Source organism: Desmodus rotundus, chromosome 7, assembly GCF_022682495.2.
Source record: "Desmodus rotundus isolate HL8 chromosome 7, HLdesRot8A.1, whole genome shotgun sequence".
Taxonomy (NCBI): Eukaryota; Metazoa; Chordata; class Mammalia; order Chiroptera; family Phyllostomidae; genus Desmodus; species Desmodus rotundus.
The window spans coordinates 95,757,747-95,899,564 of NC_071393.1; the positions used below are offsets into that span (position 1 = coordinate 95,757,747).

At 51.4% G+C, this 141,818-nt stretch overlaps 1 protein-coding gene and 2 pseudogenes across 1 annotated transcript; all 3 read left to right on the forward strand.

Annotated features, from left to right (window-relative positions):
* Positions 1–205: 205 nt before the first annotated feature.
* Positions 206–77,369, forward strand: SMAD6 (SMAD family member 6). The gene is made up of 4 exons (XM_024567278.4): positions 206–2,918; positions 10,632–10,688; positions 14,389–14,466; positions 76,370–77,369. The coding sequence occupies exons 1-4, from the start codon at positions 2,111–2,113 to the stop codon at positions 76,909–76,911; spliced, it is 1,485 nt and encodes a 494-aa protein (XP_024423046.3). The 5' UTR covers positions 206–2,110; the 3' UTR covers positions 76,912–77,369.
* Positions 77,370–101,842: 24,473 nt separating this feature from the next.
* LOC112311252 (nuclear transport factor 2 pseudogene) lies at positions 101,843–102,211 on the forward strand (annotated as a pseudogene).
* Positions 102,212–103,217: 1,006 nt separating this feature from the next.
* LOC112311966 (S-phase kinase-associated protein 1 pseudogene) lies at positions 103,218–103,703 on the forward strand (annotated as a pseudogene).
* The last annotated feature ends 38,115 nt before the right edge of the window (positions 103,704–141,818 follow it).

The window sequence follows — 141,818 nt, forward strand, 5'->3', positions numbered from 1 at the left end:
GCCCGCGGCCGGGCCAATCGGCACCGCGCCCGGGGGGGGAGGGGGGACCAGGCCTTTTTTCCCTCCGCGCGGGACCAATCCGTACTTTACAAGCTTGAACTTTTGCCACCCACGGACGAGCGAGCGCGCCCGAGGAGGTACCCCGCCGCGCCGGCTCCAGGGCCTGGAGCGGCCTTAACCCTTCCCGCGCCGGGCGTCCCGCTTCTGCTGCCGCGCCCCCCAGTTCGTCCCTTGATCCTGCGGGATCCCGTCCCCATTTCACTGGCGAAACGTCTCAAGAGAAAGCACGAGCTCTACCCACATCCCTCTCCGTGGAGCAGAGTGAATTGGAGAAGGGGGAGGAGGAAGCATCATCCTTGAGGGGGCCCAGGACCGCCGGCGGCCCTCCTGGCTCCGAGGCTGGGCTGAGGCGACCGAGAGCTCCAGAGCCGGAGACAGTCCCGCCTCTACCCCACCCTCAGCTACTCCCCACCTGGGGCAAACGTGGAGTCCCTGTGGGCGAAGTGTCCCACGGTCCCCCGTTGGGCCCAGTAGAGCGACCCCTGACTTTGCACAGAGGATGTGGAGACCTCGGGCCATCACGGAGATCCCGCTGCCCCAACAAACCAGCCCCTCCTTGTTCCCAAGAGACGCAAGCCAGGAAAGCTCACACGCACACCCATTTTTATTAGCCTTCCCTGGGATGGGGGTTTGCATCAAGTTTAAAGTGCAATGTGTGTTTGTAAATTTGTACTCAAGCCAGGGAGAGAGGCAAAGCGCCCCGTTTGCGTCCTAGTCTCGGTAGGTTCGTGGAGCCCTCGCGCCACCGCCCGTGGTTTTGCTAACCGTGTGTTGTGTGTGTGCGCGCGCGTGTGCTCTCTCGCATCCGTGCTCGCGGCGCATCGCGAGCCCGAGAGCGGGGTGTGGGCGCAGTCAGGCTTGGGGCGGGGGTGCCTGGGCGAGCGTGGGGCGGGGGCCAAGGCTCGGCCCGCCCCAGGAGCCGGCCCCTCATAGCCGCGGGTCCTGCAATGGGACGTGTTCTCCTTTAAGAGTTAAGAAACTTGAAACCTTGTTTGCGCAACAATCAGCGCCGCGGAGCCGCCAAAGTGTCTAGACTGGCATATGATGGGAGGCAGCCAATGACTCCGCGGCGCTCCTCCGGGGGCCCTCAGTGTGCGTTTGAGGAGAACAAAAAAGAGAGAGAGCGCCGAGCGGGGGAGCGAGCGAGGGAGCCGAGCCGAGAGAAAGAGCTGCCCGGCGCTGCCTCGCCAGACTTCGCCGGGACCGCGGGGCCACCGGGAGGCACTTTTTTGTGGAGGGGGGAGGGGGGCGACCTCTGCAGCGCGGCGCCCGGGGCGTCCGAGCGCAGTGTGGGGAGGGCTGCGACCTCTGCCTCGGTGGATTGCATTTTTAATTAAGGATTCCCAAGCAGCTCTTTGGGATTTTTACAGTTTCCACTCATGTGTTGACACCAGCGTTCGGGAGAAACTCGCTCCAAGTGCATCTAGCGCCTAGGACCTGAGACGGAGTTGGCGTTTCGTGCATGCAATTCCAGGGATTTGGGTTTTGTTTGGGGTTTCTTTTTCTTCATTTTCCCCCCTCTTTTTGCAGGGAATAAGAAGGAAGCTGAGGGTATCAACAAGCCTGCCTTTTGGATCCTGCAGGAAAAGCCCATGTAGTTAAGAGCTTGGGTTTTACAGGCAGGGCTTTCCAGACACATTTGGGGGGGAGTTCGACGCGAGCGCTTTGTGCTCATGGACCAGCCGCGCAACTTTTGAAGGCTCGCTAGCCCATGCGGGGACTTTCTGGTGGCGCGCTGCCCGCGGTTCCCCTCAAGCGCCGGGGCTGGAGTTGCTGAGCAGCCCGGCCGCCGGGTCCATGTAGCCGCTGGCCGGGCTCAGACTGCGGCTCGGCGTGCGCGTGTTCCCCGCCGGCCCACCTCCGCGAGCTCCCTCATGTTGCAGCCCTGCGGCGCCCCTTCGACGACAGGCTGTGCGCGGTCTGCACGGCGCCCGGCGGCGGAGCTTCATGTGGGGCTGCGGCCCGCGCAGCCGGCGCCTCGCTGAGGGAACGGACCCCCGGTAACCGGAGACCGCCTCCCCCCCCCACCCCTGGCGCCAAAGGATATCGTATGTTCAGGTCCAAACGCTCGGGTCTGGTGCGGCGACTTTGGCGAAGTCGTGTGGTCCCCGACCGGGAGGAAGGCGGCGGCAGCGGTGGCGGCGACGAGGATGGGAGCTTGGGCAACCCTGCTGAGCCAGCCCCGCGGGCACGAGAAGGCGGAGGCTGCGGCCGCTCGGAAGTCCGCCCGGTAGCCCCGCGGCGGCCCCGGGACGCGACCGGACAGAGAGGCGCCCAGGGCGCAGTGAGGCGCCGACGCGCAGGGGGTCCCCCGAGGCCCATGTCGGAGCCGGTGGCCAGCGCTGGAGGTTCCCCGCTGGACGTGGCGGAGCCGGGAGGCCCGGGCTGGCTGCCCGAAAGTGACTGCGAGACGGTGACTTGCTGTCTCTTCTCGGAGCGGGACGTTGCGGGCGCGCCCCGGGACGCCGGGGACCCCCTGGCCGGGGCGGCCTTGGAGCCGGCGGGCGGAGGGCGGAGTCGCGAAGCCCGTTCCCGGCTGCTGCTGCTGGAGCAGGAACTCAAGACGGTCACGTACTCGCTCCTGAAGCGGCTCAAGGAGCGCTCGCTGGACACGCTGCTGGAAGCGGTGGAGTCCCGCGGCGGCGTGCCGGGAGGGTGCGTGTTGGTGCCGCGCGCCGACCTCCGCCTGGGCGGCCAGCCCGCGCCGCCGCAGCTGCTGCTCGGCCGCCTCTTCCGCTGGCCTGACCTGCAGCATGCCGTGGAGCTGAAGCCCCTGTGCGGCTGCCACAGCTTCGCTGCCGCCGACGGCCCCACTGTGTGCTGCAACCCGTACCACTTCAGCCGGCTCTGCGGGCCAGGTGAGCGCGCCGCGCCGGGCTGGTGGGGACGGGCTAGGGGCCTCCTTCCAGTCTCCTTGCGTGGCCTTTTTTTATCTCGGGCGGGCAGAGGTGTGGTGCTCCCGCGGGTACCTCTGAAGCAAGGGAGCTCCAGTGGAGGCGCCTCACCCTGGTCTTGCCGGGGAGTGGGGATCTGGGCGCACATATCAAATGGCAACTTCACCAAGGCACCGGCAAACTTAAAAGGGTACACCGTGGAGTTTCTCTCTGCAGCTTCAGGGACGGGATGTAGGCTCCAACTTCATAGAGAGGGGGAGGGTAGGCCTAGGAGAAGCCAAACATTGAGACCCCCTATCCCCTATTTCCCCCCAAGCTGTGCTCAGGCCTGTAGCATTTGCCAGCATGTGCCTATACTTACGCTGTAGTTTCCTATATCCAAGTGCAGATACAAGTTGTGAAACCGGGTGTAGACAATTCGTGGTTAGAGACAAAGTGTTTGTAAATTGCCCCACTTGTTCCTTTGTATACTTTGGAGCAAAGCTTTTGCAGGGCAACCCCTCTCAAAGTGGGTACCGCCCTTTTGACCTGATTGCTCCCAGCATCCCTTGGGTGTCAAATGCCAGGGTTTTCCACCATCATTTTCAATTCTGTGTTCAGCTTTTGTGTCCAGTTGAGGGTCCCGGGGGCAAGTATGAGTAGGTGAGGAAGCCAGGTATTTTATTACATCTGAGAACTATGCCCTGTCTTTGTTCTGTACCTGGGACTTCATGCTCACACCCCACCCCCAGCCCAGTCTACCAGAGGATGCCCTGGGTGCTGGAGCAGAGGTGAGGACAGATGGGGCCAGGAACTTGCGGGAACACACATTTTAACCTGTAGTGTCTTTGGGATGTGTGCATCTTAGGTGGCATTGGAGGTTCCTCTGTAGGGGTGTGTGAGTCAAGAGAGTCATAAGCTGTTGGGTGTTGGAGGGCTCTGAGTTTCTCCTTTCTGGTCCCTCCAGAGACAGTAGTCAGCACCCAAACTAAGGGTTCATCGAGGGTCAGATCACATCTCCTGATTCCCAGTGTGAAGGGGGTGAGGGGGAAGTAGGCCTGTGAGTGTGCATGGGGGTAGTGGCTGGAGAGGGAGGGAAAAAGTAGGTGCCCCTGTGGTGGTTTGCTGATGGGGGTTGATGGGGAAAGGCAGCACTCATCTGGCTGCCCTCATGGTTGGTCACTCCAAGCCTGATTCAGGAGCTTTTGGCAGTCCCTGATCTGTGGCCTAGGCTTTCTGTGCCTAGCATCCCCTGGAAGTGGCTTCCTCCCTTCCGCTACCTGGTCTCCTCTCTGTCTCTGGAGAGCAGGACCTCTCTGTGGTTGCCCTGTCACTGGTCATTAGTGTTTAGTGGGAGATCATTGGTTGGGCCCACTCTGCTATTTTAGAAAGCCCTGACAGGTATTTTTTCTTCCATCACGTCTGCCTGCCAGCATATATTTGTTGAGCACTTACTCTGTGCCAGGTACCATGCTGGATGCAGTAGCAGGGAGAGTGGAAATATGAGTAGGATCTCTGTCCTCAAGAAATATAATCTTCCAGGGGACATGGGGGAGAGATGGCAGAAGAAGGGCCAGGCCAGGTCAGGGGGTGTGAACTATCAGAGTGCTGTGGGGTTAGGTATGTAACAGAGTCAACTCCAGGAGCTCCATAGCTCTAACCTGGAGCAGGCCTTAGAGGGTGGGTAAGGGGTATGAGTGTTGAGGACGGGGAAAGACCCAGCTGAGAGTCAAAGAGCCAGGCAAGCTCAGGTATGTGGGTGGGAAGTAGGGGAGTGAAAACGTTGGAGACAACAGACAGGACACACTCTTGCCAAGCATGGGTGGGTCGTCCCTCCTCCTTGGATGAGAAGTCAACTTGGATGTTGGTTTGAGTTTGGTGGGCCTGGGCAGGTACAAGTTGAGGACAAACTGCAGTGGGATGGTGCTTACCCACAGACTTGGTCCTAGGCTCTGTTTGGCCAGTAATACAACTTGACCTTGGATGAGTAACCTACCCTCTTGGTCTCTCTACTGGTCAGTGGGGGTGGCTTTAGGAACATTCTCCACATCTAATTCTAGACTAAGCATTGGCATTTGACTCTCTTCCTGCTCTCAGAAGGAGGCACTATTGCAGGGGCTGTATCTATTCTCCTTCCTCTTCTCCAGCCTAAGGGGCCCCTCTTTCTAGCCATCCTGGGGGCTGTGGGGAGGACTGACGCCTGGGAAGAGTTTCTGGTATGAGTCAGGTAGACCCTCTTGCTTCATTCTGCTGCCTAATGGCATGGGCCGAGGAGACTGGGACTGAGAACGGGGGAGCCCTTTTCTGCTCACCCCACCCCCACCAGCTGGCCGCCAGTCTGGCTCCCAGAGCTGGGCGGGTGCATAGCTGGAGCTCAGTCGTGCGCGTCCTGATAAGGAGACTGCTCCTTCCAGGGCTCTAGGGGAGAGGGCTGGGGCAGACCAGCAGGCAGGCAGGCAGCTAGAGAGTATATTGGAACACCCAGCAGGCCAACTGAGGGACGGCCACCTGGCACCAGTCACCTCAGTGCCCCTGAGCCGCATAGGGATCCCCAGTGACTGGAGGCCCCTTTCTGGGCATTGCAGACCCTCGCCACTCAGAGCAAACCCTGCTCTATCATGCTTCAGGGCAGTGGGGCCAGCTCCCTCTTTGAGCCTCTTTTCCCATCTGTAAAGTGGTAAGGGCGGACAGAGTCCTTGCGGTCTGACGGGCAGATTTCAGGTGACACAGGCCTACCTCCCTAGCCCTGCCCTCTCCCCCACTCTTACCTCAGAACGTGCGTTTCTCCCTCTGCCCAGCTCTGTCTCCACTGCCACCCCCCCACCCCCACCCCGTGGGAGTCAGGTCCCTAGCATTCCCTCCCTTTTGTGTGTCTCTCTCAGTCCCGGGAAAAGCCAGTTCCCTGAGCTTGGTGCCTATGTGGACGGAAATGTGGAGAAATACTTTAATCACAGTTCTAACCTGTGTTTATAGAGCTCCTTTCTCCTGAAAGTATCCATTAACTTTGGAATAAGTCTGCTCTTTGCTTCACCGCTTTTTTTTTCCTTCTGTAATTATATTCAGTAAATTACTGTTATCCAAATTGTGCCAGGGAAAGAGAGACAGAGTGAGAGAGAGAACTTCTAAACGACTGTAGGAGGCCGCCTAGGAAAACACAGGGTTCCCAGGCCAGGACTATAGGAATTAGAACGGGCTAAAAAGTTTTCCTTTTATTTGGCCTGGCATTATCCCTTTGAAATCAGATCAATTTCAAGTTGGGCTTCCAAGCCCCCGCCCCGCCCCTCTGGCCTGCCTGCCCTGCTCCTCCAGGCTCCTCTGAGCTCCTCCTTGGAGGTGAGGAAGGGGTGATAATGTGCAGTTTGCCTCTTGCTGGCGCCAGCCGGCCGCGCTGTTTATCTGGCTGCCTGGGGAATCTGGGCAATTAGGCTCAGCCGGCCTTAAAGTGCCAGGAGCTCCTTTTTTGTGTTTCCCACCCTGGGGGTTGGGGTTCAGCCTAAAGCTTCTGGGGTCAGAGGGGCCAGGCACTGGGAGGCTACCTCCCCACCCACAGCCGCTCCTTGGTAGGGTGGAAACTGGTTGGCCCCGGGAAGCCAATGGAGCCTTTCCTAAGCAAGATGCTGGGCTGCAAGGATGGGGTGGAAGGTGGTGTCCCAAACTGATACTTTACCAGCCACTGAGACAGGCTGTGAAGTCTTCTGGCTTTAGAATTAGATACCAAAAGGCCAGGTACCCTCTGGGGGCTAACTAGGGGCAGTCTGGGCGGAGCTGAGCTGAGCATTAGCTTTCTGGTTGACGGGGCCCCTGGCTGACTGCTCTCTCACTTCTGGAGGAAGCTGGAGGAGATTCCTAAAGTGGATGCCTGAGGCTGGATGTCTGAGAGGACTGGAGTTTCTTCTGATCCCTCTCCCTCTCGCCCTCTCTCCCTCTCTACTTTTCCCTCTTTCCCATTTTCTCCCCCATGCACATTTCTTTCATAGGGGCCTGCAGGACTCTAAAAGTCATTGTTTTTAAATCAACACAACTTTTGCAAGCACCCAGAGCATCTAAGAAGGGAGTGAACAGAGGACCCGGAGGCAGCTCACACCTTCTTATCTGACCTTTTGTCTGTCACACCAGTGTCCCACCTGAGTGCCGACCTTGCTTACCTGATTTAATGTCCTGGAGCTCCATCCTCCTGGATCCACTCCCTGGACGTGTGGGAGTGGAGTGGAGGTACCAGTTTAAGGTCACCCAGTACTGTTCAGAGCAGCATTGTTCCTACTAGCCCCAAAGTGGAAACAACCCAAATGTCCATTAGCTGATGAGTGGATAAACCCAATGTGATAGATCCATACAATGGAATATCATTCAGCCATGACAAAGTATGCCATTCTGATTCATGTTACCACATAGGTGAGCCTTGAGAACATTACGCTAAGCGAAAGAAGCCAGGCACAATATATAAGCCAGAAGGCCATGTAGTGTATGGATCCATTTGTGTGAAGCGTCCGGAGTAGGCAGATCCATAGAGAGAAAGTAGATTTGTGATTGCCTAGGGTTTGGGGTTTGGGGGATTAGGGGCTGACTGCTAATGGGGACAGGGTTTATTTTGAGGTGATGAAAATGTTCTGTAATTAGATGTTGGTCTCACAACTCTGAATATACTGAAAACCACTGACTTATATATCTCAGAAGAATAAATCTAGAAGAGTATGTGAACAATAACTCAATACAGTAACTTGATATTGGTCCCCAACTAGCCTCCTCCTTTGTTTATTTGAAATAAAGTAACTTCTCCTTCCTACCTTTCTGTGTGGCCTTGGGATGGTCCTTTACCTCGCTGGATCTCAGTTGCCCGATCAGTTAAAAGAAGAAATTGAGTTGGGTGAACTCCAAGAAGTTGGGTTAGGCAAACCTCTGACATTCTAAATCCCCCCAATGGGGATGAAGTCTACAGGCCTTTTTACTGTTTTACTTGCCTCGTATGGAAGTTAGTGATTAGCTCCCAGTGCCCACAGTTGTTAAACTTGTTCTGTGCACACTGTTTTGCTGGAGCAAATGGGGGGTCTCTCCGGAGAGCTTTGCAGTCCCTTGCTCGCTGGTGTGTCTGACATTTCAAGTTTGTACATTTGTGCTCTGTCTTGTTCATGTCATTAGAGCCCTGCTAGCTCAGGGCTGGCCATGGGTGATGGGCGTTACAATTCAAGGCCCAGGTGGTCCCTGGAAGACATGCCGGTGTTGATGACAGTGGCTTGACTCCAACTGCTGCCAATTGCTGTTAAGTTTCATTTTTGGGGACAGATCTGGGGGGAGGGGCAGATGTTCAGAGCCTCCCTCCTTGTGTGGCCTGGGCCTCAGCCAATCAGATTTTTGCCAGAGGAACCCTAACGCAGTAATTGCGGTCCTTCTGATAAGTTAGTGGGGCAGTGGAAGGGCATGAAGCTGGGGGTCAGTAGACTTGGCTTCTGGTTCTGGCTCTACAACCAGCTCCTTGTCTGGCCCTGGAGGAGTCCCTCTCACTGCCCACACCTCAGTCTTCTCTGTACGGTGGGAGCACCGGCCTCAATTCTCCTTCCCTGTGGAACTTTAGCTCTACCTGTGTTTTGATTCTCTAGCCCCTCCAAGTACTGAGTACCCGTAGATGAGGTGACTCTTACTGAAGGCCAATAGCTCCCCTACTTGAGTCCCGTTTAAGGTCTCCCTTGGATCACCCCTTTGGCCCCTTAGGTCCTCTTTATCTACCCCTTTGTCCATTGCTGCCCCCAACTTTACCATTATCCTCATCACTGTTGTCTTTGTCCACAGAGGCTTACTGAGCACTCTCTGTGCAGATGAGGTGACTCAGCTGGGATGAAGAGGTGGAAAGGGGGTGCCTTTGATTACCTGTCTCATTGGGGGGTAGAGCAGAGTCAGGCCTGGGCTCACATCCTAGTTCTCTCCTGATTGACTGGGTGAGTCAGCTGGGCAAGTCAGTTTTCTCATCCGCAAGGTTGGAACTATGTTGATCATCTTGTCTTTGAGGAAGGATGAAATAAGAACAAGTGCCCAGTGAGCATAATTAACCACACTCTACCTGAGGTCCAATAGGGTAAAATACAATAAATAAAATTGAAAATGCCTGGCATGGAGAGAGACACAGCATAGGCTTTCTGCAAATGTTTGCTTCTCTCCCAGTAGCTACTCCATTATTAACTTTTCCTCCTCCCTAAATTCTGTCCACAAAAGATTCCCTGTTTCTAGACCACAGCGCCTTCACTTTGTTAAAATAATTTCTGGCTGGAAGAGCTGAAGCTACATAGGGTGTGCGGAGCAAAACAAATGCTCCTACAGCTAATTGCGCCTTATTATAATTGCGAAAAACACTTATTACCCCTTGTGTCATTACTGATACCTGCCTAATAACAGTTATTACCACTTCACTACCACTGAGGGTTTGTTTTATTTTGCGATTTGATGGTGTTTAGTTTCATTTAAGGAAAATGAAGGGTCATTTCATTCATGCAAATTGTTACTTAGTTTAGCAAATTGTTACTTCCCCTAAAGCAAGAGGCTAAGGAATTCTTCTGAAGACAAAGTATATGTTTTTAAGGAGGAGTATTTTAGGCAAATGAAAGGAAACCAAAAGAAAAATACTGTAGACAATAAGGAGTCACAGAGGGTCTGAGCTGGAAGGCAGTAGGGAGCTCATGTCCCACCCTTTCGCTCTGCAGAGTGGGGGCACGGAGGCTCTCCCCAGAGAATGCTAGTTCTAATGCAGCTTGTTTGGAAACGAGCTTCTGTGTCGGAGCCTCTGCACTCACACTTGGTTCTGATGAGACTTGCCAGCTTTAGCAAAGACAAATACAGAATGCCCAGTAAGTTGGAATTTCAGGTGAACAGCACATACCTTTCTAGTATAATTATGTCCCAAACATTGCGAGGGACATACTTCTACCAAAAGCTTATGCCATGCATGAGTATTTCCAAAAATCAGATTTACCTGAGCATCTGTTATTCTGTTTGTTTGTTTGTTTGTTTTTAAGATTTTACTTATTTATTTTTAGAGAGAGGGGACAGGCAGGAGAAAGAGAGGGAGAGAAACATCAATTTGAGGGAGATATATCATCGGTTACCTCTTGCACACCCACAGCAGGGACCCCGCAGCCCAGGCATGTGCTCTGATTGGGAATCAAATCCGCAACCCTTGGGTTCGCAGGTGGGCGCTCAATCCACTGAGCCACTCAGCCAGGGCCCGAGCATCCGTTATTCCATCAAGCAACCCTGACTTTGACTTTGCCCTGCACCTACGTTTCTCTTGTTACAATAATAAAAGTTACTGTTTGTGGAGGTATTTTTCCACAGTACAAAGAAGTCTACTAGGCATTTTGTATACATTTATCTTCTTTCACCCTCCTGGAAAATCCGAGGGGTCTATATGATTATTGTCACCATTTTAGAGCTGAGGAAACAGCTCCGAGAATTGAAGTAACTTGCCCGAGGTCGCACAGCCAAAGGTGGCAGAGCAGGGACTGACCCTAGGTCTGGACCCCACGCCTGTGGCGTTGCTGTTGGGCAGTGATGTTCCAGTGGATTTGGGCATCAGAGGTGATGGGAGAACAGGAGGGTTTCCTGCGAGCTGCGTTTATTATTGGAGGAAATCAATATTCGAAAGCATGTAGAAGAACCCCCAGGTGTGAACTCTCCCACCCTGGCAGTGACGTGCTGTCTCCTGTCTTCCAGAATCACCGCCACCCCCCTACTCTCGGCTGTCTCCTCGTGAAGAGTACAAGCCACTGGGTAAGTGTGTCCTCCTTCCGACCCTTGGGGAGGTGTGTCCATCCTGTCTGGGCTCCCTTTCAGCCTCACTGCTGAAGGGCTGGAGGGGGGAGAGAAAGCTGGTCTGGTTGCCTTTGAAATGGGGTAAAGTTTTACAAACATACCCTCAGTTGGGCCAGAGCAGACTCAGCCTCTCCAGAGGGCTATTTACATCTTGGAATTCCTCAGCTCATCATTAACCTCTCTGTGACCTTTAAACATGGGCCTGTGGGAGATGAATGGGTTTCAACTTAAGCATCTCATTGGAGAGGTGGGTTGGTATTCGTCTCTTCTCCTTTCTCTCTCTCCCCCAGTCTTAGATTGTTCTCCTTTCATGTGTACTAATTGTTATTATGACAGATACATTGAGCAAGAAATCACTATTGAGAGGAGCTGTAGGTTTTTTCCCTTTTTAAGATAAGAAATTTACCTGGGCAGGAATAGCAGTAATTGGAACATTAAGAAAGCTTGAGTATTGCTACGTAAAGCCCCTGGCATGGTGCTGAGTCGAGGTGGTTATGCCGTGTCAGACGGGTCCCATTCAGAGGCGGAATGTGTTTTCTGTAAACCCTGGGGCTAGGTGAGCGGCTCCTACTCTGCAGTCAATGTGTATGGTGGTGGACGCAGAGAAGGCTTGTTTTCCCGGCTGTCTCATTTCCCCCAGTGGAGAAGCCTGGCGGTGGGGCGAGGTAGTTTGGCTTTGACAGCACCAGGAGAGAGAGTGGCTCTGTGACCCATGCAGTTCCCGTGGGACTTAAGCTTTAAAAGTTAGATGGCGTGGCAGTGATGCTAACACGTTCCATCAAGTAACCACAAAAAGTGGGTTTGGTTTTGTTTTGGGAAAGTTCTCTTCCCAGTACCGTGTGTCAGCATCATCTGGGAGGTCCCTCCTAAGTGTTGTCAACTCTCAGGCATCCAGGCCAGTTTCCCTTCCAGGCCCTCCTGTGGAGTCAGAAGTGCCCACCAGGTCCCTCCGGGAGTTTGACCTCCTCCGTCTAGGAGGACAGGGGCTGTCCCAGGACGGCATGTGAGTCAGTGGCTTAACGATGGCAACTTCCTCATTACTTTTCCGGACATATGGTCATCCCATGGATGGAGGGTCTTTATTTAGTTCTCTGGGGAACTGGAGAGATCATCTGGTTGGACCCCGTCATTTCATAGAGGGGGAGTCAGACTTGAAGGATAGGGCAGGCTGCCCAGCTGATGAACAGCAGGGCCGAGGTAGAACCCAGAGCAGCCCCCTATTCAGCCCTCTGGGTCCCCAACCTTCCCTCACAGGCTTGTCTCAGCATTTCCTAAGTCAACATAATTGCACTAGTCACTTAGACAATCCCTAGTTCCATTAGAGGGGGGAAAATAACCCTCAAATGTTCTTAGCAAAGTAGCACCTCAGTTTGAAAGTCAAGGATCATTGCCCTAAGGAATTGTGGGTCAGCCTGTGATAAAGCAGCAAAAATCCGGACACCACTTAGCCCTGCAGACTGACCATTTGGAAGTCAACAGGTGTCCTGGTTATTTTACGAATGGGACAACTGAGGCCTAGAGAGAGGAAGTGACACTTGCTGGTGGCCACATAGCTCAAGGGTCTGCAAACAACAGCCTACCATCTGTTTTTGTATCATTTGGGAGCTAGGAATGGTTTTTACTTGCTTAGATGGTTTTTAAAAAACAGTCGAAAGAAGAATACTACTTCATGACATGTGAAAATTATATGAAACTCAAATTCCAGTGTTCGTAATAAAGTCTGCTGGAACGTAGCCACACTCACAGTTTCTGTATTGTCTGTGGCCGCTTCCACACTGTAGCAGCAAAGCTGAGTAGTTGCAGCAGAGATTGTATGGCCTGCAAGGCTGAAAATGCTTCCTATCAGGCCCTTTGCAGAAAAAGGCGATGACCTCTGGTTTTGCTGGCTAGGGACTCGAATCTGGGGCTCCAGCTTCCAGCTGGGGTCCCTCATTGGGGCTGGAGCTGCATGATCAAGGTGCGGAGTGTTCTTTTTCTACAACGGCCAGAAGATACTTCAGACTTCGAGGGCCTCCCTAGGAGCACCAGACGTGAGGGTTTGGAGAATTCGTTGTAGGGACTTACTACAATAGCTGCGAAAGCTGGGGGCTGCCTGCCGTTCCCACTCCTGGAAACCTCACAAAGCTATCTGTGTTGGCTCCACAGTGGTTCACCAAGAAGTAGGTTCAGCCTGTGATGGTGCTACTTCAAACAAGAAGTGGCAGCAAAACTTGGGGCGCTGAACACTTTGGGAACATTCCGGCATTAAAAGCAACAATCTTAAGAAGGTCCCCCTGAGGCATTGAGATTTTTTTAAAAGAGAGTTTCCATCTGTCCTTATTTTCCTCCCAACACATTTTACCAGCAGATAACTTTTTCGTGCCCTGATAAATAGTCCGAGTTATTTTTTTTTTGGTATTATTTTCTTTTCCTTGCATTGTTGCTTTTTCATAAACAAAAAGTCAGTTCACTTCTAAGCCTCTGTGATCACATGAGAGCAAAAAACAAAATAAAACCCAGAACACCCAGTCAGCATCTGGCAAGTGGGAAACGAAAAGAGAAAAGAGGCCAAACTGGTTAATGTCTCATCTTCCCGCTCTCCAAGCCATGTGGTAAAAGGAAAAAAATAATCCTGCAGGGTCGAGTGGAATCCTGGCCAGTGAGGGCCTAGGCTAACGGCTAACGGTTTTTGCCCTAGGAATCCCCAGCTTGGGGTGCCTCTCCTGAGCCAGGTGGTACCAGCTGAGCCAGACCTGGGTTGCGCTGGGTGAGATGATGATGATGAAGGTGCTGCAGGCCTCACAGAACATGCCTCCCGACTCCTGGACAGGCCTGTCCCTTAACAGGGACAACACCCCGTTGCTGGTAGCAGGAGGCACAGGCCCAGGAAAAATTTTCCAAGTCTGCCTGCCCCAGAAGGCATTGGCTTGTCAAACTAGCAACTCAGTGTTCAAGAAAAAAACGTGCAAAAGATTTTCCTTTCCCCGTCTAACAGCACTGCAGACAGGGGAAAACAAATAATGCACGCCATATGAAGTACTTAAAACTACTTAAAAAGACTGTCTTAAAAAAACAGTCCAGGCATTGAAAATTGCTCTGTGAGCAGGTTTGGATGTTAAGGAGTGGAGGAGGGGAGAGAGAAAAAAAAAGTTAATCTTCCAGCAAATGCTTGAGCCCTTAATTAGAGGGGTGTAGCGGGACAGAGTGAGGATGGCTGGTAACTTGTTAAAACAGAGTTTCCTCAGCTCCAGTGAGAGGAAGGAAGGAAGGAAGGAAGGAAGCAAGAAGGAACAACTTCAAGAATTTTAATGGTTGTAATTAAGTACAGCAGCCAGCTATGAATTGTTTAGGGGCTTAATTTAACCTTAACCAAGGAGGCTCCAAGTTGCTACTTGCTCAGTCCCCTGAACTTGGGTTATTTCTGTGGTCAAAACGATTGAAACTTTTTCAGGTGCCAGGGTTGCAGCAGTCAGCATTTTCCAGAAGAGTTCCAGGGCCGGCTGGCCTGGTCTCGTATGATCATGGGACAGGGTTACAGAGTGGCATCAGAAAGTTGGGAGGGACCCACTGCCCTTTGCAAGCTCTTGCATGCACACACGTGCACGCAGATGCATGAGAAAGCAGAAGAGGGAGGCGTGCCCCGCAGCTGGCTAAGTTCTCTTTCCCTTTCCTCCCACAGATCTGTCTGATTCCACATTGTCTTACACTGAAACGGAGGCCACCAACTCCCTCATCACTGCTCCGGGTGAATTCTCAGGTTGGCATTTTTTGTCTCTGCATGTTGCTGTTGTGTTGAACTTTACAGATGGGGACAGGTGGGAGTGGTGCTTGATGGAGGCTTTTTTGATATTCCCACTTTTCTTTCCCTTTTCCTCCCACCTTTTGGATGTGAAGACTGCTTATGTCTTCATCTCTGGTGTTCCAGGGTTTGAGAACAGAACAGTCTGTATGAGTGAGACCTGAAGATAACAACTTAAAGTGCCTGTCAATCCGTGTTTTAACGAGTTGTCTCTACCTTGTCTCGTGGAAATGAGGAAGCCCAGCACAACTCTTCATCTCTCATTTTAGCAAGGGATCTTCTTCCCCCAGCTGCCGAGAGGCAGCAAATGGATGTGTTAGTATACATTTCTCTTCATGGGTTTCTCCTTTTGTCCCCACTCTGAGGAAGGATGTACACGGAGGGTCAGAAGAGGGGGAAATGGAGTGGGTGCAACAAGTTTTCAGGAGGGTCTGGTGATCAGGGAGTTTGCTAGAAGCCAGTGGTTTGTTTCCCTGACTTTCCTTGCGTAGTGGATGCCGGGCTAGCTTGCAGAGAGAATGCTGGTTTGGAGCTCCCACCCCTGGCAATTGAGTTGACCCTGGGGGCGTTCCAGAAATACCTAAATCAAGCTTTCCTTAAGAAATAAGTTGGTGGTCACCCGGGGGGCGTAGAGGGCCAGGAGGGACATGGATGCCAAGGTCTGTGGGGCCCTTTGGGAACATGGTGGTGATGCCCTGTGAGGATAGCTGGGCCCTGTGGCCTGGCTCTATGCTGCATGGTGTGACAGACAGCCCCTCGGGCTGGAGCTGCTTCCCAAGCAGGCGTGGCTGGGTCTCGGCCTGAATCTCTGTCTGTATCTGAGCTGTCTTTCCTGTGCCCCATGCCCACACCATGATAGCAGCAACAGTGACCAGAGCTGTTGAGTGTTACGTTGGGCCATGGCGTGTGCTTGGGCCCCTTTACTTCAGTACGGCAGTAAAGGAACTTGGCTGGCGGCACGTAGTAGCAGAGCCATCTGTCACTGTACTCCACTGTTCTGCCTCCCATTTTCCTGCAAGAGCCGAGTGTACCTCTGGTAAACTTGTCCTGCACAAAGTCCTGGCTGTCATTGCTGCCGTATTCTCCCTATGACTGCACAAAGCTGGCTGCTCAGGGCTGCCTGGTCACTCCCCATCTGCAGGGTCCTTCCCTCCACTCTGTTCCATCACAGCCATGGGAGGTCACGTGACCACTGTGTTTTGCCATGTATAATGTGCACTTTTTTGCCCAAATTTTTGAGGGAAAAATAAGGATGTATATTATACACGGGTAGTATTAATTCTGTATCTATATAAATGTTTTTAATTCTTTTATTTATGCTCATACATTAAAAGTATAACTCTAGAAAGCAATAATAATATCATCTGTATACAAAATAATACCCTGGAATATAATTGGTTTTGTTTCTAAATATAAATAAATAAAAATTGAATTAAAAAATTAAAATGAAAGATTTTTTTCCTGAAAGTTTGAGCAAAAAAACATGGGAGTGCATTATACATGGGAGTGCATTATACATGGGAATGCCTTATACATGGGAGTACCTTATACATGGGAGTGCATTATACATGGCAAAAGATGGTACATCTGTTTCAAAGCTAGAGAAACTAGCCCTGACTGGCGTGGCTCAGTTGGTTGAGCATCCTGCAAAGCGAAGGGTTGCTGGTTCGATTCCTGGTCAGGACAACCCAGTTGCTGTTTCTCTCCCTCTCTTCCCCTCTAAAAATAAATAAATAATATCTTTAAAGAAAAAGAGTAGGAAAATGCTCTAAAAGAAAAAGAAATTTGAAAGATAGAGAAACTGGAAGCTGGAGCAGGAAGTGACTTGGCAGGGTTGTGTTAGTGGGGCTTATGGCACAGCTGGTCCTGGGACCTAGGTCTTCTGGACCCTACTTGCCTTCTGGTTTCTGGCGGCCCCTCTCATTGGGCCATTTTGTTTTCTTTGCCTATTGGCCCTACCTGGTTATAGTGCCTTCTCCTGAAAGACTTAACTAATAAAACACAAGGAGTTAACATTTTAATCCTTTCTTTTTCCTCTGTGACTGTAGGGATGGACGCCACATATGATTTTGAAGAGGATTAAAAGTATGTCTGAATGCATGATTCTGTGTCCCTGACAACCCTCAGAGTGTGTTTAATTTAGATGGGTCGCATTGGCAGTGGTTGGATAGATGGGTAATTTTTTGACATTCCCCTTTTCCCCATTGTTAATGATGGAAACTCCAATGTGCGGAGGTGCCTTACAGTTTCACAGTGTGTTTACAAGCATAGTCTTTTGATCTGTCATCCCAGAATGGGCCAGGTGTGTGGCTCAGGCAGGAAGAAGCAGGCTCCAGACCATCTGCTGGAGGCCCCTCCCTTATCTGGTTCCCAGGAGACAGCGCCCCCTGGAGGCTGGAAAGTCTCTAGAGACACTGGGGCCATTGGGTTTGGCTGCTTCTGGGGTGCCCGCTGTTTGGGATTCCCACTGTTTGGGATTCCCGCCGTTATCCCAGAGCAGTCTTTGGTTCTGGCCACTGAGAAGGCCCCTGCTGCTCTCTGCTGTGGACCAATACTGTGTGGTTCTCATGAGAAAATTTGGCATCCAGTGGCTTTGGAATTCTAAGGGGGTAAAGAACTGGGGAAGAAGTTTGGGATTTCCTGTGGAGGGGAGATTGAATGGGGTGTGGTGGGCTTTTGTCTGAGTTCTGGTGGTCCCAGTAGGCCAGTGGCATTCCCCACTGTGGTCGTTCAGTCGCTTTCCAGGGACAACATGTGTCTCCTGCTCCAGGCTCTTCCAGTTTACTTGTGCCGTGAGAGCCTGCAGACTGACAGGTCGGCACTGCTCCTGCCTCCCAGGAGCTCACAGGCTTTCAGCTGCAGTGGCCAGCACACTGGAGAACAGGCTCAGGGAGGGAGGTCCTGCAGGGTGGGGGAAAAGCCAAGAGGGGTGGCTGTCTGTGTGGATAATGCAAGCAGGAGTCATCCTGCAAATACAGAATGCAGGATGGTGCCCAAGGGCAGGGCGGGAGGCGAGGTCAGGAAAGTGAGGGGCAGGATGTGTTGAGCCAGGGTGGGGCATCTTATGTTCAAGGACAGATAATAATGCTGCTGGGGGTGACAACAGTTGGCAGTTATTGACACTTACTACTTAACACTTTGCTAAGCACTGGTCATTCTGTCTCACTGACTCTGTCACAACCCAGGGACACAGATGTGATTCTCCCTATTTTATAGGCGAGGAAACTGAGGCTCATCTCTGCGCCAGCTGCCCAACTTCACAAACTGTAAATGGCAGGCAGGCGATGGGAGCCCGAGCAGTGTGACTGCCCAGCTCTCCACCCTGAGGGCCCTGCCTGGCATTCCACAGCAAGGGTTCCCACCCCTACTGGGAGGCACACCCTGGGGGGCAGTGTAGAATGATCAAAAGGAGTCTGGGGCCCTGGCTGGTGTGGCTGAGTTGGTTGGTGAATAGGGTAATTCAGTAGACCAAAAGGTCGAGGGTTCAATTCCTGGTCAGGGCACATACCCAGGTTGCAGGTTTGATCCCCAATCAGGGTGCAGACGAGAAGGCAACCAATCGATATCTCTCTCTCTCTCTCTCAAAGCATTGAAAAAAAAAGTCCTTGGATGAAGATTGAAAAAAAAAAAGGAGCCTGGAGGCAACCAGTCCCAATTTAAGTACCAAGGATGGGGGTGAGGGGCTGGCTAGCAGCACCGGCTCTGTGCTCATCCCTGTCTCCACCCGGCAAACCCTGCAGACCACCCAGAAACCATTCCAGCCAGCTGTCGGCACTGCCTCAGCCCCTTGTCTCCCTCTGTCCGAGAGCCTGCGCCTTCCTGCTGTCTTGTGCAGCCCCAGGACGGAGACCGCCCTTGTTCGTCTTGCACAATGACAATCCCAGCACCCGGTCTGGGGCTATTTTTATCCAGTCCAAGGTCTCTGCTTCATTTTGCTGTTCACTTTAGAAGGAATGGTGGGAATTTTGAAGCTCAGTCACAGCCAGGCAGTCAAGAACGCATCAGTTGGGGGTGGGCAGGGCAGGGCAGGGCACGGGGAAGGCAAGTGGGACAGTTTTGCTTCAGCTTTCTGCTGAGTGGTTGACAGCACTTTCATCCAGTCTCTACATCACCACCAGATCTAGATCCTAGGGCCATGACCCTCTGGGTCCCTTGCCTCACACAGAGCCTGGGGTGCTCCCCCCCTCCACTGTCTAAAGCCCCCTTAGGCTATTCTCTTCCTCTGCAACATTTCTGCCTCTTTCCTATTGCCTTGATTTCAGTTGAGTTCCAGGAGAAAAGGAAGATTAGCTAGTTAAATTCACACTAAAGTGTAAGTGGTCGGTAGACAACCCTTCTTGGCAATTTAAAGGCAGAATGTGCCATAATTCAAAGAATTAAAGGGTGAAGGGCCACATGGGAATGGCCATCCTAGGGAGGGCTGAGGGAGGAAGGCAGGGTTCTCGCAGCTCTAAAATACTCTAGGCTAGAAGAACCAGAATGAGCAGGACACAGGAGCTCTGGGCTCTGGGACAAGGAGCAGCCAGTGAGTTCTGGGTCCTTTAATGAGAACTTGAAGGGGTGGAGCTGCCTTAGAAGCCAGGCCTGCCTGACTCCGTGCGGGGGGCTGGGGTGCAGCACTGAGCAGGCTTCTTCAGGAACCAGTGACTTCTCTTAGGCATCCTATGCTAGTGCCTATTGGACAACAGTTCATGTGCTTTATTGTTTTTATTTTTTTAAATTTTTATTTATTGATTTTAGAGAGAAAGGAAGGAAGAGAGAGAGAAACAAAGAAACATCAATTTTGTTGTTCCCCTTATTTAGGCATTCATTGGTTGCTTCTTGTATGTGCCCTGACCAGAGATTGAACCCACAACCTTGCTGTGTTGGGTTGATGCCATAACCAACTGAGCTACCTGGCCAGGGCTCAAGTGCTTTATTAAGCACCCAGTGTATGTAAGCCGTGTTGCAAGCTGCCTGTCATGGGAACTTGGCTGTCCCCTTTGCTGACCTTGGGTGTGTGTACCAGTTTCTCAGTCCTTGAAACATGCTGGTTTCTTGAGAGCTTTGTCAGCAAGGGTGAGCCCCTCATTTTAAAGAGGAAGGGAGGGAGCTACACAGGGTTATGTGGAGAGTTGGGGTCTCAGCTGGATTTCTTCCACCAATCAGACTAAGTTCCTTGAGGGCACAGACCCTTCTCTAGGATGCTTGCATTTTGTAGATTGACTGGTTTGGGAACAGAGGCTCAGAGAGCTTAGAACAGTAGCTGAGGGCCACACAGCAAGCATAAGCAAGTAGAGCCAGTTCATGACCTAGGTGACTCCATGCTGCCCATTCACCTGCCACTTTTCGGTGGTCCCTGAACAGGCATCTTTTGGGATCGGTGCTGTGTAATGTTCATCTTCGGTGCCTGCAGAAGCTGGGATAGAAGCATGTTGAGGCAGTATTGTCTCCTGCTGCTCCCTGATTCTATAGGGCCCAAGCACGCTCTCTTCAGATATGCACATCTAGCAATGTGGGCTGAAGAGCATGGACTCTGTACCAGTGGGCCTTGGGTTCAAGTCCCAGCCGTGATATTTCCTAGTTGTAGGCCTGGAGACACAGATAAAAATTATATCATTTCTGCCCTCGGGGTGTTCACAGACAGGTAAAGACACAAACAGTAGTAGTGAGAAGTAGTGTAAGAGGCAGTCCAGAGGAAGAAGGGGTTAGTGATAGACTTTCAGCATGGTAGGGAGATGTTCCAGGAAGACTCCTTGGAAGAGGTGATATCCAAATTGGATTTTGCAGGATAAATAGGAATCTACCAAAGAGACACATTCTAGGTCCAAAAAATAGCAGGTGCAGGGCCCAGAGGTACGAAAATAGCCTGATGTTGAGAAGCCAAAGGAAGTCAGAGGGGTTGGGAAGCAAAGCACCAGGTCTTGGTGGGAGATAAGGCAGGGGGAGGCCAGGGCCTGGTAATACTTGTTAAAAATGTTTTACTATAATACATAGAGTGCATAAGTAAGTGTCCAGCTCGGTGAAGCGTCACAAACTGGTCCCCCCTTGGCAACATTGCTGTGCATGGCCGTGCTCGACCCTGACACTCGACAGAGCTCATTGCCCACGGATCCAGCACTGCTGCATTTCTAGTGAGTGGGCAGGGGGCTATGGTTTTAGCTAAAAAGAGGGTTTTGGTTGGTTTTGGAGGGCAAGAAGGACATTTTACCTGGAGTTTGGGACATATGGTGTCCCGACATAATCAGATGTGAACCTCGACCCTCATGGGTTCAGAGCTGGCTCTTTGAGTGTGGCACACACCTGCTCCGCCTGTCTCCCAAGTCAGGCTCCAGCCTAGGAGTGGTGGACAGGTGTCCGGACTGACTGAGCTCTCGGACCAGGACCGGCTTGCCACTCCCAGTCCAGAAATGGCCTCAGACTCTTGCCTCCTCTTGTGATACGGGTGGAGGAGAAGAAGCACTCGCCTCTGGTTCTAAAATCAGCAGCTTTTTGGACTAATATTAAGCCTCTGCCTTGCATTTCTTAGCTTTGACCAACCAAAGGAAAAAAGAGCCTTCTTCCCTCCATAAAACCTCCCAGGTATTTCACAAAGGGACCCATTCTTCCTGGGCTGGTTGTTTGAAGTTGGAATAGAGGAGTGGCAAAGGTGACTTCAGTAGTCTTGGGAGGAACAGGCAGTGGTGGAGGGGTTCTGGGCAACCTGGTTGGTCACGAAGCAGTGTGGGGTTTACCACAAAGCTAGAGTGGGATCCAGGCTTGGCTTTGCCCTTTACCCTGCTGTGACCTCAGGTAACTCCTCACTCTCTAGTCTCAGTTTGCTCAGCTGTACATTGGGGCCATTGGGTCACTGATTTTGGGGGTCTCTTGATGCTGATGTGTTCCTAGGCAGAGGGTGCCAGTTCTTGAGCCTCTAGGGGTTGTGTGGAGAGCTGGCGCTTCCAGCCTGTAGCATCTTAGCTTCTCATTGTCCCAAAGCAAAACTAAGGCCTGGGATAAGACCATGTGGAGGGAGGGGAATGTTGTCCTGGATTCTCCCCACCCCCTATTTCAGAGCACTAAAGCTTGAGGAAGAGAGTGAGGGTACCTTTGACTGATGACAAGTCCAAGGCCCAGAGCAGGGGCAGACTCAACTTTTACATTCTCTGAGGTCTCTGACATAGGACCCCAGGGCCGGTATGTTCCCTGACTGTAGGTTTTGGGGTGACAAGTCAGTGTATTGAACATTTGTCAAGAACCGACTCTGTGCCAGTGTCAGGTGATACAAAGCGAAAGCCTGGACCTTTCCCTTGAGGTGCTGATGGTCTAGAGCAGCAGGCAAAGCATGGTGGGTCACTGTGTTGCGTGCCCTGGAGCTGTGGGCACAGTTTAGCCCCAGCACAGAAACAGGAGCAGGGAACTCTGTTGGGCGTGGAATGGCATGTTCAGGGAAAGCTTCAAGAAGAAAGTGATTCTGAGTTGGGTTTTATAGGGTGACTAAGAGTTCACCGAGAAGACAACAGGGTGTAGACAGCCGGTAGGACAGAAGGAACAGCTCATGGAGAAGCAGAGAGGTGTGCAGCCGCACCGCACACTCTCCATTTGTGGCTAGAGGTTAATATGTGAGAGATGGGGCAATAGGGGAAGATGAAGCCAGAGGGGGTATCTTGAATTTGGAGGAATGGGCTGGAACAGAGGGACTGTGGTTACTGGGGCCAAGGGAGTTTTGGGATGTACTTGGTTCTGAAGGGGCTCTGGACCATGTCTGGCATCTAATACAGGGCCTATCCCATGGCCAGAGGTCATTGTGGAATAAATGAATGACTCCTTGCCTGGGACAAAGAGATCCACAGAGAGAGCACATATAACCGTAAAGACAGATCATAACACATATTAAAGACTCATAGCTAATACAGCTCTGTGCTTGGCACTCTCTAAGTGCCATGCGCCTATTCATTCATGGGGTCCACCACACGACTCTTATGAAGTAGCCACTCTTATTAGCCATGTTAAAGGAGAGGTAACTGAAATTCAGAGAAGTTAGTAACTTGCCCAAGCTCACCCACCTAGAATGAGGAGAACTGGGATCAGAAGCCAATCAGTCCGGCCCCTCTTGTGTTCCCCAGTGTCTATCATGGTGCCCACTCTGTCCCCTGGAAGATACAGGACTCACATAGTTCTGGCTCCTTGGGGTCTTCTGTGTTCCTGGGTACCCCAGATGTGGTATGAACAGTTGTCACCAGGCCTCAGCACCTCTGCTCATCGAATGGTTGCTGGATGAATAAATGAATGACCAGTGAGGTGACAGGTGGGTGAGCTTTCTGAGAGAAGGCTGTTGGGCTGAGAGGGAGTCCTGTGCCTGTCCTGGGGTGTCTGACTCTGAGATGGGGGTGGACAGCCCCTACGCTTCGGGCAGCCTGCATCACGGGGTGGCAGAGTGGTTGGGGGGAGGGGGACGCGGACTGGCAGGTTTTCTCAGGAGACCTGAAATTCCAGAAAGTGCGCTTGGTTGCATCCAGCCTAATCACAACCATCTGTCTGCCAGGCACCATGGCTCGCCCCCTGTCCCTGCTGGCTCACTTTCCCTGGGCGTCTGTAACAATTGGGAGCTGCATTCGAAAGTTTCCTTGTCAGGGTAAAGCGGCTGTTGCCAAGAGCTCCCTCTTTGATGCAAAAAATATATCCTGAAGGTACTTTGTCAGATGTTTTTATATTAAACATTCTCCCTCCGTGGCCCTTGCCGCCAAGGGAAGCGGAGATGCATGGCTTTTCCAGTTGCCCTTGTGGAAAGAATTCCTGGTGTTCACAGGCCTTTCACCACATCTCCCCCCACGCCCCCACCCCCGCCACCCTTCCTCTAGTCAGGCCCGGCACCCCCAGCCAGAGCAACTCAGGCCTTGGGGGCTGGCACTTCTGCAAAGAAGGGGCCATCCTGGCTTGAGGGAGGGACACTACCCTTACCCTGGGATAGAAGTTTCTAGGTTTCGAAAAGCAGAGGTCTCAGGTCTGGCACAGACATCCAAGCCACTATCCCAAACTGCATGGTGAATCGTTGCTGAGATTTTAGTTGATATTTAAAAGGGGACGTGGTAGCTCAGAGATAGGAGCCTGGGAGCTGTTCTGATCTCTCCAAGTGTCTAGGGTAGTGCCAGCACTGGCCAGAGCTGGGAGAAGGCGGAGAGGTGGGCTCAGCACACAGCCATGGCCTGAAATCACGAGGGGTTGGGCAGGGCTGGGTTGGCGCCTGTGAGGCTTCGCAGCCTTGGGAGGCAGCTAAGGGGAGGGGCTTTGCTGGGCAGATGTGGTCATTGGGGCGTGTTGGGAGAGGGATGGGGGCAGAGTACAGCTGTTCTGGCTCATGCTCCGGTTCTGGCCTCGTGGTCTGATTGGGGTGAAATGGGGCATCCAGCAGGCACCTCTCTGTACACAGACTGTCTGCATCAGCCCGTTAGAGTGTGTGTGCCCTAGGAAGTCCCAGACTGCCTCCCCACTAGTCTGCCGATCTCTGCCCACCTCCTCAGCCCTCCCGTCCACTGCTTTACGTCTGCCTCTGGGAGCCTACGCTCCAGGGCCCCCATGTCGGGGCCCAGCCTTCCACTCAGTGTCTGTGTGATCTTCCGCTAACCACATGTCTGCTCTGGGCCTTAGATTTTATGTTCGGATTCCCTCTCCCGCCTGCCCCCAGGGTGGCAGGGGAAGAGGTGACATTATTTCCAAAACAAGGACTCTAGCCTGCTCTCAGAGGGCAGATGTTGGGAATGGGGCTTGGGATGCTTGACTCTGAGAGTAGCTCCTGGATCTTCCCCTCCTAGCACCCCGCACAGGGCCTGGTGTGCAGTGGATGTTGCGTGTGCGTCTGTGATTCATAGAGAGGCCAAGGTCTCTCCACACTTCTTGACCCTCAGCTCTCATTGTCTGTCTCAGGCTCAAGGAGACCCTTATTTGGGGTGGAGGAGCCCTGCCTCTGGAGCCTCTGCTGCTGTTTGACCTGAGAGCGGAGCTGAGGAGGGCAGAGAGGGCCTAGACATTTGGGGACACAGGCTTGGTCTCCACCTGCCTACTGCTCCACTGTGTCTCAGCTGCCAGCCTCTTCCTCACCGGGCAAAGGCTGGAGAGAGCCCCAGGGGCTTCCTCTGGGACTAAGGGAATGCCACACCTGGGGCCAGGAGGCCCAGGTCCCAGTCCCAGTCCTGTCTTTCTGGTAATGTCGAATCGTTTCCACTTAGCTTCTCCTTCTGTAAAATGGGCCAGCTGGTCTAACTTAATTTGTTCACAACCCTCTTTGCACAGAGTCCCATGAAGACTTATTTTTATTTATTTATTTTTGAGAGGGAAGGGAGGGAGAAACAGAGGGAGAGAGAAACATCGATGTCAGAAATACTGATTCATTGCCCTTTGTATCCGCCCAGACCGGGGACCAAACCTGCAACCTAGTCGTGTGCTCTGGGAATCGAGCCCGTGATCTTTCACTTTGTGGAACAACCAACCAACTAAGCCACACTGGCCACGGCTCGTGAAGACTTTTTAAATAGCTAGACCCCATTCCAGAAGTGGCTGGGAGAGGACTGGGCATCAGGATTTTGAAAAATTACCTAGGTGGCCCTGGCCGGAGTGGTCCAGTGGTTTGAGCACCAGCCTGAGAACCAAAAGGTTGCTGGTTCGATTCCCAGTTGGAGCACATGCCTGGGTTGTGGGCCAGGTCCCTGGTTGGGGGCATGTGAGAGGTAACCAATTCATGTTTCTCTCACACATCTTTGTTTCTCTCCCTCTCTTTCTCCCTCCCTTCCCCTCTCTCTAGAAATGAACGAATAAAATCTTCTTTAAAAAAATTCCCCAGGTGATTCTAATATGCAGCCAGGGCTAAAAACCCAGGTCTGGATGGACCTGAAAGAGACCTAGAGAATCCAACCACCCTTCCCTCGAGGTAGGAGCCTTTCTTATATCTGGGTCCCCAGCCTGTATTCGGTCACTTCTGGGGACAGGCACATATGGCATCTCAAAGCAGCTGGCTTCATTTGTGAGCTGCCCCAGCTCCAGACTCTTCAGCTGTGGTCTGTGTTCTGGGTATTAGCAGGACGAGAGCACCAGCGAGGTCACGTCAGACTGCCCCTCCTAGGGTCACAAGGTGTCTACACGTTTGATTCTTGGCACAACTGGTGAGGTAGGTGTTGTAATTTCCAGGTTCCGGGTGAGGAAGCTGAGTCTGGGAAGTGGTTAAAGTGACTTGCTGAAAGACATTCAGTGGCCCTGGCTGGCATGCCTCAGTGGATTGAGTGCCAGCCTGCGAACCAAAAGGTCTCTGGTTCAGTCCTTGGTCAGGCCACATGCCTGGGTTGCAGGCCAGGTTCCCAGTGGGGGTGAGCGAGAGGCACCTGATGGATGTCTCTCCCTCTCTTTCTCCCCCTCTTCCCCTCTCTCGCCTTCTGCTGATGGCCATGTCTGACTAGCCCAGCTTATAGTTTTCATCTTCACAAGAAGGCAGGCTCTCTGAGCCCTCTTTCCCTCTCCTTGTTGCCCTGGGTCTGAACAGCTTTACTAAAAATTGAGCCACTCAGCTCTGCTTCTAGACCTTGGAGTAGTAGGGTGTGTAGTAGGGGTATAGATGGCGGGATGCTGGGGACTCCAGAGGTCAGGGGTGGCCCTGGCCAGGGAGCAGCTGGTTAGAGCATTATCCTGATATGCCAAGGTCGCAGGTTCCCCAGCCGGGGCACGTACGAGAAGCAACCAATGAATGTTTAAATAAGCGGAACAACAAATGGATGTTTCTATCTCTCTTCCTCTTTCTTTCTCTCGAAAATAAATAAATAAAAATTAAAAAAAAAAAAGGTCAGGGGTGAAGGCCAGGCTTGGGGGGCCCAGACAGATCTGTGGTCTAAATCACGGAGCCTCCCTTTTGCAGTCTCACTTCACTCTACTTTGACAAGCGGTCTGGGCAACACCTCGTGGGTGCCTTGGGAGTCCCATACGCACAGTGCCTGGCACACATTTAATTTTCAGTACATGGTAATTAAGTGAATTGGTAATCAAGTTTTTAGCATAGGGGATAGAAAAGGCATGAAGGAGAAGACATCGAATATCTTCTCAAAGAACTTGGAATCTAATATAACCCGAGAGAGAGGCAGGGTGCATGCATGTCCTGAGTGAACAGTGTGGTCTGGGAGCGGAGCTGGGCTGGAAGGAGGCAGAAGGTTTCAATGGGCTGAAGGGCAGACGGTGGCCCAGGCCCAGGGAACGGCTGGGCAAAAGCCGGGTGATGGGAAGAGGGTTGTTCTAGGAAGGGGAGAGATCCTGGCAGGGCAGTGAGCAGTGAGGCCCATTGGCGGGGCCTCGAAGGCCGCCTCGGGGAGAGTTGGACTCCTGTCTGTGGTGGGCCACGGCTGCATGTCCAGGTGTACTTTTGATTGAGATCGACTGCAGCCTTAGAGAACAGGTTTGTATGGCCCAAGAGTGTAGAGTTTTGTTTGTTAAATGTAAAGTTTTTATTGATGCACAATATGTGTATAGAAAGCAAAAACATCCCTAAGTAAACAATGTTTCCAAACCAAATATATGTGTGTAACTACTGCCCTGATCAAGAAACAGATCACTGTGTCCAAAGCCCCTCCCAGGTTCCATTCCCATCACTCCCCAGTGCCCACGGGCAGCTCAGCTCTATCCTGACCTGGAACACCGGAGACTAGTTTTCCTGTTTTTGAACCTGGTACCAATGGAAGTATACACTATGGCATTTCTTTTTTTTCTTTTACTTGAGATATAATTGACGCAAACAACGCCATATTAGTTTCAGGTATGCAACATCACGACTTGATACTTGTATATTTTGCAAAATGATTACCATAATAAGTCTAGGTGACTGTCATCACCACACAGAGGTGTAATTTTTTTTTCTTGTGACGAGAACTCTTAGGTTCTACTCCTAACGGCTTTCCCACATACGTCAGTGTTAGCTGCAGACCCGGTGCTCTGCGTGGCACCCCCAGCACTTAAAACTGCAAGTGTGTATCTTTTGACCGACTCACACACACACCATCCCCCACCCCACCTCTGGGCTCTCCTGTAACACGGTGCCTGCAAAGCCCATCCATGTTGTGCCTGTGACTGCTCACTCGTCGCTGGGTGATATTCTCTGGGCACAGCCCGCGGTTCTCTTCCTCGAACATGTGCAGTCCACTACTAATGAGCCCTTGGGTAGTTCCCATGTTCTGGCTCCTGCCTGTAATGCTCCAACAAATATTCCTGGGCAAGCCTTTTTGTTGACAGAAGGACACCCCTCTCTTGGGTGGATACCCGGCAGTGGAATCGCTGGGCTCCACGTTAATCGTGTGGTCAGCTTTAGTCCACACTCTGCGGGACTGTTGTCCAAGACCATGGTGTTCAGTCAGAAAAAATTCTATGGGGGTTTCGGTTCATTCCACCCGTTTTACTGAGACCTTGAGAGGGGCTGTGCCTGTCTGTGGCCCCACAGCTCCCAAGTGGCAGAGCTCAGTCTAGACCTGGGGTCTGTGCGCTCAGTCGCCAGGGCCTCCACTCACGTGGAGGGGGCGCCCATCCCGCCACTCAGAGGAATCCAGGCCCTGTATCTGCCTCCGCCCTTTACCCCCGAGGCAGGGTTTTAGCTCCAAGTCCTTTTTGAAGGCCCTGGGCAGTGCACTCTGGGAAAAAGAAAAAGGAGAGAAGAGTGAAAGGAAACCAAACATTAGAAAAGAAGTGTGTTTCCAATAAACTGGGCCTTTCACCGGTAGCCAGAACACTGCATTCCTGGACCCGGGAGCAGCTGGTCGGGTTTGCCTCTCTGGGCTGTAAATCTTTCTGGGTGTTGGGTCGGGACTCTCCGCTCACATGGTCCCTGGGACACACAGGCAGCCAGTGTCCTTTGGGGCTTGGGAATCCTGGACTTTGGGGTGGCGTGTCATTTTTTCAGCGGACTGGCTCAGTCCCAGCAGGGCCTCTGACAACAAGCCACCTCGGCTCTTATGAGGGAGCAGTGTGTGAGTTACCGTAAAAGATTTTCTTCGCTTGCCCACCCCCTCCCTTTCTTGGGTGCTTTGATGGGTTTGAGGTGTTTATAGGCTTGATTCACAACGGAGTTACCAGGGTTTTCCACGGAAATAACTTATTAAAGGGGCCGTGCACACCGCGACATTGAAGTCTGGGGAGGGGCGTGCATCAAAGGCAGCCCGCCGCCCAACCGGGCAGCGGTCCCGTGGCCTGGCACTCCAGACGGGGCCAGGAGGGGCAGGGAGGGGGCTGCCTGGGCTGCAGGAAAAACACTTGGGCTTAAGAAAATAGTCCCCAGACAAACCCAAATTCAGGTCCATGGGAGAAAAGAGGGGAAAGTGAAAGGCCAGCCTCCCGTCGGAGCCTCCTGCCACATGTGGGGATACACATGTGGGTGCCTGGCTGGCTCACGGTGCCTGACTTTCTGCTGTCATGGCCAGCCCTCCCCTTGGCCCAGGGCTGTTCCTTGGAAGGAAATGCTAAGTCTATGGGCCGCCTACTACCTTTTGCCAGGGATGGGTGGGGAAGAAGTTCGGGGTAGAGGGATTTTCTGGTGCCCTGCCTTCCTGATAGCTCCTTTCCTTTGATTTAATCACATCTGGTTTGTCTTTTGGAGCTCCCTAAAAGCCTTCCTTGTCCAGGAAGCCAGCAAGGATTGCACAGCCCATAGCTTCTCTCTCTTCTGACCTTCCAGTACTTTTCATTTCTATACTACTCGCTTGCAGTGAGTTGACCGCATTGAGTTTTTCTGCTGTCCCCAGCCAGAATGAGTACACATGCCTTCTGGTCAGGGCCTGGGTCTGCCTCTGCCCTGCAGGGAAACTGGTGGCCCTGGTACCTGGCATTGCCCACCTCATGCTACTCAGTTCAGGCTCCTTCACAGTGATCACGACAGTAGCGGTAGAAGAAATAACAATAATGGCTAAAAGTTGAGAACAAAACATGTAGCAGACACTGTGTTTCTTATTCCTTAAGCTCATTCAGTCCCAATAAGGTAGCTTCTGTTAATTCCTTACCCCATTTTTCAGGTGATAAAACTGAGGCTCACAGGGGAGAAGTAGTATGCCCGGGATATCAAGCTAATAAGTGGCAAAGATGGGGTTTGAACCCAGATCCACTTGACTCCAGAACTTGTATCCTTGGATAGGCACTTGACCTCTCTGGGTGGGCAACATCCTCACTTTCTACCAGTGAGTTCACAGACTGTTTGGGAAGCCCAGACGAGTCCTCATGAGACTGTGTAAGGTTTGTTGTTTGTTTTGATTTAAGATACACTCTACGTATAGCAACGCTGTTTAAAAGCGTAGTCTATGAATTTTGACAGCTGTTTAACCACGATCAAGATACAGAACATTTCCACTGCCCCCCAAAGTTCCTGGCGCCCGTTTGTGGTCAGCCTGCACCCGGCCTTCAGCTGCCCGTAAACCACTCATCTGATTTCCATCTTTTATGGGTTTGCCTTTTCTAGAATATCCTCCAAACGTCGTCACACAGCAAGTAACCTTTTTCTTTAACTCAGAATAACGATCTGAGACTTATCTCTGTTGCGTGGATGGATGTTCAGGTTATTTCCAGTGTTTTTGGTTATAAACATTTTGTGTTCAGGTTTTTGTGTGAGCGTAAGTTTTGAATCATTTGGGTAAACACCTAGGACTAGGATTGCTGGGTGTAGGCTTAAAGGAAAGCTTACTTTTACAAAAAACCCCGGCAGATGGTCCCCCAGAATGGCCGGGCCGTTTTGCTGTCTCCCCAGCAGCGTGTGAGAGCTGCTCCACGTCCTCACCTCGTTTGGTGTGGCCGGTGTGTTTCTGTTTGGGTTGCTCTAATAGATCCGTAGTGGGGTTTTACTGTGGTTTTGATTCACATGTTCCTGATGACTCATGAGGTCAAGCATCTTTTCATACGCTCTTTGCCAGCTGTACTGTGTATCTTCGGTGAAGTGTCTGTTCGGATCTTTGCATGTTGTTTATGTTGCTTTCTTCTTGAATTTTGTAAGTTCTTTATATCTGTTGGCTCTCAATCCTTTGAAAGTATGTGTTTTGTAACTGTTTTCTCCCAGTCCATGGTTTGTCTTTTTCACTTTCATAATGGAGACCTTTGAAAGACAAAAGTTTTTCATTTTTCTGAAGTCCAGTTTATCAGTGGTTTCTTTTCATGCTTTTTGTGTTGTATGAAGTATGTTGCCAAACCCAGGGTCACAAAGATTTTCTAGAAGTTTTATAGTTTTAGCTTTGATATTAAGGTTTATTATCATGTTGTGTTAATTTTTGGATATGAGATAAGGGTCTGGGGTGTTTTTTTTTCTTTTTGTATATGGAGTTTCACTTGTTCTATTGCCATGTGTTGAAAAGGCCACCCTTTTGGGTTATGTTGGCCCCTTTGTCAAAAATTAATTGGTCATATATGTGTGTTTCTCTTTCTGGGTTATATTCTTGTTTCATAGTCTATGTGTCCATTCTCTTACCAATACTGCACTATCTTGATTTTCAAAAAAGGTTTCATTTATTTATTTTTAGAGAGAGGGGAAGTGAGGGAGGAAGAGAGAAACATCAATGTATGATTGCCTCTCACACACCCCCAACTGGGGGCCTAGCCTGTAAGCCGGGCAGGTGCCCCAGCTGGAAATCGAGTTGGTGACCTTTCAGTTCACAGGCCGGCGCTCAATCCACTGAGCTGCACCAGCCAGGGCTGCATTATCTTGATTACTGCAGTCTCACTCTGTTAGCCTGAGTTCTCTTTTCCAAAGTTGTTTTGGTTATTCTAGGCATTTTCATTTCCATATTAATTTTAGAATCAGCTGTTGATTTCTAAAAAGAGGTCTGCTGGGATTTTGATTGGGTTTGCATTAAACTTATAGATCAGTTTGGGCAGAATTGACATCTTGACAGTATTTTTTCCAATCATTGAATATGTTATAGCTCTATACATTCAGGCTGTTGATTTCTCTCAGCGAATACAGATCTTGCGCATTATTGTTAAATTTATTCCAGTGTGGTGCATGCTTCTTGGTACTGGTGTAAATTGTAAAACATACTGTGACTATTTATTACTAGTATATAGGAATGCAATCAGTTTTTATATATTGACCTTGGATAAATAGGATTTTAATAGCTCTTGTGCTTGGCATTGGGAGCCATGTTTCAAAGAAAGAGTTGCAGAGTAGAGAATCATTTTCTCCTGGACTCTCAGAAACATCACCTTTGCCTCATTGCCATTCCCTAAGATAGTCAAGTGTGAATTTACCCTACCGAGACAGATGTGACATCTTGGGCGAGGTGAGTAAGGCTTAGGGTATCAGTTTCCTGCCTATACAATGGAAAGCAATGCAGAGAAGTGGATCCGATGATCTGGTGAGATCCCTTCTGGCCCTGGGCCTGGTGTTCACGTGAACCGCAGGATGGGAGGTTTAGAAGAGAGGGAGTCTTTATCCTAGGGAACCCTCTCCTTATTTCACAGAACTGAGAGGACACCTGCCTGGGCTTGCCCAGCCCCTGATGAGAGGACAGGACCCCTGATGTGGGCAGGGAAAGACAGCACAGCATGGTGACTGGGAGGTGACACCACTGTCACAGCCAGGGGGGAGGGAGAGAGAGGCTGGAGAGGCGGCCGTCGCCCACTGGCGCTGGGAGCCGTGACCCTCAGGAGTGGCCAGTTCATATTTGGCTGTTTTCAAAGTATGAAAGCACTGTGCTCGGGCTTTGGCTGACCTTGCCCCTAGTGTGGAGTTTAAAGGCCTTTGTAGCTCTTTGGTTTGGAACAGGGTCTGGGCAGGGCTAGGGGAAAACACTGGAACCCATTAGCGCCCATTCCCGCTGCTCTGCTTTTGGGAGGGGAGAGCAGCCTTCTCTCCCTCTAGCCACTGCAGACGGCCCAGGAACCTCTGAAGGGCGTGAGCAAGGAGGAGAGGAGAAGGAAAGGGAAGAGCCTCCTTGGCCAGCATGGCCCCTGTGGCCTTTACTGAATAGAGCTAAGAGCAGGTCTTAGCACTTAGTGCCCCTTAGCTTTGATTTTTCATGGCACCTCTGCACCTCTGTGACTTATCACCCCATTATACAGATGAAGAAACTGAGACTCAGAGAGGTTTCACGTAACTACCGGAGTCACACAGGTAGCAAGTGAAGGAGCTGTGATTCAGACTTACTTCCTCTGAACTCAAAAGCTGGTGCGATAGGTTGCTGATGAGCATGGGGTTTCCGCTGGGGTGATGGAAAAGTTCTGGAACCAGGTAGTGGTGATGGCTGCACAACGTTGTGAGTGTACTTAATGCCACTGAGCTGCACACCTAAAAGTGGTTATTTTTATATTATGTGTATTTCACTATCATTAAAAAGTCAGGGTGCCCTTTCCCCCATCTGTGGTACTTCCTGCTGTAGTGGCTCCTTGGCATGGAGAGTGTGGGCGCTTGCAGCTATGCCTCCTGGGTGGTGGGACTGCCCAGAATCCCGGCAGAAGGGCAGGCAGAGCCTTTGGCCAGTGGATAGCCAGGGCTAGGTTGGCCTTTTGACGTCATCCTCCTCTTTAAGGATAGAGAGAAACTTAAACCCTGGCAGCGTCCCCAAGAGGATGCTGGGACATTGTCCCAGAGCTCTTGATCTGCACAAAAGAGGTGGGACCTGGGGTAACCAGGGCCTGCTGGCCACCAAAGCCATGCCATAGTCCAGGGCTGGGCTAGAGCCAGGGTAGATGGCCTGGTGCCCGCCTGGTTGGCCTCTGGTCTCTGTCCCTTGGCGCTGCTGGGAGTTATGACTCTTTCCCCCACAAGAGCCTTCCCCTTTGGGAGGGAAATCAGGGAAGGAAGTCAAAACCTAACTGCCCATATTTTTTTCAGAGATGCATAATGAAGGATGTAGGGGGAAATGAAATGAGGTATTGCAGCCAAAACAAACAAGCAAATAACTAAATACAGGGGGCAATGAAGCAATCTTGATCATTGTTGAATGAGTGATAGCTGAGTTCTTAAAAGCAGAGCCTGAGATACGGATATGGATTTGGAGTTGGATGCACGTGGTTTATTGGGGGGCGTGTTCTCAGGAGAAGCCCAATGGGGCAGCAAGGGTGTGGTCTCAGCTGGAGCCCAGCCCCAGCCGGAGCCCCAGGGAGCTCTGGGGCAGAACTGCACCAGAGCTGGTCACACCTTGAGGCAAGGGTCAGCCTTTTGTTCCCGGGTCAGTTAGTCATTGGCTGTTGGCGCGCGCGCGCGCGCGCGCGCACACACACACACACACACACACACACACACACCATGTGGGAGGGGCTATAATCACCTGACCCAGGACAAGTCTCCCAATAAAGGGCGTCTGTGAACCAGTGGCAGCCAAACCCCTTAGTGGCTGGGGGTAAAGGGGACCTGGGTGGTGCTTGTAACAGAATCTACTACATGGGTCTGTAGTACTTCATTGTTAAAACTATGCTTTTTACTTTTAGTGTATGCTTGAAATTTTTCACAATGGGAAAAAAATCTACTGAAACAAGGTTCTGCGAAGGAAGGAAGGAAAAGGTCACTTCCACCCACTGGGTTGTTGGCTTTATGCCGAGCAGCACACTGCCGCCATTCACGCAGGTTATTTCCCTGCCACAAATGGGGAGGTTGAGACTCAGCAAAGCTAGGTGACTAGCCGAGGTCTAGGCTTGCCAGATTCAGCAAATAAAACCACAGGATGTCCAGTTACATTTGAATTTCAGATAAACAACAACAAATTTAAGTATCTCCCATGCAGCATTTGGGAAATAACGTATATTCCAAAGTTCTTCACTGTGTATCTGAAATTCAGATTTTAACTGGGAATCTGGTATTTTACCTGACCATCCTACGTAGGGTACTTAATTGTAAGAGGTGGAGAGCTCACATTTATACTCGGGGCTGACACCAAAGCTATGGTTTTCAGCTCCGGAGGGCACAGCACTAACAAAGGGATTTTGGAGGCAGTACTTCGCCAGGGCCTCCTTAGGGTGCTGCCTGAAAGCACAGTTCACTCGAATCGTCTGGGCAGCTTTGAAAACTACTGCTGCCTGACCCCACCCCAGACTAGTGAAATTAGAATCTCTATTGGACAACCTCCCCCCTCCCCCAGGGGTTTTTTAAGCTCTGCAGGTGAGTCTAACATGCAACCTGGGCCCAGGGTCACTGGCCGGGACCTTCAGCTCTCACTGTTCATGGATGTGGGAAGGAGGCCACCAGGGACCAGGAGGGAACCCTCTAGTACCTGGAAAGTACCCAGAGCCCCTGCCCTGGTTTGGGCCCAGAAATGTGCTAGGGAGAAGCAGAGAGCCTTTTTTGTCATTCTCCCCAATTCAGCATCCTCCCATGGCGGGAGAAAGTTCAGCCTGGCAGCAGGCCCTGTCCCAAACTGCCAGCACGCCAGGCTCTTTCATAGCTCCTAAGCCTTTGCTGTCCCCGCTACTTGGAATGCCTCCCAGGCTGTTTTGTCCACCTGGCCAACTGCTACACCTCCTGAAGGTCCAGCTCATGTCACTTCCTCTCAGCAGCCTGCTGGGACTCTCACAGGGGACCTGGCCGTCCTGTCCTCCACAACGCATGGCTTTGAGTCAGCGGTGCAGTTCACTTCTTAGCAGGGACGAGTGAGGGGTCTGCTGGCCGCCTGCATTGCTACCTTGGTGCTTCTCGGTGTCTGAAGGTGGTGCCTGGCATGGTGACACACCTGGAAAGTGGGAATTGAATTGGGGGGAAAAGGAAGGATGTGTGTGTGTGTGTGTGTGTGTGTGTGTGTGTGTGTGTGTGAGAGAGAGAGGGGGGGGGGTCCCATCTTTCCTCCTCACACTCTTGGCTCCGGGAGGGCCCCCATGCCCACTGTGCCTCTTCTGGGCTGGCATCTAAGTTTGCGTGGAGCCTAGGCCCTGTTCAGCCCAAAGGTAAACAGGTTTATAATGACTTGAGGGAAGAAAAAAGCAAGTGAGCCAGGAAGTCTTGCAGTGCCAGCTCTGGGCCTGGGTAGGTGGAAAAAGGCCCCTGTGGCAAACCCGGAGTCTTGGAGCCAGGCCCCGGTCAGCCTGGGCTGATTCGCCTCTTCCCAGAACTCTGCTGGATAAACACGGAAGTGAGGAGCAAACCCTCCTGCCTTTTGGACGGGGCCATGACCCAGAAGGAGGCCGAGGGGCTGGGGAGGAAGAGGAGGGGTACAGGGTACTTGCTCTTTGGGTATTAAAAGGATAGCATTTTTAAAAATTGTGGTAAAATACATGTAACATAAAATTTACTACTTTAAGCCTCAAAACAAAGATTTTATTTATTTATATTTAGAGAGAGGGGAATGGAAAGAGAAAGAAAGGGAGAGAAACATTAATATGTGGTTGCCTCTCGTGTGCCCCCAACTGGAGACCTGGCCCGTAACCCAGGCCTGCAATCCAGGCATGTGTGCTGACTGGGAACCGAACCAGCGACCCTTTGATTCACAGGCTGGCACTGAATCCACTGAGCCACGCCATCCAGGACTGCCTTAACCCTTTTTAAGTGTATGGCTCAGTGGCATCAAGTACATTCACATTGTTGTGCCACCACCACCATCCATCCGTAGAACTGTCTTCATCCTGCAAAAGGAGACTGGCTTTTCAAGTCCCGCATTATGCTATTTCACACCGGCTGAGGGGACACAGAAATAAAACAGCCCTCTACCCTTAGGGAGCGCTCATTCTTGTGGGGTAGATAGGACCGAGGAGCCAAAGAACGTTGGACACACGTGAATGGGCAGGGCACAGCTGCTTGTGTGCAGCGGGGAGGACGCTGCTGGGCGAGGCTCCAAGGGGGGTATGGGTGATGGTGCATGGAACAAGTGTCACAGGGATGCAGGAAGTTCAGAAAATGGAATGAAATTGCTCCTTCCACACGGACTGCCGTGCTCCGTTTTCTCCCTGTCCTTCAGTGTCTTGTCTCGTTCGTGTTTTCACATTGTCACAATGCAGTGACACAGCAGATAACATTTTCCTTTCTGCCTCCCTCACCCAATGTCATACTGGAACCGCTTTTCCGTGTCCCACCCCCAGGCTTCCCAGTGTTCTGGCTTTGTCTGGGGGCGTTCCTACCATTAATCCCCCCCAAGCGGTGGGGTGGGGGTGCTGGCTACACTAGGGGCGAGAGGACAGGTTCAGATGGATGGGCCGAAGTGTAGAAGGAGTAGGCTAGACACTGCAGCAGCTTGTGGGGCACCTCCTTTTTTGAGCAAGGTCATGGATGGTGGATGCTGGGAATATTTTTGTGGTATATTTTTGTCCATGGGTTCTGCTCACAGTCATCCCCTCTTGGTCCTGTGTCGCTTGTAGGGGGCTACGGCTCTCACCTGGCAGCAAGTAGAACTCAGGTGTGATTGCTCCACCCGGCAGCCTTTCAGACAGTAGAGGTGGCCAGTGAATGTCTGGCATGTGTGTCCATCTTCCTGGGCCTCTGACTGCCATGCCCAGGGCCTCCTGGAGAGAGAGCCTTACCCAGGCTGGCTGTCTCTCAGCGTGGCTCCCTCGCCCTCTGCACACGAGGCGGTGGGGCAGGCCCTCAGGGAGCTGTTCAGGGATGCAGGTGTGCAGCGCTGAGGGCCCTTGGAGAGAGAGAGGGCACCAGCGGTAGCATCCTTTTGGTTAGTGCAAAACACACCTATTTGCTTTTGTTTCTCGAAGAAGCATATGGCTCATTATGGAAAATTTGGAAATCATAGAATAGTACAAAGAGATGCAAGGAGGAAACTCCCATAATCCTACCCTCCAGAGAGAACCACTGTTAACATTTTGGTTTATTCTTTAAAAAAATTTTTTTCTGTTAAAAAATAAAATTTTGTATCCCGCCTTTTCCCCCTCAGCATTACATAAATATTTTCCCATGTCACTAATGTTCTTCATAAACATTGTTTTTGATGGCTGTGTTCTATTCCGGCCTATGGATCGACCTGGGCTGACTTAATTAGCTTGTAAGTTGGACACCTGGCCTCCCAGGTGGGGAGATGAACCCCAGCCGTGAGGAGGGCTCTGCCGAGGAGCAGGCAGTGACTCTGACTCCTTCCGTCCTCCCTGGCCACTTTTCTGGGTTGTGTTGCTTCCTGCCTGGGCCTGGCCCAGGGAGGTAGACACCCACTGTGAGTGGTTAGCTGTGGCACTAACCACTCCCTCTTTTGAGCTTAGGCAGCCCTGGGCATGAATGGAATGGCTCTTCCAGGAAGCCTTCTCTGGACACCCCAGCTTGGGGTGGCAAGTGGGTACTTTCCCTCCTCCCTGAACTCCCACTAAGGTGGAGCCTTCACACGTGCCTAGATTGTGTGTGCCTACGAGGTGGGCATTGTCCCTGCTCCATTTGGCCTGTTTCTCGCTTGCTTCATGGAGTACTGACTTGAGAGGGATGCCTTTCTCTTCACTAACTGTGTGACTTTGGGCAAGTTCCTTGACTTCTCTGTGTCTTGGTTTCTGTAAATTGAAAATGATAAAAAAGACCCGTTTGCTGGTTTGTTGTGTACACGAAAAGAGATAATATAGGCCAAGTGCCTAGTGCTGCCCAGGGACAGGGTGGGTGCTTGCTAAGTGATGGGGGTTACTCTGAGTGAAATTGTACTGTCCTGTCACCTCCCCTTTCACCCATAGGAAGGAGCAGCCCAGTGGGGAATGGTTGACCCAAACTAAGTACAGTTGAATGAACTGTCTTTGCTCCCTTTTCTTCTGCCCACACTTTGGTTAGGGAAACTGAGGCCACCCTGAAGTTCCGCCTACTCTCCATGACTCTTGGCAGATCCCTTGAGGGTGGTGTAGGAAACGTCTTTGGAGATTCAGGAACACACTGGATACATCAGTTGGGGAGCCAAGGAAATTAGCAGTAACGAGCTCATTTCGATAGCAATGAGCTGAGTCTCCCTCCAGCTGCCAGACATTTACGAGGCTGGCTGCGTGCTGGCGGCCGGAGGCCTCCAATGGCCCTCATCCCTCTGCCTTCCGGCTGGAAATAATTCGTGTTTAAAAAATAACAATAATAAAAAAAATCTCCATCTCCTCCGGCCTTCTGGTGCCTTCGGGTCCAGGTGGGGAGGTGGTGGATGTCTTTGCTCTGAACCCTGTGAAGGGCAGTTAGAGAGGAAGGGCCCCTGCCGCCCCATCGGCCAGAAGGTCGGCGCACACCACCCTGTCCATAGGATGGCCGAGGGGCTTCGCCTCCCAGGGCCGTCCACAGCAGATGCTGCTGTTAGGGAAGGGTTGTTGGAATTTCAGTAGGGTCCTGCAAGAGCTTTGGGTCCTTTCCCTGCTCTGGGCCTCAGTTTTCCCATCTGCAAAATGGGGGAGGGATTGATGGGAGGTTTTGTAACTTTCAGACCCCGACCTGCGTGGAGACTGGGGTCCGGGCCTACGGGACAGTGGGGGCAGGGGCTTCTAGCCCTGGCCAGAACCATGTGTGAAGTGCGGAGGCCCAGGACTGTTGAATCAGAATCTCCAGGGCAGCGCCAAGCAGTGTACGTTTTGGGGGCAGTGTTTGAAATTGAGGTGAAATTCACATAACACAGAATTCACCATTTTAAAGTGTACAGTTCGGTGATTTTTGGTGTATTCTCAGTGGTAGGCACCCATCACCACTATGGAATTCCAGAAGGAATGTACATTTTAACAAGTGCCCCCAAGAGATTCCAGTGCCGCCCATCCCTCTGGGGACCTCTGTAACAGAGTGTCCTCAGGTGTTGATTGGGATGGACCCGTGGGTACCAGGAGGTGAGGCTGCTCCCTGCTTGAGTTTTTTGCTGAAAGGATGAGGTGTTCCGGACCTCCGTGAAGGGAATTGAGGTGGGGGGTCTTTGGGAGAGGAGCAGGCCAGATTCAGGAGAGGTGCTCCTGTTTCCCCACAACTTTCCAGGGGAGCAGAACCTCTCTCCCATCCTTGTGCAGTGCATGCCACACCCTGCCAGCTGGTTGGTGGTCACTTACTCAGATCTGGTGACCCTTTAGCCCCCAGCCTGGGACTATGGGGGCAGCTTGGGCAGCGTTGGGCTCACAGCTAGGACACACCCACAGGGATGCCCTTCCCCACTTTCTCAGCCTACCCCTGGAGGGTATCAGTGTCCCCTTGCTGCCCTGATCAAGCACCCCTGCCGTGGACCCTGGGGGTAGGGTCCTTATAATCCCACCGAGGTCATACCCTTTGAGAATTTCCTTCCAGGCCGGTTGGGGCACGTGCAAACTTTACCCCTTTCCAGAAAGGCCTTTGTGAGAGCCAAAGAGCTGGGGTGGGAGCAAATTACTGTAGTTCCCACCTTGTCAATAAAAGGACAAGATCTTTCCAGGAGTTTCCTCAGCTCATCAAAGATGGCACCTGGAGGAGGGTGTGTCTGGCCGCGGTCTTGGGCAAGCCACTCCCCCTGGGCGCCTCCCACCCTCCCACCCCCCTGCAGTAAGACCCTTCACAAGTTTCTGCAGCTCTGACCTTTGTGGTGTTGGGGCCCCATGGGCAGTGCAGCCGGCCCCCTGGACAGTAGTTGGTAGTCACAGGAATGGGACCCAGCTATAGTGCTCTTGCTGGTTGACCCTTCCCCCAGGGAAGGGGACGCTGCTTGGCTCTGTGCCCCCTCCTGATGTGGCTCTTGCCTCTCAGGGTCACCACTGGTATTTTTGAGCTTTGGGTCCTTTCCAGGGTCCTTACTCTGGTCAGAGTCAGTATCCCTTACTTATGAAGCCCAGTGGGTCAGTGGACATGGCCTTTCTTTGGACTGCCCCCTGGGATCTCGGGCCCGAGACTTGGCTTTGCTTCTGGGCTTGGGTGCTTTTACTGAGTTCTTGCCTGGATCCTTGGTTCTGGACTTCTTTTCCTTGGATTCCCCCACCTGGAGGTCTGACATTTCAGAGTGCCCTCCACAGTCAGTGTGCAGCGGGCCACACCCTGACTGTGTGACCTTTCCCTCTGTGGGCCTCGGTTTCCACATCAGGTCATAACTGGTTCTTTCTAGCCCTGTACTTCCATGAGCCACCCTTGCTCTGGACGTGGCAGCTGCCCAGGGAAGACTGAGTGAATGGTGGGTGCGCCTACTAGCCAGAGACCCTGCAGTGCTTCCTGTGAGATTTTGAGTCCCCTGCAGTTTGCAGTGAGAATGTAGCAGCTGAGAGTTTGCTTTTTAGAAGGGTTGGTGGCTCTGTGGTGGGGCAGTTTTCTCCCAGGGTCCCACTCAGCCACCCCCTTCCAACCAATCCCACAAGGTGGGCTTGGGCTCCATTCCCTTGGAGTGGCTGGTGGTGGGACTTGGGTGCTGAGCAGAGACCTCTGGGCTGGCATGGAGTCAGTTTCTGCATCTGTAAAGTGGGTATCAACCCGAAGGGGCTTTTGAAGTGAGATGACGTACAGTAATGTCTGTGCAGGTACTGTCGTCGTAACTGTCAGTATCACTGATGTGCTTGTCATACAGGTGAGTGAAGGGGGCTCCTGAAGACACTGAATGGCTCGTTGATAGTAGTGATGGTGACGCAGTGAAGCTCCGCCCCAATAGCATTCCCCCTTTCTTTCTTTTTAAAGTAATACATGGCTAATGCAGAACATTGAGAAAACAAGAACAGCACAAAAGAAAAACAAATTACCCTGAACGGAAATCATTATAATTTTTTAGTTTGCTTAGAATATTAATTTTCTTGTCATCCTTTCTTCTTAATAAAAAATGGGAGTAGGAATCTGCTATAAACACATGAATTGCCAAATGGAAAGAAGGGCACTTACTAAAAAGTACATACAGCTGTTTGTAGCTCCCTTCCTTTTTTTCAGCAACATCGGGAACATTTCCTCAATTCGGCAGACACTCGGTGTGAGTTTTAATGGCTGCTTAGTTAGGCCCTCTCGTGGATGCGCCATGTTTACCTCACAGACTCTTGTGCTCCCTGGGTGAGCACCCTCATGCGTATATCGTCGTGCACATCCCCAGGGTACTTCCTTCCTTAGGAAAAATTTCTAGAAGTGGTACTGCCAGGTCAAAGGCCATGCACACTCCAGATCGGGGGACCTCTGGCCAGGCTCTGTCCGTTTTCTCTCCTAGCAGCCATGCAGGAGAGGGCCCGGATCTTGTAACTCACAACCTTTGGCTATTTCCAAACCACGAGCCCAGAAAGAGTTGGAAAAAAAATAAAATAAAATAAAAACCACCGCGCTGGGAGCGACTTCCTGCCAGAGGAAGGGAGGCATTTGGTAAATAGTCCACTCCCAGTTTCTGAGTGGATGCTCTTGGGCCTGCCTCGGGCCAGGCCATGTGGGAACATGCAAGAGAGCCGAGACACGGTCTGTGCCACTGGCTTCCCACTGCCCTGGACAGAGAAGATGCAGGACACCTGAAAGGCAACAGGAGTGTGAGCCCAGGAGCTGCGATGAGTTCAGGCTGAGGGCAGGGCCACCTCAGCCACCTCCATCCCTGGCATCTGGTTCAGTGCTCCAGGGACTAGAAGTGTGGTGAATATTTGTCGAATAACAAAGAGCAGCTTGTTACCAAAGGAAGCCTACGTGAGCTCTTTGAAGTAGGGGCTGAGTCTTGTTCACAGCTGGCTGCACCCTGGGCCTAGAACAGTGTCCCTTCTTCATAAACACTGGCTGGGAGTATGAATGCTCTATGGGACAGATGAATCCAAGGAAGTGAAGAAGGAGTGGTCCAGGTCATTCAAGAAAATGGGGTGAGCCTTCTTGCTGCTTGTACGGGACCCACCCCTCGTGTAGGTGGGTGCCAGAGCACACTGGACAGGGAATCCGGGTGCCAGTTTCGTGCCCCTGCTCCTGTGTGACCGGGGGTAGTTGCCTCACTGTCTTAGCCTGTTTTCTTAAGGCACTAGATCTTGTTCTCAGGGCCCTCTTCTGGCTCTCAGGCCAAGAATCTGGGTGCCTGTCGTCAGGATGGGGTCATGGAGGGTATCAGTTGGCAAGGCTCTAGCCCCACATATCCCTCAAGATGCCCCTCCACCCCTTGCAGGTGACATCTGGACCATGGGCAGCTGCTGCCCAGCCCTGGTTCCTACTGTTGCCTCTCTTTCCACTCTCAGCAGGGCCCTCAGAGGTGACTGGCGGCACTTCCCTGGGGAGGGGATATGGAAATGAGGTGATCTAGCTTTTCCCCAGCAGTGACCCTCTGTTTTGAATAAGGTTGTGGATTGTTTATTTGAGAGAAGAGGCGCCAGGCAAACATCCTACTTTTAAAGTCAGAGCTCCAGCCTCTGCTTCCCACCCCCACCACTCCCCAACCCCAACCTGGGAGGCCCCTCTTTTGCAGCCCCTGGGCTGGCATGCCCCTGCCCCTCAGCTTTATTCCCCACCCACTTCCTGGGCCTGACAGTGAAACAGCTCCTGACTGCTCCCTTCTCCCTCCTGTCCTATCCCCTCCCCTCATTTCCCGAGAATTCTCCTCTGCTTAGGCTAAGAGGAGAAGGGCTTCCTATCCAGGAAGGCACTTTTACTTTGTCAAGACGCTTTCCTATCCTAGGCTTGTATCCTCAAGATCTGAGTGCTGAATCCATTTGATTGGTGAGGATACTTTCTCAGGGTGCATGGCACAGCAGCGGCCTAGGCCTACTGTGTGAAAGCTGGGGCTCCAGCACAGCCTCTGCCTCCAGCTTGCTGTGTGACCTTGGACAGGTCCCATTCCTCCTCTGGGCCTCAGCTTGCTCATCCAGTGAGTGGATGGGTGATGGATGATCTCTCAAGTTTCTTTCCACCTCTGTGTCTCTCTCTAGGTGAGGATCATGTGGCATCAGGTGGGGAGGCCCCTTGCAGTGCCTCCCAGGCCCTGTGGCACCCCCACCCCTCCCTTGTGCCCCACTTCCCGTAGCCAGTTTGGAGCCAGAGACAAAGGCCTGCCCTGGGAGGAAGGTGCGGCCAGTGGGGATGTGTGCTGGTGCCTGGCTGGCGGGCCCTGATAAGAGGCTGAGGCTCCCGTGAATCAGCTGGAGGTGTTGGGGGCAGGGGGAGATAGGGCAGGCTGGCACCAGTCTTACCAGCCTCGGCCCGCCCCCTCTGGGCCCTCCCCAAGCTCTCATACAGGTGGGAGAAGGTTTCTCAACAGATGCTGGACTTGCATAGAGAAAGGGAGGCAGCAGCTGTGTAGCTTTGGTGACTCCTGCACTATTAAGTGTTTGCAAGCCCGAGGTTTCCAGGCCCCAGCAAACCTGGGACCTTCCAAAAGGCCATGTCACTCCAGGGCTCTCTCCTGGCATTGGTGACAGCATGTGGTATGGGAAGTGTGTAGTTTCTGGACGTTAAAGGTCTCCCTTCCCGGCGCACGAGCTCTTTGTTGCATACCCTCAAGGACCCTGACTTCAGCTTATTGTTCCCACTGCTGACACAGAGGCTTCCAGTTCCTCTCTGGATTTGCACGGGAGTGGAGAGCTTCTGGTGCTGGCAGTGGGGGACGGGGTGGGGTCTCTGCGTACCTGCTTGTGAAAAGTCATTCGCTTGTGCAGGGAAAACATCATTTTGGGACACCTTCAGGGCTATGTGGGAGGTTGCGACAGTGACTACCACTTCTGGCTGTCGCTGATTTCACACCCTTTTAAACCACTCAAGGATGATGTTCTTTTCGGCAGTAGCTGATAGGGGTAATGTAGAAAGTGCTTGATTCTGTCTGGCTTCTGATGTGAATGGTTACGATGACCCCCCAGTGAATCCAGGAAGTCCCCCCCCCTTCGTGGATTCACAGGACATTCCAATCAGAGTCAGATGTGAAGAACTGAGTTCCCCAAAGTTAGGGGGATGATCCTAGAATGGGAAGACACTGGCTATGGGGGTTAATCTTGTTCTAAAGCATAACTACGGGAAGGGTATTTATGCCACTTTCCGAGAGATGTCATGCATTTGGACATAAGTTTGTCAGTTATTGGTATAACAATACTGACACACAAAATTCCTTCTGGCCTGATTTTCACTATACAAAGAATAGCCCAGCTGCCCTGACCTGTGTGGCTCAGTTGGTTGGGTGTCCTCCCGCAAAGCAAAAGGTCACCGGTTTGATTCTTGGTCAGGATACACGCCTGGACTGTGGGTTTGGTTCCCAGTTGGGGGCACATACTAGAGGCAACCAATTGATGTTTCTTTCCCCCTCCTTATTTCCCCTTCCTCTAAAAATAAATAAAATCTTTTTTTTTTTTTTTTTTAAAGAACAATCCAATTGATCCAGTTAATGTTCTGTAACAGGGTCCAGTCAGGAAGACAACTTCTTAGCTCCACTTGGCAGGTGGGGAGACGGAGGCTTGGCCGAGGCTGGATAGCTTGCCGAGGTCACGGGGCACTGGGGTGTGGGTGGGCCTTGGAGCCCTTACTGCCACACCTGCCATTCATTGAGGGCCTCATCTGCCCCTGCTCACAAGCCTGTCCTCGACCTGGGCCCCTTGGTCAGCTCCTCAGCACCCCCAGGGGGAACCCAGCTAGTGAATCCCAGTTGGTCTTTGAGGGTCTATGGCCTGATCCTCTTGGATATCCTCTGGGGGATTGAGGGACTTTGTGGAGATGCTGTTTACAGAGCCCACTGGGCCATTGGTATCTCCCTACCTGCCCACCAGCATTGCTGCTTCACTGGAAGAACATTCGCAGGTAGTTCTTAATCCTAGGTTAGCCACCGCGGTCTCTGCCACCACGGTTTCTCCCTTAGTCACATATACTTATGAAAAGTTGAAAAGTGAGCAGTGTAAATTTGATAGAGACTGAACAAAACACCCCACCTTACAATGTAAGGCAAAGCCAGGTGACTTGGGATCGTTGGACATTGGGGGTCATCTGGAGTGGTAACTTCTGCTCCAGCCACCATTGCCTCAGAAGGCTGACTGAAGTTTTCCCTGAGAGTCATTTGGGTCCCCTCCCCCTTGGCTTAGCATGAGGCAGCATTTGGGGGGCACACACGGCCACCCCCATACCCTAACTGGCTCCACTGCAGCCAGACCCCTCCCTGACGATGAATCCTGCCTAGACTCCATAAATCACCCTAACAGCACATTCCTTGGGGGATTTGTAAAATAATCAAAATATTTGGGGAAAAGACCTTAAGATTACTTATGGCTATTAGTGGGATCCATATATTTTGGCACCAAACATGGCTTAATTGAAAAAATATGTGTGCTTGGTGATTTCTTTCTTTCCATTTTTTTTTTTTTTTAAATAAGGAGTAGGCCTAGAGAGAAGCGTGGTTAGGGAAAAAAACAGGGAGGAATTAAATATCAAAAGGGTTTGTGTGGAGGAGCTGTTTACAGAATTGTGGAAAATATAATGCTAAATGGAAAGTAAGTCCTGCCTATATAGTCCGGGATTATTAATAGAACAGAGTTAACCACATACATAATGAAGCTTTTAAGAGACCTGGGACAGCTTTCCCCGTTGCAAAACAAGTTTCCTTCGAATAGCACCATTCACGCTGCTAAGGGCATTAGGTTACAACAATAAATAAAAATGAACAGTGCCCTGAGAAATTCAAGGAATGCACAAATGTTTCAGTGATTTAGTATGAGAAAACACTACTTAAACATTTAATTGAATCGCATACTTTCATCTTCAAAATGTGAGCGTTTGAACTGCCACCTGAAGCGTTCTCTTCGCTTCATTAGATGGCAGGGCTCCTTGGGGGAGGTGTCCGCTCTTGCCCCTCCCCAGGTTTTTCCCCTTCCCTGCTGTGCCCTAACTCACTGTTGCCGGAGATGTCAGGAAAAGGCAGCTGGACTCCAGTTTCCTTGTAAAGCTTTTGGGAGAGGCCTGCCTGTGATGTGCTTTTCCAAATGCTATATCTGTACTGGATTGGCTGGGATATGGTGTTAGCTCTGGAACCCTGGGTCAGCCACTGCCCCTCCCTGAGCCTCAGTTTCTCCTCTGGTAAACAAGGGGCTTAGATGAGAGCCTCAGGAGGACTTTGTCACAATCCACGTGCCTGGTGTGCAGCCTGACTCAGCAGGTTCCCTGGGTGCCAGTATTGTGCCTTCCTGGTTAAAGATTACCAGAGTAGGTGCTCCTGAGGGCTCTTCCAGGTTTAGGGATTCAGAGAGTAGGGACACGGTGACCATTGGGCCCTCCTGGGGCTGTGCCATGCGCTCAGGGCTTGCTGCGGGCTGCCTCATGGAATCCCCTAGGATCCGGGGATTGGCGGCTGTAATCCCAGGAGGTGGACGGGGCTGGTACCTGCTGAAGGGGGCCCGGCCCCACGCTGTGTCCTGGAGTTGAGTCTGTATGTGGGGGACTGTTGTTCCAAGTTGCTGGGTTGGGTTTGGCATCTGAGGGAGAGGGAAGATCATGGGTCGCAGCATAGTCCCCAGACTTGGCCAGGTGCTGTTCTTTGGGGTTAATGTGTATGCACGGGAAGCACACACAGGCACTGCCTCGGAGGTTCAGCATGGTCAGGGCTCCAGGTCTTTCCTCAAAGATTGATCAGTGGCCCTTTATTGATTTCCTGCTGGGAGCTGCTGGGGGGGATCCAGAGGGACTCCTCTCAACCCTGCCTCTGAGGGGCTTGTGATCTGTTTTCACACGTAAGACGGGAGAGCTGTGTGACCCTGGGTACATTGTCTCTCGGTTAGACTCGTGGCCTTTTTGTCTATGTGCCCAGGAAAACCCCCTGGTACCACACATCTCTTTTTTCGTGAGTATATTCATGAACTGTTTTGTTTTATCTCCCAGCTAGACTGGGGACTTCTCAGGACAGGGCGAGTATTCCATGTGGCCAGGGAGCACTCAGTAAATGAGGCATCTTAAGTTTATTTTGCTCCATTTATGGGCACCTCCTGGGAGCCTGCCTGTGCCTGGTGCGGGGGTGCAGGCAGCGAAGACCCAGCCCCTGCTCCTGTCACTCTAGCGGCCTGGGCTTGGGATTTGTTTGGTGCCAAGGCAAGGTGTTCATTGCCTTGAACACCTGGAAGCAGACCCGGAGACAAAATTCGGGTGCATGGTTCATTGGGACAGGGGTTGACCCGGGAAACAGCAGGGGGAGAATAGGGCGGGGAAGGGGTGAGAGGCCAGTGTTGGAAGCATGAAGAAGCCAGTTACCTCTGGGGGCACTGGAGCTGGAGTCTGCTGGGAGCTTTGGGAAACAACGTAAAACTTACCTTGGATTGTTTCATCTGAAGAGTGAGGGAGCCGAGGGATTGATCCGCCAGTCTGCAAGCATTCATTCCCGGCCCTTCTGGACTCTCAGGGCATGCCCTTGGACAACAGCAGGCGTTAGTTGGTACATGGAAGCTGGGCCGAGCCTGAGTTGCTGCGAGCTGAGGGGTGTGAGCAGAGCACCACAGAGGTGTTCGTTCAGTTCACTGAACTGGTGTTAGAGGGGCGCCCTGCATTGTGTCAGCCCCGGGTGGCCCAGAGACCCTGCCACTGGCCTGCCTCCCAGAGCAGCAGTTCCTTCTAGGCAAAGGAGAGCTGACAAGCCCCTGCCCTCTGCAGAACCAGCGTGAGACAGGCCCTGTGCTTGAAGTTCTGTGGGTGAAAGTGCTCTGCCAATTGTTGAGGTCTGTTCCGTGGGTGGTCGGAGGATAATGGTGGTGACCACAGCTCTGCACAGAGGGCTCAGACCTGGAGGCTTTTACCATCTTGCTCTAGAATCAGAAGTCAGGGCCAGTGGGTAGTCTGTGGTCTCGGGGAAGCCACTGAGCCTGCCTTGCTGGCTTAGTGTGACCCTCAAATTAAATGATAGTTCAAGTATAGGCCTTAGCCTGGTACCTGGCACATCGGTGCTCAAGAAATGGACACTCCCACTCCCATCCCTTACAAACTGATCACACATGCCCGTACCCTTTCCATAGAGCTCCCAACATGCTATATGGTGGCAGGTAGGGCGTGGTCTGTCACTGCCTCTTACATAATAGGAAACTGAGTTCCAGAGGAAGGGAAGACCAAAACCAGAGTCTCCTGAGCCCCTGGGCAATATTGCTTTTCTGACAGGTGTGTGTCAAAAGTCAAAGCAAACTGCAAAGCCCGCCTGGGGTGTGGGAGGAGGGGAAGTCCTACCAAGGTGGGGTGGACCAGCCCTGTTCTTTGGCTGTGGCTTTTACCCGCCTTTAAGCAGGTTGGTGCTTGAAGATGTTTAGGCTCGGAACTCGAGCTCCAGGTTTGCGCCCTCTGTACCCTCAGAGCCTGGACAGCGCGGGCACGGAGCAGGATATCAGTGCTAGTGCGGCTTTGGCGCTCAGCCAGCCCAACCTTTGTTATGTGGCGGAGAGGAACCACTCCGGAGACACCAGCAGGTCACACGGTGACTTACCGGCAACCAGAAATTCAGCCAGGCCCTGGATGGCCGGCCTGCTTTTCTTCCTACTCCTTCCGGAGGAGGCTGCTAAATAGAGTGTGTTTTATTATAGTTGCTTATAAACATAATAAACATCCCTTATATTTAATAGTTCCTTTTAACAAAAAGCAGCTTACAACCCAGCTTTTTGCTTGCTCCTTAGAAAAACTGCGAGAGGAATAGGGTGTTGCCCACTTTCAAACTGGAGTAACTGAGGCCCAGGAAGCTTGCCTGGGTCTTGGGACTCACAGAACAGTGATCTTTCTACCATTCCTGGTACTCTAGTGTGTCGTTTAAGGCCACCTCTGGCTTGCTGGTCACTACAGGAAGTCACACTACCTCTGTGCTTTGAGTTCTTTCACTAGGTTAAGTGGACCCACGCCACCCCACCAGCTTGAGCCTCTTCTCTCAGCATGCTTGCACTTAATGGAAGCAGACACTTAATGAAAAATTACATGTACAAATCTATAAGAAAGACCTGAGCAGCTTGCTGTGGGATTGCAGCAGGGGCTGCCTAGCTGCGTGTGGGAAGGCTTCATGGAGGAGGCGATGTTTAGCCCTAAATGGGGACAGTGAAGGGCCAGAGAAAAGATACAGGGGGGTGTTAGTAGCATTCACCAAACACTGTGCTGCAGGTGTGTTATCTTACTGAGTTCTTATAACAGACGGCCCTAGGAAGGTAGTTTCATTATTGCCATTTTGCAGGTGAGGTCACTGGGCCCCAGAGAAGGAAGATGGCTTGTTTGGGTTTTAAAGGCGCTTTTCTTCCTTCCCTGCCCTGTGCTCTGCAGCCTCCCGAGCGACTGCCATAAAGGCCCTGAGGCCTGAGCAGATCTTCCCAGCACTTTTAGGATCTGAGATCTCCAGAGGGTGATGAGGCTGAGCAGTCCTGTAAGAGGGTGTGCCCCGGGTGGGAGTGGGTGGTCCCGGGGCCTACCTAGGTGCTGTCAGCCTGGTCTCCGCAGCTGCGGGATCTGGGTAGAGTTGGGCTTTCTGGGAGCTGGATGTCTTGCAGGATTCCCAGATGCTCCCTTTTCCCAGAACCTCAGCACTGCCCCTTGGGTACCATCTCTCTCCTTCTCCCCTCCTCCTGCCATGGCTCCCTTGGGAGGCTTCTGACATTCACCAAAGGCAAGTGGATGTGGCCAGGGTGGCCTCTGCATGCCTGCTCCTCTCCCCAGTCTCTGGGTGGCCTTTCCTAAGGGTTCTGCTTCATAGACCTGAGACATCAGTGGTCACTCAGCTCAAGATTTCATCCTACAGATGGGATAAGTGAGGCTCTGAGAAGGGAAGTGACTTGCTCAAAGTCACACTAAGGTAGGGACTGGGCCAGAACTGCTTGTGATCCCAGGCCGCAGGGGACTGTGTGGACCCTCTGGACCCTGTAGAGCCCTCTGCCACGATAGGACCCAGTACTTACTACCCGCCCTGCGCACAACTCCAGCCCTCTACCCCAAAGATCCTCGTAAACTTGAGGAATTTATAAAAGCATTTTTTCTCTTCAACACTCTTCATCACTCTTGTGGAGATTTGTGAAGCAGGGTCTTGCTAAGGGAAGGAGCCCCAGCTGGCTGATGCAGAGGCTCCATTTCCTGGCCCAGCTCCCTGACACTGCCTGCCTTCACCAGCAGGGGTCCTAAAAGGAGGCATGGGGGGAGGAGGCGGTGGTTGGGGGTTAAATGGCAGCTCCGCCACACTCACCACAGGTGGCAGGTCTCCTTTGTCCTCCCCTGTAAATGTGGGATAGTGGTAGGCCTATCTCAGGGGAATGAGTTCATAGTGCAGAGACAGGGGGGCTCTGCTTGCCCCTCCTTTCTCTCCATCCGTGTGTCCGGACACCCTCAGCCACCACTGTTCTTACTAAGTGGACTGGCCGCTGGTTTGTGCTCTCCTTAAATTAAAGGTAGGGGGTCGAGCTCAAACTCTACTCACAGAAAGATCAGAGTTTGCCAGGCTGCAGGTGAGGTGACACCGCCTGGGCACGGGCAGGCTCTCGCTGGGCTGCGGAAAGACTTGTCTAGTCTGTAGTTTGCAGGGGTCACACCCCCGTCCTCCCGACCACCGTGCGCTTATTCACGAGTACACACAGTTCACTCACATCCCTCTTGTGCAGTGCAGTGGGTGGTGCTTGGGAGGAGCTCAGCAGTGCCCGGGTCCCGCTGCAGTGATGTGACCTGGTGGTGCTTTCTGTGCTGGGCACTGGAGGGTGGTTCAGAGTAAGTGCCTACTAGTTGTTCTGCACAGAGTTGGGCGTTTTACAGAGTGTCTTTCATAATCCTTACAATCACAGGGAGTGTCAGCGGACTACAGTTAATTATAATCCCCATTTTACAGGTGGGTTCACTGAGGCTCAGAAGAAAGGCACATCAACTTAAGGTAACAGTGAAGGGCTTAAAAGTCCACTTAAGACAATGGTGCCAGGGACGAGGTGAGGCCTTATGGCTCCCTACAGAGGCAGCATGGGAACTGGGGGGCAGGGGGAGGCTCTGTGGTTTGGGGGTGGTGTGTCTTAACTCATCAAGGAGGTATGACTTCATTTGGGGCTAGGGATAGGCTGCTTTATTCTTGTCCATAGTCCCCTCTCTGCTGCTTGCTTGCTGTACGACCTTAGGCAAGCCCCTTTCCCTCTCTGAGCCTGTACGGACTGCACATTAAGGTCTTTGGATTTTCTGGAGACTCCAGCAGCAGATCCCTTGTATGAAGAAAGGAGCTCTCTTTATTAGTTCCAGCTCTGCCCTTAGTATTCAAAAGCTTCTTAGGGGCTGGGGGGTCCTGGCCCAACTCTAAGGGGTCACCTTCCTATTGAGCAGTCACCACCAGTCTGGAGGCTGATGGAAATTTCGGCTTGCTCACTTGAAGGTACCAGATAGACCCCATCAGCATGAGTGCAGGGCCACACTTCCCAGACCCCACCTTCCCTGAAACCAGCAAACCATGATCACTCCCTGTTCCTGGGCCTCAGTTTCCCCTTTTGTAGTGTGAGAGGAGAGGAGACAACTTGGATCTGTGGTTTTCAAACTCTCTCAGGTGTTGCTGCAAAGCATGAGGGATGGGGTTGCTGTACTTTCCCCACTTTGGATCGTGGGACTCAGTAACATTCTGTGTGGGGGAGAATGTGGGGGGAGTGGGCGTTCCACCTGCTCACTAAGAGAACAGGTTTCAAAAACCAAGTAGATGATCTTATCCGCTCAACTCTCTTACAGTAAGGACATTATGATGCTAAGGTCATCTTTGGATGACCCCCAGGGAGCCCCAGAGGCGGAGGGTGGGGTGCTGGGTAGAGGATGTGGGCAGGATCCCAAGTATTGAAGCTGTGTCCACAATTGCTACCAGTCCGTGAAGTTGCCACTGCAACCGTCTGCTACTTGCAGCCGTGGCCCCACCTGGGCTCCAGGTGGCAGTGCCCATAGGGCATCCCTCTGCTTGGTGGGTGCTCAGCGTGTTACCAGGTGTTCACAACTGATCTCCCAGCACTTCCTGGGCAGGGAAGCCGCTGTTCCCACTCCATTTTAGGGATGAGGAACTGAGGTGTTTAGGGAAGGAGGAGCCCTGCCTAGGTGAAGGACTGGGGGAGTGGCCATGCAGTGGGGCGTGGAGAAGCTGGGGGGTTGGGAGTAGCACCCTCCTCCCTGGGCAGGGCTGGGCTTGGCTCCCATCTCCAAATGGGCCTTCAGGCAAGGGGAACCCATAGTGGGGTTAAACCGAAAGGCCTCCTGGAGGAAGGAAAAGATTCCCAGAGTTCTGTGCTTCAAGCCATTTTGGTAAAAAAACCTAATTAGAGGTGACAATGGTAACTTTGTCTGTGGTCTCACTTTTTCCTCCCTCTCCCCGCACCTCCCCCTTCTTTTTGTCCCTCATTTGTTATATCCATGGGAAAACTAGGTAACGTTATAATTACTGAAAATATTGTGGGTCTGTGGAAGCTAGGGGGAGGGGCATGCCTGAGAGTGCAGGAGGCCCTTTTTAAAAAAAATTTTTTTAGGTTTTATTTTTTTCCTTTCGTTTGGAAACGGAGCTCTTTGCAGTCATGCTGTCACAGTTAAAATAAGGTTTAAATTACAGGCCAGCCCGTGGCTTTTCCCCTTTCTTTCAGAATTTTTGCCAACTTGCAATTTACTTAATGAAATCCTGCTATTCCGTTTAACAGGGATATTTTTTGCAGATGTTGATTTAACTTAGCTTTGCAAAATATGTGAACTGTACCGTTTCTTTTCCTATTTTTAACGGTTTCAGGATTCTGGTTCAGCAACTCCACTGGCTCTGCCATGCCAACAGCGGTGTTTACTCCCATCCCTTGAAAATATTTGTTTTCCATTGCTCTGTCTGCCCTCCCCTCCATCCCACATGCCCGCAAGGGGGAGGGGTCCCATACACTGCAGAATCTTCCAGTGGAGACTTAATTAGGGTTAGTAATGGGTAGAATTGGGCTGATGGAACTGGAAGGCACACCACAGTTTCTATAGTCTAATGCCCTGGTTTTGGAAATGGGGGATCAGAGTGGGGAAGTGACTTGCCTGAAGTCACACAGCAAATTAGGAACGGAGCGAATGACTTAAGTATGTGAGCTGGGTCCTCTGGGTCAGTGTGAGAGTGGGAGGTTTTGGCCTTGTGGCTCTTTTGGCTGTTTTTTCTCCTTAGGAAGAGAGACCTTTCTCCTCCTCCCAGGGAGCTTTGGGTTCGACCCGCAGGTTGGGGGGGAAGGCCTGCTTCACACCTGCTTCGTGTCTGCTTCACGTCTACCTGAGGCTGCCATGGCATAGTGGAAAAACTGCCACGGAGAGTTCTGAGACCTGGGGCTGTAGGGAAGAGCTTCTGCTGCTGACGAGCTTCTGTGACCTGGGCCAATTGTGTGAGCTCCCTGAGCCTCGGTTTCCCCACCTGTGCAGTGTAGGTGTGAGCACCACCCTCGTCTGTTGTGAAGATCTAATGCGGGAGGATGGTGTGCGAAGGGCGGGCAGGACAGCGGGCGGGCAGGGAGCGCTTTTACAAAATCCCCGCGAACCGCGAGCTCTGACACTGGGGTGGGGCGTGAGAGGAGAGCGAATCCGTGTGTGTGTGTCAGACCGGGTCACAGTCTATGCCTAGACTCATGTCAGACAGAACGAAACGCCCCTTCCCTTCTGGCCAGGGACCTGCTTCCTCTAGCCACCCTTTCCTTAACAAGCAGTCACCCAGAGTGACAGGGACTGGAGTCAGGAGAGAGTGGACAAATTGTGTAGCTTACTGGGGCGGAGATCCACAGATGGCAGGGGACTTGCCAGGGGCAGAGCCTGAACCTGGGGTGTCACTCCTCATGGCCCCTGAGGTGAGTCCAGCCCCCTCAGACGAGTCTCTCCCGAGCTCCCCAGGCTGGGGACTGGTCCATCTGAATTCTGACCCCCTTCAGGGCATTGCCCCCAGTCTCTTGGAGGTCTTGCCTGGCTCCGACACACTGGAAGAGGCTAAAGGAAATTCTGGCGGCGGGGCCAGCAGGGAGAGTTGGGGCAGCAGCTCGGTGCTGGAGGGGGTGCTGGAGGGGGCTCGGGGCTGGGCCTGCTCTGAGTGCCGCATTCCGCACACACGCCCTGGGTGCCAGAGTGTTCCCAAGCTGCGAGCTGCGAAGGAAGTGCTGGCAGGACCACAGAGCCGCAGCAGAAGGCAGTGGGCCTGGGCACCGGGGACGAGGCCCTCTGTACACGTGGAGCTGGCCTGGCTGGGGCCAGGGGCTGGGGAGGCGTCTGGGCACACTGGGTGACCTCAGGGAGCAGTTTCCCGTGGCCAGAGGGCTGATTTCTCATTAGTCTGACGGAGAGGGCTGGGAACACTCCTTGAAGCAAACTCCACATTATATAAACTCTATTTATATAAAGTTGTTGTCTTGGTGCATGTCTGCGGGTGGAGGTGGTGGGAGGGAAAGTGTGACTGGAACTTTTGTTGACTGAAGAACTCATCACACAGATCCTTGTGTATTCATGGCTCTTGGTTCTTGTAAACTCTCCGTTTTACCATTAAATATAAGGTAATATGCCTTTACACAAACAATATAGTCACATTCTCTTTCTGTAAAATTCAAAATGTACTGATGAAGCGGAAGTCTCTTTTTCTTAGCCATTCCACTTTTCTCCCGACAGTTCACTACTCTAAAAGTCAACGGTATGAAAAAGCAACACAGCACGGTACATTTAAAATAAATGTGTGGCAAGTGCAAACACTAGTGACAGTAAGTGGGACTAAAGCTCTCAGACTGTGTTTCTGTACATCCTGTTGTATGTGGATTTCCAGAAGAGAGACACGAAACGAAATCTCGTAGGAGGGTTGGAACTGAAGAGAATGGGGGGGAAGATATACTCGTCAATGCTAAGCGAAAGAAAGCAAGTGCAGTAGTTTGATGGGAGGTAAAATAATTCCAGGCGGAAGAGCATTGCAGAAACGAAGGGGGGAGTTTTACGTAGGTCAGGGTCATCAGACTCTTCTGTGAAGGGTCGGATGGTACCCATTTTCGGCCGTGCAACGCCTGTCCCAGCTGCTCAGTGCTGCCGTTGTGGCCCCCACAGACCGCACGTGAAACAATAAGCATGACCATGTTCCAATAAAACTTTATTTACAAGAACAAGTGTGGGCTATATTTGACTTTTGCTGACCCCTGACATAGATCAAAGGTACAATGATCAGCAAGATATAGTAATTATTTTTATATACCTAACAACACTTAGCTATTTGAAATATCTACATCAAAGATGAGTACATATAAAAAGAGAACTTGAGAAGCCCCCAGAAGAATGGGACTTTATAAGACAGTTCTTTGAAAAGTTGACAGATCCAGAAGACAGAGACAGAATTACGAACAACTCTGTACACTTGTTGATAGGTATGTGTTTACAGGTGCTCGTTCACTGTACTATGTGAGGTCTTTGGTCACTTGAGGTTTTTGGTTTTTGTTTTGTGTGTGTGTGTGTGTGTGTGTGTTTAACTAGAGTTGCCTGTCTTTCTCTAAATAGGCTTGGCAAATAAAGATCAGAGCAAAACAAAATTCTGTATCTTTATCGTTGGGTGCTTTACGCTGTCCTCAATTGCCCACTTTTAAGACCCACCTGTCTTTTAGTTTTAATCACACCCAGTTGTGAGCAGGGTCACCACCCTTAGTGAGCTAACGGCCAGTTGGCATGCACACCTGGGAAACAGTGGAGAGCCGGCTGGGCGCCGACCCTCCCCGCCCACCACCATCCCTTGGCTCCCTGTGCCTATGACTCGGCACAAGTGCTCAGCCCCAGTGGGATAGTCAAGGTCTTGCATGGTCTGGCCCTCGCCAAGCTGTGTGGACTCTTCTTTCTCCATGGCACTCCCATGTTCTGTAGTCTGGCCACGCACTCTGTTTCCTCCTCATCTTCTCTGACCCCCGAGCCTGTGCCCCGCTGTTCTTGGAGCACTGCTTTCCCTCCCCATCCCTCCCACCCGCTCCGTGATAGCATTCGGCTGTCCGCCTCCCCAGACGGACTTGACAGCCCGCCTTTCCCTGTCTCGCTGCCCTTAATTGATAAGGCTCTTTTGGGCCGTGGGCTCTTTCTTCCCCTGGACTTGGAGCTCTGAGCGCAGGGGTGTGGCTGGTCTCCTGGGAACAGTGTTGTGTGTAGCAGAGGCTCTGGGCAGCGCCTGTGGAAGGAAGGCAGCGTCTTTGGAGGGCCCCCCTACCTGCTGCAGAGAGGCTGGACTGAATGTTTGAGAACTCCAGCACCACCCCAGACACCAGCGAGTGACCCTGGATTGGTTGGGAGGCCTCAGTTTTTCTCGTCATCTGTAAAGTGTGACAGTCAGTGACGTCTGTCTCCTAGGGCTGTTGTGGGAACTAGATGTGCCTGATAAGTGGTGAGCTTGCAGGGCATGTCAGCTATCAGCACATCAGTCCCTGTCCAACGATTCTTGGTCATGGGTGCTTTTGGTCCCATTCCACAGATGGAGAACCTGAGGCCCAGAGTAGCTACGGCCTTTGTCCCAGACACACAGCTAGAAAGTGGCAGAGGTGGGATTTGAACTGAGGTCCTTGATTCCAAATCGCACGCAAAGGTGCACACTGTCTCAAGGGCCTGTCCTCAAACACACCCTGACATTCTGAGTCAGGGCCATCCGTGGTGGCTCCAGAGTGTCGCCTTCCCTGCCGGTCCCCCAGCCTGGTGCTGGGGCCGCCACATCCGTCTCGTTCTAGGAAGTCGATTTGGTTTGGTCTCCTTCCTGCCCCTGTCATTTCTCCCTCGAGGAAGCCAGCTCTCTCCCTAACGTGCCAGGCTGTTGAACCCTCCACTCGTGGGATGGTAACATATCAGAGCCAGAAAACGAGCCTCTTAAATCTTGTTAAAAACAGAGATTCCTGGGCTCCACCCAGGACCCATGAATCAGAATCTCCAGGGGCGGGGCCTGGGAATCTGGACTCAAGGGCCTATAAAGTAGGGCAATCACTAGCTCTTTTAACCCTTTCATCTTTCTGTTGAAGAGGCCCAGCCTCAGGAAGCCTGGGGGACTGACAGGCCCTCTCTGGACTCTCACCTGAGCTGTGGCTGCTGCCCCTTCTCAGCCTTGTCCCTACTCTCCCTCCCCATCCCCCAGCCTCAAATCTCTAGAAACCCTGTACAATGGAAGTGGTTGCGAATGGGTGTGCAGAGACCTTCTGGAAATGCAGGCTCTGCTTGCAGACTTCCTGTGTCTCACAATGTTATCTTCAGAATAGGAAACTTTGCCCCATTTTTGCAACGCACATCCTTTGCCTGAGAGTCTGCGGTGGTGCCGGCCAGCCGGGGCGGGTCGCTTCTCAGGCAGAGGCGGGGAGCTGTTCCGACAGCGATGGAGGAAGGACTCTCTCCCTGCTACCCACAAGAACAAACAAACAGACCCTTTTGCAAAAATATTTCATGTTGTTGCACTCATCAGGATTATTTGCTCCTTGAGCCCAGTGGTGGTAAAGATCAAGTCGTTTCTCAGAGATAGGAGCCCCAGCTGTGAGGCCTCACCCTGCTGCCTGTGCTCTGGCAGGTGATTTCTGCTCTCTGAGCCTCAGTTTCCTTTTCTATAAAGGGAGTGGGTTGGGCTGAATGGTCTCTGGCCCTAATATTTAGCAACTCCCCAAGAATCCTTTCAGTTGCCCTCAGTTTCTCTTGGAAATAAATATGATGTTGCTGTTAGTATGTTCCACAACACCCTATAATTTTCAGAGTTTCCACCTCTCCAAGAGTGGCATGCCCCTCTCACCCTCAGCTCCAAGACATTCACATAGCCCACTGGGTGGTGAGTGGGTGGGTGGATTTCCCAGGTGACAGAGTCCATTCTGAATTGGGAGTAGGGAAATGACCCTCAGAACTCGTAAGGAGTGGGGCTTCCCACAAGCTTGAAGTCCGCTACAGGCCCGAGCTAGTGCTCACCTCCTATAGGCCAGCTGGAAAGAATATTTATGCTGTTTCCTTTATTCCCCTCAGACTGGAAATCTCAGGGAGGATGATTTTGGTTTGAGGGAGAAAATATGTGTGTATAGCCCACTAAATAATTTGGAACTGACCAGAAGGAATGATGTTTATAAAAACAAGAGTCTCTCTGATTTCCTTTGACATCTCCGTTAGTTTCTTCTGACTTCAGCCTCCAGCATTTCCCTCGCCACAGGATTAAATTCCTCCAGGAAGCCTGTGGGCACGAGGGGGCTGGAGCTGTGCCAGGGAGACCCAGAGCCGCCAGTCTCCCCGGGGTGCCTCTGTCCTGGCGCTACCCCGAAGCCCGCCAGCCTAAGGGCCCCTGAGGAAGGCAGAGCCCCTCCGACTGGCACTGACCACAAGGTCACTTCACAGGGAGTCAGGCCCAGCCTCCAGGCCACCTTCTCCCTCCACCTTACATTTCCTCGTTTCCGAGGTGCTTGGCACACAGTAGGCATTTAGCGAGCATGAGAGAGGTGCCTCCTAAGCAAACGTTCTTCTCACATGTCTGTGGCTCTTCTGTTGGCCGGACCCCAAACCCACAATGAGTGGTTCTTGAAAACATCCTACCCACTCTTTCCCTTCAGGGAATTTGCTTCCAGGGTTTGAGGGTGGAGCTCCAGCGTGTTCGAGGCCTGGGCAGGGCAGCTGCTGTGGCTGGGTCGGAGTGGTCAAGAGCGGGTGCTCCAGGAAGGTAGAGATGGTCAGACTCTGACGTGAGTGACCTGCTAGGATGTGGTTCTTGGTGGGTCTTTATAAATAAGTGAGTTGGTGTGCCTGTTTTACGGTAAAGGCCATGAGGAGGGGGAGAGGCTTGAACCAAGCGGATGCTCAGATTCCATGTGTGTGGCGAAGGTCCCTTGGATCAAATTGTGGGTCAGCTGCGAAACCCACGGTGTCTGTGGCAGGACGTCTGTCTGGTGGCGGCATGCATGTCGGTGGCCAGCCCCAGCGCTTTTGTTGGTCTTACCTGATAGCACTCTTTGAGGCCCGAGTGAGTTGGCAGGAGAGGGAGAAAACACATCCGCCGGGACACCTGGCTTCCCTGCCTCACAGGAAGAGTCTTCCCCCAGAGACACAGCCAAGAGGTCCCTGCTAGCTTGCGGCAGGCTCCCCTCCTGCGGCTGTTCTGTCACCCAGTGGGGCCTGGTGATCCAGAAGATGCCTGAAATTCCCACGGAGTGGGCACCGGTCTTGGGGGCCTCTGCCGGCCACCTCCAAAACTAGGAGACGGAAGGTGGAGGGAGAATAATCTTCTGGTCTGGAAGCTGGGCCTGACTTCCTGCCCGAGGTCAGTGCCACCTGGAGGGGCTCTGCCTTCCTCAGGGGCCCTTAGGCTGGCGGGCTTCGGGGTAGCGCCAGGACAGGGGCACCCCAGGAAGACTGGCGGCTCTGGGTCTCCTTGGCATGACTCCAGCCCCCACGTGCCCATAGACACAGGCGGTTGCTCCTGACTCGGTGGCCTTGGGGACCTGCCCGGCCGGAACCTGCCATTCCCCCATCAGTGCCGCCTCTCCGACTTGGCAGGCCTTCTCCTCGAGCTGGAGCAGCCCTCAGTGTTTCCAGCTTGGCCCACTGCCCGCCTCTCTGGGGCCTCGCAGTCTGTCCCTCGCAGGCCAGGACCAACACGCCCTCTTCGCTCGATGGTTGGATTCCCAACTCGCCCTTCCTGCCATCTCACACTCCACAAGCTTATCTGTGGGCCTCTCACCTTGCCTATTCCTCCCTGGAGTTGTAAGAGTGACTTTCTTTCTGGGAGAAAACAGGGGGCCTGGCTAATTTGTAAATCACCAGGGAGGCCATAAATGTCCTTGCTTCATCTACTGCAGTTGACACCTGAGGGGACAGTCATGTGGATACGCCCCAGTTGGCTGGGTACCTGGGCCAAATGCCCTAGGAAATGCTGCTGCTTTAAGGTGGGTATGGAGATAAGTGGGTGGCATGTTGGTTGCTGGAGCCAAGGGCTACCACTCTTTCTTGAGTGGCCACGGAAGGGCCTGGAGGCCCTGGGGACAGTGGAGGTTCAGGCCATCCAGGTGGCTTCCTTTCCAGATACCCTGAAAGGGAGCATTGACGACTCAGTGACTCCTCACCAATTGGGGCAAATTGGGTGGGTGATTGGGAAGAATACTGTCTAAGAAACCAAGCTTTGTGATTTGCAAATACCACAGACTGTGATGCTAACTGGCTAATGTTTCCTGTTGGAGGTCATTTGGAGATCTGCTTTAGCGAACAGATAAGAGCGACTTGTAATTGGTATGCCATTTGTTTATACAGTGCTAGTGGGATAAACAGTTCTCCTGAACCTTATTTATATTTTGCATTTGTTTATCAAAACTTTTTTTTAACTTCAACGCAGCTGCTTTTGGAATAATTACAAACTCTGGATCTATGAGTCCTAATTAATAGTACTTTATCGAATGTGTACAATAATTTATCATGGCAGGGCATGTGCTTCACCCAGAAGCCTCAGTGCTTCGGGTGAGGGAAGCCAGAAGTGCCCCTTCCCCCACAGAGCGTCAGCGTTGTGTGAAGGCTTGGGGAGCAAGTCGTTTGTCTTATCAGATCAGAAGCAGGCATTGTGTGGTCTAGATGAACGCATGCAGATTTTCCCCAGGGGTCTGAGTCCCCCAGGCTGGGCCAGCTGGCTCAGGGGACACTCCAGCAGAGGTCTGCACACGATGGGCTGTGTGTGGAGGCAGCGGAAGAAAGAGGGGAGGTGGAGGACCCTTGGCGGCAATTTTCAGCACCAGCAAATGTTCGTCGTTTTTTGTGATCTGATACATTCCTTCTATCTGTTTGGTCCTACACGGGGGCTATGTCTTACCTTCGATGTTCATCCAGCTAACGCTGGCATCAGCCCTTCAGCATTACTTCTGATTAGGAATTAAGATCCTACTTTGCCCAGGGGCGCAGCGCGGATGTCAGGAAAATTGTGCTCTGATTTCACAATTGGATCTCACTGTCATGGGGCGTACGTGCCACTCAGGGTGGGTCTCCTTGGGGCTGTTTGTCCGTGTAAAGGCCTCCCAAAGACCTGACTCACACTATCATCCTTTTCCTTACCGCCCTGCAAGACCCTGAGCGACTTTCATAAACCCGAATTCGGCCGTAGCCTCTGCCGCCCTCCGCTCACCCAGCTGCCTGTCATTTTCTCCATCCAGTGAGGATTAAGTGAGCCATGAAGTGAGAGGCGGCAGCCTCCCCAGGCCAGCCTCAGGATTGCCTCTTGGCTTTGTTGTAAGTGTCTCCCTTTCTGGCTAGTGAGAATTAGCAGAGGGGAGGGTGTACCAGGTACCCCCTTCCTCCACACACCACACACACACAGCAGCCTGCAGGTCAAAGGAGCATATCCCCATCCCACCAACTGCCAGAAATGGAAGTGTGTCGTGGTTTAGGATGATAGTGGCCTGCCAGTTGGATCGATGCTATAGGATGGAGCTGGGAAAGGAGGCTTCTGGGTGTTTGGGTTTTTCTGCTATTATTTTAAACTGGTTGTCAGTGTCCTTTCTTGCAGCTAGGGCCACAAGATAGGGCTGGGATGTTGTGAGATGCTTGATGTAACTGAAAGGGTCTGGGTCCCCCCTAGCCACCCCCCCATGAGGAGGAAGTGGTTAGGTGGCCAGGAATGCAACCTGTGCCTCCCAGATTAATTAATAATTGAGAGCTGGCCCCCAGCCAGGAGAGCTCTGAGAGACACAGTGAACAAAGTGGTTAACTACAGCGGGGGAAGGAAAAGTTTGACTTTGCCTGTGGCTAAAAGGGAAATTCACAATGGCTGTAATTTATGGGCTGAATTACTTGGGATCCTCCTTAGTGGGCCCAACATGGGCATGTGCTCCAGGAATGCAGACAGGCGGCCTGCAGTGCCCATGGGGAGGGAGGAGGAAGGAGTGGGGGGCACATGGCAGGCGCCAGCCTCCGTGGAGGAGGTGCGAGTCACACCCATGGGAGAGCCGCTGCACTGACTGCCTGTTGGAACTAGGGACAGGCTACCCGGGCACACTCTGCAAGGAGGAATGGAAGGGACAGTGGCTGTGGAGTCTGGCTGCCCTGGGTTTAAATTCTGCCCAGTTGGCTGTGTGACCTTGGGGAAGGAGCTTAATCTCCCTGAACCTTCATTTCCTCCTCTGTAAAATGATACCTGCCTCCCAGGATTGTCCTCAGGGTTAAAGGAGATGGGGTGTGTGGGTAGTTGGTGTTCAGCGGCAGCTGGATTTCCATGGGATGACTGGCAAGGGCGGCTGCAGCCGCTCTAACAGGGTCATTACTTAGTGACCTCTGCTAATGTTTGCTAGGCCCACACATTCCAGGTGTATGTTGCTTTCTAGGTAGACTTGTTCAACCCGAGATTCTTCAGCCCGCCCCCCCCCCCCCCCCCCCCCCGCCCCAAGAGCCCTTTAGACTTTCCCTTGAGTCAGGAAAGACGCCCCTTTCCCCCTGTCACACAGGGCCCTGTGGCTGCAGCGGCCCTACAGAAGGGGGCGCAACTCTAGAAGGCGCTTGGGCTTTGCCGTCAGTTGGGTTCTCCCTGGGCCCTTGTCTTTTCTAGAAGAAATCAAGGATTATGAACCAGATCATGGAGAACAAGCCATATGCCCCTCGTGGCCAGAAAGTTGGCCTGGGGGATAGAAGACCAACGAGAAGCACAACTGGCCATGGTGACTGCCGCTCTCATGTTATTGCTGCAGGACTCGAGTCATGCAGTGTGTGCCCCAGACGCAGGCTAAAGAGTTACTTTGAGGGATGTGAGACTCTTCCTGAGGTGATGGCTCATCTTCCCAAGATGCTCGGGGGGAGGCGGTGCCGGTACAGGGGCGGGCACCTTCTACCTCAGGAGACGTGGGTGAGCCCTGCTCTTGCTTTCTCGTTACCCCTGCGGGCCTCAGCGCGGTCAGCCAACCTCTCTGGGCTTTTATGTGCGGTAACCTAGAGCAGGGTTATTTACTAATGGACGTGGGGGATTAGAAATCCTCTACTGTTAAAAATGGCCTCCCGCCATCACCATTGATGGGGGTCGGGCCATCTTCTTGGCTTGGGCTGGAGGGGCTGTGGGAACCAGGCTTGGCCTCCTACTGCTTTGGAAACCATTCTTGGACTAGGGATTGAAGCATGGGGCCCAGGTCTGTGGGGCTGTGTCCACCTGTTAGCCTGATGGAACTGACAACTGGCTCCCTCCTCTGCACCTCCCTCCCCAAATCAAACAAGCCATCCCTTGTCAGGCATCCTGGAACTTGGGCGAGGATGGCACTGAGCAGCGTCAGCCGCTTCCACTGTGCACAGTAGCACAGCCACAACCAGGAGACCGGGTCACAGGGGTGAGCCTCTGCCAAGTCTGTGGGTCATTTTGCAACAGTTTTGCAGGGAACATTTAAATCTCATGTTACTACATTCTTTACAGCAAATATTAGTATTTAATTGTGGCTTAATGATCTCTCCAGTCAATATTAGCTTTTTGGTCATTATAAAGTACTCCTGGGTGTTCAAGAAATATATGAGAATGATCTAGGCAACCCCTACTTTAAAAGAACCCAGTGTGGAGGACTCCACATTCACTAGCGAGGCATGGATTACATACTTTTGTGTTATAAAAGGATATTTTAAAGGAAATGATTTAATGCAAGGATTATTTTCAAATTAAATGCCCTGACCTCTGGGACTTTAATTTGGGAGTGTTTATCCCAAAGTGCCTCTTTAACGTAAATAAGGCAGGGGTATGTGACTTGCAAAGGTCACATGATGCTGTCTCTTTGGTAAATAACAACAGGTTGGTGTGAGATGAGGCTTTTTTCTGAGAGCCTTGTGAACAAGAACGAGAAAGCTACCACCACGGCAGTCTTTGGCCTTTCCACTCAGCGCCATGCTCCCTGTTCCTTTCACCCACGTAGACTTAGCGATCCAGAGAAGTTCAATCCACCCCCATTGCCAGCTGAGATGACTGTAGGCTTTAGGTGACTTGACCGATTGATTGATTGATTGATTGATTTTTGAGCCACTGAAGCAAGCCTTGCACTCAGTGAGCTCATGTAGTGTTCCATTGGCCAGGTTGCACCGTGAGGCTCAGCAAGTAGGGGCTTCGCTTCTCCGTCCCTGCCTCAGTGTCCTGGCCTCTGAGTGGCAGTGGTGTCATCTGCTGGGTGGCAGCAGTGCTGCTGCTGTGCCTTTTTCAGACACAGGGATTTCTCAGCTGCCCTGCCAGCTCTTGACTGTAACATTCCCTCAGCACCCCATTGTTGAGAGCACCCTTGTCAGGCGGCACAGCACCAGGTCCCGGGGAGGAGGGGCAGAGAGGAGTGCAGCCTAATCTCTCAGGCTAGCCTGGTCACAGGTGGGCGGGGCGGAGCACACCCCCTCCAACATGGCAGCATTACTGAGGGTATCATGGGAGGGGATTCAGACCCTGGGACTGGGTGGGGAAGGCTTTTCAAAGGAGGTGACATCGGGGTCTTGCCAGTTGAGCAAGACTCTGGAAACATTGGAGCACAGGGGAGGAGCCTCATATTCCTTGAGTGCCAGTTCCTGTTTCAGGTCCTTTACTAATCCCTCCCTCCGCTCTGAGTGAGGTATGAAGCCAGAGGAAACCAGCGCTGAGCAGGGCCGGCTTCACAGGCGTGCCGCATGTGCCTCTCAGACCCATGCTCAGAGGGGCCTCTGCTTAGTTCAGGGCTCTGCTCTCACCATTGGAGTTCTGCATAGTTCTGGAACAAGGAGCCCTGTTGCCGTGGCCCCCCACATTAGTAGCTGGTCCTGGCACTCAGAAGTGTCGTGGCTTGCCCGTAGTAACAGAGCTGGTAGGGTTTGTACCAGTTCACCTTTCTGCTGCTTGTGGTCTCGGGGAGCTTTACAGATCACCAGAGAGTGGGATGGACAAAGTACACACAGAGTGGGGGATTAAAGGCACAGGGAGCCCAGGGACTCCAAGAGGGTGAGGCCAGGGATTTGAGAGGCCCAGGCTGTGGGGGCCCTCCGGTCATCCCCTGGGACGTTTGTGCACTAGGGTGGTGGGTTCTTGCCCTTTAGAGCTGACGCAGGCTGATGGAGGGCCCTGTGAAGCACTCTGCTTTTATGGCTTTATCATGGGCCCAAAGGGAAGTCTGAGGCAGGACGTTTGCTAATAAAACTCAAGTTGTGTTTGGAAAATAAAAGAAAAGTGCAGGTTCCTAATTCTGGGAACCTGCAGGGCAGGAATGTTCCCTGAAGCACAACACTGCCACCTGCCACAGACCTGCATCCGTGTCCCTCTGATGTGTGCCCGGACTGTCCCCACCCGAACCCCCAAAGGGCCGAGTTTGTTCTCTGTGGACTTGGAGTCAATGGTGAAGTCAGAGTTGGGTTGAATCGGTGAATTTTGGCACTGAAAGCCTAAGATGAAAACCAGACCCAGCTAAGAACCCAGAACAAGCGAGGAATTCGGCGGTGAGCCCTGTACACCCTGTGGGCAGGGAGGATCTGGGGCCCCTCCCTCCTCACAATTGCTGCTCCCTCTTTGCTGGGGACCAAGGTACCGGCTTTATTGTCTCACACCGATAGTGTTATTCCAAATCTTTCCAGGGCTTACTCAACCAGCCAGGCTTCCCCACTTCTGGGGCGGGGCTCGGGGGTGGTTCTCCACGTAAGAAAACAAACAAACATACTGAGTCTGACTTTGTGATAAAACAAAAGAGGACTTGGAATGGGAGCAAAGTTCAGAGCTTTCTGTCTGAAACTGGTTCCTTCTCAAAAATGTGGGCTGATTTTATAAGCTGCTCATCGCTGTCTCTTCCCTCAGAGATACTCGTCACCTTGCTTCCCTCCCAGGGCACTGGAACCAGAATTCTCCCCCAACTCTGCTCCCTACCAGGGGTTTCCCTGCCCCCAGCAGAGCTCCTGGTGTGGGGTCTGACCAGTCAGCTCTGCTGGGGGACAGCAGCCTGACGCGGCCTCAGGGTGGCTCTCAGCAGCCAACGCTGCCTGCAGAGTTAAGCTGGAAGCACCGAGGCCTGGGAAGCAAAGGCACTACTCCCCGGGCCCAAGGAACCTGGGACAGTCCTGCCAGGGCACCAGGGCAAGGTGGATGCTGACAGAAGCAGGACCCCAGACCTCTTCCTCTGGCGGGTCTCCCTGCCCCCCAAGAGTAGCAGGTCCTGAGGAAACTGCAAGAGATGCTGGAAGGTCTTTGTGTTGGGGCCTGGGCTAAAGCTTGTTTTATGTCAGGTGGCAGGAGTTCATCTTTTCAGAATTTGTTTGAATACTGCACATGATAAAAGAAGGGAAACCTTACCCACCTCAACCCAGGCTGCCACTTTGTTCCCCTGGAGGCACGGGGCTGAGAGGTCAGGGTCAGGGCACCAAGGCTCAAAGAAAGGCCTTCCTGCAGGGCTCGGGAAGGCCCCTCTGGGTGCCCACTGACTATCCCTTATATGTGTATCCCACCTAAACCCCTCTGGGCTGGGGGCTCTGCAGACTCCCCAAAATAGCAGAGGGAGCACAATGAGCCTGGTGGGGAGAGGGTGGGCTCAGAGTCAGGCCAGCCTGTGGGGGTTCCCACACTGCACTGCTGCTGGCCTCCGACTTGGGGTCTGTCCTCAGAATGGGGGTGATCCCACCTCTGGGATCAGAGAGTTCAGAAGGGAGAACCAATGAAGAACACAGAGCACCCAGCACCTCCCACCCTCCAGCAACTCAGCCAGGATTAGCAGCCCTGTCCCAAGATCACAGCATTGCCAGTCAAGGACCACTTTCAATGCCAATTCTTTAGAGAGCCTCCGTGTGCCGGCATGGAGTGGACATAGCTGGGTTATCGTCCTTGTGCCCTTACCCTGCAGCCCTCCAGAGCTTTGAACCCACAGGTAGCATCCACGGGAGTAATGCAGAGTTCCCAGTCTCTAAGCCTAGAGAGACATGAGTTCAAATTCCAGCTTTGCAACCTCCTCGGTGAGGACTGTGGATATGCTACGTGACTTTCAGGCCTCAGCTCCTTCACCTTAAAATGGGAATGACAGAGGATTAATAAATAGTATGTTGATATGTTGCATTTAAAGTGCTTCATACTCTGCCTGGTATTTGGTAAAGTTCATTGTGTGGGCTGGTTTATTATCATTATTATTACTATCATTATTACTATTATTACTGTTAGCTGGTTTGTTTTATTATCACTACTACCACTACTACTTTAAGATTCCCCTTGGTTCTCAACTCCTATGGCACATCTTATGTTTGCAGGTACTACTACCTAATAGGAAAACCCTCGTGAAACTATAGAGGCTGAATCAATCTAGTAAATAATTTATACAAATAGTATATAGAGGTAAGACTGTACGAAGGTTTCAATATTACTAAAAATAATAGTAGCTGTTACCCTTGGAGTGCTTATTTTGAGCCAGGCATTACTAGACACACTTGAAATTAATCCCAGCAGCCCTATAAGGTAGTACCGATTGCACCCCCATTTTACAGATTAGGAAACTGAGGCCCAGGGAGGGGGTGAAGTCAGTTGAGCAAGATTTCACAGCAGGTGGGTGGCAGAGCTGAGGTTTGTATGTGGGCAGTTTTGCTCCTGGGCCCATGCTGCTAATCCAGCCACGTGCAGGAGACAATCGATCGGTCCTAGCCGAATGGCTAATTCTGCTGTGACCTTGGGAAGTCACTTTACCTCTGAGCCTCAGTTTTTGTATGTGCAGAATGGTGAATGTTGGCCACATGTGCTGTGTCTTTCCTGGCCTCCCTTCTCTGCCTGCTGTCATTCTCCTTTTGCACTTGTTTACTCTCTGGCTTGGGATAAGCTCCGCTACCAGCAGGTCTGCGGCTGGCCATCTGTCTGGTAAGCACAGTCCTTAGACCCAGGTGACCAGCAGCTGAAAGAGTCCCCAAGATGGACCTTGTGCAGGCGGCAAGGGTGGCTAGACTGCCCATGATGTAATGACCGATTAGGAACTTCCTCTTGGAAGCTTGGCTTCCTCTAGGAGCCAAAGGTGCTGGCGCTGAGGTAGGGGGTTGGGGTGGGGAGGGGTGGGTGGGAGCAAATAAGAGGAAACCCCTGTCAGCTGGGCCCTACTTTTGGAAAGAGTTCAGCAGAAAGGCTTGGTCCAAGCTATTGACCATTAACATGGCCCGTGCCCATTCCTGCTCTGCTTTCACTGCCTGAGCCCAGTGGATAAAGGCTGGTTGCCCCCTCCCTCAACAAAGAAAAAAAAAGAGCCTTTAATTAATGCTGCATCTCTGGACTTGCTGCAAAACCTGAAGCCATTTCTGCAGCTTAAAATGACAAAGGAAGGTTAAGTGGAAACTCCTTTTCTCCCCTTAAGTTTGATAACAAAGACTACTTATCTAATGGGCAAACAAGGCTTTTAAGGGGGTGTTAGGTTAACCAGATGCAGGGCCATGTAATTATTCCCAGGTCTGGGAGCCGCAGATGAAAAAGCTGCCGGTTGGACTGGAACTTGAAGCCACAGGCATGACATGGGACAGAAGAAAGGCGTTTTCCAGGGGGTCCGGAGGCCCCAGCATGGCTGATGAAAAGGGGATTGGAAAAGCCAGCCCTGGGCTCCTGTAGCTCTGCCACCGACTTGCTGGATGACCCAGGGCAAGTCACTTAACCTCTCTGGGCCTGTCTCTGAGAGTCTCCCTTCCCACCTCTTGGTAGGGTCTGAGTCTGCCCTTGCTTCCTGCTCATTGAGGTATGACTGGGCTGACCCTTTCCATCCAGCCCTGGGAGAGGCGGGGAGGCTGCCGTGGCCCAAGTTGTATGTGAAGTAGCAGCAAAGGCTTTGAACACAGAGGATCCTGGGGTGGAGGGGCAGCCAGGACCCTGGGGACCAGGAGGACTCTGACTGGCCTCCTGCAAATGCTCTGGGCCTTTTTGTCCAGCTCCCTTAGAGTCTGAGGGATTCAGAGACTTTTGGTCTGGGCACATCTTAGGCTCCCCCCACAGCACAGCCGAGTCCAGGGTGGTGTGGCCACGTGGACGGGGGAATGCACAAGGAAAACAAGCTACACTGCGTGTCCTCGGGCTTTTGGAGCGTGCAGCCCACGGGGGAGCAACGGGAACGCTGCTGCCCTTTGTTTTGACAGAAAATTGCTGATTCGAAGAAGCTAAAGGATTTCTTGGGATTTCGGCCCTCCCTGCCTTCCCCAGACTGTGGTTGGCCCCTTGGTACCCCAGCACCCCCCAAAAAATTACATGTTGGGCTTGCAGCAGCCTCCCTGGGTGGAGGGGCCAAGAGGAAAGACTGCCAACTATTGGAGGGGCTGCTCCAGTTCAGGGGAGAGGGGAGGGCCTATTGTGGGCCTGTCTCCTCCAGCCCACTCCAGGCATTCACCTCCCTCTGGTGGCAGGAATGTGGGCACCACCAGGAAGCCGGGCCACCCCTACCCGGTCTGGAAACACAGGGGTTGTCCCCTGGGCCACCACAGAGCCCTGCAGAGGCCACTTCAGGACTGGAGCTGGCCTGGAAGCACAGTCCTGTTTTTTTAATTTTAATTCTTCCAGGGCCTCATGTTTACAGTGAAATCCACGGCTGTTAAGTGTGTATAGGTCAGGATTTTTTACAGTGTGTGCACCTGAGTTCCCCATTGTACCAGTCCAGACGTCAGACACTTGCACTCCTTCCCTGTCCTCCCCTCTCCACGGAGGTATCCCTGTTCTGACTTCCGTCACCGTAGAGTAGCGTTATCCGTTTGAGAGTTTCATGTAAGTGTAAACAAGCAGCACCTTCCCTGGGTGCACGTTGTTGTATGTTTCAGTAGTTTGTCCCTTTTTATTGGTGAGTAGCGTTCCGTTGTATGGATGTACCTTTTTACATTCCATATTATTTTGTATTTGTTTCAGGTGTACAGCACAGTGGTTGGACAGTCATACACTTCACAAAGTGGTCCCTTGATATTTCAGGTGCCCACCTGGCACCATGGTTACTACAGTATTATTGACTATATTCCCTATGCTGTACTTTACATCCGTGACTATTTTGTAACTACCCGTTTGTACTTCTTAATCCCTTCACCTTTCCCCCACCCCGTCCTCCTAACCCCTCTCCCCTCTGACACCCATCAGTCTGATCTCCGTATCTATGTGTCTGTTTCTTTTTTGTTTGTTTGTTTTCTTTATATTCCACATATAAGTGAAATCATATGGTATTTGTCTTTGTCTGACTCATTTCCCTTAGCATAATACCCTCTGGGTCCATTCATGCTGTTGCAAATGGTAAAGATTTCATTCTTTTTTATGAGCATTGTTACATTGTATATATGTGTCACAACTTTGTATCCACTCATCTGTTGGGTATCTTGTCTATTGTAGATAAGGCTGCAATTAACACAGGGGTGGATGTATTCTTTTGAATTAGTGTTTCAGATTTTTTCCGGTATATACCCAGAAGTGGAGTCACTGGGTCATACAGCAGCTTCAATTTTATTTATTTGAGGGAACTCCATACTGTTTACCATAGTGGCTGCACCAGTCTGGATTCCCATCAAGAGTGCACAGGGGCTCCCATTTCTCCACATCCCTGCAATACTTGTTTGTTGATTTATAGATGATGGCCATTCTGACAGGTGTGAGGTGATACCTCCTTGTGGTTTTAATTTGCATTTCTCTGATGGCTAGTGATGTTGAGAATCTTTTCATATGTCTATTGGCTTTCTGTATGTTCTCTTTGGAGAAGCATCTATTCGGGTCCTCTGCCCATTTTTAATTGTATCATTTGGGTTTTTTGGTGGTGAGTTATATGAGTTCTTTATAAATTTTAGATATTAACCCCTTATCTGATATATTAGTGAGAAATACCTTCTTCCATTCAGTAGGTTGTCTTTTCGTGTTGTTAATGGTTTCCTTTATTGTGCAAGCCTTTCAATTTATTGTAGTCCCTTTATGTTTTTCTTTTGTTTCCCTTACCCAAGGAGCTATATTAGAAAAAAATATTGCTAAGAGAAATGTCAGAGATTTTACTGCGTATATTTTCTTCTAGGAGTTTTATGGTTTCGAGTTGTACATTTAAGTCTTTAATCCATTTTGAGTTTATTCTTGTATATAGTATAAAAAGGTGGTCTAGCTTCATTTGTGTGTGTGTATCTGTTCAATTTTCCCAGCACCACTTATTGAAGAGACTGCCTTTACCCCATCGTCCGTTCTTGCCTCTTTGTCAAATATTAATTGACCATATATGTAGGTGTGGGTTTATTTCTGGGCTCTCTCTTCTGTTGCATTGATCTAGGTATCTTTTTTTTATGCCAGGGATATACCTTATTTTTGTTTATTCATTACCTTAGACCATTTGGGCTACTCTAACAAAATACCATAGGCTGGGTGGCTTAAGCAATACATTTACTTCTCATGGTTCTGGAGGCTGGAAAAGCCGAGATCAAGGTGCCAGCAGATTGGGTGTCTAACGAGAGCCCTTTCTAATTCATGGATGGTGTCTCCCTGCGGTTGCTCCGTGCTGGAAGGGTTAGAGAGCTCCCGGGGTCTCTTCCACAAGGGCACTAATCCCATCCACGAGGGCTCTGTCCTCAGGACCTCCCAAAGGCCCACCTCACCAAATGCCGTCACAGTAGGGTTTAGGGTTCTCACATGAATTTGAAGGGGACACAAACATTCAGTCTATGACATCTGATCTCATGTTGGACATCTGGGCAGTTTTCCAAGCTTGGGTGATGAGGAGTAGAGGGACTGTGAATGTGCACTAAATCGCAGGAATTTAGAGCTGGGCGTTTCGATGGGAAGACTGAGGCCGGGAGAAGGGAGGTGAGCTGCTTGATTAGAGCCAGGAGGCAGGACACCTGACTCCAGGACTCCTGCCAGATCAGCGCCAGACTGCCTCTCCTCTCCTCTCCTCCTCCCCCCTCCTCCTCTCCCCGGAGCCACCCCAGCAGAGACCTGGGAACTAGGCCAGGCCCCGAGCAGGGGGTAGTAAGCAGGAGTTTCGGTCAGAGCGCGGTCATCTTTGATGTTGTTCACTCGGGTCTGTCTCCCCAGCATTTATTTGCAATTAAGGAGCTGGTTCCTAATTAGGCTGATGGCGGGACCACAGCCTTGAAACCATGAGAAGAAAAAGATCTGCGAGAGACTGGCCCTGTACCCGGAGTGCAGCTCGGGCTGCAGACGAGAGGTGTGGTGGGTGGAATGGGGCTCTGCAACTGTGGGAAGTGCAGAGGGGACCCCGGGCTTGGGGACCTGCCCTCTCCTTCGCATGCAGCATGTCAGCTAGTGTCGGGCACTTCACATGTGTGGGGAGTGAAATAGTGCCACAGCAGTACTCGTCCCTGTCGTAAACATTCAGTTAGTTATTCGTGGCTTCATTCGTTGGCTTACTGAATACCTTTTTCGCCTCAGGTACCGGGCTAGCAGCTAAACATATGTGAAGTCCTTTATAGTTTGTTAAGGGCCATGCACTGTCCTATTATAACTTCTCATGGCAGTGACCCTGGGTCATGACCCCCAACACCCCTAGGGAGCCCTGGTCTCTGAAGGGTCAGGCCAATGCTGGGACCAATAAACAGACAGCTGCTGCTTTCTGCACCTAATTGATCTGCTGCAGGGAGTTTCCAGAAAACCCAGAGATAAACTATGTGAGTGGGGCACTCAGTTACAAATAAGCCAATTTTCCAAACGGGGAGACTGAGGCTTGGAGACATTCATCAACTTGTCCACAGCCACACATTTAGTCAGTGGTGACAGTCATAGGTCTGTCTCAATTCTGAAACCTTTATTTAGATCATGAGATAAGCATTAGGTTAGAAATCTGGGTTCTCAAGTTCTGGTCCCTGTTCTGCCACACAGTGCTGTATGTCCTTGGATGAGTCACCCTGTACCCCAGGGGTACATCTTTCGGGCACAGGGACATTGGACCCAATCAGTGGTTCACATAGGCCAGTCTCAGGACTGAGTTTTCATTGGTCCATGATGAAGGAAATAAGAAAATTTCTTACAGTCTAACCCTGGCTGGTGTGGCTCAGTGGTTGAGTGCCGGCCTGCAGATTAAAGGGTTACTGGTTCGATTCCCAGTCTAGGGCACCTGTCTGGGCTGCAGGCCAGGCCCCCAGTAGCACGTGAGAGGCAACCACACATTGATGTTTCTCTCCCTCTCATTCTCTCTCCCTCCCCCTCTCTAAAAAATAAGTAAAAGAAGATTTCTTATAATCTAAATGTAGTGATTTTCAACCTTTTTCATCTTGCAGCACACATAAACTAATTACCAAAATTCTGCGGCACACCAAAAAATAAAATCTTTTGTCAATCTGAGAAAAACGTATGTATAATTTTGATTGGTTTACCAAAAAAAAGTAATTACCCTTTTTGCTCCAAAGTGACTTAAAAAAAATCAGGTGCCTATACTTGTATATAATGATTTCTGTTACCAAGAGTTAAGGAACCAGATGCAGCCTTATTACGCGACGTGACCAGTAAGATGCGGCTGTATTACATGACCTAGACACAGGACCCAGCGGAAATGACACCATCGAGTGTGGCTGGGGGGGCACACGAATGTCTCACACGAGACGGACAGCAATTTGAACATTTCGCCTAAAATGTCATACGGCGCGCTCGAGTGTGATTTTGTTGTGTTACACAATTACGTGCTCATGATTCTGTAATAAAAGATCTGTATGTAACAAAAAGGGGGCGCTATTTGTGCCAGACTCTGTATTTGCTGTTCGAGACAGGGCCCTCGCACCAGACAGCTGTTGTTGTATTGGCTGCTGTCATACTTTCAGTTGACAGGCTAAGGGAAGAGAGCTCAGTGCCCCAGCCTAAATAACCAGGTCTTGCGTGTTTTAAAAATGCGTGTGGCACACTGGTTGAGCATTGCTGATCTAAACGTGTTAACTTTAAATCTGATTTCTTTTACTATCAAATTATACCTTCTGTAATTTTGCTAGTATTAATCTGCACACTCTTTTGTGCCAGTGATAGTAGATGGTCTTGGGGATTTAATGTCACAACAAAATGAAACAGCGGTGGCCCTGTGACGCTCCCAGCCCCTGTGTCAAACAGCGCATCAGTCTGTGGAAGCCCAGAGTGTTGGGGTCCCTGAGATGCTGCCAGGGGGCCTCTCAGGCTATGGAGCTCTGAGACCCCAAGGTCACCATGTTCTGGGGGTGTGAAGGCTTGCCTGCTAGCTTGTTCTTGGATCAGACCTGAGACCTGAGTCCTCGCCCACCATCCCCTTGGGCCTGAGGCCGTCAGCCCCACCTGCTGGGCAAGATTCCGATGGGGGTGGGGGTGAGGACAGTGTGCCAGCACTGGAGATATATTTTAATTCCTTCCTCCTTCCCTTTTAGTGCATAGCAGGAGCACCCCAGGGATATAAGCAATCTTGGGACAGACACAGAGCAGACTGAGACCCACCCTTTCCTATTTGAGGGTCTAGCCTACCCAGGGGCACTGACCAACAGCACAGGCACCTGCTCAGGCCAAGGGAGGGACTGTGTTTAAGCCTGTAACTGCTACAGGAGGGAGTGGTCAGTGAGGGCTTTTCCGAGGCGGCCATCCATCTCCTGGAATTTGGAAGACTTGGCCAGGAGCCCAGGCCTGATGAGGTGTTACCGAGTCTGCTCAACCAAAGAAGCTGCAGGAGGTGAGGCCTGGCCCAGGCCATGTCCTTGAGCCAGACAGCTGGGGCAGGCTGAGCCCTAGGGCAGCTCTGTCCCCAAACACAGAGCTACCATTCCTGTGAGGGGCACTGGGATAAGGCCAGGGACACAGTTCTTGAATGGGGTGGTGGTGTAGATGATGAGGGGGCATTTGGCTTGGCCAGTGGGAGGAGAGGGACAGGAAGTTTCACCTGGTCGTGGATTGAAAGCCTTATGGGAGCTGGGAGAGAGGAAGTAACCCTTACCCCCCCTCCAGTCCCATTACCCTTACCACCCCGCCCCAAACACACACTCTCCCTGACTGTGAAACTGTTTCTTTCCCTTTTACCACGAGGAGGCTGATTCTGAGCCCTGTCTGTGAAATGGGGATAGCAGTAACCAACCCCTCACTTGATGACACTCTGCAGGGAGTCCTTGAGGAGTGAAGGCCCTGTGTTTGCGGGGTGGGGGTGACTCACAGGCTTGTGGGTAAGCACCTCTAGGACCTATAGACTATGAAAGCAGTCGTGGTTACAGATAGGGAAACTGTTGGGGAAGGGGAGGGCCTTGCTCAGTGCATGGGTTTAAGGGGGGCCTGCACTCCCCTCTAGAGGATGCCTGGCACTGATGCTGGCTACAGCACTCAGTAGTGTATGCCCTTGACCAGTTAGGGCACGTCCCTGGGCCTCAGTTTCTGCACCTGTGAAATGCGGTGATAACAGAGATGAACCACCGCTGTTGTGAAGAAGGTTTCCTGGCTCGTGGAAAGCACTCAGGGATGCCTGTTGCCTGTCCTGTTGCCCAGTGTTCTCCAGGCATAGCTTCATTGCTTCCTCCCCTCTCTTCTGAGAGCACCATAGGAATTCTCTTTCCTTGGTGAGAAGGTTGGTGCTGAAGGTTTATGGCCAAGCTGGGGTGGTGCTTGGGAACGCCTAACCAGTGCCAGGTGGATGGATGGCTTGGGTATTCCTGGCTGCCCACCCGCTGGGATTGGCCTGGTGTCCGCAGCTTGGTCACCTATCACAGGATAGAGTTGTCTCTCTGCCCACTGGCTAAGGGGCAGGTCAATGAGGGCAGGGGTAGGGCCAGTCAGCTAGAACCATGAGGGCCGTGGATGGACACTAAGGCAAAATGACACCTCTGCAGGAGCTGGCCTGGGGACCTGTGGCTGGGACCTGAAGCCAGACATAGGGTGAGGGCACACCCTTTGGAGTGGTGCCCAGTCCAAGGCCATAGCAGAGCTGGCAGCCTACAGGAGAGGCCCCTCAGGCAGACAGTTTCCTGTGAGGTAGCTAGGCGGGCCCCCCAGCATGGAAGAGGATGCTGTCTGGGGGCCTCTCACCCTGCTGCTCTGGGGCTCCTAGGTGGGGCTGAGCCGACAGGCAGAGCTGACCTCACTCAGGCTCCTGAATGGAGTTGGCAGTGTTTTCCGCCCTCAGGTCTCGTTGGACTTCAATCAGTGTCTTTTGGAGAACAGGAGCCATGGAGTACCTTGCTGTGTATGCACTCATGGGGCCTCCAGCAGAATTCTCCCTCTGTACAAAAGCGCCAGCGAGGGCCTGTGTGGGACCTCGTCACCTGGCTAGGCAGGCACGGGTGCGCACCTGCTTCTCAGAGCTGTGTGCTCAAGGGAAAGAGCAGGCGTTTCAGGGCTCTAGAATCTGAGAAGCTGCCCACACAGGAGAGCAGTGGGCATGGGGCTGCCACCGACTCCCCACCCTGAATAACACCCCGCGCCCTGTGCTTGCCCCACAGACGCCAGCATGTCTCCGGATGCCACCAAGCCGAGCCACTGGTGCAGCGTGGCATACTGGGAGCACCGGACGCGTGTGGGCCGCCTCTACGCGGTGTACGACCAGGCCGTCAGCATCTTCTACGACCTACCTCAGGGCAGCGGCTTCTGCCTGGGCCAGCTCAACCTGGAACAGCGCAGCGAGTCGGTGCGGCGGACGCGCAGCAAGATTGGCTTCGGCATCCTGCTCAGCAAGGAGCCTGACGGCGTCTGGGCCTACAATCGTGGCGAGCACCCCATCTTCGTCAACTCCCCGACGCTGGATGCGCCCGGCAGCCGCGCCCTCGTCGTGCGCAAGGTGCCACCTGGCTACTCCATCAAGGTGTTCGACTTCGAGCGCTCTGGCCTGCTCCAGCAGGGGCCTGAGCCCGACGCTGCCGATGGCCCCTATGATCCCAACAGCGTCCGTATCAGCTTCGCTAAGGGCTGGGGCCCCTGCTACTCCCGGCAGTTCATCACCTCCTGTCCCTGCTGGCTGGAGATCCTGCTCAACAACCACAGATAGCGGCAGCCACCCAGGCAGCGGTCCTCCATCTGCCCCCGCCCCCACCCCCCCGACCCCACCCCCGGCCAGGGGGGGGCAGTGCCCAGAGACACAGCCCCCGTGGACAAAGCCCCAAATATCATCTACCTAGATTTAATATAAAGTTTTATATATTATATGGAAATATATATTATACTTGTAATTATGGAGTCATTTTTACAATGTAATTATTTATGTATGGTGCAATGTGTGTATATGGACAAAACAAGAAAGACGCACTTTGGCTTATAATTCTTTCAATACAGATATATTTTCTTTCTTTTCCTCCTCCCTCTTCTTTATTTTTTTTTTTTTTAAAGAAAATGATACAGCAGAGCTAGGTGGAGAAGCCTGGGTTTGGTGTATGGTTTTTGAAATATTAATGCCCAGACAAAAAGCTAATACCAGTCACTCGTTGATAATAAAGTATTCGCATTATAGTTTCTTTCTTAAAACTGTCTTCTTTTTAACAAAGAGGGACATGCAGGGTAGCCCATCAGACATCCTGAAACTTGACCAAGTCCTTTACCAGACAAAGAGCCGAGGGAGTGAATTGAAATGGGCGGAAAGACATACATTTACTCTTAAGGCCACAGGAGGTTCTGTTGTTCCTTCTTGCCCACAGCCGTAGTGTGTCCACAGGAAAAGTGGACAGTGCGTGGGCCGTCCATCTCAGTCTGGTGGGGGAGACTCACACTCTGGCCCGGAGGAACTCTCAGTCTGCTGGTGGAGACTCGGGTTCGTGCCTCCCATGTCTGAGCTGGGCACAAGCTAGAAGAAAACACTGACCCTCACCACTCTGGGGAAATGGCCTGAGGGAGAAAACCTGAGATGGTGAACTTTAGGCTCGCTCACCACCAGGTAGAGCCCACTTGAGCCTTGGGGGGAAGCTCCTCTAGGACCTCACCAAGCTACCCTCCCACCCACCTCTACTCTAGCTCAGAATCTGCCCATCGGGGGCTGCATTCATGAATTCTGCAAAGGCAGGTAGTTTATTTTTACTCTGCAAGGGAAAAGTTGAGGTTCTGGAAGGGTAAGTGGCCAGCTCACAAGACAGATCTAGGTTAGAAGTCACATCTAATCACAGGACCAGAGCCACATTAAATCAGTGTTCTCTCTTGAAGAAAACTCCAAGAAGAAAGCCTCCTTGGCCAAATAATGAAAGGGAACATTACATTATATCTTTCTTGGAGATTTGCATCAGCATAGTAAATGTCCTGAGAAGTCTGTGGATTATCTATTGCTGCATAATAAATTATCCTAAAGCTCAGCAGCTTGAAACAACTAACATCTATCTCACAGTTTCTGCATTCAGGAATGTGGGAGCAGCTTAGCTGGGTGGTTCTGGTTCAGGGTTTCATGAGTTTGCAGTCAAGCCGTCTGCCAGGGCTGCCGTCATCTGAGCTTAAGAGAGGCTGCAAGACCCATGTCCAAGCTCACTCCTGGGGCTGTTGGCCCGAGGCCTCAGTTCTTGCCGTAGAGGTCTCTCCATGCAGCCACTCATGAAATGGTTTCCCCTGGAGCACACGATCCAAAAGAGACCCAGAGTGAAGCTCACCTCTTAAGACCTTACCCCGGAAGTGACGTGCCATCACTTCTGCCAGGTAGAACCCACTTGCTCACATGAACCATTCTTGCTACAACGTGTGAGGGACTACACCAGAGTGTGACTGCCAGGAGGTGTGGATCACAGCCACCAAGGCCAAGAAATCTATCGTTTCACTTTGTTTCCTGAAGTTATTTGCCATAGACTCCATTCCTGTTAATCCTTTCCCCATACCAAGGCACACTGGTGCCTCTGGGCTGTTTGGTCACTGCTGCCTGCTGGGCGTGCCAGAGCGCCCCACACTGTGCCCTGAAGGTGTGCGTCCGGGATGCCTGCCTCACTGGTGTGTTCTGGGCGTGGGGTCCACGTGGAGGCTCAGCTAGCAGGGTGCTCAGGCCAGACGGACTAAGGAGCCAGTTCTGTGGGAGTGTCGAGGAGAGGGCTCAGGATGACTCCCCGGAAGACTCGGGGCTTTGACTCTGATCCTCCCTGGAGAGAGGAGTGGCCAGTTGACACACTAGGAGCGAAGGGGCAATGTCATAGGGGTGGCAGGAGCTGGGAGGTGTCCCGCTGTGTGGAGGAGACAGGAGAGGGGAGTCTGAGTTCAAACCCAAGCTCTGCCACTTGCAGGGGTGCCCAACCTTTTGGTGTCTATGGGCCACACTGGGAGAAGAAGAGCTGTCTTGGGCCACACATTAAATGCACTGTGACATGTAATCACAAAAGTCTCATAATGTTTTAAGTGAACTTACGATTTTTGTGCTGGGCCGCACTCATAGCCATCCTGAGCCGCACGCGGCCTGTTGGCCGCAGGTTGGACATCCCGGAGGGAGTGACTTCAGAGACTTCTTTCAGGCGCCTCAGTGTTAAGAGAATAAAATTATTTCCACCTGAAAAGTAGGTGTGACTTCGAGAATGAAACATCACACAGCACCTGGTTCATCATCAGTGCCTATCAGCTGTTATTAATACAGGGCCAGGGCTGGAAAGGGAGGTCAGGGACCCTCTCCAAGGCTAAGATGAGGAGCTGGGCTGGCATTCAGGAGGCCGTGGGGAAGCTGGGCTGGCTTCTGAGTGGACTGGGGAGGTGGCCATTGCTAAACTTTAACTCCTTGAAGGGGCTTCCCAGCTGAGGGCCAGGCTGCCAGCAGGAACGGATACCCTGAGCCCTGAACCCAGCCTGGCTCCCTAGGCCATGGTGCCCACTAATGCCAGGCTCCTGGCAGAGACTCCGTGCCCTTAGAGGAAGCAGCGAGTCACACCAATGCCTAGGTATGGAAGTGATGATCATAATCTCCCTTCACTGGGAGTAAGATAGAGGTTGACACTCCTGTTTTATAGATGGGCAAACCAAGGCCTGGAGCAGGGCAGGGCTTCCTATCTCAGGCCAGGTGAGCGTGGAGGCTGGGAGAGGACCAGGTTTCCTCCCCCCAACCATAGTTTACTCCATGCAGACCAGATCGTGACATCCTTTCCCCACTACCCATCTCCCAGGTTCTCAGGGGGTACCCACCCGGGAAGATGGCATTGATTCTCTCTAGAGTTAAGCCTCATGGACAGCACTGCTTTTCATGGAAAACGTTCTCTTGGTTTCCCTGCCAGCCAGACTCCTCCCTTCACTCCTTCATTCTGCCGCCCTTGGGCCCGTCCTTGTGGGAGGGACAACTCTCAGACCTCGGTCCTTTGAGTAGGGGTCCCCGAGCTCCAGGCCTCAGACCCCTACCAGTCAGGCCTGTTGGGGACTGACCCGCACAGCAGGAGGTGGGCTTGAATGTGGTGCACTTGAATCATCCCCAAACCATCCCCTCCCCCCACCACCCCCAACCTTGGTCCGTGGAAACATTGTTTTCCACAAAACCGGTCCCTGGTGCCAGAACGGTTGGGGACCGCTGATCCTGAGCACTGAGCAGAGCTGGGCTGTGATACATGAGGAGGGGCTGGGAGTCCCTGAATTGCTCTTCTTTTCAAGATGATTGTGAGCCCTTCCTGGTGCTAAGTGTCTTTCCTGCATCTATTCTTGACAAGAACCTCTGTGCAAGGTTCTCAGCCACCCCCCTTTTTCAGATGGAGAAACTGATGCTCACATGAATGCTGTCATTTGCCTGAGCTCCCTGTCTCAGATGCCAGCTCAGGGCTCCTCCTGTGTGCTGGCTGTGATTGGCTCTGTAGGAGTGGCCTGTCCCTCGGGGACAGTCTGAGCCTGTAGGGCTGAACTCTGGGGACCCAGGGCCATCAACCTCACAGCTGTCTTGCCTCCCAGACTCACCCTATTTGGAGGCTGAGGACTTTCCTGAGGTCTTTGGGTGGCCTCAAGTGTCGGGGAGAGGCCCTGTGGCTGCCTTTCTTCATGGGGGTCTGGGAATCCAATTCCAGCCCCTCAGTTTATAGATGGGGAAACCAAGCCCCATACAGGAGAGGCTGAGTTGCTGTCACAAGTGGTGGCCGGACCTGCTGTCCTTCCCCCTCTCCCAGTCATGGGGCCCCTAGTAACTGTGGTTTCCCACAGGCCACCCAGGGATCTGGTGACTCAGGCTCCAAAGGAAACACTTTCTAAGCAAGGCCTGGTCTCTGGAGAGTGTTGCGGGAGCCTGGTCCCTGCAGGCCCTGAGAAGCAAAGAGGGTGGGGCTTACAGCCCCCAAACCCAAGCTCAGGCTTAGAGTGAGGATGGGGTGGGGAGGCAGGATTTTCTGCAATTGACTAAGTTTTTTGAGAAATGTTAGTCCCTCTATTGCCTCCTCCGCCCCATTCCACAGCCCAACCCCCTCTCGAGCCCCTCCCTCTTGCCTTAGTCTCCCAGAGTGTCTGGGGGTGTGGGGGTGGAGGGGTTAATCTAGGAGTAGGCAAAGCAGAGCTGGGAGAGAAAGGGGACTCTGCAGATCTTGTGTTCGAGCCTCAGGTGAGACAACTCCAGGCCCAAGGTCACACAGCAAGTTTAGGGCAGAGCTGAGCCCAAAACTTAGGTCTCGGGGTTTCTGGTCTGGCTGCTTCCTCTGTTTCCAGGCACAGCTTCCATCAGTGCTGCGGAGGGCGTGCACGTATGTCCACCTCCCAGGACTCCCCCCATTCCCCTTCTCTCTGTGTTGGAAGCTCCCAGCCCACACACACATTTCATGGGGCTTAAAAGTTCTAGCCATGTCCGGCTGCAGCTGCCTTATTGTAATCCTAACTCTGCCATTCACCAGCTATGTGATCTTAGGCAAGTTACTCAACCTCTCTGTGCCTGTTTCCTCATCTGAACAAGAGTAAGAGTATCTACCTCCTACATTTGTTGGGGAGATTAAGTGAATTAATGCACGTTACACACGCAGAACTGGCATGAAGCTTTCAGCAGGTGCTCACAGGGGTGTCAGACTCATTTTCACCAGGGACCACATCAGCCTCGCAGTTGCCTTCAAAGGGCTGATTGTAATTTTAGGACTGTATAAATGTAACTGCTCCTTAACAGTTAAGCAAGAGCTCGCGCTGCCGCCGGGGAGAAACTAGGTGCTGGGCGGGATAAAACAAGCGGAGGGCCAGATTCGGCCCGCAGGCCTTTTGTTTGCCACCTGTGGTCTCCTACTATTCTGGGGCCCGAAAGGCAGCTCAGGGAAAAAGGCTCCAGCTGGGGACTCAGCGAGTATGAGGACTCAAATCCAGACCCCTTAACCTGCTGATGCCTTTGGACAGTCACCTGACCTGTGTAAACCTCAGTTTCCTCTAGGAAAGCAGAGTCGTGACCCTCTGGGCTGTTCCTGGGACACCAGGGCCACCCCTGACAGCTGCTGTGGCTTCTTCGCTGGGCCTCCTGCCCCTTTCCTGCCTCCTCCCGTGCACTCTCCACCCAGAGGGGTCTGCCCTTGAATCTAACAGTGTGCCTCTTCCACAGGACCGTGACCTCTCTGGCAACTCCCTGTGCCCTCAGGATCAAGAACTGCCTCTTCGAGTGGCCTGTGAGGCCCTAGGGGAAGCTGGCCCTGCCCCGTCCCTACCGGGCCAACCCCCTGGAAACACCGAGCTCCAGACCTCTCTATCTCTCAGTCTCCCAGTCTGTCTCTCCGTGTCTTTCTCTGCCAGGTCTTTGTCCAAGCTGCCCGGACTCCAGACCATGCCCCAGACTGCCCGATCCACGCGCTGACCACACCGCTGACCCTTTCTCCTCCCAAGGAGTCTTCAGGAAGCCAGAGATGTCTCATGTCCCATTCGTCCCAGAGGTCCTGGGCCCCTGCATGTTTGTGGAATGAAAGGGTCATGGAGGTAATGGATGTGGGTGTGTATTTTATAAACGCTGAAGGACTAAGCAGGCATGGAGGGGGGGGATGTTTATTAGTATCCTGTGTCTCCATGATGACCCCCAGCTGGCTTCTTACAGGCCCTGAAGAACCCTTCCCTCCCTCCCCGCCTTCCCCCCTCCCTTACCCTCAGGCCCTGGGCTATGGAGGCTCATCTTCTGCAGCCTTATTCTACCCTCTCAAGAGTGTGATAGCAAGCACCTCTGCCTTGGGGTGGTGTCCCTTTGATAATTTAGAACGCAGACTCAGAGAACACGAAGCTGGGAGAGGTCCTCAGAGTGCATTCAGTTCCATTACTCACAGAACTGAGGCCCAGGGAGGGCAGGGTGCTGACCAGGGTCACACAGCAAGGCAGTGGCAGATGGGAGCCAAGCCCGTGACTTGGGGCTCCCTCCAGAGCTGGCTTCTCAGTGATGCTGCAAAGGCTTCTGTGAAGCTGTCAGTGACCTGAGCGAAGCAGTTGAGAGGCCATAAGAGTAGGGAGTGCAGGTCATTTTTGTTTCAATTGTGGTAAAATACATATAACATACAATGGGCTGATTTAACCATCTTTTTAGTGTAAAGTTCAATGGCATTAAGTACATTCACACAGAAGCAAAACCAGCAGCACCGCCCATCTGTAGAATCTTTTCATCTTCCCTATGCTTTTTGACGTTATTGTGATAAATATGCTCAGCATCCAATTTGCCATTTTAACCATTTTTAAGGGTATAATCCTGTGGCATTAAGTACACACTCGTTGTGTTCCCTATGTTTTTTTAAAATAAAAGGCCAATGAAGAGAAGTCTTAAAATTCTTCACTCTGGGATTTTGAGGCTTTTGCTGACTTCCGGCCGCCCTGAGAGCCCGGAGGAAGCTGTGTGTCGTCTTGGCCCTGCTGGGGGGTGGCACAGGGTGCTGGGGAAGGGGGTGTCCAGTCCAGGCTGACCATCACTAGGGACACAGGCTGAACGGCCCTGCAGCCCGCCGACTGTTTCTAAAGCGGGCCGCGGCAAGGCTAGCGGCGTGCAGACTCAGCGCCCAGAGTTCTGAACACGAGATGGGGAGGGGCCGTGGGCTGAGCACAGGACGGAGATGGTTTTTATTGTGGCTCCCTGGACTCCCCGGAGCACCGTGGGAGACCTGAGTGAGCGGGGGGAGCCCCCCACCCCAGGCCTCTATTTCCCCTTGAAATAAAAGATCTAAACCAGCTGACTAGATGGTGCTTTCTGAGGGAGCCGAGGGGCTCTAGGGAGCCCCTGCCCTTCACCCAAAAACATATGACCCGAGAGTGGCAGCTGGAGTGGACTTTAATACTGGACCTGCTGAGAGAGCCTGCGATAATCATAGTCATATAACTCGTCCTTTGTTTAGCACAAATAATAAGTTATTTACTGAGGGACTTCACTGGGGGACAGTGGTTCCCCTTGTCCACGGTTTCACTTTGGTTTCAGTCACCTGTGGTCAGCGGCCGTCGGAAAGTAGTAAATAGAAAATTCCAGAATAAACGATTTCCACGTTTCAATGAAAGCTGCTCCGGGGAGTGAGCTGGAATCTCGTGAGTCCCGCCCCGCCTGGCCCCTCGTGGGCCAAGAATCGTGTGGTGGTCCAGCATCTGGGCGTGTAGTCGCCCCCGCCGGTCAGCCCTCAGCCGTCTGGGTTCTCAGGTGGGCTGATGCAGTGTCCCAGTGCTTGGGTTCAAGTGATGGCCCCAAAATAGTGATGTTGGCAATTCGGACGCGCCAAAGAGAAGCTGTGAGGTGCTCCTTTTGTGTCGTCAGGAGGTCAGTGGCAGCCTAACGTTAGGTCCCAGTGCTGCGTCCTCCACCTCACTCGTCCGTGGGCGCTGTGCCCTCTCACGTCATCGCAAGGAGGGTGAGGACAGAATAAGAAGTTATCTTGAGAGAGAGAGACTACATTCACATAACTCGTATTATAATATATCGTAATTGTTCTCTTTTGTTCTTATTGTTTTAATCTCACACTGTGCCTAATTTATAAACTAAACTTGATGATAGGTATGTGTGTATAGGTCAAAATATAGTATATATAGGGTTCCGAATGTCTGTGGATTCAGGCATCCACTGAGGGTCTTGGGACCCTTACGGATAAGGGGGCACTACTGCACTAGATACCTTGTATCATCTCATTTAATCCTCACTGTCTTACAGCTGAGGCTCAGAGATGCTACGCAAGCTGCCCAAGATCACACAGCCATCCAGATCTGTCTGGTTCCAGAGCTGGTGTTCCCACTCGCCACCTGCTGATGGCAGCACTTCTGAATTTGACTCTGCGTGGCTGCTGAGCGCACAGGCTCTGGAGGTGTCTCCAGGTGCTCCAGGCCCAGCTCTGTCTTCAGCTGCGTGACCCTGGGCAAGTTACCTAAGGTGTCTGAGCCTCAGTTTCCTCATTTGTTAGAATGGGCGTAAGAATAAGGTGGTTAGGAAGAGTAAATTAAATGAGTTTTTATTTGTGAAGCAGTTTGAACAGGGCCTGGCTAGTAGTGAGTAACATTTAGCATTTGTTGGATTTTAAAAATATTTCGTTGTCAACAGCTTTATTTTATTTTGTTTTATTTTGGCCAGTTTGGTCTGAATCAGCGAAATGGAAATTTAAAAAAAGTTCTGCTTTTTATACCTTATCATTGAGCAATGAACAAAATGGAGTTTTAGAAATGCCTAGAAAACACACACACACACAACATAAATGCAGGCAGTCCGAAGTGCACTTACCTTGGCATTTAGCAAAACCATGCCTGTTCATGAGTTTTCGTAGAGGAGAGAAAAAGAATCTCTTCCATAGGCCAGTCAGTGTTGGCCAACTTCCTTTCGCTGTATTAAGTGGGCAGCACCTTGAAGCTTCCTGAGCACGTGCATTATTGGGGTGGCCACAGAGTTTGCTGTTTTTTCCATACGCTGGCACTAGGAGTGCTTAGTTGTCTTTAACTTCATTAGACATCACATCGTGTTGGGACAGCTGTCACATCAGCACGCATTTTAAAAACATATCACAATTGGTGAATTTTCGTGCAGTCATTTTAATATTGAAGTTGGAAGAAAATGCGCATCATTTTTGGTGTATTGTGCTTTATTACTTCAAGAAAGGTAAAAGCGCAACTGAAACACAAAGATTTGTGCAGCGTATGGAGAAGGTGCTGTGACTGATCGAACGTGTCAAAACTGGTTTGTGAAGTTTCTTGGTACTATTGACATTTTGACCAAATAATTCTTTGCTGTGGGCTGTCTCATGCATTGGAGGATGTTGGGCAGCACCCCTGGCCTCTACCCATTAGAAGCCAATTGTGGGAGATAGCCAACATACTCAAAATATCCAAATCAATAAAATTATTGCTGAAAATGAAAAATATGTCTTTTCTATTATGGAAAAAACATAACGGACTTTTTGGCCAACCCAACAGAAGCAGATGCTTTGGAAATGGCTGCACCTCCCCAACCCCTGCTCCTCCTCTCCTTTCCTGCTCTACTCACGGAGCTAAGGTGGTGGTCGTTATTGGCCCTGATGACTCTTATGATTCCCTTGCTTTGTGCTGCCCAAAATATAATATCAATGAACACCAAAAACACATTAAATCCCCAGACAGCCAAGCGGCACCTGGTCTGCCTTGGTGACAGGCCTTGTCTCACTCCTGGGCTCTCCTCATTCTGGGGCTCTGAGGGGGAGGCTGAAGTCTCTTGACCCCTGGGGCCACCTGGCTCCCTCTGGGCCCACAGCCCGGATCCCTGCCACAGCCCAACCGGTCCAGCTTGAGCCACATGGGGTTTTAAAGTGAGAAATTATCACTTCGGGATCCTGTTCTGAGTCAGCGTCTGGAGATTCCCAGGGTGCTCCTCAAGGGCGGAGGGTCCTGGCTGACCTGGCCCTAGCCCAAGTGGGTGATGTCATCAGAGTCTGTGACAATTTCTAGGCCTTAGGGGTGAGCTCCCAAGTAACCATGAGATGCGCAAGCCCTTTGAGGTGAGTCTGTTCTTGAATTTGCCGTGGTTGGGAAGAGAGGAGATACTGGGGGAGCCAAGTCCAGAGAGCCACTGAAAACCATCTTTGAACAGTGAGATTTCCCCACCTTTTCCATCAAACCTTCTGCCTGAACTGCTGCTGATGAGAATGAAGGGGTCAGCTCTGGAGAGAAGTGAAAGCCTGTGGACATAGGTTTGAATCCTGGCTCCACCATTTTCCACATTGTGTGAACCTGTGCATTTTATGTGTTTCCTCTGGGCCTTAGTGTTCTCATTTGTAAAGTGGGGATGGTGTTCTCTACTGTGGGGAGGGCAAATGAGAAAGCATGTACTGTTGGGAGACAATTCTCCCTGGGCCTCTCTGTGAGTCTTGCAAGCAGAGATACTGACTTCCTCTGTTCTGGGCTATCTCTTCAACGATATACGATAGCCAACAGCCTTAGAAGACAGAGACAGTTCTCCCTCTGGTGCAAAGGGCAGGCATGTTTACTGCCTATTATAAAAGACTTAGGTTTCCTAAGCTCAGGGTTCCCCTTCTGTAAAGCACCCCACTGAGTGCACAGGTGTCACCTGTCTGTCTTTGCACGGCAAGGACACCAGTGCAGACGTGATGCTCATGCTGCCGGCTGTGCCATGAGTGGTAGAGGGCTGCTCTCTCCCACCCAGGGGTCTTGAGTGTTCTGCCAGCATCCAGAAGACAAGGGCAAGTTAACCTGTTATCTTGCAATGGGGCAAAATCTCAGATCCTTCACAGTTTTTGACAGCTTTGGTGATGAAGATGAAATGCTGACAGAGACATGGCTTTCTGAAAGAGGAACAGTGAGGACCTCGGAGGCCAAATATTGAAGGACGTCCATGGAAGTCAGTAGCAAATATGTTGACCAAATTGTATGTCCAAGCGGGCAATAAGCAGCTCTCCATTGTATTGTCTTTTCATAAGGAGGAACAGGAGAGGTGGTTGCAGGCAGAGTACTGAGAAGTAGGTTCAAAGACAGCTGTCTTTGGTACCTTGGTTGTGGCTGACTCACCTCTGGGTGGGAGGGCTTCCTCGCCAATGTAGTGGCCAGCCTCAGTTCCTCACCAATGAAACAAGCTAGCACTGGGATTTGCTCTGGGCGGGCAGAGATGCTGCGGACAGCAGCTAGGGAGACGGACATCTACACTGAGAGTGAAAGGGGGGAAATTGATGGCTGTTGTGGGCAGAAAACAGAGGGGTCACTAGAACTCTGGCCAGTTCACTTGGAGACTAGAGGACGGGGCATGCTGTTAAGGAAGAACGATGACTCCGCCCCTCTTGCAGCCTGCATGCCAACTTCAGGTCCATTTGGAGAAGGTAGGAAAAGGACTGGAAGTGAGTCCTGGCTGCTGTTAGGGGTTTTGACTTCTTGGGAGTTTCCCTGAAACAAACTCCCGGAGGAAACCGTAGGTGAAGAATGGACAGGTATTGGGGCACTCACTGCTTGCTCTCGGGTTGTGTCTGTCCAGATGGTGTCCGCGGGGCTGTGGGGGCTGTTCCACCTCAGTGTCAGTTCTGAGGAACTGACGGTGGTCACTTTTCTGAGTGGACAGAAATCAAGATGTCCCACAGCTCTATCCAACAGTCCTCTTGATGCAGCCTGTTATATTTTCACTGTCTCTTGGGTACGGCCAGTGACCTTGCTATTGCACCTGCCACTTAGAAAACGGGCTGGCAGATTGAAGACGCCCCCTGTAGAGGCACAAACTGTGGGGATGAGTTGAGGCTGCTGATGGAGCGGTGCCGGTCCGCCCCATGGGTGCCCACGGCAGGGCTTCACTCCGTCATGAGACTCACTGGCGCGCCCGAGCCGCCCACAGGGCCCTGCGCACTGCTGCCTGGGCCTATCACCCTAGCAGACGTAGCCAGGCCCCTGCCTTCAGAGACCTGTACGAGGGCTCTGCTTCTACACTGCCTGTGACTCCTGCCGAAAGCCGACCTGGCTGTCTCATGGTGAGCAAGGTCCCTGTCTGCGTAAAGAAGACTGGCTGCCTCGGAACTTGGACCCGTTCTGTGGCTGTGGGTGGGTGCCGCTGTGCTGCTGACACATTTTCAGGTTATGATGTTGCTGTTCCAGTCTGTTCAGCCAATTCCAGCCACAGCCTTGCAGCCCTTGAAACTAACCTGGGTCATGTTTGCAGCTTTCTGGGTCATTTACAGTCTGATCGTGGTGTGCCTTTTATTGCAGAAGGCGCTCCACAATGGACTGGCAGTCAAGGTGTCCGACGACTGTCCCTGCTCCCTGCCACCTACGGGGATGGTCTTGTCAAGTCAAAGCTCTCAGCTCCATTCCTGTCACCACCTCAGTTCATATACCTCAGTAGGGCAGTTTGCTCTTTGACTGGCTGTCCTCAGAAAGAGATCATCCGCCCTGGGCCACGTCCTGATGGATGGGCGTAATGACCAGGGAGGAAGCGGTGGGGGTTTATACAGACCTGTTTTGCAAATCTGAGATTCCTCCCCAACCATCCTTGGGCATTCCCCAAGTGGGCAGCCTAGTTCACGCAAACCATGCTTGGTAGTCTGACCAAAAGGGATTGAAACTTCATTCTGGTTAAATTTTATAAAAATGTCCTATCGCTGTTGTACCCAACCCTTCTGGGAGAAAGTTCTGGGTATAAGTGAGGGTTGAATGGGGAAAGGTCGAGTTGTAGCCACTGGAACAGAACACACTGCTTTCGCGGCAGTTCAGGAAGAGCAACAACCCAGCACCTGGGAAGGGGCCTGCGAAAGGACCTGGGAAAGCACCTTAGCTGTCCCTTCCACACAAGGGACAGTGCCCTGTGCAGCCCTCCCGCAGTGGTGTGAGCGCCATACATTTAGCCGACTGTTGGCTCAGCCTCCCTGCCAGACAGTTCTGACCATAATTTGATCGCCTTTTCCCTTTACCGTCCCCCAAACCATGTGGTTATGAGAAACAGCAGGAGATGACCTCAACTCCTGCCTTCCGTGCAAAATGCACATCACAGGTGCCTTTGGCTGTCCACCCCGCCCCACTCCCTCTGCTCAGGCAACCGTGGGGCTGACGACGGTAGGCCGTCCGAACGCAAGGTAACTTGTTGCACGACAGTAGGTAGCTACAGCACTGCCATTCTCTTTTCATGCTTGCAGCAATGCTTCAGCGTGAGTGGGATGATCCCTGCTTTACAAATGAGAAGCTAGAGTTCTGAGAAGTCAAGCACGTGCCCGAGGTCACACGGGCAAGTGGTAGTGCTCAGTTGCAGCCGGGTTTACCTGACTCTTGTTCTAGTGCTAAGTTGCACCTCACTAGCTTTGCCACGTCCAAGGGGCCAGGTTCCTCCATGTGCCTCACAGACCTTGGCCCATAGCATTTTATGCCTTTCAGCCTGTGCCCTGGCTCTGGACACGTGGCTGGGAGGCTTAGAAGGCTGGGGCAGCAGGAAGCAGCCAGCAGGCTCCCTACCACCTTCTCCCCACATGTGGGGTCTTGATTTCTTCATGTGTGAAATGGGACGAAGACCTGCTTCAACAGAGTGGTTGAAGGAACAGTGAACCCGGGAGCTGGAAAGTGCTTTAGACTACTAGAGGCACTGCTACAAGCAGCCACGCGGTCTGAGACGTGGCCCGGGAGGAGGGAATGAGGGGTGGGTGGGGGGCCTGGGACGGAAAGAAAGCAGAGTGGAAAGGGCCAGTCAGACACAAGAGCCTGGGCCAAGGTTCCCTTACAACTTGTTTGTCAGCTGCAACGTTACCGCTTTCCTGTGCCTGAAATCCTGGGCATTACTTTGGGTTCAGCAGAGCCTCTCCTAGGCTCTCCTTTTAAAACACCCACCTCCTCAGAGCAGTGGTAGCCCTGTGCATTTACTGCCGTGAGCATTACCTACAGTATCTAATCGAGTACTCACAGGGGACATGCACACTTTTGATCCATTTTACAGATACGGAAGCACGAGGCTCAGAGGAGCTCCGTAGTTTGCCTGAGGTCTCTCGAGAGATAAGGGACAGAACCAGGATTTTGACTGAAATTGCTCTTGCTTCAGGATCTGGTTGCCTTTGGGCTCCTTGGTTTTTTCATACCTTTGGCTTTTACACCCAGAGAAGCCAAGCATGCTGAAGCTGGGGCCTGCGCAGAATCCTCCTCCATGGGTGGGATCTCAAAGTGACCAAAGGCTGAGCTTCTTTAAGGAAGAAGCGACAGTCCCAGACCACCATGGCTCTGGGTACATCATAATCTTCCTGTGACATTACCACAGCCCCTTGTAACGGCCCCTCCGCCTGCCTCCTGGAGCTCCTTTTGTTGTCTATGCAGCAGCCAGGTGGAGCTGCCTAAATGCGGCCCTGGCTGAGCCTTCCCCGGTGTAAGCCGCTGGTTGGCTGCCTGTTGAAGCCCAAGCCCCTTACAGAACATGTAAGGCCTCCTTAGTCTGCAGCCCCCCACCCTACCTACACTCAATCAGCGACATTCTCTAATGGGCCCAGCTGATTTGTGACTGCACCAAGCATTTATTTATGCTGTTTCCTCTTCCTAGATGCCCTTTACCCTCCATTGCTTAATTGTCAAACTCCATTCTGTTCGTTTAAAGTGGTGATCCTTATGGATCTTTAATGTACTTCTTATCAGGAGGTACATGCTCGTGGCACAAAATGGCATGTAGTGAACTGTCTCCTCCCATCCAGTCCCAGCCTCCCAGACACCCTTGGGTTCCCTATGTGCTGGATGTTTTCATATCTTTTAATATTCTCACTCCTCAATGCTCCAGCTCACCTGTCCTTTTCTCTGGGGCCCATCCCCTAGCGGCTGTCCCCTCACCTGCCCCAGATCAGCCCTGCCTACTGAGTCTCACATAGCACCCAGATGTCCCTTGGTGTTCAAGCCTTTGGCACATTTACTGTGATTGTTGACAGGCCTGTTTTCTGTCTAGCTTGGTGGTCACTGTTGTGTTGGTGTCTGCGTCCCCAGTGGGAGACAGAGGACCCTGGCATATGGTGAAAATAAGTTAAAGGCATTGCTGGAGGACTGGGCGTGTCTTCAGGTGGTGATGATGCAGTACTTGGGGCTGCTGCATGTCACAAAGTCCCCTAGAAGGGAAGATGTGCTTAATGAGTGGTGGGGAAACGGGGGAGATGGCAGGGGGAGAGGGTGAGGAGAGAATACCTACATCTTCACTTCACACTATGGAGTAGAATAAGTTCCAGATGGATGAGACTAAAGATGTGAAAACGATGAAACTGGAAGAACTAGAATAAAACGTTCTCGATTTTGATTTCTGGACGGGCAGGCGCTCCTAAGCACAGCAGTGATGAAAGAAATGATAAAGGAAAAGATGTCCATATTGGTATGCTTAAAAGTGGAAACTTCTGTACATCAAAACATACCAGAAATAGAATTAAATAAAAACAAATATGTAAAGAGCACTTACAAATCAAAAAAGAAAACATCTAAAAACCTCAACAGAAAAAAATGGGCAGTGGACATAAAAATTAATAGAAGAAACATGTAAGTGTGTAAGTGTGTGAAAATATGTTTAACTTTATCAGAACACAAAAGATTCAGTTAAAATAATGAGATGTTATTTCTGACATTATTTGTCCAAACTTTTTAAAAAGTCCTCAGTGGGGCTGAGACAAGGTGAGGTGAGCGGGTCGTATTCTCCTTCTGTGCTGATGGCTCTGTACCTGCGGGCGGGAGGCTTCCGGAAGTCCGTTTCTCAGCAGGGATCAAAAGCCTAAAGAATGCTTGCTTATGCCCTTTGTTCCAGCAGTTCTGCCACTGGGGATCTTCCCTGAGAAATATTCATGGTTTTAACAGCAGCCAAATTCTGACACAGCCTAGACACCCGGCACTGGGGAATTGGAGAAATGACGGCACACCTGTGTGGCAGAATGCTGTGCGGCCTTTAAGCATCTTAATTGTTAGAGATACGAGTACCTTGGAGAATGGACGAAGACATCCAGGTGTGACTGGATTTCTTTTTTCTTTCCACTTTCTATTTTTCTGGGCTATTTACTTTGCCATAAGCATGTGTTATTTTCATTTTTTAAAAATCATGTTTTTGAATATTTTAAATGGCAGGGCTCTCCCACTATCTGAAAGTAGAGTGTTCCTATGAAACCTTTCTCTTTTTTTTTAATTTTTATTGTTATTCAGTTACAGTTGTATGCCTTTTCTCCCCATCCCTCCACCCCACCCCAGCTGAACCCACCTCCCTTTCCCACCTCCACCCTCCCCCTTGGTTTTGTCCATGTGTCCTTTGTAGTAGTTCCTGTAATCCCCCTATGAAACCTTTCATAAGCCAAAATGGCGTAAAGCAAAGAAGCAATTACCATTAATTTATATGGAAAGTTTTCTGAGTGTTCCTAGGCCCCAAATTCAAGGCATGCACAATATTGTCTTTATTTTGTCCACCATGATCAGAACACTTAGTTACATCCAGTTTTATGTTCAGTGTAACGCCCTTACAAGCTCTTCTAGGCTTCTCTGATACCTAGGACACACACCTTGCTAACGGAAGCACAAAGCAATTGAGATAAAGCACAGACGCTCACAGACCCGGTTCAAAGCTGTCAGCTCGATGCTAAGATGCTGGGTGTATGGCGGTTCCTGGGGAAGGAGCTTGGGGGGGCCACTCTTGCTGGCCGGCATGCCACGGCTTCCATTATGCTTGCTGCCAAACAAACGCTATCACTGGTTTCGCTTTTTGTCTTTTTTTGGTAAGAGTGAAAATCCTCTTCGATTTCTTTTGGTTACAAAAACAGGTAGTAATGTCTTTTGTAGAAGTGAAGCGGAGTACAGCAGACTTTTGAAAAGCAGGGGATACCTGCATATGGGAGAGTTATGATGCTGTAACGCTGCTGGATGGGAAAAAGCAGGTCATAGACCTACACACACATATGACTATGCTTCATTTACATGTATATGCATAATGAGGAAGCACTGTATTCAGTCCTTGACACATAGAAAGTGCTGAATATATACATACATACTGATATTATGATAGTAATGCATACACAAGGTCTGTCTGGTAATAGTCCAGACATTGTCAATATTATGAGAACGGTTAGCACGACAATGGCATCGATGTAACCTGGCAGCCAAGGACAGTGGACTGGAATGCGCATGTGTGAACAATGACGACTTCACTGTACTAGTCAGTGGGGGCGGTAGATACCGCTTTGAGTGAGCATGTGTACTGTGTGGCTGTCACATTCAAAATGGTTGAGTGAGTAGAGCAATGAATCTGCATCAAGTTTTGCGTTAGGTTTGAACGTTCCTCTGTGGAAACTACTCAGATGATTCAGAAGGCCACAGCCGTGGGCAACTGGTGACTGGCAGCTTCACCACAATGATGCTCCTGCTCATGCATCACCTCTCATGCAGAGTCTTTTTGGGAAACATCAAATCACCCAGGTGACTCAGCGCCCCTACAGTCCAGATTTAGCACCCTGTGACTTCTGGCTTTTCCCCAAACTAAAATCACCTTTAAAAGTGAAGAGATTTCAGACCATTGATGAGATTCAGGAAAATATGACAGGGTAGCTGGTGGTGATTAGGAGAGCTGTGTGAGGTTCCATGGTGCCTATCTTGAAAGGGACTGAGGTGTCATTGTCCTATGTATGATGTTTGTTTTGTCTTGTATCTTCTTCAATAAATGTCTCTATTTTTCATAGTACGTGGCTGGATACCTTCTGGACAGACCTCAAATATATATGTAAAATATAACCAGTGAATATATCTGGGTTGCAGAGTTAGGGATGATTTTCACACTTTAAAAAAAAAGATTTTATTTATTTATTTTTAGACAGAGCAGAAGGTAGGGAGAAAGAGAGGGAGAGAAACATCAATGTGTGGTTGCCTCTCACGTTCCCCGTACCAGGGACCCTGGCCTGCCACCCAGGCATGTGCCCTGACTGGGAATCGAACCAGCAGCCCTCTGCTTTGTAGTCTAGTGCTCAATCCACTGAGCCATACTAGCCAGGGAGTTTTTCACACTTTAAAAAAAAAAAAAAAAAAAAAACCTTCCTACATTTTTCAAATTTTCTACAGTGAGTATATAATATCATTATTATATTAACTTTATTATAAATTGTAGTTAAAAAAACAGATTCTCCACAGTAATGTTGAACCAAAAAGGATTTGGTGTTAAAGCTCAATTAGATGATTGTAACTGCCATTGTTCTGGTTAATTGACGTTTGCCTATATTAAATGACAATAAATGAATCTTCACATTTGTGGCATTTAATAGTGCACTTCCACATTTGACTGCCTCCCTTGAGTCCTGTAGCACCCCTGTGAGGTATTGAGATAAGGGAACTTAACAAGACATAATGGAAAAAGTGTACACTCACCTACACACCCAGAGCACACACCTGCTATGACCTTGGGCAAGTCACAGTCCTCGAGGACTTCAGGCTCATATTTAGATGACCAGGACACAGCATGACTTGATATCTGGGCTTTCAGGCTTCTTCAGCGTCTGGTAGGCACAGGGGGGAGTTGGCAGGGCAGGAGGAGAGGAGAGGAGCACACCCACAGTCCTCAAGAGGTGATGGGGTGCATCTAGAAGGCCTCCTGGCACTGCCCCTGGAAGACCCACACTGACTACTGAGGCTCCTGCCACTCCTAATGCCCACAGACCTGTCCTGCTCACCCCAAACGTGGATCTGGCAAAGAGGCAAACTTTCGCTGGAAGAACAAAAGAGAAAACCATGTCCTGCCTGTGCTTCCAGGCTAAGTGTTCTTTCAGTCCCTGGATTTGTGTGTGATTTGTTTCTGGGGCGCTCAGGATACAGAGGGTCCCTGAGCCTCAGTGCAGAAACGCCAGTTCACAGGCAGACTGAGAAATCCTCGAGGGAAAAGGGAGACAACACAAGCAAGATTCCAGGCAGCACGGCACTGGACGTGTCGGTCATCCATGCTGGAAGAGAGTTTAGAAAGAGAATAATAATAGTAACAAACAACAATAATAAAATAACAACTATCATTTATTGAGCACCTATTATATGCCACCTGCTATCTCATTTAATTATCCCATCATCCCTGTGAAGTAGGTAATGTCATGTCCATCCTATAGATTTTGAAACTGAGACTCAGAAGGGTGAAATAACCCACCCAGATACTTGGTAAGTAAATGGGAGGGATGGTTCTTTCTCCCCAACTAATATCCAGAACTTACCCCATATATAATATTCTCAGTGGGAGGTGTTTGAAGTGGATGGATTTAATGAATACCTACTGAATGCCAAGTGCTGGCTTTGGTGATCTTTCTATGGTATGCCATTTAATTTTTTTTTATTTTTATTGTTATTCAATTACAGTTGTCTGCCTTTTCTCCCCATCCCTCCACCCCACCCCAGCCAAACCCACCTCCCTCCCCCTCCTCCACCCTCCCCCTTGATTTTGTCCATGTGTCCTTTATAGTAGTTCCTGTAATCCCCTCTCCCCACTGTCTCCTCCCCACTTCCCTCTGGCTATTGTTGGATTGCTCTTAACTTCAATGTCTCTGGTTATATTTTGTTAGCTTTTTTCTTTTGTGGATTATGTTCCAGTTAAAGGTGAGATCATATGGTATTTGTCCCTCACCTCCTGGCTTATTTCGCTTAGCATAATGCTCTCCAGTTCCATCCATGCTGTTGCAAAGGGTATAAGCTCCTTCTTTCTCTCTGATGCGTAGAATTCCATTGTGTAAATGTTCCATAGTTTTTGGATCCACTCATTTGCTGATGGGCACTTAGGTTGCTTCCAGTACTTGGCTATTGTAAATTGTGCTGCTATGAACATTGGGGTGCATAGGTTCTTTTGGATTGGTGTTTCAGGGTTCTTAGGGTATAATCCCAGCAGCGGAATTGCTGGGTCAAAGGGCAGTTCCATTTTTAGTTTTCTGAGGAAATTCCACGCTGTTTTCCATAGTGGCCGCACCAGTCTTCATTCCCACCAACAATGTACTAGGGTTCCCTTTCCTCCGCATCCTCTCCAACATTTGTTTGTTGATTCGTTTGCCTTGGCCACTCTGACCTGTGTGAGATGGTACCTCATTGTGGTTTTAATTTGCATCTCTCGGCTAGTGATGCTGAGCATCTTTTCATGTGTCTTTGGCCTCTCTGTGCCATTTAATTTTTAGAATAGCCTTTGTGGGGCATCTATAATTATTCTCATTAACAAATGAGAAAATGGAGGCTCAGAGGTTTATCCAAGGTTGCACTGAACCAAATAAAGGCCTTTTTAGGGAAGCACTAATGGGGAGAATGAATGTGGAGTAACCTGGACCTGGGATCAGAGCCCCAGAGCCAGAAAAGACTAGGGAAGGCATGGGGTGACTGGATGGAGGCAGCAGAGAGTCCAGGGGTAACTATGATTTTGGACAAGCCACCACCCCAACCTTAATTTCCTCATCTGAAAAATGGGGCTACCATACCTTCTGTGCATGGTTGTCACGAGGACTAAATGGGGTGATGCCCATGATGTTCTCAGAGCAATACCAAGCTCACAGGGTGTGCTTAACAAATGCAAGTTCCCTCTCCTCCTACCCATTTTTCCTTTTCTCTGGTCTGTTAGTCAGTCAGCACTCCAGTGGGGGAAGGGGATTGTAGAACCAGCCTGGCATTCTATCCTGGCCCTCCCTGGCCCTCCCTGGCCCAGCACCAGTGTGTCATAAGGGTTTATGGAATGAGAGCCAGCTGAGCTGCCCCCTGGCTGTACGGCCTTACCTTCTCTGGGCTTCAGTCTGGACTACGTGAGTGAGCTGCAAGCAGGGGATGCCAGCTGGACCATCTCTGGGGGCCTCCACACACCCAAGGGAGCTTCCTAGCCCCAGCTCTCTCTCTCTCTCTCTCTCTCTTTCTCTCTCTCTCTCTCTCTCTTTTAGCCTGTACCACCTTCCTGCTGAGCCTGCCCACAAAGATTCTGGGTCTGGGGACTGTCCCTGAAGCATCTCTAGTGGGTCCCTCCCCAACACATTTCAGGTGACAGACCCATCCTTCTTTCTCCTATAGCCCTGGTAGGGGCCCTCCCACTCCAGCAGGGGACAGGGAAGTGACTCAGCCCCCACAACCCCCTTCTCAGACTCACACACCCACAGCTTTGCTTTGGAAAAAGGGTGGTTTTCATTTCTTTCCTTTTTTTTCCTTCAAACACTCTTACTTGTCTGCCCCTGGGCTGTCTCTCCCATGGGCCTCTGTGGTCTGGGCCAGGAGTCTGTGGCCAGCCCTTCTCTGTCCTTTCCCGGCGGAGGGTCCCATCATCAGGGCGGGCTGTGTGGCCCTACTGTGTGTGGTGGGAAAGAGTCCGGCCTCTGGAGGCCCCAGCTGGCCCCCTATTATATTGGCTTCTATTAAATTGAAACACATAGCACATCTATTACACAATAAACCACAGCTATTTCGTGGATCAAATTAAGTTTTATTTGGGCAAATTACAACCTTTCCTACAGTCGTGCCTTTGTGAGGCCATTCCTTTTTAATAAAAGCAGTGTTTCTGGAGCTGGCCCTCCTGGACCAAAGCTCCGTGGTGGGTTGGGGGCTCAGGCCGAGGTTGGCAAGAGGCTGGAAGTCTGTGTGCAAATGTGTGTGTGTGTGTGAGAAAGATGGGAATTTTGGGGGCCCCTCTTGAGAATGGATTTGTCCACCTTCTCCTCCTGCCTCCCCATCCTGAGGTTGCCATGGAATTCTGCAGAGAACTTCTCATTAAACAAGAAAAAAGCTGCAGCAACAGCAGCAGGAAAGCATTTCCCGGAATCCGGGAGGAAGTGTGAGTCACCAGCCTGCTAAGTGAGCTCTGCGTGGCCACTGTGGCCCCAAGCCCAGGAGGCCTGGAGTGTAGGGCCCGCCAGCAGGACCGCGCCAGGCCTGCCCGCATAGACATGCCTGCTGCCCAGGCTGACGCAGGCTCCAGGAATGCAAACAAAGCTGGGTGGAGGGGCCTTCTGACAGCTGGGGCATTGGGCCAGGCAGGAGAGAGCAAGCCTGGAGGAGAGGCCTGCAGAGGGGCTTCGGGTCGGATAGGCCCCTCTTTGGTGTCCTTGGAGCCCGAGCTGCTGGGAAGGCTCCAACCTCTCAGTGTGACCTGGCCTAGCACTGCCAGCTCTGGCATGGCCTTCAGGCTCCTCCTTGTGGGACAGGGGCTGGAGTTCTCAGAATCGGTTCTTGGACCAGCAGCATCAACATCAGCATCAGCTGGGAACTGGTCGGAAATGCAGATTCTCAGGCCCCAACCCCAGACCTACTAAAGAGTCCAGAGATCCGTGTTTTAAGCCCTCTAGGCCACTTTGTTGCACGCTCGAGTTGGAGGGCCACTGTACTTCAAAGATCTGTATGTCAGCTTCAGACTCATACTTGCTGGTTATTCATTCAGAAAATTAGGAGGTAATGCTTAAGTAGTGCTTACCGTGGCCGGGGACTGGGCTAACTGCTTTATGCATGCTAAGCCACTTAATCCTCATGTTCACCCTGACGTCGGGGTCTGGGATGATTTCTCCACGCTACAGGTGACATAAGTGCTGTGTTTTAACCAGAAGCCAGCATTCTGAGATCTTGGGGATGATGGGAGATGCTGGGCCGAACTCATAGATTTGGCCCATGCAGGTTAACTGGTTTTGTAGCAGAATTTTCCCTGGGTAGCTTTTCTTAAATGCTCTTCTGTGGCTACCCTGTCCCCTGAGAGGTGGCAATGGGGAAAACTCTCACTCCAGAAGTGGGGAGTACAGAAGCAAACAGGCAGGTGGAGTCAGAGAAAAAAGAAGAGAACAAAAGAAGCCTGGGCCGAACGACACAGGGCCCTGTAGAATCTTGTTTTTCCAAACACAGTCCCTGGACCAGCAGCATCCACATTTCCCAGGAGCCTATTAAAAATTTAAGCTCTTGGGCCCCACCCAGGCCAACTGAGTCGAATCTGCATTTTAACAAGATCATGTGCATTTTCAAGTTTGAGAAGCACAGGGTGGGGCACATAAGCACATACATCCCTGAGCCTCTTCTTGCATCAGAGGGGGAAGGGTTATGGGATCCGGGGTCTGCACCAGCCTCAGCCCAGCTTCCTTTGGCTCTGGCTCCCATGTTAGCACAAGCATCCCCTCAGCAAACCTTGGAGCCCAAGGCACAGGAGGGAGCCTCCAGCCCTTAAAACTCACAGACAAACTATATAGTGGGAGGGACTTTCCCTCTGCCAGGTCCCCTCTCCCCAAAGTCAAGGACCTTCTATACCCTCTTCCTAGAATGTAGGCTCTGGGTTCAAACTCAGGCTCTGCAACTTATTGATTGATTCTTGTTATAAACTTCTTGGTGCCTCGGTTTTTCCTTTTCTGTAAAATACGGTAATGATATTTTTCTAGATCATGCATTTGGGGCTGATTAAATCAGTGAATACACATAAAGTACTTAGAACAGTGTTATGTAACTCCATTACATTAGCTACCTGCTTTCAGCCCTCCTTCTTTCCCTTCTCAGGGAAAGTATTGTTGTACCAGGAAAGTACTGTTACTTTCTGAGCTTATAGATGAGGATTGAGATTCCAGAAGTACAGTGACCAGTCCAAGGACACAATTATTTAAGGGCAAAGCTAGTGTTTGGTGGGTCTGCCTGGCCAGCCTGACCTCAGTCCCACACTCACTTCCCATGACCCCTTGCTTTTGCCTCCTCTACAGCCCATCCCTGTCCCTAAGGAGAGAGCAGGATCTAGAAGGCCAGAGCTGACAGAGGAGTGGGGAGGCTCCTAAGGACATTGTTCATGGCCCTTTCCCTAGGGCCTCAGTTTTTCTTGGGTAATGCTTTCTTCTCGTAGGTTGCAGGACAGGTCTGCTGAATGGTCCTGTAGTGGTTTTAGCTGCTCCTGCCTTGCTCCGCCAACAAGTTTGCCCATCCCTCTGTCCCCATGGCTGGAAGGCACACCTTTGGCATATGTGTTAAAATCCCAGCAAGGGAAGACTCTGGTTTCAGCTCTGGTGCATAAAGATTTTGAAAGTTGTCATTCCACACTAACAACAAGAAAAAACTGAACAAACTGAAAGTCAACTTTTTTTTTTTTTCATCCTTCAGAGACTTAAGGTTACAGGGCAAGGTTCCACACTGAAATCCAGAGAAATGGGTGAATGCGGAGAATCATAGCCCAGATCAGTACCTGAAGCAGAAGCCCTCAGAATGGTAATTTTTAAAACCATGTTACTGAGTTATGGGTGATACACGAAAAAGCTGTATATATTTAATGTTCACAACTTGATGGGGTTGCATGTAAGTATGTACCTGGGAAGCCAGCACTACAATCTATGCCATAACCATATGGAACTTCTGGAAGCTAAGTGTGGACTAGCTTGACAGTTAAAATCTTCTGGGAGGCCCAGTCTCAAGCCCCCCATACTTTCATGGGTTTTATCCCCAGGGACCCCACCAGGTTCACATGGTAAAGATGAGACAACCCCCCCCCCCCCCCCGTTTTGTGTAGGAAGAGAGGAAAAGTAAACATTTGGAAATACGTCAAGTTTTCTCCAAAACAAAGGCCTACCCTTTGTTACAAGAGCCTTGTATGACCTGGTGAAGGGCAATTAGGCAACTCCAGCCCTCCCTAGCTTCCCTGTCTCATTTCAGGGAGAAAAAAAGGGCTTAGACGTGCTTCTGAAGGTCACTGCCCAGGGACTCAGGCCAGCTGAAACTCTGAGATTTAATGATGAGTGTAGAACACTTCGCCTCCCCAACATCTTCCCACCAACGGCAGGTCTCCAGTACAGCAACAGTGGGTTACAGCTAGAAGAGCTGCAAGACTCTTTTAAAGGAGTTCTTAGGGAAACCCAAAGATAACGGGGGAGGAAAACAAACAAACAGGGAAATTCTAGGAAAGTGAAGTCTCTGGCACCTCCAGCTATAGCAAACCTTAAACACAGCCCAGCTCTTAGTCCAAATTAATATAAAATCTCACACTAAAAGCCTGATTACCTCAATTCCCATAAGCCAATATATCATGTCTGCCTTTCAACAGAAAACTAACAGATGTGCTAAAAGGCAAGAAAACACAGTCTGAAGAGAGAAAGCAGTCATTAGAACCAGACTCAGATATCATAAAGATTTTTTGGAGTTAAGCAAGCCATTTAAAATAACTCTGATTAGAAACAGTGCTGGGTTGCCGCCGCCCCTGCCGCCACCGTGCCAGCCCCTCGGGTCTCAGTGAGGTGGCGTGGTGCTCCGGAATGGGAGACAAGCCCATTTGGGAGCAGAATGGGTCCAGCTTCATTCAACATTACCACCAGTTACTTGATAACGACAGAGCCCAACGAGGTGCAGTTTACCTTGGCACGTCATGCCTTACGTGGGAAGGACAGCAATTGCAGGGGAGAGCTGCCATTGTGGAGTTGTCCACGAGCCTTCCATTCCAGAAAATCCAGCACAGCATCACAGCGCAGGACCATAGCTGCATCATCAACATGGTTGTGGGCCAGCTTAAGGCCAATGGGGACCCCATCACAGGCTGCCACCAAGTGTTCCTATTAAAGAGCATCAGCGACGCTTGGGTTTGCACCAGTGACATGTTCAGGCTTGCCCCGCACAACTGCGGCTGACCTCCTCCTGCCCAGGCGCTCATGCTGTTTCCTCTTCCCTCCTCTTCCGGAGACTCTTCACACTCCTCCAGATGCTCCAAATGTCACACACAGACAAGCAGGGCGGCAGTGGGGTGGGCACAGTGCGCTGCAGCCAGGTTACCTAGGTACTGTGCGCGATGTTTGGACAGCAGACTAGTTACATCTGACAGGAGAAGTTTGTGTTGTACCAGTGTGCGCCCTGGGAAGACTTAAGTAATGCAAAAGGTTGTTTTTGTTTGCTTGTTTTTTAATCTGGCAAGTTACTGTAGTAACCCAAAGAAGTGAGGGAGGAAGCAGCGGCCTCACTGCCCAGATATTGATTTGTTCAGATGTTTCAGTGCCTCACGGTACAATAAAACCACAAAAAATTTCTTAAAAAATAATAACTATGATTAATAATCCAATGGGAAAAAGTAGATAACATGTAAAAACACAGGCATTATATAAGCAGAGAGATGAAAACTCTAAGAAAAATCAAAAGGAAATGTGACAAATAAAAAACATTGTGACAAAAAGAAAGAATCCTTTTGGTGGGCTCATCAGTAGACTGGACATGGCCAAGGGAAAAATCAGTGAGCATAAAGATACATCAATGGAAACTTCCCAAACTGAAATGCAAACAGAAAAAAGAATGAAAAAAAAAAAGAGAGAGAGAGAACATCCAAGAAGTGTGGGACAATTACAAAAGGAATAATACATGTGTAATGGGACTACCAGAGAATGAAGAGAAAGAAGCAGAAGAAATATGGCTGGGAGTTTTCCCAAATCAAGAACAGACACCAAACCACAGATCTAGGAAGCCCATCCAATACCAAGTAGGATAAATACAAAAATACCTACACCTCAGTGTATCATGTTTATACTGCAGAAAAGCAAAGACAACATTTTGAATGAAGCCAGAGGAGCTCTGCTTTTTCTGTTGTGTCTGCTGAGCTGCCCTGCTCTCCTCAGCCTCTGGCCTGCTCTTTCCTTGAGACTGAGAATCATGCCTTCAACTAAGTTTCAGAGTCCTGATGGAGAGATATTTGAAGTTGAGGTTGAAATTCCCAAACAATCTGTGACCATCAAGACCATGGTAGAAGATTTGGGAATGGATGATGAAGACGACGATGACCCAGTTCCTCTACCAAGTGGTAACGCAGCAATATTGACGTTCAGTGGTGCACCCGCTACAAGGAAGACCCTCCTGCTCCTGAGGATGATGAGAAGCAAGAAAAACAAACAGATGATAACCCTGTAGGGGACCAAGAATTCCCGTAAGTTGACCAACGAGCACGTTTTGAACTTACTCTGGCTGCAAACTCTTTAGACACCAAAGGTTTGCTTGCTGTTACACGCAAGACGGTTGCCAGTGCGATCCAGGAGGAAATGGCTGAAGGGATTTGCAAAACCTTGAGCATCAAAAAAAGACTTTACCAAAGAAGAGGAAATGCAGGTACACAAGGAAAACCAGTGGTGTGAAGGGAAGTGAAGTGTTGTGCCCGGTACGGTGGCACCGTAAGGACTGGTTTAAAGCCAGGTGAGCTGCTCTGCTGGTAACCGTTAACATCCCACATGGCAGCACGTCACTGCCTCCGCGGAGCACTGTCCTCTCTGCGCCGGCAGTTTGGGTGCGGACTCCAGCGTATGGCTGCGCTTCTTCCAGCGTTTTCAGAAAGTTTCTTTTCTCTTTGCTCTGAATAAAACTGAAATGTGGGTTCTCTATTTAAAAAGAAAGAAAGAGAGAGAGAGAGAGAAAGAAACCAGAGGAAAAGTACATTTTACCCACAGAGCAAGAAGGATAAAGATTATATCAGACTTCCTATTGGAAACCATGCAAAGAAGAGAATGGGGTAAAAATTTTAAAGCATTGAAATTAAAGTACCTACCAACCTGGAATTCTGTGTCTAGCAAAATTATACTTGAAAGTGAAAGAGAGATAAAGACTTTCTCAGATAAAATTGAGAGAATTGTCACCAGTAGGCCTGTTTTCCAAAAAATGTTAAAAGGAGTTCTTTGGAGAGAAAGAACATGATATAGGTCAGAGATCTGGATGTACATAAAGAAAGGATGGGTATCAGAGAAGGAGTAATAAAGATAAAATGAAAAATTTTATTTTTTCTTAATTGATCTAATAGATAACTTTATTCAAAGTAATAATAGCAAAAACATAACAAAAAAAGTACTGAGTGATAATAGCATAAAGATGAGTGAAATGAATACCAGCAATGTTATAAGGGATGGGAACGAGGAATTGGGAATACTCTGCTATAAGGTACGGCAATATGATATACTGTTATTGGAAGTGGACTTAGGTCCTGGCCGTGTGGCTCAGTTGGTTAGAGCATAGTCCTGATACACCAAGGTCGCAGGTTTGATCCCACATCAAGGCACATACAAGAATCAACAAATGAATGCATACATAAGTGAAACAACAAATCTTTTTCTCTCTTCCCCCCTCCCTCTCCCTCTCTTACTCCCCCTTTCCTTCCTCTCTAAAATCAATCAATAAAAAAAATTTTAAGTGGACTTAGATTAGTTGTAAATGTATATACTGCAAACTCCAGGGCAGCAACAAAATTTTTTTAAACATTTAACTGATACACTAAGAGAGGGGAGAAAATGGAATCATAAAACCAGATAGGCAGGAAACGTAAAACATAGAAAAAAGTTACAAACATGGTAGATATTAATCGAACTATATTAGTCATCACCTTAAATGTGAATGGTGTACATATACCAATTAAAAAACAGACTATTAGATAAAAAAAATAAGGCTTAACTGTCTGTTGTCTATAATAAGTCCACTTTAAAAATAAAGACACAGATAGATTAAAGGGAGGGAGAAAGATAAACCATGCTAACACTAATCAGAAAGCTGGAGTAGCTACACGAATTTCAGAGAAAGCAGACTTCAAAACAAGGAATATTATCAGGGATGAAGTGGAGTATTACATGATGATAAAGGGATTCAATCTCCAAGAAGTTACAACAACCTAACAAGAGAGCAGCAAAGCACGTGAGGCCAGACACTGGTAGAACTGCAAGGAGAAATGGACGAAACCACTCTCTGGAGATTCCAACGCCTTTCTATCAGTAATTGACAGACCCAGCAGGCAGAAAACCAGCAAGAACGTAGCTGAACTAAACAGCACCGTCGATCAACGGGACCTAATTGATAGATTACATCATCCAACAACAGGAAAATGTACATTTCTTTTCAAGTTAGCATGGAATATTCACGAAGGTAGACCACATACTGGGCCATATAAACCACCTTAACAAATTGGAAAGAACAAGAGTTCTACAAAGTGGGCTCTCAGATCACAAAGAAAGAAAACTGAAGTCAATAACAAAGATAGCAGGTCTGTTGGTCTGTTGCAAAGTGGAAAAGAAATAAGCTGACCTGTGTGTATACATGCATGTGGGCATGCATGGGCATGTGTGCGGGCACGCATGTGTGTGTGTGTGCTGGCGTGCATGTGTGTATGTGCAGGCATGCATGTGTATATATGTATGTGGGCATGCATGTGTGCACGTGCGGGCATGTGTGTGTATATATGTTTATGGGCACACATGTGTGCGAACATGCATGCATGTGGGGGCGTGTGTGCATGTGTGTGCGCGGGCACACGTGTGTATGTGCTGGCATGCATGTGTGTATATATGTATGTGGGCATGCATGTGCACATGTGTGGGCATGTGTGTACACGTGTACGTGGGCATGCATGTGTGTGCGGGCACGTGTGTGTGCAGGCATGTGTGTATGTATGTTTATGGGCATGCGTGTGTGCGTGGGCATGCATGTGTGTATGTGTGGGCGTGTGTGTGTGGGCACGCATGTGTGTGTGTGTGCAGGTGGGTATGCACGTGTGTATGTGCGGGCATGCATGTGTGTGCATATGTAGGTGGGTGTGCACGTGTGTATGCACGGGCATGCATGTGTGTATGTGTGTGCGCATTTGATGGAAATATAATGGCAAGAGTATTGGCAATTTCCTCTCTCAATTTTCTCAGAATTCCTAATCTTGTTCAGAAGCATAATGGGTAAAATAAAAAAATATATAGCCCAAGGTTTAGAGAATTGCTGGTAGGTTGGGTCATCTCAGCCGCTTTGAGGACTTTCTGGTTGTGGAGAGGGCCCCGTCACCCTGTGCTCCCCATGTGCTAACCGTGTGATGTCAAGGTTTGCTGGATCCCTGGTCTCTATTCTCTGCTTTCTGAGTTTGGGGAAGTTTTCCTTCCTTCCTCCCTCCCTCCCTCTCTCCCTCCCTCTTCCTTCCTTTCTTCTTCATTCTTTCTTTCTCTCTCTTCTTTCTTTTTCTTTTTGGAGTGTGCTTGGGGAAGTAAGAGAAGACTCATCTCTTAAAAATATACCTCCCTACTTTCTTGTTTATATAATCCTGTGCTGTGAAGGCTTCTAGGAGGCCATAGAACAAGCACACAAGCAAAATCGGACTATAACCATTCTGCTATCTGCCCCTCGCCAAGCTGGGCCCCAGGTGGAGGCCCAGGACAGAGGTATGGGGGTACACCAGGAAGCAGGGCCAGCGCACCCCAGGAGGAGGGCTCCGCATGCCTTGGATCAGGCTCAGAAATAGAGAGAGGTAGCCAGACTCCCCCCAATCCAGGGTCTGCGCTCAGAGAGGGCAGCGGTCCAGCGCCCTCCTCTATGAGATGGCACTGTTGTGTCATGGGATGTGTCATGGGATGATACACAGGCTCCATGGGAGGAGGACCAGGCTCTGGCCAGGAGCTCCCTCAATGTGGGCTGAACCCAACGTGCAAAAATGGGCCTGGAGTGGGAGGAAGTTTTCACAGGTCAAAAAGCCTGTGTTCTGAGAAACCCTCTTTCTGTTCTTTGCTTGGGAACTCATGTCTTCTGTGAATCATTTCTTCTTGCAGTGTTGGTGTTTTCCCTGCCTCATCTCAGTCATGGGAGCCCCTAGTGCCAGTTTCTGCTCCTTCCTGGGTGGCCGCCAGCAGCTGCCTGTCTATGCCACCTTGAGGTAGCATGGGGGACAGACAAGGAGGCTGCACACAGTGTCCCAGTGTCCCCCTCCTTGGAGAAGGCCCTGCTCTGGACTTGCCAGGTTTTAAGCATTTGGCATAGGGCAGTGGAAAGAACTCCTGATTGGTGTTAGAAGCCCTGAGCACCTCATGGTCTTGCCACGGAACTGCCTGTGTCATCTCACTCCAGCTTTCACCTAAGAAATCTGGCCTGAATATCTCGAAAGGCCTTCTCAACCCTCTGGTCCAAAGGGAAGGACTGGGACCAGTGGAGGAAGGCTATCAGGGAGCTAAGCCCACTCCTACAGGGTCCTCCCTTGAGGCCCCCTGACCCAACCCCACTCCCCGACATGGTTCGAGGCAGTGGCAGCTACTGGTTAACACAGACCAGATGCAGCCCTTTCCCCAGACATGCTCAGTGGCCTTCCTCCTCAGAGGCCTTGGCGATATTTGAAACTCCGTGGAGTTTGGCTTCAGAGGCTGAGTGGAAACCACAGCCCCATTACGTGGACACATATGATCTCCCTGGGAGGAAAGAGGCAACTAGCCTCAGAAAATAAGAGGCAAGTTGGAGGCCACTGCTCTGTGGAGAACACTTTTGCCCGCCCCCCCGGCGGAGCACAGTGCCTGGGAACCTCAGGGAGGGCAAGTCCAGTGTGCTCTGCCAGAATGGAGGAGTGACCTCAGAGGCAGTGGGCTCCCTAATACCAGAGGATGGGAGCAAAAGGTCCAGGACTTTTAGAAAGGAGACTTGAACCACTTATGTGAGCTGCTGGACTTCCACCAAGGAGCCATTCTGTCTTTCTCCTAATGTGATCACATTCGAGGTCTGTCCAGAAGCCATGAAAAATAGAGACATTTATCGAAGAAGATGCCAGTGTAACATACAAGAAACATTGTACACAGGACAATGATGTCTCAGTCACCTTCAAAGTAGGCACCTTGTAGTAGTTCTCCCAATCACCATCAGCTGCTCTGTTGTATTTTCCTGAATCTCATCAACAGCCTGACATCTCTTCCTTTTCAAAGGTTATTTTAGTTTTGGGAAAAGCCAGGCATCACAGGGCACCAAATCTGGGCTGTCGGGGGGCTGAGTCACTGGGCGATTTGATGTTTCACCAAACATCACCCACGTATGTTGATGCACGAGTGGGTGCATTGTCATGATGAAGCTGCCAATCATCAGTGGCTGTTGCTGTGGCCTTCTGAATCATCCGAATAGTTTCCGCAGAGGAACATTCAAGCTTAATGCAGAATTTCATACAGATTCGCTGCTCTACTCACTCAGTCATTTTGAATGTGACGGCCACATAGCACACATACTCACTTAACAGCGTCTGCTGCCCCCACTGACTAGTACAGTGAAGTCGGCATCGTTCACACATGCACATTCCAGTCCACTCTCTTGGCTGCCAGGTTACACTGATGTCATGCAAACTGTTCTCAGTATATTAACAACGGCTGGACTTTTTCCAGACAGACCTGGAAAACTTTATGTTTTCCAGGGGACAAAGTCTCCAGTACTTTGAAAACTTCAAAATACTGTCTCCAGTATTTTGAAAACTTTATGTCTTCCAGACGAATCCTTAAAGAAGAATAATTCCATTGAATGAGATGACCTCCTGTCCTTCCCTCTCCCCTGGGCAGACCAAGTAATTAAGTTTGCGCAAATAAGTGAGAAATGATACAAAGCCACTGTCAGTTAAGATATTCCAGCTTCTACCACTACCTAGTTGAGTAACTTTGGGTCAATAAGTTTGTATCTCCATCCTCAGATTCCCACTTGCCTAATGGAAATAATGAGCTCACCTGGAAGGTGGGTGGGTGGGGTGCAAAAAGGGTCAGGACAAGGCTCCGAGGCAAGTCACTGCTACTCCCAAGTGGCATTGATTAAATCCTCAGTTCCCATTTCTAAATAATCCAAGACCTCATAATAACTGCCCAGCAAAAATAACCAAGATGCCCCTGTGGATGATTAGTCAGCTAGCCGGCTTCGTGAGCATGGCACCTTTGGGCTTGAGTGATGGCCTGAGGTGGGCACTTTGAATGCTGCTGACGTGACTTTTCTAAAAAGAAAATTGTGGTAACATTGGTTTATAACATTATATAAATTTCAGGTGAACAACATTATAATTCACATCTATATGTACTACATTGTGCTTGCCACCAAAAGTCTAGTTTCTCTTCATCACCATACAATTGACCCCCTTTTTACCCATTTCACCCTCTCTCCACTCTCCTCCTATCCCCTTCTGGTAACCACCAATCTGTTGTATACATCTATGAGTTTGTTTTTGTTTTATTTTGATTTTAGATTCCACATGTGAGTAAGATCACATGGTATTTGTCTTTCTCCATCTGACTTGTTTCGCTTAACACAATACCCTCAAGGTCCACCCAAGTTGTCCCAAATGGCAAGATTTTATCTTTTTTTATGTCCGAGTAGTATTCCATCGTTTATGTATACCCCATCATCTTCAGCCACTCATCCATTAATGGCTACCTACGTTGTTTCCGTATCTTGCTTATTGTAAATAATGCTGCAATGAACATAAGAGTACATATATTTTTTCAAGTGTGAGTTTTCTTCAAATAAATACCCAGAACTAAAATTACTGGATCATATGGTAATTCAAGTCTTAATTTTTTTTGTGGGACCTCTATACTATTTTCCATAATGACTATACCAATTTACATTTCAACCAACATGGTACAAAGTCTCCATTTCCTCCACATCCTCTTCAACACTTGTTATTTCGTGTCTTTTTAATAAGAGCCACTCTAAGAGGTGATAACTCATCATGGCCTTGATTTGCTTTTCCCTGATGATTAGTGATGTTGGGCGTCTTTTCACGTGCCTGCTGCCTGTTTGTATGTCTGTGTTAGATAATGTCTGTTCAGCTTCTCTGCCTATTTTTTAAATCAGTAGTTTTTTGTTATTGTTGTTGAGTTGCGGAGGTCCTTTATATATTTTGGATATTAACCCCTGATATATATATAATTTGCAAATATCTTTTGCCATTTGGTGGGGTGCCTTTTTGTTTTGTTGATGGCTTCCTTTGCTGTGTGGAAGCCTTTTAGTTTGATGTAGTCCATTTGTTTATATTTGCTTTTGTTCCACTGCCGTTGGAGTCAAATCTACAAAAATATTGTTAAGACCAATGTCAAGGAGCTTGCTGCCTACGTATTTCACAGTTTCTGGATTCTGTTCATGTCTTTAATCTATTTTTGAGTGAATTTTTGTGTAGCTGACATGACTCTGAAGGGAAACTGGGGCTGAGACCGTCTCTGCTGGCCCTTCGAGCTTGAGGCGAAGGCTCAGTAAGGGCAGTGGATCCCCACGCTTGGGTTCTGCTCAGCGTCTGTTCACCGGAGTGCTCTAGGCTGGTTACTTGGCTATTGTTGTAGGGTGTGGAACTGACTGACTTGCTTGGTCACTTAGCAACCTCAGTTTTCTCCTTATGAAATGGGAATGGCAGCCATGTTAGCTCCCTGGGTGAGTGTTGTGAGGGGTAGGAGGAATGTTCAGTGGGTTTGGTTATGTGATCACCTCCCACTGTGGGGAGGCCTTAGCTTCAGGGCTCCAAGGAATGGGAATGCAGAGCGGGCTGCTGCCCTCAGTGATTAACCCCGAGGAGAAGGCTGTACTTCTCTGGCACAGAGTCTGGGAGTGGCTGGAGCAGGTTTCCTATCCGTTTAAGATTTGTGAAAGGAAAGAAATTGAACTTGGTAGTGGGCCTTGAAATAGGCCACTCTGGCTAAAGATAATGAAGCCTTTTTTACCCCTGCCAAAACTCCAGCTGGGTTTCCATCCATGCCCTCCCTCATCCTTCCTCTCACCCATCAGCGCATCCACGCAGACGGTCGCTCCATAAATACTTCATGGGCACCCCCTTTGTTCCCAGACCTGGGGAGGCAGTGCCGAGATGGTGCCTGTGCTCTTGGAGCTTTCACTTTGCATGGGGGAGAAAGACCTCAGACTAATAGCTGCACACATCAGTACAAAGCTGAGGCATTTAACAAATGCTAAGAGGGAAAAGATGAGGTATTGTGACGGTGCATAACAAGGGCCACCTCCTCCTGAAGGCCAGTACTTCCTTTGTGTCCGGCAGTATCCTTAAGCCCTTGAACCTGGCTCACTGGGTCCTTTCCATGTCCCTATGGGACCTATAGGGTGGACCCATTGTATCTAGAAACTGGGCAGAGCTTAGATCTCAGTTGTTCCCCATAATCCTGTGTCACAGGAAGGCAGGCTTCCCTTTTCCTTTTTCCCCAAGTGAGGAAACTGCAGCACAGGCACATGAAGGAGTTCTCTTGATGGTTCAGCCCAGCGGAGCTCCCTGCTGGACACAGCCATGCTGATCCCACATGGAACAGGGGATCCATCCGACTTCCCCATAGAACTGGGAGAAATAGTAAATCACTGTTCCTTCAAGGCACTAAGTTGTGGGTTGGGTTGTTACACAGCATGGGTAACTGAAACAGTTGGCCTAGCAGGTGCCTAGGTTCAGAGTCCCTGGGACTTCTAACCTCCTCCAGGGCCCTGAGCCCTGGTTCCCATGGTTGCCAGATGACTGGCAAAGGCTTTCCTCCTATTTTATTCTTGCTGGGGAAGGAGAAGGGAGTTGTGATTTCCTCATGTTCCATTTTGAAAGCTAATGGAGCGAAGACAAGCGAGTGGAGTTCTTATGAAAAGGATAGCAAGCTAAGAGCTTAGACTCTGGGGTCAGACTCCTGGGATCTAAGTTCCAGCTCTGCCAATATCTAAACGTGTGACCTTGGGCAACTTACTTAACCTCTCTGTGCTTCCGTTTTCTCATCTGCAAAATGAAGTTAATGCTTGTACCTATCTCATAGAGTTCTATGAGGATTAAATGAGATAATATATGCAAGCTCTTAAAATAGTGCCTATTATAGGCCCTCAATAACTCTTATCTATTGTTCTACATCTCCCCCTCCTCCTCTTTCAACACCTATGTCCCAGGGGTTCCAAGCTGGATATTTCAGTATTCTTGACCTGAAGGAGTTCATAGTCTCACAAACTAAAGGTACAGCTAACACCTAAACAGGTAAGGTATTAAACAGAGGAATAAAAATAAGTACGGTCAAAAATAAAATAAGGATGGTCAAGTCTGGGAACAGTTTATTGTACTTGGGAATTAGGAAGTCTTCCTGAGACAAGTGACAATTGAGTTGGGTTTTCAAGGCTGACAAGGAGTTTGCTGGCTTTTTTCAGTTACGTTTACATTTGACCCTGAGTAAAAGCCACAACCACCACCCTCAAACAACATAAACACAAAAATAACAGTAGCTTGAACAGGACAGAAACTTATTTCTGACTGAAGCAGAAATCTGGTGGTGGGAGGCCCAGGGCTCATAAGGGTGCTCCTCAGTGACAGGCACCCCAGAGGGCCTCCTATGTTGGTGCATGGTCTCCATCCCAAGCTTCTTCCTGGTGCAAGGTAGTTGCCAGAGTTCCAGCACCTCTGGCCCTTTAAGGACACTCCTGAAAGTTGTACACAGTCCTTATGAGCCATTGTCAAGGCTTCATCCCATGGCTAATCTACCTGCAAAGGGGGCTGAGAAATACAATCTTTATTTTGGGTGGCCATGTGACCAGCCAGCTAAGAACTTGGGGGTGTGTTACTAAGGAGGACTTGGGGAACAGACACAGGAGGTCATAACTGGCCAAGTTCACACACAAGGACAGGCAATAGGAAGGGTATTCCCAATAGAATGAGCAGCCTGTGTACTTAATGGATCTGGAATGGCCGGTTCTGTCTCCATACAGCCTTCAAGGATATTCACTCTTCCCTCCTGAGGTTCAACATGGCTACTTCTGTGCATTTGCTTTCAGACTAGGCTCTCGCCAGGCAGACCTGCTCCATTCCCAGCTCTCCTGTTGCTCTGGAGGCTCCCTCCTTCCCAGAGTGTTCACGGGAGGCACTGAGGTGCTGGAGTGGCTCCCTGTCCTCACAGCTGGGGAGTCCTCAAGGAGCCGGTGCTCACTGAGGAGATGGGGCTGCTGAGTTGAGGGGCCACAGAGAAAAGGGCCAGAGCTCTCACCAGGCTTCTGACCTAGGTCTGGACAGCTGGGGAGGGGGTTTGAAAGGGCTCCCCTGGCCAGGGGAATACTGTAAACAAAGGTCAGGAGATGGAACTCTTAGGGGGCCTTTGGGGAGAGTTGTCCTGTCAGTTCTGGGGGCCTGAGGCCTGACAAGGCTGGGTGTTTAAGGGATGAGGGCCCCCCCACACCCACAGATGACATCGTGCAGAGGAGCTGGTTATGGCCGTCTGGGACCATGGAGTCGGTGTCGGTGGGGAGAGGGAGCCACAGACCAGGGGTCTTGGAGCGGGCAGTGGGGCGCACAGGCCCCACTCTGAGCCCCGACTCTGGGTTTGGAGGCAGAAGAGCAGGAGATTGACCGCTCCAGTTCTGCTTTGGATATGAGGGCAACTAGCAGTTCCAGTTTTCTCATCTGTAAAGCAGCGGTCTGCTTCTCAAAGAGCACGGTGAGGGTTCCAGATGACAGATGGGAAAGGCCTTTGTGAGCGTTCAGGCGCTGCGCACACATGCCTGTTACTGTAGAGACCTGTGAAAGAGAGGCCTCCCGCAGGCGACACCTCTTCAGAACCCTCACAGGTCTGGGCTTTCAACAAGGCCGTATTGCCCGGCCTGGAAGGCCCAGCTGGGGCCTGAGCTTCTCAGGTTGCTGCCTGTGACCACTTGTGAACCCCTTTCCTCACCTCCTAGCCTCTCATATCCTCTGGCTCCAGTAGGCCCAGCCCCTGGGTCAGAGCTCTGAATGCAGACTCTAGCCAGCAGCCTGGATTCTGCAACCAGGCCAGCAGTCCGTGACCCTGGACACTTGGGCTGAGGTGGCCTCGGTAGGTATAAAGCCCAGGTACTACAGGGAATGCTCACCCAGGTGGAACCCGCTGCTCACACGCCCACGGGGACCACGCAGGCAGCCAGTGTGGAGAGTGGCTAAGGGGTGGCAGCCTCTGGGTGAGGGTGTGCCCGCTCAGCTCAAATGAAGTGTTTTCACAGGCTGTCCTCGGAGTACCATTGCAAGTCGCAGGCTTTGTGACTTGGCTTCCCGACCACAAGTGTCTGCTCTGCGTGTGTTGGGGGGAGAGACAAAATGCTTTTCTGCAAACTGGCAAAATCAGCCAGCCTCAAAGAGAGAAGTGCCCGTCTGCTTTGCTTCTGTGATGGAAGGTGGGGCGGGGGGTCCAAGGTGCAGTCAGGTTAGTAGAACTGAACATATGCCAGAGAGGCCTGTTGTTTTCTTTGCCCAGCACCACCCCCTGGTGGGAACTGCTCCCCACCATCACCAGCCACAGGCTTCCAGTAAGATTTACCACATTTATTCTCCCCAGGGGGTGAGCACCTGACCCAGTCCGTGTCTCCTGCAGAGAATTTGAACTTGGGACCAAAAGACTTCAGCTAAGGCAGGCTATTCAGGTCCTGAACCCAGGAGCTGATGCCAGCCATGCTTTCCACCACTAACTGGAGGAGTGGACAGAGCTGGGGCTGAGGGGGGAAGAGACAGCAGAGAGCAGCAAGGTGAGGGAAGGAGGGGAGCCCCGCTGGGCACCCACAGGCTGTGCCCTTTTCCGAGGCTGACTGGGTCCTGGTCTGGGATTCCAGGAGATACCCCAGGCTCCTTTCAAAAACATCCTAGCCCCCTCCCTCCAACATTTTCTTTCACTTGCTACAGCCAGTTAGGTGAGTCTCTGTTGTAACTAAAATAGTCACACCTGATATGAAGAAAAGCCAGTGAGATCTGCTTTCTTGTGGCTGCTGCTCCTTGGATGAGCAGCTTCACTTGTATCAGTTTGTTAAATCCTTATGATGACTCTGTGAGGTAGGTACTGTTATTATTTCCACTTAACAGATGAGAAACCTGAGGCCCCAAGGGGATAAGCAACTTGCCTAGAGTCACACAGCTGACAGGAAATTGAGCCTGGGCTGGTGGAGTCTGGAGGCTGAGCAGCCATCTTACCCACTGTGCTGTAGGGTTGTACTGGAAGCCACTGGCCTGGGGATTCTGCTGGGCCTTGTGCAGAGCTCGTGAGTCTCTGGGCTTATTTGACTCTGTTCAATGAAATAGGTTTGTGTATCTTGAGAAAGAGCCAAGTTGGTTGGGCTTGATGTTTTGAGTGCTGGGCTGGAGGTGGCCTCCGTGGGGAACCCAGCTGGGGCCTGGCCGAGCCCCCAAACCAGGCTCCTTGGTCGAGGAGGCTGACATCACGTCCTGCCACAGCTTCAATGCCTGCTTGTGAGTCATGGATCCAGACAGCCTGGGCAGAAATGGTTCTCCCCCAGACCCTAAACCTAAGCCACCCCTTCCAGGAGACTTTTAGGGCCTGAGTGGTTGTGACCTCCTTTCTTCTGTTCTCCCTAACACTTGTTTTGGAGCCCTGGGCTGGGTTATATTGCTGAATAACCATGAAGGATAAAGCTGAGACCTGGGATAAGCTCGGTCCCCATCCCCTCGAGGGGTGGGTGACTGTCCTTGGAGGGCCAGATGGAGAGAGAAAACCCAACATTGGCTGAGCCGTGGGAAGCCATGAGGTCCCAGGGAAAATGGCAGGGGACCTGGCAATTCACCTGCAAAATGAAGTAGAGTTGAGCATTGAAAGCCTAAGGCATTACAGTGGAAAAACATGGTGGACATCCCCTCCCAATTTAATTGTCATTAGTGGTGGGAAAACCCACTTGGGAAGCACACAGCGCCAAGGGCACTGCTGAACACACCGAACCTGAGTCTAGTCCCAAGGAAGCAAATCAAATAGAGTGGCATCGTGGCATCGTGCAAAGGCCTGAACTTTTTAAAAATGCCAATAGCGTGAAAGCAATAGAGAAAGAAAAAGTGTGGAGAACTATTCTAGATTAGAGGAGATGCAAAGGGTGGTCCTTGACTGGATGCTGGGCGGGATGGGGAAGATATAAAGGAATACATTATTGAGACAAACTTGGCAAATTTGCGTATGGTCAGCACATGAGATAATAGTTTGGCCAAGTTAAATTTGCAGTGTCATCACTGTACAGGGACTATATAGGAATATGTCCTCATCCTTTATTTTATTAAAACATTTTTTTCAGCCTGCCCTGGCTGGTGTGGCTCAGTGTGGACTGAGCACCAGCCTGTGAACCGAAAGGTCGCCAGTTCGATTCCCAGTCAGGACACATTGCCTGGGTTGTGGGCCAGGTCTGCAGCTGGGAGTGTGCAAGAGGCAACTGATTGATGTATCTCTTACACATTAATATTTCTCTCCCTCTCTTTCTCCCTCCCTTCCCCTCTCTCTAAAAGTAAATAAATAAAATCTTTTTTAAAAAAATAAATAAATAAAATTTTTATCCTCACCCGAGGACATTTTTTTCATTGCTTTTTGAGAGAGAGAAAAGGAGAGAAAGAAACATCAGTGTGAGAGAGAGACATCACTTTGTTGCCTCCTATAGCACCAGGACTGGGGTTTGAACCTGCAACCCAGGCATGTGCCCCCGACTGGGAATTGAACCCGCAACCTTTCAGTTATGGGACAGTGCTCCAACCAACTGAGCAACACTGGCCAGGGCAGTCCTCATTCTTAAGAGAATTGCTGAAATATTTAGGGGAAAATACCATGATGTCTGCAACTAATTCTCCATTGGTTCAGGGATGAAGTAAATGTAACAAAAATTAAATCCCTCGCACAGGGCAGACCTCAGTAATCACGAGCTACTTCTCCATCTGGCCTTGAGCTGCCTCTGCCCTGCCTCCTCCCTAGAGGACCCCTTCTCCTTCCAAGCCCTCCCCCTGAGCTCCTTTTCCCAGAGGAGGTGGCCACAGGGAAGGCTCTGGGAGAACAGCAGGAATCAGCCACAACCATCTCCCTGAAATTCAAGTCTTCCCCTTCAAAGAAAGCCCACATCAGTGCTCAAGGACCTACCTTTCTCCCAGCCCATGGAAGAAGCTTCCTTTCCTGGAATGATCGTTGTGCTCTTTAGTCCACCCTGCAACGCACTAGTCACTCTGTCGCTGCAGGAGGCCGGCAGCTCCAATTCTCACAGAGCAGGCCACGTGGATGTCTCTCTGTATCTCTGGGATGTACTGAGCACCTGAGCTATAGCAGATGCTCTACACACGGTTGTTAACAAAAGCTTAGGTGCCAGTACGAATCTGCTGCCAGTTTAGGGACTAGTTAAGTACATGTGGGTATATTCATATAGTGTAGTAGAATACTATGCAGGTGTCAAAAGAATGACATGAGCTAGTAGGAGATCATCCAAGATGTAGCGATCAGTGACAGCAGCAAGGCGCCCTACCGTGAATGCAGCAACCTGCTGTTTGTTTAAGGGGAAAAAGCATGTGTACTTGTACCAGTGAAGGCTGCCTTGGGGTGGGGATTGGGGCACTGAGGATATGGGCAGGGAGTGAAAGGTTTTGAGGTTTTGACCTGTGTATATGAACCCATTAAACAAATTACATGATTTATATTTATAATAGAGTCCTACTCTTTGGGGGAGGCTGAGGGAACCCCAGGAGTTGGGTGCTGAGGAAAGGGGAGAAACAGGTGAGCATTGCTCCTGGGTGGAGGAGACACCTAGGCTGCCTGCCTGTTGTTCTGGCTGGAGGACCCTGACGAAGAGCCCCTGGCAGCAGAGGGGTGCAGCAGCCTCCCAGCATCCTCAGCATCACAGGCTTCTCCCGCTTCCGTGACGTCCCATCCCCTATGCCCTGCAGCTTCTCATGACACACACTTCCATGCCTCTGCCAGGCTTGTGCCTCCACTGGAAATGCCCTGCCTCCATTTCCACATGCTGAGTCCTCCTTGGCTTTCAAGGACCCACAGTTCCTGCCTCTGCCCAGTGCTCTCCTGACCCCCAATCAGAGCCCCCTCCCATGCCATCTTGCTCCTTCAGCCCTCAGCGCTTGCTCTGAAGACCTCAGAGCTGACTCCTGCTGCCCAAGTTCCTGGTGTTGAGACACAGGACTGCCCGTTCTAGGCCTATACTCCCCTTTCACCACCCAAGGAGTAGTGGGGATGCTGTGCCTCCTGGAACTTCTTTGCATGGGGAAGGGACTGGAACATGTATAATAGGATGCACGTGTTAAAGAAAAAGTTCCCCTGACACTTGTTAAAGCAGTAAATAAGGGAGACTTTACTCGGGACCATTGCAGCAGAGGTCAAGGCTGTCACAGTAGGGTTAGAAGTTCAGCGAAGGCAGCTGGGGGACCTACAGCCAACAAGCAGAATGAGGGGGCCCGTGGATGGGAAATTACAAAGAGGTGACATCAAGGGTGAAGAGGAATCTTATTAAACCAACGTAACAGGATTCTTCAGAAGGCAGGCCAGGGTGATCAGATACTAGGGTAGGGGGATTCTCACTAAACCGAAGGATTCTTGCTAAAACTGAGCTAAACAGGCCCAAGACAAGACCCAAGGACCAGACCTAATCAAAAACTGGGCTCAGGAGCCTGTGGAGTTTGTTCAAGAAAAGAGAGAGTCTTTGTCATGTGTTATGGGACGTTGGGAAAGTTCTCCTTTTTATAGGTGAGGAAATGGAGGCTCAGAGACGTAGTCATTTGCCTGAGGTCTGTTTTAGTCCACCTGGCCCATGGGAGGCTCAGGCCCCCGGCTCCTCCTACATCTGCCCCTTGCCCACAGCTGTGGGTGGAAGGCCCTGGGCTCCAGCCCCCATGTTGCCACTGGCTCCTTGTTGTATGACCTGGGACTTTCAATAGAACCCAGGAACAAAGCCGTGAGAGTCCTCTGGCCACACCATGGAGCTCAAGGGGAGCCGGGTGGTCCAGGCTTGGGCTGGGCAAGGCAATAATTAGCTGAGAGCTCCTCTGGAATGTTAAGTACCCAGGCCTGGAATGCAGCTCCTGCTGGCTGCAAATAAGCCCCCATCATCAGACAGGCCCTTCAGTAAAGATAAAAATCAGGGTGGGCAGGCACTGAGGACCCTATCTTAAGAGCTCCCCCATAAGGCAGCACATTTTTCTGGCCTCTCTCAGGATCTCCCTCCATTTAGAACTCCTTCCACCTTAGGACTAGGCTTTGCAGGTGTGGCAGGGGGCTTCCCACCGTTACCCCCGCCTCCTGGTATTAATGCCCTTGTGTAACTCCCTCTCCTTCAGTGTGGGCTAGACACTTTGAACAAATAGAATATAACAAAAAGGATGGAATGTCACTTCTGAAATTAGGTTATGAAAAGACCGTGGATCTCATCGTGGGCGCCCTTTTACTCTCTCTGAGCGAGGCCAAGCTGCCATGTTGTGACTTGTCCAGGAGAGAGGCACATGTGGCAAGGAGCTGAGGGAGGCCAGCGTGGCTGGTGAGGCACAGCAGTCTGCAGGCCGGCACCCACGAGGCACTGAATCTTGCCAACAAGCACGCGAATGAGCTTGGACACAGGTTCATCCCCGCTGAGCTCAGATGCCAAGCAGCCTCCACCTCTAACAGGGATCCAGTGTTACTGAACAGCAAGCAGGGTCCTGCTGCCCGCCACCACCCTCTCCACAAAATTCCAGAGGCGATTGGTGATAAAGGAAAGGAGTCTTTATTCAGAAGTTACACAATTTTGGAATAACAGCTTTCCACATGTATTAGTCACTTACGCCTATCAATTGAGGCTAAGCTCTCAACACCTTAATTCTATCATTTCCCCAATTTAGTTTTTCATTATCTTATTTCTATAGGGTTAGTTTACAAACTAAAACAACATAAGATACAAGAAGCTACACAATTTTCAGAGCCTGTCCTCTCTAGAACAGCCAAAGAAGAATAACCCTGCTACCCTCTACCAGGCCAGCCTGATCCTAGGCTGTGCCAGGCGTTTCTTCACCCATCCAAAATCCACCCAAAATCCTGTCCATCGGGAAACACAGGCAGCTGCAGCATGATCATCCAGGCATCCTTGAGAGAGAGAGAGAGAGAGAGAGAGAGAGAGAGAGAGAGAGAGAGAGCGCGCCAGAGAGCACTTCTTTTATTTCAAATCTTCTGGCCCATAATCCCATGCAATCTGGAGGCATTCAGCTTCTCAGCCAATCCTGCCCTAGACTGTTTACCATTGCCTCGGGCAACCTCCTCCTAGGGTGCCTTCCTACACCTCCCCAGTGATCCCATCAGATCTCTCTGCATCACTGGGACTAACGGAGGTTTTGGAGCTTGGGCCCAGGCAGAAAGATGGGTGGCAAGCAAATTCACAGAGCACTCACCAGGTCCAGACTCAGACGTGTGGCTGGTCCAGATGGGCACTGAGGACCCTCATCCTCAGGCTGCAGTGAGGCCGTGTATGAGCAGAACTGCTGGGGCCTCGTTCCGGGTCAGCACGCTCAAGGGACTCAGACGTGATCCCACTTTCCACATTCCTGTCACCAGAATCCTTTAGAGTGACAGCCTCTCCCTCCAAAGAAGGCACCACTTCCTGCTTCAAGGCCTAGACCCCACTCCTCGCTGTCTGGTCAGGAGACCACGGACGGTCTAACCGAGGGCCAACCCCACCAGTTTACAACTGGACGCTTAGAGGCCCAGGGAGGGGCCTGACTCGCCCACAGTCACGGAGCCTGGGATTGCCAGGCCCAGTATCAGCACCAAGGTTTTCCAGCTCTCACAGCCCAGAGTGCTGGGCTCTAGGCTGGTGCTTCTTAAACTGCCGCTTGTGTGGGGATCACCTGCAGGGCTTGTGAAGACACAGGTGGCAGAGCCCCACCCTCGGAGTCTCTGATTCTGGAGGCCTGGGTGGGGCCTGAGAATTTGCATTTGTGGTCATTCCCAGGTGGTGCTGATGCGGCTGGGCGAGGACCACCCTTGGAGAATCAGTGCTCTAGACTGTCTCCCCAGTCACTCTCCGCAAGGTCCCCAAACCATGCACTCAGGGCAATTTGCAATGTCCCCGTGTGCCTGTGTAGGCACAGTCTCCTTGGAAGGAGCTGGGTGCGGTTGAAAGAACCACAAAGGGCAACGCCCTGTCTTGTTCATCTTTGCAACTATTGGCCCAGCAGCTCCCATATTTGCTGACCTGTAAAACCCACAAATATAAATGACACACCTCAATTTTATTAGAAAACACTTTCACAACATTTTTTTTTTATTATAACCATTCTGAAAGTACTTTATTTTGTTCAGGCAAATAGAGCACTCTGTGCAGGAGCGCTTTTGTTAAGAAGACTAGTCGCGTGTTAATAGGGGGTGAAACGATGGTCCCCGCTGCAATGTGTTCTGTTTCCAGAGGCTTTGTCACCAGGCTGCAGTTTTATCGATCACTGTTCTACCTTTTCTGGCACAAAAGCTTGTATCATTAAAGCTGATGCTTTAACTACCGGGTGATTGGTGGATCTGCCGATACAGGTGTAGATTCACATGTGGCTGTGGATTCAGGTACAGGTACAGCTGCAGATACAGATATCAGCAAAGATGTAGAAGCGATGTTTTCTAAAGAGAATGAACATGCTTCCTGCCTCCCCTTTCCTCTGCCCGGAATGTGGGTGTGGAAGGGAGCCAGCTTGGCCCTAGCAAGACGGCGGAGTAACAAGGCGGACGGGGCCTGGGTGTCTGGACAACCTTGTGGAGTAAACTCTGACCAGTACATCACACACAGGTCCCCAGCAGACGACAAGCTCCTCGCGGACAGGGACAGAGCCTCCCTCCTTCTCACTACGGCTCCTAAAACAGCGCCTGGCATGGCTCAGTTCTGGTTCTGCCCCTCGTTAGCAGGCGACCTGGGGCAAATGACCTCCCTGGCCTGTTCTGTAAAATGGGACTGAGAAGCATTCTCACTGGATTGTCATCAGGCTTAATGAAGTTCTGAACATAAAACACTTAGCCCTGTGCTGGAACGTAATAGGAGCTCTAAACCACGGCTCCCTATTTTCCTTAAGAAAAAGTCTCAACTCCCTACCAGGACCCAAAAGGACCTCTGTGTTCTAGTCCTGCCCACATCCCTAGTCTTATAGCCTCTGCTTTGAACAACAAGCCAGACAGAGCTGCTCCACGTTCCCCTCTTTCACCGGGCGGTGTCCTAAGGTCAGAGGGAAAGGTGAGAAATGTGCCCACAGCTACAGTATCCAGACCTAGGGCGCCTGGCTTGGTAAGTTCAGAACGGCTTCCCTCCAGCCTGGGAACAGGTGGCTACTCTTCAGTTGGGCCCCAGATAAAGTAGCTGGCTTGTGTTTAGAGACCTCGTGGGATCAAAAATCTCTTTAGTCAGTGGAGGCATATTTGGAATAAAAAGTTCACGGGCTGCTTCTCTACCATACTTTCAGCTCTTGTAGTGTGCACTGTTTTCTAATCTGTAAGCCTTTGCACAGGCTGCTCCTTCCACGCCTGGTACACTCCCTGCCTCCCCCTTCACTTGGCCTTGGCCCGTCCTCATCCCTGTCCAGGCCTCTGCGCAGGTGCCCTTCCTGGAGGCAGCCTTCCCTGAACTGCCTGTGCCCGCGCAGGGTTCCCACTCTACATCGTGGCATGGCTGCTGGTGGCTCTCTTCTACCAAGTCCCTCCTTCTCTTTAGCTCGATGCTCAGTCCCAAGTGCCCAGCACAGAATTCGGCCCGGCCAAGAACACTTGGAATGAACGAACCCGTGAGTGAACGGTGGACTGTCAGGGATGCCTTGGTTTCCATCAGCTGGCATCGTGGGGAGGGCAGGAAGGGGACCGGGAGCACTGCGGGGGCCTCTCCTTCCCCATCATCCTCCCAGACCCCTTCCCTGCCCAACAGGGCGCCACCGGGCTGTCCCACACCCTCTCTGCCGCCTGCCCAGTGACCTAATTATTGTTTTTTCTTCCAGCCCCGCGGAGGGGAAAACAGAAATTCCTGGTGGATGACACAGGCCCGGCGGCCGCCTGAGAGCCGAGCACGGGACCGGCTGGGCCGGCTTCGCCCGCCGCCCGCCCCGCCATTAGGGCCGCGCGAACCCGTCATCAGGCTAAGTACAGAGCGGGCGCGGGCCGGGCGGCCGGGAAATTGCCGGTTCCCGCTGACCCGCGGGGCCTGCGGGCGCCCCGAGTCTGGGGGTCAGCAGCGGCCCGCGGCCGGTTCGCTGATCATTACCACCGGCCGGCCCTGTGGGGACGGAGCCGCTGCGGTGGAGGCCGCGCTCCGGGGTAGGGGAGGGTGGGGGTGGGACAGCGGGGCGGGGCGGCGCCGGGCGCAGGGTGGGGCGGGAGGCGTTCGGAGCCGGCAAGGCCCAGGGTGCGGCCACAAGACACATCGCACGCTGCGAGGGCGAGGGCTCTGGGGGCCTTTGGCACCCCTCTCCTCTTTCTGGGCCCTGCCCCCGCTGCTAGAAGAGGCACTGGGCTTGCAGCCAGACCGCCACGGGGCTGAGCGGCCCCAGCTCTAATGGAGGGATTAATGTGTCATGTACCGTCCATGGGCCCTCGATGCTGGAGGGAGCCTCAGTTCCTCCAGCCTTGAAATGGATTGAAGCAGCTCGGGGTGACGTGAGATGTGCCTGGGTCAGCCCTCTCCTCCATGCCTAGTGTAGAATAGGGGCTCCCTTTTCTGTCGCTTACTAGGGAAAAGGGCGCTCAGTCACTCATGCTTTCGGTGTACAAACGTTGGCTGCACACCTTCTATGCGCCAGGCACGGTGTGAGGCCTTGGGTGATAGTGATGAATGAGACAGATAACCGTGCATTCTCAGGGCCGACCAACAGTAAACAAACACACACACGTCAGATAAGTCAGTGCTTCAGATGGTGATAGGCGTTAGGAAGAAAAATAAAGGGTTAGGGGAAAGGCCCGTAGGGGTGGGAGGGTTGTTCTATCTTAGACTCAGTGGTCCAGGCAGGAAGGTCTTCATGGAAAGGTGCCCCTTGAGCTGAGACCTGAGACCTGAGTGCAGTGTGGCAGTGAGCAAGGCAGTGATCTAGGGCAGCCCTTTGGGGAAAAACAAATGACGGGCAAAGGCCTTGGCTCCCCCCCCCCCCCCGCCCAGCCCTTGCTGGTGGAATTAATCTCTCAGGGTTCTGAGCTCCTAAAGTACACGATCACTCCCCTTTCTCCTCCAGTCTACAGGAAGGACGCATGAAAAGTCTGGAGTCAGACAGACCTGGCTTTAAATCCTGTCCCTGCTACTCACTGGCTGTGTGACCTTGCACAAGTCACTTAACCTCTCTGAGTGGTAGTTCTTCCATCTGTCAAACGAGGAGAAAAATGGTACATTCCTTAGAGGTCTGTGTGAGGCTCCAATGAGGTGACACTGACGGGTTGCAGGCCCAGACTTGAATGTACTTATGTGCTCAAGTGAATGGTCTGTGAGATCTCCGAGAAGACCGTGGTTTTCTTCATCTGAATATTGGGTCCTCTCTGACCGGGAATGGAGCGTCTTGGTGGTGATGGGGAGACAAGCGGCAGAGTGCTGAGCAGCCTGGACAGACTCCGGGAGATGGTTCCCAGTTGTGGTCTGGTGTTGGTCACTCTCTGGGACTCAGAGCCCTGTTTTTGTAGAGAGAAGCAGTAGAATACAGTTCCCGCTGCACCCCTCTGCCCGCCCGGACTGCCCAGGTCTCAGCCAGACACTGAGTGGGGTCAGAGAGGAAAGCTCCAGCTAGTCCAGGTCAGGGCAGAGCTATGATATGGTTAAGTTCAGATTTCATGTCCTTACCCGCTTCCCATCCCTTGGCTCCTTCTCCCTGCCTCCCTGGCTAAACTTGCCCTTCCCTGGGAAAGGACAGGAGGTCACTTCAATCATACCCGAGGGAGCATTTCAGTCTTCGGAGATAGTTCTGCCACACCCCCTGATCTGACACATGGGGGAATCCGAAGCCCAGAGAGGGCAGAACTTTTCCAGAGAACACACAGCAGTCCTGGGGTACGATAATTCATGCCGGCAGACCTTTGACCTAGGGTCATTTCTTCACTGTTCTTCATCGCCAAGTTCCACCCCTTTCACAGAAGGAAAAATCTGAGGCCCAGAGGAGTAGTATGACTCAGCAAAGGCTTCCCAGACCAGCAAGTGGCAGTGGGGAGAGGAGAATGTAATCTGTGCAGGGTGGGGGGGAGTTGGGAATCTTCCTGGACAGCTCAAATCATTCTCAGGCCCACCTGTTTTGAAGATGATCTGTGAGTCATCTCAGAGGGAAAAGTCATCTGGAGAGATCTGTGGTCATTGGCTCCCCCTGCGTACCCCAGGAACCCTAAATTTCTCCTCTCCTGAAGGGCCAGCCCAGCAGGTAGCCAGGTGCACATCAGCGTGCTCGTCTGCGTGGCTCTGCAGAGAGCTGGCTGTGGGGGCTGAGTCGCAGCAGTGCCCGGAGGCCGCTGTTGTCAGGCTTGGTGCCACCTCGCCCTGCCCAGGGTCCCTAGATGCCCTGGCAGAAGCTTTATCTAAGAATTGGAACGTAGCAGCCAGATCTGGCGCCAAAAGCCCCTCCTGGCCTGCAACTTTCGCCACTGCTTGCAACAAGGAGTTGTTTTTCTTTCATTCATTCATTCACTCATTCACTCATGTATTCATTCAACAAGAATTTCTGGAGAGCCTATCAGAACACTGCTCCGAAGGTGGGGCAGAGAGCAAGATGCAGCCCAGCCCTCTGGAGTTCACCTTCCAGAGTGAGGGGCAGGCAGTAAACAAACATACACACAATATTTGGTCAGATGGAGGTGAAAAGGTGAGGGGACGGTGTGTGATGGGGGTGCTCTCTAAACTGGGTAACTGAGCGGCGGCCGCTGTGGAGTGGAGGGTGTGCCATGTGGGTGCCTGTGGCAGAAGTTCTGAAAGAGGGCACCGAAGGTAGAAAGGCCATGAGGCAGGAACATGGTTGGCATTTTCAGGGGATAGCGGGGAAGACAATGTGGCTGGAGTGGGCGGGGAGGGAGAGGGAGAACACCAGACGGCAGAGTGGGGGGGGCGGGCCAGGCTGCGAGTGCCCTTTATGGCTCCGAGCCCACCCACTTGTTCTGTCTGTGTCTGCCTCGTGGAGCCGTGCCCTCCCAAGGCAGCCTGGACATCCTGAGGAAGTGAATCCAGAGCAGGCCGCCCGACTCACCCCTATTGGCTCCCTCCACCCTTGCACCCCTTCCCCTGTTCTGAAAAGCAGGATTAGAAAGATTGGCGAGAAAGCCTTGAAAAGAATTTGGAGTCAGAAATCTCTGGATTCCAGGCCAGCTCCACTGCTTAGTAACTGCATGAGTTTGGATGAGCTACTTAAACTCTCCAAACCTCCATGCCCACATCTATAACATAGGACCCAATACACCTACTGCCTAAACGGCTTTGAAGGCTGAGTGTGTGCCCACCCTCTGACCCAGCAGGTGCGCTCCCAGGTACACAATCAAGGGAAACAAATGCATGAGTCCAAGGGCACGGAGCAGGTGTTCCTGGGGGTTGGTCAAAGTGGCAATCACCTCCGATGCCCATCAGCAGAAGAACGGCTGAGGAGGGTTGGCACTGGCATGCAGTGGGCTGTGACAGGACGACGCCATACACAAAGACACAGAGGATATATTACTCCATTAACAGGAAGTTCAGGTAAAGCTAATCTGCGGTGAAAGCGGTTACCCCGTGGGGTGCTCGCTGGCAGGGACTTGAGGGAAACTTCTGGCATGCTGGAAGTGTTTAATATTATGATTTGGTTAGTATAACACAGGTTTATATGCATGTAAAAGTTAATTGAACTTGAATTCCATGAACAATTTGAGAATCGCGCATGTTGTACTGTGTTATATTTCAATAAAAAGGTAAAAAGGGGGAAAAGCGTATTGCCTGCGTAGCTGGTGAGAGCGGATGGGATTGGCAACGTAGTCGTGTCTGTCTCCGAACAGGCCCCCGGAGCGTCCCTGCTTCCCAAGTGCCACGAAGGGCCCTGGCCTGGCCTGTCCCTCCAGGGGCCGCCATGGACCGAGCGTTAGCTGGGGTCAGAGAATGCTGTGTTGTTGGAATCGAAGAATGGAATGGGACTGGGTCTTTTTTTCTTTTTTGGGAGTATTTTTTCTGTTGCTGTGCTTTGAGATGAGAAAATGACTGTTTTTATCATTGAATGTGGCAACTTGCTGATGCTCAGGTCTCAGGCCTGGCACATGACAAAGGCCTGGGAGTGGGGAGCACTCGGCTCTCCTGGCCTGGGGCCTAACAGATGGCATGGAGAGGAACCACCTCTCCTGCAGATGGGCTAGATCCCGCAGAGAGAAGCCGGAGGGCCCCAGGTTCCCTCGGCAGTGGGTAGCAGAGCCCCACCCCTTCACCTCCCATTAGCGCACGTCCCAAGTGCTCCCAGGATGACCTGGCTGGTGAAACTTGTACCACTTCCACCTTTCCATCCTGTCCTGAACCCACTGTCCCGAACCCAGAGAGGGGAGTGACTTCCCAAAGGCCACACAGGAAGTTTGCAGCACAGCCAGGCCAGACCATGGGCAGAGGGAAGAGTTAGAGGCTGCAGGCCTGGACTGCCAGCCAAGCTTCCCCCTCATGCCCATGGGGGCAAGACCCGTCCTGGGAAAAGACTGGAGTTGTGCTCCCTCCTGTTCTGAAGGGGGAGGACATCTGTAGTATTAATGGGAGAGCACTTTCATTATTAACTCGGCATGGGCTTCTCTGCTAGGTACTGTACAGGGCGAGCCCCATCACCTCAACCCCTTCTAGCTCAGGGTCACACTCTAGGGTCCACCTCTCCTTTGTGCCACTCCTTCCCTTGCTTCCCATAGAAATATCACAGGCTGCCCCTCTTCTCAACCTGCATGATCTTGGTTTGAATCAGCCTGGCTGGTGCTCGAGTGAGGTGGGAGTGCCCTGAGGGAGATGCTGGAGGTGTGACCAGCCCAGGACCAGTTCAGACACTGATCTCTTCCTTTTTACCTGCCTTCAGGTGTCGGTTTGGATGTAACCTCCCCTGGCTAATTCACGTGCCCCACCCCTGATCCTCTCTCATAGGCTGTTCTGTTTCTTCACCACCCTTGTCCCTCACTTGCAGTTATCTGTTTATTGGTCTGCTTTCCCCGCAAGACTATAAGCTTCTTGAGGATAGGAGCTGTGTCTGTTTTATTCACCATGGGGCCCGACACAAAGAATAGTAGATCTTTGAGAGAAGAATGAATGAATAAGAAGTGTTCTGACAGGGATACAAACATGAGGCAAGAGAGTGCCAGGGCAGGAAGGGTTAATTCAGGGGGTGGGGTGTGTGCACACGTGTGTGGTGTGAGGACCACTTGGACTGAGCCCTGTGTGGTTGCCTAGGTTTCAGAGGAAGCTGGCTGGAGGGCAGTGGAAGGTAGGACTCTTCTGAAGCCTGAACACCCGGAAGCACAGGCTTTTCCTTATGAGCTAGAGGCCTGCCTGTGAAAATGTGTGTGGTCCCTGCATCGATGAAAATATCCTGGGTCCACAGAGGAAGGAAACCTGGGTCCCCACACTGTGCCAGGCAGAGCCAGAAGCGACATTCCTCCTCTTAGGGAAGGAAGAAACCCAGGCCTTCTCCCTCCAGGCACACTGGCCCTGGTACAGGGACTCTTCCTGAGGCATCTGTCCCGGGGAGGCCCCGGAGAGCATCTAGCTCAGGCCTCAGAGAGGGCCAGAGGCCTGCCCTGGGTCACACAGCAAGGAGAAGCGGAGCTGGAACACACTCCAGGCCTGGAGCCTCCAGCACCGGCCCCAACCCCTGTGCCCCACCCTGCCTCCCCGAGTCCACCATGGGTAAGAGCCTTGTTCAGGTTGGTCAGCATGGGGAAGGCAGCCCCAACCCTGGACCCCACGTTCTCTCCGCGGTGAGACTGGGAGCCCAGGGTCCCCATGCAGACTCAGTGAGCAGGACCGCTTCTCGGCAGCTTCTGCAGCCCACGCCTGCTCACCGGAACTGTGCTCGGGATGCTGGGAGGCCTGACTTCAGACATGCTGCCTATTCTCTGGGCCTTGTCTTCTGACCGTGCCCCCACCACTCCCCCACCAGCAGATGGCATCTTTCCCAGGTCAGGGCCCGTGCAGCCTCCATCAGACTGGAGACTCTTTGCTCATGGGCATCTCGGGTCTCAGCTCTGCAACCCTTGGTAATGAGTCCTACCCCAGGACCCCCATGGCTGGCTAGGTACTCCCTTACACACCCCCTACTCTGGGCCAAGTTATCTGTAGACTTGGGTTGGAGGCCTGGGTGAGGTCAGGGCAGGCCGCTTTTTACTACCCTCTTCCCGGAAGCTTGAACGGTCGTAGACCGCATCTGATTTGTTCCTGTATCCCCCGTGCCCACCCTGAAGCCTGGCATAGAGTAGGCCCTTGTGACCTGAAAGAGGTGACTCAGCTGTCATTTGAGGGGCTCTGGGAAGACATTCCAGCCACCACCCACCCCCAGCTCCCCAGGAGCCACAGTCTGGAATTCCACTGAGAGAGGCCCATTCCTTGATATTTTCTTCCTGGAAATACATCAGAGTATTAGTTTATTCTTCTCTTGAGCCCAGAGGCAGAGGAACTTTTGAGAGGGGTCTGCCAGCCTGTCCCTAGGCCCCGGGAAGAAAAGGGCTGCGATCCCAGGGAGGAGCTAACCTCTGGAGACAGGCTCGGGCTGCTGGGGCCCTTGGGGCTGGTGAGAACAGCGGGGCTTGTCTGGGAGGGAGCCTCCAACAGACGCTTTATCAGGCCCTGTCGCCAGCGTTATCTGTGGCTTCTCAGCAAAGAAGGAGACACAGTCCTCAACCACCCTCAGACCACTCCAGGCCTGGACCAAAGCGGCCGAGTCAGCTGGCAGCCCCACGGCTCCGCAGTGCAGCCTCAGGGCCCACGTGGGGTGTTGGGGGGGAGGGGGTGACTGGCCCAGCCTGGCGACTGCCCGTCTGCTGGGCCTCCCCCGCGGAGTGCCCATGGCCGCAGGGACCACCTCCCTGGGGCTTGTCTGCAGAATGGGGATGGGGCACCGGGTCACCGCAGCCCCGCCAGGGCCTCGCCGAAATGTCAGCCACAAAGGACTGGATACAGAGGGGCCTGTCCAGGAACAAGGGCCAAGTGTTGGTGTGGGATGAGGGCTGGGGCTGGGCTGGTCAAATGTTTACTTGGAATGGTTTGAGTGGGCACCCTCAGGCCACGGGGGCAGCTGGCGCCTGGCACAGGGCCTTTCTACCCACCACCATGGGGCACTGCAAGGGTTCAGACTCGTCCCAGATGGGCACAAATCCAAAAGAACTCAGAGGGGACTGCCAGCCAAGGCCCTGGCATGGTCACTCCCTCCCAGGCCCTGCCCGCTGTTAGAGACAGAAGAAGCTGGGAGGGCTGGCGTAGTCTCTCATTCTGGAAACACCTGCTTCTCTGGCGTCCTGCAGGGCTGCCACGAATGGTTGGGCAGGTTGTGTGCTGTGAAAGGCACTTTGCCGCTGCAGCAAGTGGGCCTGAAGTCCTTGCAACTGTCTGCTAGGAAGGGGCACCTTTGTGTGGTGGGCACCGGGGACATAAAATGACGCCAAGTTTTAGGGTAGGTACTCATATAATCTGTTAGAGGTAGGCTGCCAGATAAAATACAGGGTGCCCAGTTGGATTGGGACTGATATAAACAGTGACAATTTAAAAAATGTATAATTATGTCCCAAGTAATGCAGTTGTTTTAGTGTTGTAGGGGGTCCATGAAGTTCCTCACCTCTTTCCACACGCCCCCTTCCTCTCCCCAGCACAAAGAGCCCTAGAGACATGAAAGAGAGTGAGAAAGGCTGGAGTGAGGCAGGAGGGGAGGCTGAGAGGCAACAGGGACAGATGGAATCTGGACTTGCAGGCCAGGGTGCTTTGAGTGAGGTGGGGACCTCTAGAGGGCTGGAGCTTGGGACTCATGTTGTAGCAGGCTCCCTCTGGCGGCCGTATTGAGAATGGCATGGACCGTCACGGCCCAAGCCGACTGACCTGTGAGGTTATTGCAGACATCCAGGGCAGTGAGCATGCAGCCGGAGAGGAATGGCTAATTCTGGACACGTGAACTTTTTATTATGGAAAACGTCAAACATGTACAAATAGTACAAGGAACTTATCACTCACTTCGACCATCATCAGCTCATAGCCAATATTGTCTCATGGAGACCTTTCACCCCTCCTGGAAAATGAATTATTTTGAACCCGGGTATTGTATTATTTCCATCCATAAATACGTCAGTATGTGTCACCCAAAGATAAGGCCTGGGAAAAAATCCCTTTGAAGTAGGTACCACCAGGAATTTGCCCAAAGACCTCATGCAGCTATTAAAAGAAAGGGGACCTCTGCCCCCACGAAGCCCATTTTTGATAGTTTCCCAGTCTTAGGACCACCTCTACTAAACCTTTCTAGTGTTTTCCGCCCCAGGCCTCCACTCTCCCACCTCTCTGTCTGCATGCTCGTCTAGTGCGGTGCTCTGCAGGCTCGGGTCCTGGGTGCTGGCACAGACCTCCGTTGGACACGCTTGCCTTTTCCCCATACCTCACAGCACCCCAAAGCCTGTCCTCTGTCTGGTCCCTTGGTAACAGGATTGCCCAGTGTTTGGCAGAGAGGTTCCCTAGCCCCTCAGAGACCAACCCTCCCTGGGGACTCAGGAAATGAAGGCACCAGGGGGAGTGTGGGGGAAGCTCGCAGGAAATCACTGAATGGGATGCAAGGCCACAGCTTCGGAGGTAAACCCTAATAAGTGCAGGGAGACTCTTTGCTTTCCAGAAGGCCACCCCCTCCAAAAAGCAGCGTGGCTCTGCCTCTGACTTAGTGGGAGACTTTGGATAGGTCCCTTCCCCTCTCTGGGCCTGGTCAGGCAGGGCTTCTACCTGCTCACTCTCCTCTCAGATTCTGCCTCCCCACAGTTCCCGGGACAGGAGGAGCTGAGGGGCAAAGCTAGGCTGGAGAGAGGCTGCTGGAACATGCTGACTTCTGACCCAGACACACCCACACACTGATGGTCAGAGTAACCCCACTTTACAGGGGAAAGCAGGGAGCAGAGAAGTAAAGACACTTCATTAGGGTCTCCTTGTTTGTAGGCAGAGCAATCAGGACCTGAGTCCAAGGCCAGATTCTCAGCGCTGGTGCCCAGGTGTCCCCACAGGTTTTGAGGCCCCACCCCTGGGCAGGGCCCTCTGAGGCAGGCCCAATTCTACCAGTGGTCTGGATTCCAGCCACTGCCGCCTCGGCGCTTCCTGAAGCCCGGAGTTCCTCACAGCTCACTTTCCTGTTTGGTTCATTTTCACTCACCGAGATCCTCCTGTGGTCTGGGGTCCGCGGGCACCACGCACACCAATGCATTTCCCTCACGTAGTCCTCACAGCCCAGTAGTGCTGTGCCCATTTTACAGAGGAGAATACTGACTCAGAGAGGTACAGCGACCTGCCCAGGGCCGCACAGCTCTGCAACGGGAAAGACAGGGCTGAAACCAGAGCTCTCTGTCTACTCCTTCCACTGCGTTGCAAGGACTTCCTCAGACAGTACCACGTCTAATAACCCGGTGCCGTTGGGCTGCCCTGGCTTCAGGCATCCTTTCTTGCATGTAGCTCCTCAGTCCTGTTCCGCCTATGTGATCACATTTGATCTTTCTAATAAACATGCGAGGCAGGTATGATGTCCTTTCGGCATTTACAAGTGAAGTGCCACACATGCCCCTGGGAAGACTGTTTCAAAACTTCCTGAAACTTCCCCAAGGCTCGAGTACGCCCCTGAGTGGCCTACAGATATTTACGTTCTTCTAGCGCCCCCTACAGCCCTTCAACGACATTGAATCACCGTGCTGGGGCATTCAGACAGTTTTTCCTGAAAAGTTTTCTTCCCCTTCATGCCCAATACCTCCCTCAGCTGGCAGATCCGGGCGTTCCCCTCACAAGTGCGGACCCACCTTGTCCCTCCTTGCTCCACACGTTTAGCAATAGTTAGAACACGTTTACCTCTGTACCTTCGTCTTCAGGAAACTGATACTATCAAGGCTCAACAAATTGGGGAGGTTGTCAAACTTGAGAACCACAAGAATGAGTCTGGGTTCCCCCCACTCTGGGAACTCTGGGGGTCAGGTCAGTGTTACCTGGTCAGATTAGGCTAAGGGTCTTCCAGGAAAGGGGCTGTGTCTCCCTCACCCTGGGACAAGGCCCTTCAGGGCAGTGAACGGTGCGGCGAGGGGGCTGCAGCACTCAGCCCACAGCTTATCTTGCATCATCACCCCGCAACACACACACAGCGGCCAATCTTTTTAAAGCAAATCCAGGCTGTCAAGTCATTTCATTCATAAAATATTCAGTATTATCTCACCTAAAATGGGCGCCATTACCACGGCTAATACCAAGCCAGTGCGCACATTTCCCTGATGGTCTCATAAACGGCGTAATTGGTTTTTACATCTTGTTTACATCTTGGAATCAAGATGCAAATAAGGTCCACACATCGGGGTTGGTTTATGTGTCTTTAAGTAAGACACATAAATTGGTTTATGGAAGTCGTTTGCAACAGTTCTTGTCTTTGTGGTCCTAGCACTAACTTAATGGAAATAACTTAACGCGTACATTTATTTGCTTCATTTTGCTTGTGGGTTTTATGAATTTATTTAAAAATTTTACATTTGATTTATGGTTTCAAAGTCTATCATACCAAATGAAATACATTTAGAAAGATCTACCTTACTTATTTTGAGACAGAGGGGAAGGGTGGGAGAAATAGAGGGAGAGAAACATCAATGTGTGGTTGCTTCCTGCGTGCCCACCACTGGGGACCCAGCCCCGCAACCCAGGCTTGTGCCCTGACTGGGGATGGAACTGGCGACCCCTTGGTTCACAGGCTGGCGCTCAATCCACTGAGCAACACCAGCCAGGGTAAAAGATCTACCTTTTATTCATGTTCCCCCTACCCATTCTTGCTCCCCATAACTATTTATTTTAAAAACAGCTTTTTCTTTCCATTGAATGACATACATACATATTACATACACACATATACGCACATGTATTTGGATCCCTCCCTCCTTTTCTTAGATAAATGTTAATGCACAGTCTCACTGTCCTCCGCCTTGCTGTATTCGGGCACATCTCACCCTGTGGTCTTGCCTGTAGCAGTCTGTGCAGATTGCCCTTCTTCTCCTCTACAGCCAGAGCCCTGCGCCTGCAGCTAACACAGCCCCTGCCCACGGGCACTTTCCTTGTTTCCAGTCTTTTGTTATTACAAGTCGAGGTGCAGTAAAAGGCCTTACCCTCTCACCTTTTGATATAATTGCAGGAGTACGTTTCCAGCAATGCGATTCCCGAGTCCAACGTTGAATATACTAGCAATTGTGCTAGCTTTTGCCAGATTTCCTCGCAAAGGGATTGCACTATTTTGCATTCCCCTCAGCTACGTAGAAGAGAGATCTTTTCCCCACTCTCTCCCCAGCTGAATGTGTTGCCAAACTTCCGGATTGTTGCCAATCTGATAGGTGGGAAATGGTATCTCTGGGTAGTTTCCATTTGCATTTCTTTTGTGTGAGCAAGGTTGATCATCTTTCATATGGTTAAGGTCCATTGCATTTCTTTTTCTGTTAATTGGTAATATTTTTAGCCCATTTTCTAGGAGGTTGTTGGTTTTTACCTTCCCCACTTTTAGAAGCTCTTCATAAATTAGAGGCATTAATTCCTCCTCTGTGATAAACTTGCAGGTATATTCCCCCAGTTGGCCATTTGCCTTATTTCTTTATTTGTTCATTTATTTATTCATTCACCTCAAGCTGCCCGATGCTGGAGATGCAGCTATGAACAGGGTGGCCCTGAGAGGCCCACTGCTCAGGACTGATCAGGGACACTCCCTCCTCCCCTGCTGTCCTTTTGCCCCTGACCCTCTTCTGCCACTCAGGGGCCTCTCCCAGTCTCAGCTCTGTGAAGGACAGAAATAAGTCTGATTATCTCTGTATCTTCCTCTAAGTGCCTGGCTCCTGATGAGTGAGAGAGGGAAGGAAGGAAAGAAGGAAGGAAAGAGGGAAGGAAGGAAAGGAGGAAGGGAAGAAGGAAGGAAGGGAGAGAGGGAGGGAGAGAGGGAAGGAGAGAGGAAGGGAGAGAGGGAGGGAGAGAGGGAGGGAGGGAGGGAGGGAGGGAGGAAGGAATCTTGTTAGGATAAAACAGCCCTCAGCCTGCACAGCCGAGTCAGAGGGAAGCATGGAAAAGCAGCTTCAGGATCTGGGTTTCTTTCTCCCGCTCACTCTCTGCAGGCCTGACTTGGGTCAGAATTGCCCCTCTTAAACTGCTTGCAGACAATATTTGATGCCTGCTTCACTTCACAATTTAAATGGGTGTCTGCTTACTGTAGAAAATGTGGAAAATACAGAGAGGTACAAAGAAGAAAATAGAAATAACCTATCACCCAGAGAAAACCACTAAGGCCATTTTGTTGTATTTTTATTCAACTTTTTTTAAACATACTTTATTTTTATATATTCTATTTTATGCATACGTATACATGCACGCCCCTTAACATTATAGTGTACGTATTTCCTCATGGTGTTGAATTTCAGCACATCATCGCGATTTACAATGACCGTACAATATGCCATGGAATGAATGTATCATATCCTAGCTCTACCACTTAAACTCTCCATGCCTCAGTTTCCTCATCTGTAAAATGGAGGTGGTAAGCGCCTCCTTGTAAGTGCCTTGTGAGGGTTAATTGTGAATCATATGCATGGAATGCACTCGGTGAGTATTGGACATTGTCAGTATTATTATTTTTCCTAATTGTGGACGTTTAAATCCTAACTTTATTTAATGGCAGATAACACTGAAATGAACCTCTCTGCTCAGGAGAGTTTTGTGGGGGCATCAGAGGGGATGCTCCACTCCCCCCCTCACTAATCATATCAGCAGCCGAGTGATGCTGGGAGACCCCTTGGCACAGTTGGGGCAGTGGGTGTTTGCCATGGGAAGCCTGGGGAGAGGGCAGTCCAGTCAGGGGAACAGCATCTGCAAAGGCTCAGAAGTGGGAAAGAACAGGAGAGTTCTGCAGCAGTTCTTGTGTCTTTTTACCAATGGGGTAGTTGAGGCCCAGGCAAGGGAAGGGATTGGTCCGACGATGGGGGTGGGAACCAGCTTTGTATCTCCTGACTCCCAGGCCCGAAAAGCATCTGTGTGCTTGATGGGAAGAGGAGGTGGAGGAGAGAAGCAGGAGGAAGGAGAATTTGGAGCTCATGAAGCCCTCACAACTGTGAGCTCCTGCCTAGTGAATGTTCAGTTGTCCTGCAAGGAGGTGGAAACCAGACTCAGCCCTGTTTGCCTCCAGATCTTCTCCCTGAGGTCTCCTAAATGCAGGCCTCACCCTCACCTCCCACTCCTTCAACCTGGCCCCTTGCAGACAAAGCCACGGGCTGTTTCCAGTCAGCCTCCAGAGCACATAGTGGGGCAGCAGCTAACCCTACGTTTACTTTAAAAGGAACTTGTGTGGCCATGGCACCAAGCCTCCACCAAGAGGGAGGGGCCCGAGAAGGCCTAGGAAGAGTTGGGGGCTTGAGCAGCAGAGGGGGTGGGACTTGAAGGCCAAGCCAGCCTGGGGCAGGGGCACTGACTAGCACAGTGGGAGGGCTCCTGAGTGTGTTCCACAGTCTTCACTGCTGCCAGTTTCCACTGAGGTCCCACCACTAAGAGGGGTTCTATAACATTTCAAAGGCTTCCTGAGCATCCAAAAATCCAAATTATGGCTCTGAATTTGAGAGCATTGCTGGCAGTAGCAGCCTCACTGCTGCTCTAGTCCAAGCCCTTCTGTGTGACTCTCCCACGTCCACACACTGAAGAGCTCCTGCCCCCTGCTGTTTACAGGAGGTAGTTCAAGGAATGGGAGGTGGCAGTCCCACAGCAATGGGATGGCCTCCCTTTTGGCCTTGCAAATTATCTACTAGTAGGACTTGACTTTTTTCTGAAGGACCATTGTAAGTTAAGCCTCAGATTCAGAACTTAAGAGTGGGAATGGCCCAGCAGCGTCTAAGCCGTTCCTCTCAAGGGCAAGAAAGAACCTTGGAGAGGGGGAGGGACTTACCTACACCAGTTTGTGGCAGAACTGGGAATGGAACACACGTCTCCAGATTTCAGCCCCAGATTTCTGTGACTGCCTTGTCTCCTTCCATCAATCAGCAGTGGGGAGACATTCAGCAGCAGCCGGAGAGGGCCAGGCTCTGAGCTAGGCCCTGGGGTCGCAGTGCCTGCCCTTGAGGGGCTCCCAGAGGCCAAGGCTGAGGACCTGAGAATAGGCACTCGTCTGAATGGGGGTGAGTCCAGAGAGCTGTGGAGACCGGGACGGAGGGAAACATCAGAGAGTTTCCACAGGGAGTTACATAGGAGGATGAAGGATGAAGGGACCTCGCTCTCCGGAGCGGTACAGAAGGGGTGTTCCAGGAATGGGGAAGAGCAAGGGCGACGCCCTGGAGAAGAAGGAGGATTTCTCCCACTCCCAGCTTGCAGTGGGACCCAGCGGTGGGGGGCTGTAGGACCGCAGCATCAGGGCGGACGTCCCCCTGAGGGCCTGAAGATACAAGCTGACACCTTGTGGGGGCTTACACACGTACACACAGATTGTTGGGCATGGTGTACTTTAATCTAAAAGAGGGCCCGCTAGTGGCCGGGAGGCAGGCCCGGTGGCGCTGCCGAGGGGAACCCTTTCTGGACTGTTGCGATGTGAATGCCGTGTGTGCTGGCGAGTCGGGAGTGCCTCTTCTCAGTCTTAATTCTGTTGACTTTCAAATTGCAGGTTGAGAGCCATCTGCTCACATCCAGCTGTTGAGGTGGCCACTCCCTTCTCTGTCACCTTGATCCTGTCATCCTGCTCTCTGTTAATTGGTTTCTCCTCAGGTAAAATGAGGCAGGTTGAACTTGGTGTCTAAGGCCCTTTCTGTTTAGGGCCAGTTCGTAGCCAGGTATCAGGCTCTCTCTTTGCTGGGGTGTTGGAGGCGCCCTCTGGTGGCCAGTGTTGGCCATGCACTCCGGGAATGGACTAGGCCTGCAGTCCCCAACCTTTTCGGCACCAGGGACATGGTTGGGGGTGCATATAATGGCTTTATAGCCTGCCACCAGATGCAGCTTGTCACTTGCCACTCACTGATGGGGTTTTGCTATGAGTGCAGGCAGTTGATTTATTGTGGTCTCTGCGCAGTCAAACCACTCTGTTAACGATTATCTGTATTTGCAGCCGCTCCCCAGCACTGGCATCGCCACCTCAGCTCCACCTCAGATCATCAGATATTAGATTCTCACAAGGAGCGCGCGACCTAGGTCCCTCGCATGCACATTTCATAGGGTGCACTCCTGTGAGAATCTAATGCCTCCACTGATCTGACAGAGGCGGAGCTCAGGTGGTGATGGGAGCCAGGGGGAGCGGCTGTAACTACAGATGAAGCTTCACTCACTCAGCTGCTGCTCACCTCCTGCTGTGCGGCCTGGTTCCTTACAGGCCGGGGGGTTGGGGGCCCCTGAGCGAGACCGCCAGCATGGTTCTCTTGAGAGTCTGAGGGTGTGCATGTGAGTGGGAGCCTGCCCGTGTGTTGGGAGTGGTTACACAGGGGACGTGGGACAGGAAGATAACACACAGAATGCAGAGCTTCCCTAAGTCTCCTCCCCTGATTAACAAAACCAAACCAAACACAGACGTATAAGTGGGGCCATTTAAAACAAAGGCACGGGCTGGCAAGCCTTTCTGGGGTCTGCCTGGGACACCCAGGGTTGCCCATCTTGCTCATACACAATGAGAGCATTATTCCCCTGCTCAAAATGTCGTCCTTGCCACCCCTCTGCCGAACAGGGTAAATACAAACGCCTGGCTAGGGTGTTTAGGGCCCTCCAGAAGCTGATCCTTGCCTCATCACTTCTGTGGCCTCCTTTTCTGTCCACTCCAGAGGGACACTATCTCATCCGTTACTATCTCCTGGCCTCTGCTCATGCTGGTTCTTTTTCTCAAAGCGTCCTACCTTTTCCGGTCTCCACAGTACTTTTCAAGAGTTGGCTAACTGCCACCACCTCCCAGAAGACTTCCTTGGTTTTTTCCATTTGGGTCTGAGCTCTCCTTCCTCTGAATCTCCCAGTAACTTTGTCTACATCTGTCTCCTGGAATGTAGAGAGTTTATAGAGCTTAACCAGGTAACTCGGGTCAAAGATGTCCAGTTCTGTAGCCCGTTCCTGGGGACTGGTCCTATGTCTGCTTCATATCTAAGTCCTTCCCAACACTGAGCCTTCCCCATTGGTGTCCAGGACACCTTCTATAGGCCCTGCTCCCACTCCTCCCGTCCACCTCCTCTCTGCCCTCAGCTTCAGCCGGTAGGAGCTGCTTTCGTGGAAGGAAGTCTGTTGGTAGAGGAGAAAGACATGAGCCTTGGGCCAGACTCAGTCTTGTCCTCAGCAGGCACACGGCTTCTCAGAACACAGGCTCCAGCTGCTGAGCTGTGTGTAGGAGCTGGTCTCTGGGGTGCTCGGAATGAAGTGTTGGGCCCAGGCGCTGCCCAGCCCTTTCCTTCAAGGACAGAAGCAGTAACTGCAGCCCTAACAATAATAGCCCTGGCTATTTGTAGAAGTCTGTGATTGTCTGTTTGTTGTGCTCTGCAACATGAAATTCTCTCACAATCCATTTATAACTGAGGATACAAGATCAGAAAGGCCAAGCAACTTGCTCAAAGTCACACAGCTCTAAATGGGTAATGCCCGAACTCAATTTCTCCTTTTCAAGCACCTCCAAATTTTGGGCACTTTCTGGAGTACTCTGCTGTTACTGTGCCTTGCACACGGGAGGTGCCTGGTGAATTCCTGGATAATAAAACAGACATAAATGAATATATAATGTCCCTTTCTGCTAGGCTTCCAGCCTGCCTCAGACCCCAACATTCATCTCTGCGTGTGGGAAGAGTCCCAGAGCTGGGATTGCCTGAGAAGGGACCGGCTCCAGGGGCCAAAGCGGGAGGTGGCGCTTGGGTTGCAGGAGGGGTGAATTCCCTGCGTCTGTGTGTTGGGGAGGAAGAGGTTCTGAGCATGACGAGGACGGGCCCCGCTGTCCCGCTGCCCCAGTGGGTGTGTGCCCCATGGACATTTGTCTTCAGGAACCACGGAACGGTCCCATAGGCAGGACTAGCCTGCAGCGCAAGGACTGGAGTCAGTCCAAATCTCTGAGAAGCAGACGCCAAGACAGGATTAGATGTGCAAGAGGTTTATGAGAGAACACACTTGTGAAGGGAAGTGGGGAGGGGCCTGGGGAGGCTGGGAGAGCACTAGACCCAGATGCTGATCTGAACCAGGTGAAGGAGGGAGGGGAGGGAAGGGAAGGACGTAGGCTGAGCAGAAGCATTTTCAATTGTGGAGCAGTTCTAAGGAACTTTGTCAAGGCCAATGGGGAGTCTTCTGGCCAAGGTGCCTGTCAGCAGGATGCCACCTGTCTTGGGAATGGGTCTATTTTATATTCCTGCTGTTCCCAGTCACGGAGGGAAGGAGCCCGTGGGAAGCGCCGCCTCTGCGGACACAGGGTTCGGTTGTGTGTCTTATGGTGGAGGGGCAGGCATCGTGAAGGACGGTGATGGGAATGCTGGTGGAGGAAGGGGTGCCTTTCTCAGTCTTAATACTGTTGACTTTCAAACCCCGGTTTAAGAGCCATCTGCTCACATCCAGCTGTTGAGGTGGTCACTCTCTCCCTCCCTCACCTGGACCACATAACCCCCTCGCTGAGCCTCCGTTTCCTCACATGTAAAACGAGGCAGGTGGAATTATTTGGTTTTAAGGCCCAGAGCGCAGCTGCTGAAGCCTTTGGTCATTTCTGCTCCCCACGGTCAGAGATCTGAGGGAGTCTACTCGTGGCCACCAGAGGCCTCCTGCTGGGCAGGGCCTCCTCTCAATGGCCCGCCTGCAGGATGGCCACCAGGCCCACAGCAGCGGGGGAAGAAGGATTTGGGCAGCTGCAAAATCAGGAAAGAAGTTGATTGGCCCAGCCTGGGTCAGCCGTCCAGCTCTGGTCCAATCAACTACGGCCTGAGGGTGGAGACACTTGCCTGGCTACCCACTCAGCAGGCCTTGAGTCTGCTCACTGAAGTGCAGGTGAGCACCGTGGGGTGTGGGCATGGCAGGGGAGGGGAGGTGGTGTGAGGTGGGGGTGGCACTCTCTTGAGGGACAGTCCTCTCAACGTAACACAGCCAGTGGCTCATTTATCCCAGTGCTGGAGCCAGCACGCTGGCTGGTCTCGAGAAGTGACCACATGGGCCTGCCCTGCTATTGCCCACCTTGAGAGGCTGACTTCTGCTGGGAAGGATGGGCACTGTGCCTGCTGATGGCTGCCACCCCGGGGCGGGAACATCCAGATCTGTCTTTCCCTTAGCCTGGAAGCTCCTGGTAGGCAAGGCCTACTGAGGTGAGATAGCTCAGGCCCTAGTTGTGGGTTCGGGTCCAGCTCTTCCACCAACGCAAGCAAGTTCTTTCTGTCCTCTGACCTCCGTTCCCTCGTCTGCCAAGTGGGTATCATCACGCACGGCTGGTGGAGAAGAGGCAGTGTGGCGTGGAGCTTGGGCCTCAGCTCGCAGGCTGATTGGAATCCAGCTTCTCTAATAACTTGCTGTGTGACTTCAGGCAAGTTACTCAAATTCTCTTGAAACTTCAATTTCCCCACCTGTGAGATAGCAACAAAAAAGAGTCTTGTTCTGAAAAAGGTGATGTGAGGAGTCAGTAAGAGAACACAGAAAGCTCTGAGCGTGGCATCCGGCCTCACGTCACCGGTGTGGCTGTGCCATGCA

Bases quoted from the DNA above. Each gene is read 5' to 3' on its own strand.
- SMAD6 (XM_024567278.4), top strand. From the start codon at position 2,111: ATGTTCAGGTCCAAACGCTCGGGTCTGGTGCGGCGACTTTGGCGAAGT. The intron at 10,689-14,388 runs GTAAGTGTGTCC...TTCCTCCCACAG, and splicing joins TGAAGAGTACAAGCCACTGG to ATCTGTCTGATTCCACATTG. The intron at 14,467-76,369 runs GTTGGCATTTTT...CTTGCCCCACAG, and splicing joins TGCTCCGGGTGAATTCTCAG to ACGCCAGCATGTCTCCGGAT.